The 141,524-nt window shown below is 45.7% G+C and overlaps 6 protein-coding genes across 9 annotated transcripts in view; 3 read left to right on the top strand and 3 right to left on the bottom strand.

The window, feature by feature from the left end:
- LOC129329012 (solute carrier family 22 member 6-A-like) overlaps positions 1-17,810 on the bottom strand; it is a 20,538-nt gene extending 2,728 nt beyond the window's left edge. The window contains exons 1-9 of the mRNA XM_054978398.1: positions 16,959-17,810; positions 14,001-14,104; positions 12,067-12,221; positions 8,891-9,059; positions 7,880-8,003; positions 6,345-6,460; positions 5,489-5,703; positions 1,908-2,016; positions 1,039-1,242 (exon numbers count right to left, since the gene is read on the bottom strand). Of these exons, the coding sequence (XP_054834373.1) occupies positions 1,039-1,242; positions 1,908-2,016; positions 5,489-5,703; positions 6,345-6,460; positions 7,880-8,003; positions 8,891-9,059; positions 12,067-12,221; positions 14,001-14,104; positions 16,959-17,360 (1,598 nt within the window). The 5' untranslated portion in view covers positions 17,361-17,810. The remainder of the gene's footprint in view (positions 1-1,038; positions 1,243-1,907; positions 2,017-5,488; positions 5,704-6,344; positions 6,461-7,879; positions 8,004-8,890; positions 9,060-12,066; positions 12,222-14,000; positions 14,105-16,958) is intronic.
- A 19,803-nt stretch (positions 17,811-37,613) lies between these two features.
- Positions 37,614-48,667, bottom strand: OVOL1 (ovo like transcriptional repressor 1). The gene is made up of 4 exons (XM_054985006.1): positions 48,200-48,667; positions 42,275-42,465; positions 41,123-41,309; positions 37,614-40,060 (listed from the first exon to the last, which is right to left on the bottom strand). The coding sequence occupies exons 1-4, from the start codon at positions 48,297-48,299 to the stop codon at positions 39,762-39,764; spliced, it is 777 nt and encodes a 258-aa protein (XP_054840981.1). The 5' UTR covers positions 48,300-48,667; the 3' UTR covers positions 37,614-39,761.
- A 29,942-nt stretch (positions 48,668-78,609) lies between these two features.
- AP5B1 (adaptor related protein complex 5 subunit beta 1) lies at positions 78,610-85,897 on the top strand. Of its 2 annotated transcripts, none has more exons than XM_054988433.1 (3): positions 78,610-78,676; positions 82,307-82,475; positions 82,890-85,897. In XM_054988433.1, exons 2-3 carry the CDS (start codon positions 82,323-82,325, stop codon positions 85,458-85,460), a joined length of 2,724 nt encoding a protein of 907 aa, XP_054844408.1. In that variant the 5' UTR covers positions 78,610-78,676; positions 82,307-82,322; the 3' UTR covers positions 85,461-85,897. The 2 variants fall into 2 exon arrangements, with proteins under 2 accessions (XP_054844408.1, XP_054844491.1); XM_054988516.1 differs by having other exon boundaries at positions 78,627-78,658.
- Positions 85,898-88,622: 2,725 nt separating this feature from the next.
- On the top strand, positions 88,623-96,403 carry RNASEH2C (ribonuclease H2 subunit C). Of its 2 annotated transcripts, none has more exons than XM_054989739.1 (4): positions 88,623-88,866; positions 89,952-90,067; positions 90,160-90,279; positions 96,334-96,403. In XM_054989739.1, exons 1-4 carry the CDS (start codon positions 88,695-88,697, stop codon positions 96,370-96,372), a joined length of 447 nt encoding a protein of 148 aa, XP_054845714.1. In that variant the 5' UTR covers positions 88,623-88,694; the 3' UTR covers positions 96,373-96,403. The 2 variants fall into 2 exon arrangements, with proteins under 2 accessions (XP_054845714.1, XP_054845722.1); XM_054989747.1 differs by lacking the exon at positions 96,334-96,403 and adding an exon at positions 92,098-92,703 and having other exon boundaries at positions 88,624-88,866.
- Positions 92,742-104,752, bottom strand: KAT5 (lysine acetyltransferase 5). 2 transcript variants are annotated; one of them, XM_054989718.1, is made up of 14 exons: positions 104,691-104,752; positions 104,541-104,607; positions 102,492-102,560; positions 101,530-101,666; positions 101,024-101,203; positions 99,684-99,764; positions 98,969-99,043; positions 98,608-98,856; positions 97,164-97,253; positions 96,424-96,564; positions 95,470-95,563; positions 94,114-94,273; positions 93,831-93,912; positions 92,742-93,635 (listed from the first exon to the last, which is right to left on the bottom strand). In XM_054989718.1, exons 1-14 carry the CDS (start codon positions 104,700-104,702, stop codon positions 93,501-93,503), a joined length of 1,572 nt encoding a protein of 523 aa, XP_054845693.1. In that variant the 5' UTR covers positions 104,703-104,752; the 3' UTR covers positions 92,742-93,500. The 2 variants fall into 2 exon arrangements, with proteins under 2 accessions (XP_054845693.1, XP_054845701.1); XM_054989726.1 differs by lacking the exon at positions 101,024-101,203.
- A 2,798-nt stretch (positions 104,753-107,550) lies between these two features.
- On the top strand, positions 107,551-140,880 carry RELA (RELA proto-oncogene, NF-kB subunit). Its single transcript, XM_054989705.1, has 11 exons — positions 107,551-107,728; positions 120,603-120,644; positions 129,352-129,503; positions 133,397-133,545; positions 134,208-134,299; positions 134,429-134,563; positions 134,992-135,096; positions 136,651-136,863; positions 137,656-137,736; positions 138,248-138,322; positions 138,519-140,880. The coding sequence occupies exons 1-11, from the start codon at positions 107,674-107,676 to the stop codon at positions 139,127-139,129; spliced, it is 1,710 nt and encodes a 569-aa protein (XP_054845680.1). The 5' UTR covers positions 107,551-107,673; the 3' UTR covers positions 139,130-140,880.
- The last annotated feature ends 644 nt before the right edge of the window (positions 140,881-141,524 follow it).

The raw sequence follows: 141,524 nt of genomic DNA, 5'->3' as shown, positions 1-141,524 counted from the left end.
GCTGAAAATTAGCCAGCTCTTGTATATCTGGAGAGAGGGGAAGAGGTTTCCCTTTCTGCCTTTTCACTTTCTCTTCAGCATGAGGCACTGCAGTTTGTAAAGGCACTCAGAAGAGAGCAAGCTAGCTGTGAAGAAAGGGAACTAAACAACACCACAACATTACTGTGGCTGGCTTGCTCTTTTCCTGGGTGGCTACCATGATGGTGATGGTTTTACTCTTCTACATAGCTAGCTTTCTCCCTTCCGAGTAGTCAGGATAGGAGTGTAGAGGCTGAGGAGAAGGGTGGGTTTTAAAAAAATATTATTATTAAAGAAAGAATGGGCCTTATACTTCCATATCTGGCATGAGGCCCACAGCTCAAGGAGGCTCACTTCAACAGCTGTTTCAAGGGACAAGCCACCTGCCAACCACAAGCCATACCAGGCAAGGGCCTTGTCCATTTTTCTGGAGCATGGGGCTGACGCTACATTGGGGAAAGGTGCTCAGAAGAGCCAGAGGTGGCATGTTAAAGTGCCGTATGTGGCTCCCAAGCTACTGAAGAGTATAACTGCCTTAAAGCTTACCTACTTGCTGGCTATGTAACAATTAGTTTAAATTAAGCCATGAACCACTCTGTTGAGGTGCCAGACTCTCAGGCCAACACATTTCAGGTTTATTTATTAAAATATTTATATCTCACTTCCCAGACTCTTTCCAGTGTGTGGGTGGAAATGGCTTCAGCTCCCCCCACCCCTCACCAGTCTGTACACTGTTTCTCTTCCTCAAATCACCCCATAGAATTGCAACTGGATCCATTTGCAATGCACACAAGTTTTGCAATGACCTACGGAAGCTAAAATAGCACAGGTGGAAAAGGCTGAAGCTGCTTCTGTCTACACGCTGCAGCCTTGAAGAGAGAAAGTCTACGAAACTCCCCGAAAAGACTGATATAAAGTCCTTGAGTCTAAGAAGCTCAACTCTCCAAGGACTCTGTAACATGTAGACCGCTGAAGCCTCGCCCCCTTTCCTCACCCAATGCTTTTTACAAAGTCACATACCTGTTCTCCACTTCTTCAATCGTATCTGGTAGTGGGACATTAAGTGTCTCTGGCAGAAAGCAAGCGACAATGCCAGATATGATGGGAGCTGCTCCATACACGATCGATGGCAGGAGGGAAAAGTAGTCCTCCATCATCTTAGCCAGTGGGGCAACAATGCCTCCTACACGGGCCATGGTGCTACCAAAACCTAGCCCAGTCTGCCTGGGATGGAAAAAAAATACATCCTTGAGATAACATCATAAAAGTATTTCAAATAAATATATATCCAATCAAGATGGGAGAGCCATTAACAAACTCCCAAACATTTTTTTCCCTTTTAAAAAAACAGGTGCATGGGACTCCAATGGAGTTTGAGACCTGCCCAAAATGACACGGAGGGGTCCCAATCCAAATCACGTTCCCAAAGACACCTGTGCTTAACACACACACACACTTGCTAGCTTATTCACAAAACTCCCAGGTACGTTAGCCCTAAAGGAAGACAATCAAATTACTTCTATAGTTCTACAGGTCCCCTAGGTAACCACTGTCAAGGGATTCCTCGGCTTGTCCTTGGTAGCCTGTCTGCCATAAAGAGCCATTTTACTTGTTTTTTTAAAGGGGTGGAGAAGAAGCGCTGTGCAGGGAGGGAGCTGGATCCCACCAGCAACATCTTCCCTTCCCTCAGACCTCCACCTCTGGAGGCAATTGCATCTTCCTGTTAGAATCCTTAACTACTGTGGGGCTATGAGAAACAGCCTAGGATCGCAGCGCTGCCAAGGTTACCCTCAAAAAATCTGCGATATAAGCCACCGCACATTAAAATTTCCATGTCCTCTCTTCATCCACCCAAGCCAAGGGTGGCATATTCAAAAGTGGTGTCTCACCGGATGGGTGTGGGGTAGAGTTCAGTCGTGAAGAGGAAGACACAGTTGAAGGCAGCTGCAAGGCCTCCCTTCCCAATGACAGCCAATGACGTCCGGACAGTCTGAAACTCTTAGGGGGGGAAAGGGAAGAAACAAAGATGGCAGGATTTGAACACAGTGCCCAACTGAGGCTTCTGCTTCTCCCTTAGGGATGTTTCACAGATTCCTCTGTGTGAATCAGCCATCACAAACCAATGCAACACATGGAGAGATGTTCATACCACCATAATGCTCTTCACTTCACTTCACTTCACTTCACTTCACTTCACTTCACACATTTAACAAGGTTGTGGCTTAGAGTGCACACTTTGTGCACAGAAATTCCCAGGTTCGGTCCCTGGCATCTTCAATTTAAGGAGATCAGGCAGCAGGTATTAGGAAAGGCCTTTCTCTGCCTGAGAGCCAAGCTACAAGTGACGCCTTACACAGGTTGGACACTTGTCAGCTTACCTCAAGTTTTGATGGGAAATGTAGGCGTCCTGGTTTAACAGCTTGGCTCTCCATTACAGCTGAGCCGTTGCCAATCAGAATTGAGAACACTGAGCTAGACCGATTACTTGCATCAAAAACTTTTTAAAAAATCTTCTGCCTGATTAATTAGAAATATTTTAATTGGTCAACTTGTTTTTAATTTAAAAAAACTAAAAAAAACCCTTGTTTTTAATCAATTCATATAACTGATTAGCCAACTGAACATCAGCCTCACTTTTTACCATTTTAAACTGCTGCTGTAGCAGTTTATTTATTATTTATTTATGTCATTTATAGTCCGCCTTTCTCACTGAGACTCAAGGCGGATTACATAGGGTGAGATTAGTACAATCACTAGCAAGGACAAGGGCAGGCATTTCCATACAGTGTCAGGAACATTTCCATAAACAATGTCATAGGGTAAATAAATACAAGTTTACAAAGACATAGCATTAGCAAGGATCCAATACAGAGTTGAAGAATTGCTGAAACAGAACATAATCAATGCTAGGACTGACATGAAGCACAGGTAGTATATAGGAGTACATATTTAAAGCAACAGATAATATGTAAGGCAACATAGTGGTGAAGTCTATGGTTCCTAACTCATTAGCGAAACATCTGAGACCCCCCTCCCTACAATACTGCCTTCCTATCTGAGTAAAAAAGCCTTTTTGAATAATTCGGTTTTGCATTGTTTGTGGAAAGCCAGGAGCGTGGGAGATCTTCTGACCTCCTCAGGCAGGCCTTTCAACAGGGTAGGGGCCACCACAGAGAAAGCTTGTGTACAGGCTGCTGTTGATTTCACCTATGTGCAGGCTGGCACATAGGTATGCTAGGCCAAGGCCGTGAAGAGCTTTGTATGTAATAACCAATACCTTGAGTTGAGCACGGTAACTGACAGGTAGCCAATGGATTGACTGTAGGATGGGAGTGATGTTCATGCTTCTGCTCGCTCCTGCTAACAGTTGAGCTGCAGCATTTTGCACCAATTGGAGCCTCCTAGTTAACTTAGATGGGAGACCAATGTATAGTGCATTACAACAGTCAAGGTTTGATGTTACCACAGCATGAGTCCTGGTGGCCAGGTAGAGGTAAGAAGCCACCTTCCAGGCTAGAGTGAGATTGTAGAAAGCATTTTTGCAGCTGCCTTAACTTGTTTTTCTAGTTGTAGCAGTGGATGCAGCATAACCCCACCAAGTCTGCAAGGGTCAGATGAACTCCATCGAAAGCAGGGAGTACAATGTCTTTCATGATCTCTGCCTTCCCAACAAGCATCACTTCAGTCTTGTCTGGGTTCAATTTCAATTAGTTATTTTTCAGCCATTTCACCATGGCTGTCAGGCAGCGATCTAAGATTTCTACCACATCCTGTGGGGATCTGGATAGCAAGATATAGAGTTGGGTGTCATCTGCATATTGATGACATCCAACTCCATAGCTGCAAATGAGTTCTCTAAAGGTTTTATGTAGAGGTTGAATAACACGGGAGATAAGATTGTGCCTTGTGGAACACCACAAGATAGTTCCCATTATGGAGATAGCTGATCTCCAACGGCAACCCTTTGAATCCGTTCCATGAGAAACAATTCGAACTAGTCGTTTGATGACCACTTCTGTTTCCAAACATCTCAACAGGATGGTATGGTCTACTATGTCAAAAGCTGCAGATAGATCCAGGAGGAGTATAAGGAGGCACGGCCTTTGTCTATATTTAGATGGAGGTCATCCACTAATGCTACTAGTGCTGTCTCTGTCCCATGCCCTGGTCTGAATCCAGACTGGAAAGGGTCTAGAGCACTAGAGTTTTCCAAGAAGATCTGGAGCTGGTCAGCTACTGCTCTCTCAATCACTTTGCCCAGAAAGGGCAGATTAGAGACTGGGTGATAATTGGCCACATCAGTTTTGTCTGGGGATGGTTTTTTAATTAGCGAATGGATAACTGCCTGTTTGAGCTGCTGGGGAAAGGTGCCCTGAGTTAGTGACTGATTTACAATAAATCTCAGTGGTTCATTTACATGCAGGGCTGGCACCAGGGTTTCTGGCACCTGAAGCCGGGGGCAGCTTCAGGTCTGCTCCTGCCCCCTCATGTGCGCACCTGGACTGCGAGGCGGCGGGTGGCTGGGCGGGAGGGCTGCCCGCTCAGACTGCCCCATGCTGCCGCCACTGGCGTGCGCTCCCAGCCAGGCACAGTGGGTGGCTGCAGAGGTGTGCATGCGTCCTCCCAGCCCTCCTGCTCTGTTGCTCCACACACCACCCCAGACGTCTGCCACGCCTGGCCCGCAGCTGCTGCTCCCAGCTGGGGGCCCGAGCTGGCAGCAGTGCAGGAGGGCTGGGAGGCTTCAGTAGCTGCGGGCCAGGCGTGGCAGGCAGCCAGGGTGGCATGCGGGTGGCTTGCCATCCCTCCTGCTCAGCCGCCTGTGCACTGCTGCCGCCAGCTCCGCAGCGTGCACTCTCGCCCCTGGCGCCCCCTCTGGCGCCTCAGCGCTGGAGGTGGTTGCTGGACTTGCCTCAATGGAGGTGCCAGCCCTGTTTACATGATCTTTACTTGATTTTAACAGCCAAGATGGGCAAGGATCAAGCACACAAGTAATGGCTTTCATAGCTGCCAGGATCTTGTTAAAGTCTGTCACTGTAATTGGTTCAAAGCAGTCCAAATGTCAGCCTGATGGTGTATTAAGCACTTCTTCTATCTCCTTTACATTGCAGCTGGCATCTAGATCATGCTAATTGGTTGTATTCAGCACCCTGTTGGCCCAAATCTCACTACTGCTCTGAGCACAGCAGGTGGTCTTAGGGAAGCCACTCCTCTCAGCTCAGCTCCCCAGCTGTATTGTGGGGATAATAATGACACTGACTCTATTCAGTGCTCTAAGTGGGGCACTAATCTATCTAGAAGAGCGGTGTATAATGGCACTATTATTATGTTATTATTAAAGTTCTATTGAAACAATGAAGAGCTTTGTGGCACCTTGAGGTCTAACAAGTTTATAGCAACATCTCGTTTCATGGGTCAGAGCCAACTGCATCCGATGCAAACTCTGCATGGTGGTGAGTGACGAGCAACTCACCTGGGGGCACAAAGATGTTAGCGATGATGACAAGGCCAGCCAGGATGAGGAAGGACATGAGGCTGAACCTTCGCCCAATATAGCTCATGGTGATGGTCACAATCACTTTGGCTGGGAAGTCAACAGCGCCAAAGATCACCTGGATGAGATAGATGCTAACTCCAAAATTCTGGAGGTCCATGGCCAACCCATAGTATGAGAAGCTGACGGAGAACCTATCATGAAGACGGAGATGGGTGATGTTTGATAGAACAGAAGATACGTGTAAAAGATCAGGTTGGGAAACTACTTCCCACTACCCTTGGGTGAACAAGCGCTTGGGACTATTCACTCTATCTGCTTTAATGATTCCCAGGCAGTGTTGATGGGAAGTTAAGTATCTATCTACAGTAGCTGAGTTGGTGGAGTGAAAGCAAAACACTTTTCCACACAAGTCAGATCGGTTGCAAGATAATTTGCTTGCACTCTGCCACATAACTTTGTCACGTTGCTTAAGCCTGACAGAACCTCTGTTTCTTTACAAGATCTTAGCAGTTTTAATTGACTTAACTATTGCTTGATCAGAACTATTGTATAGCTCAAGTCTAAGATCTTGCAAGCAGACCTTACAGAAAATGCCTCGTTCAAAGCCTTGCAAACAGAGCAAGGCACTACAGATATACATCAACTGTATTGTTCAATCGCATGCAGTATGAGGCATTTGAATTTACTTTTGAAGCAGCAATGAATATTAATCTGCTTGGGTAATTGATTAAGGAATGAGGTTTTCAAAGTGCCTGAACCTCCCTCCTTGGCTTTTCAGAAGGTGCTTCTCTTTCCTTCCGTGAGTTGCTCATACCGGGCTTGGCCCTCTTACCACACCAAGGAGAGGCAGCAGCAAATGCGCCGGATGGCTGGCGTGCGCACCAAGTCAGAGATGGAATAAGAGGCTTTAGTGGAAGACAGTTCCTTCTCCATGTTGGAAAGCAGCACCTGAAAAAAACCAACAAGGTGACCACATAAGAATTGGGGCTGGCCCAAGGATTTCTGGCACCCTAGATAAATGACATTGCTCTCTCCCCCCCCCTCATATTGCAAGGAAGCCACTACCTGCCCTCCTCCTCTCCACACCCTGAGGAAGCGGCTACCATCCTCTCCTCCATCTTTGCACCACAGAGAAGTTGCTGCCCCCCCTTCAACTGCAGAGAAGCCAGTGCCACTAACACACACTGCATACCCTTGCTGCAGTGCCATGCCTCCCAGGGGAAGATTGGGGAAAGGGCTCTGCCTCAATGGAAGCGGAAGGGAAGGAGGAAGAGGGCCTGCCCCTGCCCCCAGTAGGGGGAGGGATGGAGCAGGCTCTCCACAGACCAAGGTGCCATCCAGAGCTGCCTCTTGTCATGGCAAACCTGCATCATGTAGTGATTACAGGGTCAGAGGCCATTTCCCCACGGTCTAAAAATAGCGAGAGACTCACAGAAAGCTATCAGCTTCCTCGTGAGATTTTTGACGCCATTGGTTTACAAAACACCACAAACGTGATTTGTGGCATTTTGTAAACAGATGGTGTCAAAAATCCCTTGAGGAAGCCGGCAGTGAGATGAGTATCTCGCTATTTTTAGACTGTGAGGAAACGGCCAGATTAGGATCTGGGAGTGCCGGGTTCAAATCCCTACTCTACAGTGAAAGCTTGCTGGGTGATCTTGAGCCAGTCACACACATTCAGCCTAACCTGCCTCACAGGGTTTGTTGCGAGGAAAAAATGGAGGAGAATGATGTCTGCCACCTTGGGTCCCCACTGAGGAGAAAGGCAAGGTATAAATTAAGAAAATAAATAAAAAATGCTACAGGTGGGGTGATGACGGGACTGGTTTTGCCGCCTCTCTGCCTCTGGGCACCTAGGGGCACCTGATGAATAGGAAAGCCCTGGTAAGAATGGAGGGGAATCCAAATACAGAGAAGAATTACTATTGATGCCCTTTGGTGACAGCTTCAGCCTTCAGAGCTGCCAACTGAACATGACTCAATTATAGACCAGGGACAGTTGCTTGCCTTCCGTGGCAGATGTGCAGTTTTCCTGAGGAAAATATTGTTCCCCAAGTAATGGAAGTTCCAGGAACCATATAGGGACAAACTACATGTTACATTCAACACATGACCACCACAGGGACTTACAGTAAGGTGAGTTCTCCCTTTGAACTCAGTTGTGGGGCCCTGGATGTCAAAGTGGAGCAAAACCTCTGTGTGGGAGCAAACCTGCCTCAGATTCCAGCAAGTAGAGGACACACTAGGCTGGAGCTACCAGAGTCTTCTTCATCTAGTGGCCTCCCATATTCAAGACTAACTTCCACAAGGATCCAGCTACGTCTATCAGTTTGGCCCCCAAACTCTCTGTCACATTCTCTTCCTTACTTCAGTGGTGATCTCAGCTCCAGCATGCTGCTTCCCATTGACCCGGGCGACCCTCTGGAGGACTTGGACAGCTGTGTGAGATTTCCCTGCTAGAAGTAGCCAGCGAGCTGACTCCGCAAGCCACCTGTGCGAATGAAACCAAGGGACACCCCCTCAACCAACAGGGCAATCAACAAAGCACAGGTGAACAAGAGAGGTCAAAACTCACCCACGCACATTTTCTTAAGCAATTTTTAAAATCTGAATTCACTTGTAAAAAGTGTGGGTTTGATGTTTTCTTAATTCAACTTTCTTTCCTGGTGATATTTTCTGCATAGATTGCAAAACTCTTGAAAAGAGTGCAGGTTCCACTACTTCCCACATCATAGACAAGGCTGTGTAGTATGGGTGTGTTTACAAGGAACTGTTTTTCATTCTTACTATTCTGATTTGCTTTAGCTGCTCCTAACAAAGGCACACAATGGGGACCAAGTGTCTTCCCACCCAGAAGGGTGCCCAGACTCTTATTCTTTTTTTGTGGGAAAAGTTTGCATTAAGGCTTCTAAGCAACCCATTCTAGTTCAACAGTAGATGATACCAACTGTGCTTCTCCTTTCTTTCTCTCAGAGTTGGTTACTTAATATTTACCCTGCTTTACCCTACACTCAAGGCAGCTAACAGGAATCACTTGCAAAGAAGAGCCATAAAGAACTGAAAACTTCCTCTGGCAATCTGTTTCATGTATTCCATGATTGGAAAGGCCAGAAACCATGCCTGGAAAGTGAGTGCCAGGTGAATGAAGGACGCCATCAAAAGAGGCTATTATGAGGAGCCTAAAGCTGGCACACTGGGAGAAGCAGTTCTTCAGGAAGAAGCTGTTTTAATTGGAAATGAAATGTGTCCCACATCAAGGAAAAAACAAAAGATATTCAGCCTCCTGGCCCTTTCCCCTGCCACCTCCTCTGCCAGCCATCTAATGCCACTTCCCTCCCACATGAGGGGCTGCACCTCCCTCCCCCGAGCAGTACCTACCATGAATAAAGGAGGAAGAAGAAGAAGGGCGCTGACACAGCCAGCTGCAGCCAACGCCAGTCTGGGATTAAGTAGGCCAAGCCAGCCAGGATGATCTGGCCCAGTGTATACGCAAAGCCAGTGCATGCTATGGTGATGGTGCGGTACTGAGTGGGAATCCACTCCACAACTGGAAAAGAAAGGAACCCCTGTCAAATTTCACACGGGCCCTCCTATTTTGTCTGGAGTCTGATGCCCCACTGTGGCCTCAGCTGAGCAAATGGGTTTAAATGTCTTCTTCCGGTCTTTTGTTGACCATACAAAGCTCACTTATATTGAGGCGGCGTCCAGCAATTCAGGGACAATGCTGCTTTCACATGGAGGTTGTGCTCCGGTTTGGCCTCCAAACTGGTGCTGGTGATTTTGGACCATCCATACAACATCATCCTCTAATCATCCACTTACTGGGTTCCCCCTTGCTTTGATACAATCTCTCCCAAAGATAATTTAATATGATCTTTTTGGAAAGATGGAAGTCAAAGTGCCTTTGCTCACCATGCGGATAAGAAGGCATGCAATTTTTTAAGGACCTGCCCATATTGGCACCATTTTACTTGACTAAGCCCTCAGCAGAAATCATCCCCCCCTGCCCCATGCCAGTAGAGGGCTTTTAAACTGACTTTTTAAAAAATCTGAAATTGGTAGATTGCTGCAGCGCAACAATATTATAACAACCTGTTGCCACAATCTATTAGTTTGTCTGAATTTTTAGCTTTGCTTTAAAAAGACTGTTTTCATTGCAGTGATATAAGGAGAAATGTGCACCCCTTATATCTTTGCAACAAGAATGGCTTGAGATTTACTTTTTAAAAAATGAAAACCGGGAATCAGAGGAACTAACAGATGAAGGGAATAGTCAGTTTCAGCATTACAGTTTTGTAATGATTTAGCAATTGCTGATTTAAAAAAAAAACTTTCCAGTGGTGATTAGGGAAATGGCTGCTGTGTGAACTCTCCATTGCAGTGGCAATGAGAGAAACACGGACAATGATCACCATGTCAAAGCAGCCCTAAGTTAGTATTCTCTACACTGGTTGGCAGTAGTTTTCCAGTACCTAGGACTGCCAACCACTAGTTGGGGCCTAGAGTTCTTCTGGAATTAGAACTGTTCTCCAGACTATAAATATCAATTCCCCTGGAAGGAAATGACAACTTGGAAGGTAGACTCCATTATCATATCTCCTCCACTGAGCTCTTTCCCCTCCCCAAAGGCCACTCACATTTCTCCAGGAATTTCCTAAACCAGAGTTGACAACTCTACCAATGGCAATGCCTGAGGCAAAGACAAGTGTACCCCCAAATCTACTACTTAACTCCCCCCCCAGCTGTTTTAGCACTTGAAGGGTGTTGGGAAGAAACAAGAGCACATCATCTCATTGTGCTCATGATGTTTTATATCACTCTTTTTAGGCTTTAATAATTATAACATTCGATTTATATACCGCCCTTCAGGACAACTTAATGCTCACTCAGAGCGGTTTACAAGGTATGCCATTATTATCCCCACAACAAAACACCCTGTGAGGTGGGTGGGGCAGAGAGAGCTCCAGAGAACTGCGACTGACCCAAGGTCACCCGGCTGGCCAAGTGGAGGAGTGGGGAATCAAACCTGGCTCTCCAGATTAGAGTCCCGCGCTCTTAACCGCTACACCAAACTGGCTCTTTAAAATGGTGGCCGTGTCCCTATCGTGGATGCAAGGACACTATCATGTCTATTTTGGCCCCAAGTTCCTTACCTGGAGGTGCTGGATAATGAACCTGCTTCATGCAAAGCTTGTGCTCTGCCCCTGAGCTATGGCTTCCCTCCTACAGTTGAAGTTTAGACAGAACAACTTGCCTTTGTTTGGTTGTTGTGGGTTTTCCGGGCTGTATTGCCGTGGTCTTGGCATTGTAGTTCCTGACGTTTCGCCAGCAGCTGTGGCTGGCATCTTCAGAGGTGTAGCACCAAAAGACAGAGATCTCTCAGTGTCACAGTGTGGACACTGAGACACTGAGAGATCTCTGTCTTTTGGTGCTACACCTCTGAAGATGCCAGCCACAGCTGCTGGCGAAAAGTCAGGAACTACAATGCCAAGACCACGGCAATACAGCCCGGAAAACCCACAACAACCATCGTTCTCCGGCCGTGAAAGCCTTCGACAATACATTGCCTTTGTTTCTTGCATGTGTTATTCTATAAAGCACTACATGCCTTGAAGGTAGTGGCTGAATCCACACACCCGCGGAGCATCCCGGCATTGCACTAAATGTTCGCTAAACACCCGGAAGTGTAGCGTCTTTCTAGCGTGATTCAGAAATTGCGCTAGAAAGACGCTACACTTCCAGGTGTTTAGTGAACATTTAGCGCAACGCCGGGATGCTCCGCGGGTGTGTGGATTCAGCCACTGTCTAAATAATAAATATAACTGTAATCCTTACCATGAAACCGGCCGTGATCTGTGCTAGGCATATCTTTCATTAACAAACAGGAGTCCGGTAGCACTTAAAAAGATTTACAAAATAACTGGGCTGCTGTTTTATTTTGCAACTTACAGACTCACAGGGCAACCCATCTGGAATGATCCCCTATCAGCGTGGCTTTTAAAAAGTCATCAGTGTGAATACATATTGCCACCTCCTGTGGCAATGAATCCTACGACCTGGGCCGTTTCCACACTACTCACCTTCAATCGGAACACCGCGGACCGTGGCGAACAAAACCTAGAAGATAGCGTGCGATGTCGCACAAAACTCATGCGAGAAAACACTATCTTCCGGGTTTTTCCCGCAACGTTCTGCAGCATTCCAATTGAAGGTGAGTAGTGTGGAAACTGCCCTGGTTATCTGTTCCATGTTAAAATAAAAGAAAAAAAATTAAACCTAGGCCGTTTCCACACTGCTTACCTTCATCCAAAATGCCGCAGAATGTCATGAAAAAACCGCAGAAGATAGCGTCTTCTTGCATGAGTTTTGCGCGATGTTGCACAAAACTCGTGCGAGAAAACACTATCTTCCGCGGTTTTTTCGCGGCGTTCCGGATGAAGGTAAGCAGTGTGGAAACGGCCCTGCATGCAAAATTAAGAATGTTAAAATCCCAGGATCCAAATGGGTTGCTTGAGCGTCATTTTGTTTCAGGCTTCCCTTAAGAAAGCTCTTACCCAAGCAGGCAATGCTGAGGCCGAACCCAGAGAGCGCCATGCCACTCAGGAACCGGAAGATGCAATAAGAAACAAAGTTGGGGGAGAAGGCTGCGCAAATCCCCATGACTGCCATTTGCAGGAAGGACCAAATGAGCAGAGCCTTGCGGCCAAACCTGCAACAAGCAAGCAAAAGCATCTGAAATACGCCTGGCAAACACCACAGTGGGGCTGGGGGGGGGGTCTCATGTGCTTCACCCCCTTTCCAGAACTAAATCGAAGGGCTTGGGGAGGGGGGGTCTTTTTCTGAAGGCCTCCCCATTCCAGAAGTGAATTGAGATGAGACAAAAGGTGGTGGATTGTGTGGAGGGGAAGGGTTTCATTTCCCCACACCTGTTGTTGGAATGTCTGGCATACAAAGAGAAAGAGAAGACCACCCTACAAGGGGCAGCAAGGACTAGTCAGATGGGAATGTGAGCACAGCACCTCTCTTTCTATTGAGTGTCATTTCCTTGTCTTGTCTCCAGATTGGTCCTCTCAAGGCAATATCCTGCTTCTTCTCAGAACCTCTCTCTCTCTCAGTCAGCTTGATAAGTCTATCTCAGTCTCTCTCTATCTCTCCACTTTACAATCAAGTATGTTAGTTCCTAAACAAACTTTTTTTACTCTTTAATCAATTTACATGATTATTGTTGTGTAAATACTCTGCCAACACCAGTGTGTGCTTCCTTTCAAGTAGGCACCGTAAATATGGCCACCATCATTATCTCCTGTTTAGCATTTTGTCCAGGGCTGCCGAGAGCCACCACAGGCCCCCTCCAAGATTTTCTCCAGCCCTCTATCCCAAATGAACTCAAGCATCATTTTAAAAAAAATCACATTCCGTGGAGCCCCGGATTGACTGGGATCCCTCAGATTTTGTCCTCCGCTACCCTCAGTGACCTTACCTAAGCTCTGCTTCCCTCATTACCCCATATCCACACATGAAACTGACTTCAGCCCATTGGTAAGTATTATCCCCTCTGAATAACCGCTGCTCTCTGGGTCTCAGGCAAGATGCATTTCACACCCACCTACACCTGAGCCTTTTGTAATGAGATGTCAAGGGCTGACCCTAGGACCACCTGCATGCGAAGCAGATGCTGTACCACTGAGCCACAAAGTATTCAATACATGCATCCAGTCATGCCCATTTTATCCTTTCCTGTTTCACAGTATTCAGACAATTATTTTCTTCTTCCTGCCATTGCCTGCCTCTGCAACCCTGATCTTCATTGGAGGTCTCCCATCCAGTTACTAATCAAGGCCGACTCTGCTTAGCTTCTGAAATCTGACAAGATCAGGCTCTCCTGGACTGTCCATGTCAGGGCTCTGGACATTTAAAGAAAGTCTTTCTTGGTGGAACCCAAAAATAGTTTTTTGGGGGGACCCTTCCCTCCTCCTGGTTGGCCAGGCTCCATCCTGTAGAATTGTCCATGTAATAGTTAATCCAGTTTACCTATGAGATTCTTTTTTCCAAGCAGGAGTTTGTGACTTTTTAACATCCAGGCAACAGCCAGAAATGCAACAGGCCTGGCATTACACCCATGCATAGAAATGCACTGATTAAGGTAATAATGACAGTGACTGCTTAACCTGTTGGATTTCTGCCTGTTAATGGCATAGGAACATTTTCAGAACTGAGAAGCGAGCACTCCTATCTCTGCTGTCCAAGAGTTCCTTCATTCTGAGACATTCCTCCTTTTCTCCCTCTATTGGCTACTTTTGGCTTGTAAACTCCTTGAGATAGGAGTTCTCCTTTTTGCTTGTAATGCTGATGGTCCAGTATAAAGAATAACCAGAACCTTTCTTGGATTTGCTTGAACTCCATCTTGGTGCTGGCCACAGCCCACAACCAGATGCACGCTCCCACTGTCCCCAAGATAGGTTATAGGCTGGCACACTATCTGACTTACCTATCAGAGAGCCTGCCGAGAATCAGCGCTCCAACCAGCACACCTGCCATATAGAGCGACTGGGCCATCTCCCGAAGCTTCCGTGAGTCACAAACCAGATCCCACTATTGTGGGAGAAGAACAGTGGATCAGCATTAAGGATTTCAGGGTGACGGAGCAATCCTAAGCAGAGTTATGCCCTTCTAAACCCATACACTTGAAGAGAGTCCATGCCTTTCTCTGATCAATGAATGGCCTCTCCAAATCTAGGAATTAACAGGCAAGACTTTCTGAGTCTATCATCTGTACTGGTTGGACCCCCACCATCTCTGTGTTGAACACCTAATATGTTGGCTAGGTTTGCCAGGCCTCAAGCAGTCTGGAACCAGGAGGCAAAGCGCAGATGTTCACAAGAAGCACCTGTGGTTCCAGGCAGATCGAGCCTGGCAGCATTGGGTGATGGTTTAAAGGGATATTGAGTATCTCCTAAGTCTCCCTTCTTTGCTGTAAGATTACTGCCCTTTCCCCCATGCATTTTAAAATACATATTTATTTTGCCTTTATTGGTGTCCATAGTCACTTTTTTGCAGAAAGAGAAAAATTGGGCAAACATGTTGGAGAATAGAAAAGAGTCCAGTAGCACCTTTAAGACTAACCAACTTTACTGTAGCATAAGCTTTTTGAGAATCACAGTTCTCTTCTTCAGATGCATGCATGCATCTGAAGAAGAGAACTGTGATTCTCGAAAGCTTATGCTACAGTAAAGTTGGTTAGTCTTAAAGGTGCTACTGGACTCTTTTCTGTTTTTGCTACTACAGACTAACACGGCTAACTCCTCTGGATCTACATGGTGTTGGAGAATGGAGTTCATTGGAATAATTTAATTGTTTATGTATTTGGTTTTATTGTTTTTAATTAAAATGTATTTGAACAGCTGTTTTAATGGTTTTGCTAGTTGGCTGCCTTGTGAACCCTACATTGGGTGGAAAGGCAGCATAAAAATGTTTTAAACAAATAGAGAAATAAATGTTAGAAAATAGCCTCAGGGTTTTAACGCCTTCAGTATTGGCACTGCAGTCCGAGCAGCCAGTCATAATATTAATAGTAGCCTTGCCTGAATACTTTCAAAAGTTTGAAGTGCTTCCCATATCTTACTTGGTTGAAATTTTTACAACAAGTCTGCAAGGCAGGCCAATATGACCGTCCCGTGTAGCAGATGAAGAGGGAGGCTAAGACAGAGAGACTTTTCTAGGTGACCTGATGAATTCATGGCAAGGTTCCTGATTTACATCTGAATCTTGTACTACACCAGTCATGCACAAGAATTGGCAGCCAGGAATTGGGGGCAGGATGGAGGGAAGAATGTAGAACATTCCTGCTCTCAGCAGAACCCCCAGCTGCTCTTTCCCTTGGGATTTTTGCCAGCAGCATCTCCGTCTGCTTTGTAAATCTTCTGTTCCCAGCAGGTCCTTTGGAGACCACGGGTGGGGGGTGGGAGTGATGGAGGGGGCGAGTCAATTACAGCCTGTTTACCCACCAAATGCAACCACCCCCTGCTGATCTTGCTGCTTTAACCCACTTGTTTGCTGGAAACTCCTTCATGCTGCAGCCTCCATCTCTTCCCTGCTCGGTCTTTTGCACCAGACAAAAATGAATCACAATCATACAGAGGAGACCAGGTGGCTGGAGACCTCAAGACTTCACCATGACACTTTCTTATACGACTGCACAAATTCTCAGAAGACAGGAATAGGACTATTGATAGCTTTTAGCTATGATTGCTAAAACTGAAGAATGTTTCCCTTCCCTTTCTTTATTCTCCCCACCTCAGCTTAACATTGATGAAGAATTCTGTGGAGCTCAAAAAGCTTGCTCGCCACTTTTGTGCTGTTTGAGTTGGTCTGAATAAATGGGATTACATCACTGGTGACCTCCGATTGGTTCTAATCTAATGGGCTGACATAACTGCTTACCATTTTTGCACATACAAAAGGACTGATGCTCCTGATTGCCAGAGTGTGTGGGTGGAATAGCCAGGGTCTTCTTGCCTTTGCTTAAGAGTATCACAGAGGCATGTGGCTGGAACCAGGTTTACACGGACCTGCTTGGTCAGGCAAGGAAGTATACTGCAATAGTCGATGTGGTCTGGGGAGAGCGGCTTGTACATGACCACTCTGCTCATTCAAGCCTGAACCTCCAATATAAGAACTGGGAGTCTTCCTTTGATGGAATGTGGAATGTCCTTCGGCCTTAGCATATTATATTTTATTGTTATGAGGCCATAATTGCATTGGGAAAATGACATAAAATACTGCCAAAAAATAAATCGATGGTTAGGTTTTTATGCTTTGTATATTGCCCTGGAGGGTTTGGTACAGCTAAAAAAAAGGGGTGGGTGGGAGAAACTTGCAAAACACAAGAACACTAACAATTTGTTTACTTGTGGCATGTTTATAGAATAAAAAAAAAGAATGCCCAGCAGCGGGTACGTATTTGATATAAGTAGGCAGTTGCTGATTAACTTGATGAAAAAGACGAAGAGGAAGTTCTCTGTATATGCTCCGATGTACATATTCAGAGCTGAATCCTGTCATCTCTGTCTGTCTGTACATGTTAATCCTACACTTCCTCCAAGGATGCTAGAAGGACATTAGTGGTTCTCCACCCACCCTTCATCCTTGCAAAGGCTTAGGTTGAGAATTTTTGACCCATGTTCACACAGTCTTTGCATCATGGCTGAGTGGAGATTTGAACTGAGTCTACCAGGTCCTAGTCTGAAACACTAAGCATTACACTGGAATAGGAAGCTGCTTTCAAAAATCACCTGCCTAGAATGAAACAACATAGAATCATAGTCTCATAGGGCTGGAAGGGACACCTAGGGTCATCTAGTCCAACCCCCTAACATGCCCATCTTCGGCCACCTGCCCCCTTCAACAGACCTTCCCTGGAAATACATTTCAACCTATTGCATCTCACCTCCATGATGATTGAGGAAGTGTACAGGGTCCTGTCATATACCCATCCATCAGCACAAGGCTCGGTACCCATCTTGGTCTTGTTTGCCTCAGTACCATTGGGGCTGAGGAGATGCCATTGGGTGTCCACAAAGCGATGACATCTTTCCAGTTGCTGGTTGCTGTCCATGGGGATGCCAACCTTGAGAAGATCGCTGGCTTCTAGTAAATGACTGGCGTTCAGATACTCACTGCCGTTGGTGGCAATGTGGACCCGGCAGTGATGTCCTGGGATGGCAGCTGTGAAGTTCTGGAGAAGGTTGTGGCTGGCCATCAAAAGGATAGGGATAGTAAGTAGTGCTGTATGGATAAACTGGAAGCGGCCCATGCCGCCAACTTGCTCCAGGAATTCAGCAAAAGTCATTGTGTCTTGCAAATTCCCAAGAAGAAATCACACAGGAGGATTAAAAAAAAATAAAAATCCTTGACTCCTTTCTAATCCAAAAAAGACAAATCTCTCTTTATAAAGGAAGGGAAAGTGACACTAATTAAACTTGCTGAAGCTGAAAAGATTTCATGAGTAGGAGTTGGATTGTGATGCAGTGTAGAATCAGAGTTCCTTTGGATACGGCGGATCTCTTGCTTATGACTTCCTGGAGGAGATGAACAAATTGCTTAGCCAAAGGGAGTGTCCTAATTTACCTAATAAACTGCTTTCGGGGAAACGGCAGGATCTCCTTATGTCAAAAGTGGATCAAATGGTCCATGCAGGAAGGTTTGGGCTTTCTGCCAATCTGAGGACCATGCCATATACTTGTCAGAGGTCTGAGGGTCTTTCTTCTCACTCTTTTGCCTTGTGCTAACTGTGCTCTCCTGGGGGGTGGGAGGCGGGGGGGGGGCAGAATCTCTTAGTGCTTATTCAGAGTTCTGCAAGAGAAATCCAGTCAGCGGTGAAAGCAGGAAAGTTCGCAACCAGCTCCTAGTTACTTGCATTGAGAAGGGGGTCCCTCTGAAGCACAAAATCTTACTTACTCCCTCTGTTCCCTACCGGCAAAAGTGTCCTGTATTTGCTGGGCCTTTGGGTGGATTATTTATGTAAAACAGTAAGCAGCTCATTTGGTTAAAGTTTTACTCTTGTTTGGAGGGATTAACTAAAGAAAGGGGAATTAGGGAGGAATGGGGAGATGTGGAAGAAAGGGCAGGGAGAGAAAGATCTGCAACCTGCAGTTTTATTTCCTTCGGGGTCAGGTCAGGGGGGCTGCCCTCATATACCCCCCTTTCTCCTCCAAGGAAAGTCAGGCTTTAGCTGGTGGCTGTTCCAGTGAGGGTGGCAGGTGTTTTGAGTGGGTCAGGGACACTCTGGGCTACCGGAGATTTGGTCCTGGTACACTGAAGTTCAGAGTCATGAGTGCTGTCTCATTCTCCATGCAGCACATGATTTGAGGGGGAGAAGCAGTTAGGGTGCAGAGGAATTTGTGCAGAGTGACCGGCAAGGCAGTCAACTAGAAGATGGGAACAATGGGTTGTGCCACTGTGGTGTGCTATGACCTAGGTCAAGTCCCTTCTCTTTTGGCCTCTGTACAGGGAACCAGCCTTAGCAGCTGACCCATCTTCACTGGCTGGCAAGTGGTCATCTACTCCCCTAATATAAGACTGTAGGGGTTGCCAAGTGTCCTGAGGCTGCTGGACCCAAAGGAGTAGAACCAAAGAGGTCAAGGGACAGAGCAAAGGGGGGTGTTGTTGTTAATTTCAGACTTGGTTTATTAAAATAGTTGAATATATAAAACATACAAATATAAAATAAACATTTTTACATTTAAGGAATGTTTAACAAAAGTAAGAACAGTCACAGAAACAAAATATAGGAATTGGTATTAATAGATATTCCTGTATTGCAATCATTCAGTGACCTTGGTATGGCATTTGCAAAAGCGGTCCTACCCTACAGAGGGAATGAATGCATGCAAAGTTAGTATATATTTACTGTCTGCTGCCTTACTCAGTATATACTAGTCCTCGGATAGCCTTGGATTTTCAGTAGATGAGCATACAGCTGTACCTCAGTGGACGTGCATGGAACAGTTGTTTTCAATTCTCTATATGTTCTTAAAAGGTTGACCATCTATATTAGAAATGTGTGTAATGCGTAGGACAGGACTAATTGTTCCATTTTAATTGTGAGATTTTCTCTCCATAGTCAAAATTGACCAGGTTTTGCTGTTCTCACTTTGAGACCTCTCAAAGCCTCTAATGTTATCTTTTCTTCCACACAGAATTGTTGCCTTGTTTCCCATTGATTTTGAAATAAATTTATAATGAGAGCCAGTTTGGTGTAGTGGTTAAGAGCGGCAGGACTCTAATCTGGAGAACCAGGCTTGATTCCCCATTCTTCCACTTGAAGCCAGCTGAGTGACCGTGGGTCAGTCACGGCTCTCAGAGCTCTCTCAGCCCCACCCACCTCACAGGGTGATTGTTGTGAGGATAATAATAACACACTTTGTAAACTGATCTGAGTGGGTGTTAAGTTGTCCTGAAGGGTGGTATATAAATCGAATGTTGCTGTTGTTATTATTGTTACTGAGAAGGGGCTTCAGCCTCTACCATTGTTCCAGCGAATGGCAATAGAGAAGATTAAAGGCAGCTCTTCTTCCTAGCAAAAAGGAGGTTGATTTTGAATAAAACTTTTTTCATGCTTACTTCCATATAATAGCATTTATAGAGCTTTTGCAAGCGTTCAAGATTATTCCTTACAAGAACCCTGTAAGGTAGGCCAGTATTACCATATTTGAACCAGGGATTTCATGATGGAATACTACCTTCTTAGCTTCTTGAACAAACACCTAACTTCTGCATTTTGTAATTCTTATATTTATTTAAACTGAATCAATTATGTTATTACATTGGTTAAAGAACTGTTTAGTTGATTGATCAACTAAAATTCTTTAATTAGCTTACAGACTCCTAATAATATAAATAAATATTTTGCAATTATATCGTTGTTTCACAAGGCATTTAACAAACTCATTCTTCAGTATTATTTCAAAAGCTCCAGTCACACCCATGAAACTGGTTTCTTTCAAGTCAGCAGTAGGGGGAATAAATATGCTGGCTTCTGCATTCACAACAGTAGTCTGAGCAAAACAGGGGAATTACCCCTATACAGAACAAGCCTGGTAGAGTCCCTGCCTAAAGAAAAGTATACACATATATCATAATGCTCCTCCAGCACATATTTTTCAAGCTGAAAATGTGTCTCTCCAGTTTACTAAACTCAATAAATGTTGGTTCATGCCCTCCGTGGATGTTTTAATAAAACTGGCAACGTTTTTAGGCTTTGGGAAAGCCAGTTAGGTGTAGTGGTTAAGAGCAGTGGGACTCTAATCTGGAGAACCAGGTTTGATTCTCTCTACTCCTCTGCTTGAAGCCGGCTGGGTGACCTTGGGTCAATCACAGCTCTCTCAGAGGTCTCTCAGTCCCACCCACCTCACAGGGTGATTGTCATGAGGATAATAATAACACACTTTGTAAACTGGTCTGGGTGGGCATTGTTGTCCTGAAGGGCAGTATATAAACTGAATGTTGTTGTAGTAGTAGTAGTAATTTCCCATTCTCAAGATTTCAAAAATTATGTTGCAGCAACAGAGGGGTGCGTAGGCAGCCTCATCGTTTGTCCAGAAGCACAAGGGCTACCTTAGCTAGAGTAGCAACTGACATAGTGTCAAAATCTATATGCTGCTTTGAAGCTAACTGTGGGTCTACAGATGTGATGTTGGGGGAACCCCAAAATACCCTGTACATTCTTGAAATAAACTCTCATTTGAGGACCCAAAACAAGAGGGCCCTCAGTCTAACTTCAGTTTAACTCCAGGGTTTGGCTGAAGCTTATTGATTTATCCCAAATGAATGCCTGCCCCTTCACCGGGTATTAAAGTTCTTCAACTGAGGTAACAGGTCAGAGTCCAAACCTTGTTCAGTCAGGCAACATAGGACCTGCCTGTGTTCTCCATGTAATGGGCCCATCCACAAGTAATGAGGATGTAGTTGGAAAGTGTTATATTTCATTAATGAGACACTTATAGCGGAGCCAGCAACTCTAGAGTGACAGCTTGTGAGAAAGCTAGATGGTCTGTATGGCCCCTTCCAACTCTATGATTCTATGATTCTAAGGCAGGAAATTTGGGGGGATTTTTTTAAAAGTGTGGCATGTTTTAAGGACAGTTGCAAAAAGTACCTGCCAATCAAAATAATCTCAGAAAATTCAAGCAAGCAAGACAAGGACAAACTAATAATTACTTTTTACTACCACAGGGGGTTTGGGAAGATTTCGTACACATTTAAGTCATTTATAGAGCCAGTTTGGTGTAGTGGTTAAGAGTGTAAGACTCTAATCTGGAGAGCCAGGTTTGATTCCCCACTCCTCCACTTGAAGCCAGCTGGGTGACCTTGAGTCAGTCACAGCTTCTAGCTCTCTCAGCCCCACCCACCTCACACAGGGTGTTTTGTTGTGGGGATAATAATGGCATACTTTGTAAACCACTCTGAGTGGGTGTTAAGTCAACCTGAAGGGCGGTATATAAATCGAATGTTATTATTAATGTTATTATTATTATAGTCTGAGACTCAAGGCAGATTACACCATTCCAATCAATATGATCAACAGCAAGGTGTTCAGTGAGAAATATAATACTGTATGAGCTGCAGAAATTGCAGATAATAGGGAAGGCTGGATTAGATTTAGATGGAGTGAAAATTGGTGGAAGGAACATAACAATTTGAGATATGCAGATGACAACACATTACTGGCAGAAAATACTGAAGACTTGAAAAAGCTATGATGAAGGTTAAAGAAGAAAGTGCCAAAGCAAGATGACAGGCGCGGACAGGCGTCACTTCTGGAAGTGATGTCTCGGCGCCAGTTGGGAGCACGTGCTCCTGAGATGCCTGCCAGTGGTGGGCAACCTCCGAGGGCGTGCCCCCTCCCACTGATCACTGGGCAATTGGCAGACGAGGGGGCAAATCCCCAGGAGTTTGCCTGCCACGGACGGGCACCTGGGAACCCTACTTGGGCCGCTAGATCTGAGAATTGGCCCTGGTGGGACTTCCTTCTGAGTGATGACCCTGAGGGCAAACTAGACATTGTGTCATTTATGGGTATAAGCCATGGATGGTGGTTCCATTTTAGAGCTAAGCTCAGACATTTAAAAATAATGCAAGGGCCTGATCACCAGGCGCACAGCACTCTAGGACCAGGTATTCTTGTCTCCCTGCCACTGCCATTTTGAAACAGCCATTTTGGCACTTGAGACAGGGCAGGGGGCAGATTGCCTGGTGCTGCCATGCTAGAAGCCTCATCAGGATGGGGCCCTCATGGCATTTTTAAATTGCTGAATTCTAGGGTTGCCAACTCCGGGATTAATTCCATAGAGCCCACCCTTCAAAGCAGCCATTTTCTTCAGAGATGCCAGCCCCCCCTAGTGGTGTTGGGGAATCCTCCACCCCACCTTTCACCCCCAGCCCCACTCATCTGACCAACAGGGGGAAAGGAGGAGGGAGACAGGTCAGGAGACACTGGAGCATGTGGCAAAATTGTGCACATGCAAGCTCCAGAGACTCCAATGATGTGGTTCTGGTGGACAAATGGAACCTAGCGAAAATGCTGTTTGGGGCCAATTATGTGTGTTGAGATCTTGTAGCCTCTGGTTTTTAACCGGAATTGATGTCCTCAGGGCATCTGAAGCACCATACCTAACTTGCAACCCCCCCATTCCGTGCTTCTGAGGTAAGGTGGGGGGGGCTGGCAACCCTAACGGGAACTGATCTCCAATTTTAATTCCAGGAGATTTTCATGCCTCACAAGGAAGTCAGCAACTCTACTGTGTTCAGCTCAGGGCCCATCGAGTCAATGGAGGCAGATCCAGCAATCGCCTCAAGCGCAGGGGGGGCACGGGGAATGCACGCTGCAGAGCAACTCTGAGCAGGAGGGCTGGGAGGACACACGCATGGCCAAGCATTCTCCCTTGTTTCCTGCCTGTTGCCTCACAAACTGGAAATGAGCAGAAGAAAAGTGATACGTTTATTTTGGGGGACTGGAGGTGGGGATGGAATGACAGAAGAAAGCAAAGGGGAAGGGAAAGGAGAAAGCGGGAAGGACCTAGAGAAACAGCTGTGCCTCAGGGTGTGTGCTTTGAATGAGCTGCTGAAGATTCAAATCCTTCTTCCAGGCACAAGCCTGCTGGACGCGAGGGCACCCAAAGACCATTCCGGGGTGGGCTGCTGCGGCTCTCTCCCAGGATGCCCTCGTATCAGGGGTGGGGAGGGGGGGGCTTGTGCCTGGAAGAAGGATTTGCGTCTTCAGCAGCTCATTCAAAGCGCACACCCTGAAGTGCAGCTGTTTCTCTAGGTCCTTCCCGCTTTCTCCTTTCCCTTCCCCTTTGCTTTCTTCTGTCATTATTCCGTCCCATCCCTCCAAGAAAACTTGCGCGATCCTCGTCTCGTTTGGTCCAGCTCTAAGTTGCCCTGTGCTGCTGCTGTCACCGCTAGCACACAGCTGTGGGCCAGGCATGGCAGGTGGTCAGGGCGGTGCGGGGCAACTGAGTAGTCTGGGTGTGCATGCGCATGTGCACGCATGCGCATGCGCATGGGGGCTGCAACAGCTCTGAAGCTGCCCCCTGGCCTCAGGCGCCAGAAACTCTGGCACCGGCCCTGATTCCACTCTAAAATAGCATTGGCATCCTGTGAATGCCATAAAACCTGCTTTAGGGAGAACCTGATTCAAATGTCACCTGAATGGCAGTCTTACTAGGTGGCCTTCAACAAAGCTGTTCTTTCCAAGCCTCCCTCTTGAAATACGGGAATACATTATTTTGGCCTTCCTTACAAGATTATTGTAAAGATTATCTGCCCTGTTTCCGTTCTGCCCTCCATATGAAGAGCTCAAGCCACTGTACGAAGGTTTTCCTCCTATTTATGATCACAACAATCCTGTGAGGAAGGTTGGACCAAGTGATGGCAACTTGTCCTCAAAGGTCACCCTTTGGGGCATTAGGGAGCAGGTTATAAGACACAAATAGAACTGGGGATAGAATTTGAATCTGGGTCTCCCGGGCCAAATCCAGCACTTCATTTTTCAAGGATGATTGATAATGTACGTCAAGCTGCTTGCGCTGGATCATCTTCTCGCATCGGATGCCTTTATGCCTCAACAGCATCCCATAATAAGGAATACTGGAATGGAAAAAAACAGGTTAGAAGAATGTGAACTGGAATTCTCGCAAGCAACTCAGAGCTGGCAGCTTTTGCTAGAATCCAGCCTCCTTCCCAACTTCAGTTTCAGCCTGGCTTGAATGCTGGTGTCCTTCCAAAACAGCATTCTGACCACTGAACCGTACTCTGGCACTCTTGGCCACCAGAGGCCTTGATTCTGACTTGGTCAATAAGTCATTGCTGGACACTTTCTGATGAGCACATTCTGATGAGCAACCAAATTCCACAGCAGTGCAAAGGGTGCCTCTTCAATCCTCCCCCCACCCCCACCCCTCCATCCACTCAACTTGAGGTCAGTAAATGAGTTGGCACTTTTGGACAGGAGCAAGAGCCACAATTGGCCGGGAAGCCGCAGGTCCTTCAAGACCTGAAAAAAAGAATCCAAGGAGGCCAATCAAGGCCTTGCTCCCAAAGCACCACTTCAGATTTCAGAAAGGGGAAGGAAGGCCGGTGGGATTTCAATAAGGAGGGTAAGGAGAGATTCTTAACAAAGTTGAAGGTTCAATTCCAAGGAGGCTTCTGCATCTTAATAATATTACCATTTTATCGCACCTGTTCAAAGCACCTTGAATATATTTTCCTGAGGTAATCCTTACAACATCCCAGCAAGATGAGTCAGGCTCAGTTTTATTATCCATATAATAATGTGGTGGTACTGGATAGGGGCATGGCTTGTCTCCTAGTAAGTGCGTGGTAGACCCAGCATTTGGACGAGGAACTTTCCTGAGTAGGGCTACCAACTCTGTGCTGGAAAATTCCCGGAGATTTGGGTATGACACCTGGGAAGGGCAGGGTTTGTGGACAGGAAGGAGTTTGGCAGGGTATCATACCACAGATTCCACCTTCCAAAGCAGCCATTTCTCCAGGGGACTGATCTTGGTGAAGCAGGCCGCAGCCTAAAGAGAGTGGAAAATTACCAGAGGGAGCCAGTTTGAGGCTCATACATGTATCAAAGTTATGTAGCATGATGTTAGTTTACCAATGACAAGTCTGTAACTATGGCATGTGATTTAGTTATGTATTCTGCCTGACAAGAATGTATTTAGGCAAGTTACTGTCTGTGTTAGGGGGCTCAGTTTGTTTTGAGTGGCAGAAGTCAAGCTGACCCTTAGCCGGCTAATAAAGCACGCTTTCCTTCCTGAATCCTTGTGGGTCTCATTCCTGCACGACTCTTGAAGCTGCTACATCGGTAGTCTGGAGGGCCCCAGGCCCTACCTGGAGGCTGGCTATCCTGTACCTGATCCATAGTTCGATATCGCAGCCACTGTGCTACCCAAGCTGCCCAAGAGCCTTTTGGATGGAAACGTTAACGTACTCATCACTTCGCTGAGAGGGGAATCATTCCAGGGGCAGCACTGGAGTAGAGTTGGCAACCCCCAGGTGGTGGCTGGAGATCTCCCAGAATTACAACTGATCTCCAGGCAACAGAGCTCAGTTCCCCTGAGCCCGCTGATGCGGGGAGGGCGGAATATAAATGTAATAAATTAAATTAAATTAAAATGGCTGCTCGGAAGGTGGACTCTATGGCATTATACCCAGCTAAGGTCCTTCCCTTTCCCAAACCCTGCCCTCTCCAGGCCCACTCCCCCAAATTGCCCTACCCAGAGTTGGCAACCCTAACTTGAGGAGAAAGCCCTGAATCCTTTAAATCATTCAAGTACAGCACAGATGGACCCAAGTATTGTCCTACAAGGAAGCAGATTCACTGCCACACATCACATGGTGGGGGGGGGGAGTTCCTGTTCTTTAATGTGCTTTAGCCAACTCACTGCAGTCTTCCCCTAAATCTTTCTACTTTTTCCAAAACTCAGAATTCCCCTCCCCAAATCCCTTTAATGCATCCACCCACTTGGGGCTTTAGCAGCCCTTCGCAACTAGATTTTCCTGTATGGCCAAGACCGAATCCACTTGCAAAGAACTGTTGCCTTACAACAATAACGCAGTATCCAACACCGCATAGATGCAGCCTCACTCCCCCTCCTCTTCCAAGCTGTGATGGATATTTGGACAGGAACATCAGGGAACCATCTTCTGCCAATCTGTGCCCATCGATGAACATTCACAGCCTTTTGTCCAAGGCCCTGCTCCCCAGCAGGTGTGCCATTTCTCACCCAGCCCATTCACAGTAATCAGACCTCCAACCCACAAGGCTGCTATTGTATTCCTGTAGCACCATTAACAAGGTGAGTTTTATGTATTGTCGAAGGCTTTCACGGCCGGAGAACGATGGTTGTTGTGGGTTTTCCGGAAAACCCACAACAACCAAGGTGAGTTTTCTTTGTTTCTCCGGCAAATGGGTTTGTGCTTTGGATGCTTAGTAGCACATCAGCCCATTAGATAGCCTGTGACAACAGTGTGGACTGGAACCCCAAGGAATTGGCCAGAAATATATGGGCTGCCATGTGGTCTCAAACATGGGAGCGTTAAGTGGCTCCCTCGTGCTTACCATAAATGAGAGCCAGTGGGCTGTAGTGGAGAGAATGTTGGACTAGGATCTGAGTGACCCAAGCTTCAAATCTCAGCTCTGCCATGGAAGCTCAGTGGGTAACCTTGTTATGCGCTTTCAGCCTAATCTACCTCCCAGGGTTGTTGTGAGGATAAAGGGGAGGAGAAGAGAACGATGTAAGCTACTTTGGGTCCCCACTGAGGAGAAAGGTGAGATGTAAATGAAATGAAATAAATAAATGGTATTCCTGTCCCCAATCCAGACTAGAAGCTGTATCCCCTGCCCCTCCCACTTATTCCCTAAGGAATCTAGTCCCCTCCCAAAGACACCCTTCCCCAGAACAAAGCCATCTATGGGACATATAGAGCCATCCATGGAATCCAGTTGTACCTAGTAAATTCTGTGCCCTTGACAGGCTAGGAATGTAGCATCTCAGAAAATTCTTTTCCCATATTGTCCTTCTGTAGATACACCTATAGACCTTTGCTGCTGCCGCCCCTTAGTTACGGTCCTTACACAGACCCACCAGCAAGGACTTGGAGGAAAAGGTGTTTTCAGAACAAACCATTTCCCCCCAAATCAAGTGAACATTCCAAGGGAAGAATGTTGATCTTGGTTTTATGCCTCTGTCCTGCTCCTCTCTTACACATATGCAGCTTCTTCAGCAAAAAGGACTTCAAAGGAAGGCTCTGGTTCGAATCTTACCTTCAGACTTAGAAAGGTGTAACTGCTGAGGATTGCACAGTGCACGGCAGAGGCAAGATTCAATCTGGGGTCATAACAGCTCACATTTGTAGCCACTTCTGTTGTATCCCTGTGCTACTGAACTCGAATTTAGTACTTTTGCTATATTTCCAAAAGAAGAGGAGGAGAATATGGCAAACATAGATTCAAAAGTACAGGAAATGTCTCTTGACGAACGGTTTTCTCAGTGTCCAAAGATAACCCATGTATAGAATAATTAAGGCAGCCTTCTGAGTGGAACAAATATTACATATATTTTTGAAACGGTGATCATCAAGATGTTATTAGCAATCCCCGAGTGCCTCCTAGTGGCTAAAGATGTTATTTCATCTGAAATTTTCCAAAGCAGGAATTATCCTTATCCACTCCGAAAACACAAGCACACCTGTATCCTTCTTGAAAATGCAAGACCTTTGCCTCTTGCCACAAACAAATGCTGGGCTTATTTAAAAGTTCATACAACTAATTATCCAAAAACTAAACTGGTGTAATAAAATTGTTCTTAATAAAAGGCTTTTGCTTTGGGCCAATGCGGCTGCCCGCAATCGCTGGCTTGAATCTGCCTAAAATTTCCTTAGATGTAAGGAGGAGAGCAATTTTTTTCCCAATTCTCCCCTTCTGCAGCAGCCCCAACCCCACTCCCTTCTTGCTCATGGAGGATGGGGGACCCCCCCCCCCCAGGAATAGTTTGGTGGGAGAGGTCTCCTATGGGAGGGGGAAATCAGTAACAATAGCCCAAGTTTGCACATGCAGAAATTTTAGGCAGGATCCAAGCCTCTGTTGATTTTGGAAACAATTATCACATGGATTTTTCTTCCATTCAAGAGAGTGGTTATGGCTCAGCTGTCAAGCACAAGCAGAAAATCCCAAGTTTAATCCTCAGTATCTCCAATTAATTTGATCGGGCATAAGGGGATGTGAATGACTGCTGCCTGAGAGCAAGAGAGTTAGCCTGATAGACCAAGGGTCTGGCTTCATGTGTTCAATGTGGTCCTTTGACCTTCATGACTCTACTCAGGTACTCTCATTCTTAGCCCAGCCTCTATCTACTCACCAAACTGGTCATTATTTTTATGGAATATAGTGCAAGTGACTTTTAAAAGAGGAATAACTGGAAAGGGAGGCCTTTTGGACCTCACAGCTTCTAGGAGGGGGGTATAATTTGAACACATAAAGTTGCCTTTTACTGAGACAGCTGATTGGTCCACCCAACTCCATATTCTCTACTCTGAGCAGTTGTTGCTCTCCAGGATCTCAAATAGAGAAAGGCCTTTCCCGTCACTGGTTGCCTGAGATCTTTCAATGGAGATCAGGGTTTGAACCTGGGACCTTCCACATACAAAGCTGGTGTTCTGCTGCTGGGCTGCAGCATCTTCTGTGTTTATTGTGGGGTAATGTGACAGCTTTTAAGGTTGTAGCAGCCAAACAGTTTGTCCTTACAAATTGGTATTGCAAAACCCAGCATGTTTCTCATGGCACAACCTTTCATGAGCTAGTGTGATCAGGGTGTATGTCTGACAAAGCAGTCCACTCTCAGAGGAGCTTATTTGAAATTTATTCAATATATTTGTATGCTGCCTCTCAAGAGTTCAGCCCAAGGAGATTAAAAATCATAGCCATTTAGAAATCCAACATAATAACAATCCACAAAAGCATTGTTGTAAAATAAACAACAACAAAAAACCTCTACCAACAGAATGGTAAAATTATCCCCTTTTAGCAGTTAAAGCAATCAGGATTCCACAGAAGTATAAAACAATCTTAGAAGCTGGTCATAACGACCAGCTCCAATGACCTCAGGCAGGAGTGAGCTTGTAAAATACTAAGATGGAATAAACTCAAACTGAAAGCATCAAGGGGGGAGGCCGTTCCAGAAGTGGGGCACCACCACGGAAAAAGCCCTGCCTCTTGCCACTCCTGTTATCACATGGGCACGGAGAACAGAGCTTGAGAAGAAGACCCTAACTGGCAAAGTGAGACAATGCAGTCCTTCAGGTACCCCAGTCCCAAGCTGACCCCAATGCCAGCACTTTGAATGCTGTCCAGAAGTAAATAATATTCTGTCTTTTTGTGGACATATATCAAGGCCATCTACAACAAAATTCCATGTGAAACAGCAACATTAATAAAAAAAAAGTCACCTAGAATAAGAAAGTGGTTGCAACAGGCAAATTGCATACTACATCATAACAAAGAACACAACTATATACCCACTGTAAAGAAAGTTAGTAACCTATCATATACCTATCAGATACTAATAATAACTGCGCTTATATACCGCTCTTCTAGACAGATTAGTGCCTCACCCAGAGCACGGTAAAATGGCCACAACTGTAATTTTTACTTCTGACTTTAACCTCTTTTACTCCGAAACATATTTTAAGACCACTGGAGAACAGGTTCAAGGAATTTATTAATGATGGAGAAAAACTTGAGAATATCTTTTGAGATATCATATCAAAAAAGAGAATGTGATGGCATGAAATTGAACTATCTGTTCCTTAGCTATGAAAGTAACAGCAGTGGCAAACGGATTCATTCACCACCCATTAAAAATAGGATGGGGAAGAACCTTCTATGCCACCCTGAGGTACTTAGGGAAGGGCAGGAGAAAAATGTACTACCTAGATACTTGGATAGCTCTAAAAGAGCATTATTTGTGAGGGAATAAATATAACAACCCTGTTTAAAGAGGGTGTATATCTAAATATAAATATGTGGCGGAGGACATTTTGGCTCCAGTGCCACCATTTCTAGGGAACTGGTTGGCCACTATGGGGAACCAGGATACTGGGCTAAAAGGACCACAGGTGTGTTCCAACAGGGAGCTCTTACGTTCTTACACAAATAGCGAATAACCTGCAGGATCGGTTTTGCCAGGGCAGTATATCACAATCACAAATTTACAGTTGCAACATCCAGTATTCAAATGGGAGGCTGATAGTAGGAATGAAGTACCAGTGAATGACAATTGCTTATGATCAGTAACAATTGTGAAATGACATCCAAACACGTACAAGCGGAAACGTAAACAATCCCACAGGGCAGGCCATGTTGTAATGATAGGATTAATTTAAACCCTCTCTTGTAATGATACAACTAAAGTTCTCTCTTCAGATTAAGGACATCTCTCTATGTACATTTTGACTAAAGCTTCCAAAATTCGATATAATCGTTCTTGCTCCTATAAAAAAAAGTTTGGGTTTTATTCATTCTTTCCCTGAACTTCACTATCTACAAGGTTTTCCAAATTCTTGACAACTACTCTTGCTCATCTAGTTCTTCCATTTGTTGCCAATGTGTATATGGGTCAGTGTTTGAAATTAGCTCTTTATGCTAGTCCATCCTTAGATCATGAGTCAATGTGGCTATCAGGCTTTAACCGGATGGTAAAAATAGCTGATAGCAAGGGGCCTGCTCATGTCATTCTATCTCGGTTTTAGTTGTCAAAGAGAGATGAGGATTACCTGTGCAAACCTCCCATCGTGGCCCCATTGTTAAAAAAATCCAGCCATCATAGAAAGCTGAGATTCAGCAACCTTTCTCGTACGTTTGAATCCTGTCCTTCCTCTCTGAGTAGCTCAGGGCAGCATACCTGGTTCTCCCTGCCCCACTGTATCCTTACAACAAACCTGTGCGGTAGGTTATAGTGAGAGAGTGGGGGGCAGGCCCAAGTTCATCCAGCAAGTTTCATGGCAGAGGAAGGATTTGAACACAAGTTTCCCAGACCTTACCCCACCACTAGCAACTACACTCCACTGGCCTTCAAAGCTAGAGGCTATCACTGTGTCCTATGGCAGTGAATTCCATAAGTTCCTCAATTGTTGTATATACATCGTTTTCTCTGATCTTGTTCCACTGCCCGTCAACTTCATTGACTACCCCTAAATGTTAATATTTTAGGAAAGAGAGAGAAAAGTTCTCTCTGACCTCTCTCTCTCTCTCTCTCTCTCTCTCTCTCTCTCTCTCTCTCTCTCTCTCTGAGCAGAACCACAAGTGACAAAAGGCACAGATTGAACACTTGTCAGCTTCCCTCAAGTTTTGATGGGAAATGTAGGCATCCTTGTCTTGCAGCTTGGCTCTCTGTCTGCTGTCCAATGGACTTTTCAACTGTCACTTGTCCAACATTCTGCCAAGCTGCCTACATTTCCCATCAAAACTTGAGGGAAGCTGACAAGTGTCCAATCTGTGCCTTTTGTCACTTGTGGTTCTGCTCTCTTTCTCTCACTCACTCTCTCTCACACACACAAGGACCATCTTTTCTTCCTAAACTAAAAAGCCCAGCTATCTTTTTCCATTTCTCACAGGGAAGGGGCTCCTGCCCTCTTGATTGCTTGGGTTGTCTTTTTCTGCACCTTTCCCAGATCTGCTACATCCTTCCAGAGATGAGGTGACCAGAACTGTAGACATTATTCAATTTGCAGCCACATTGGACATCATTCACTCAGTTCTTCCCTCCAATGCTGTTTCCAAAGCCATCTCATAATGAGTTCAAGAAGCCATAGATGTAGATCCATGCAATTGCTGCTGTTCAGCATGGGCAGTGGCATGTCCTTCTTTGCACTCCTGACAGTTTGGTGTAGTGATTAAGAGTGGCAGGACTGTAATCTGGAGAATCGGACTTGATTCCCCACTCCTCTGCTTGAAGCCAGCTGGGTGACCTTGGGTAACCCTCACAGGATGATTGTGGTTGTGGGAATAATTATAACACACTTTGTAAACCACTCTGAGTGGGCATTAAGTTGTACTGAAGAAAGGTATATAAGCAGAAGGTTATTATTGTTTTAAGGTTATTAATCTTTTCACCTAGTAACCAAGTTTTCGTTACAGCTTCCTTTAACATTTTATTAACAACTGACAGTCACTACTACAAACTTGCTTCTTTGAGGGATCAGGATCATTATGCCTCATAATGTGGTAAAGATCATGCTTTGAGAAAATGTCTGGCTCTTGTCCGCAGAAGTAGTGTGCTATGTCCAATACTCCTGTCATCATCTGGTGGTGCTGGATCAGACAGCAATGTCCCTACAAATGATTACGATTTGCCTTCACATACCTGGCTGGAATTCCATGTCCTCCTGTCCACCATACTCTTTTCTTTTCATTGATTATGCAGCTAGCTTCCTAGTTCTTAAGCTGATCACTATGGATGTACCTTTGAAACGTAACTAATCAAAATCTGTGATGAACATGACCTGTTCATTAACCTCAGAAGTGTCACTAATGAAATTTCCTCCGATTTTGGACTAGGCCAATCTGACCATTTTCCTTGTAATGTTCTGATGTCTGGGATTACATTGTTCTCAGTTTCCCTGCTCAGTATTTAAGTTTCCAATTCCTCAAGATGGTGAGAAGCAGGAGCAAGAGGAGAAAAGGATTCCTCAGATATGTGCCTGATATGCACACTATCCAACCAAAACACTTATCCTATTTTCATGCCACGTTGTATTATTCCTGAACTGAATTTTTGTGCACAGTGTTTCTCCAAATCCCATTGCTGGCTAACTGGCTTGAGAAAAGTTCTCATTCTACATAAGCACTCCATTCCTGAGCCAGTCTGGCCATTGGGCACTAGCCTGACTAGTGGCCATTGGGCACTAGTCAAAACGGGCAAAGACCATTGCAGCTGCTGACAGTGAATGGCATGGAGTAGCTATTTGCTTCCATGAGCCTTTTTGTCAGCAGATTCCCAGCACAAACAGAGGCTAGTTTTGAGTGTACAGGATTCCAGAGATTGCTTATTTCTCTTTTTTATATTGGATATTTATGCTGACCTTCCTCCCAGGAACTCAAAAGTATCATATATAATTTCCCCCTTCCTCCATTTTATCCTCACAACAAAGCTCTGTGGTAGGTTAGGTGGATAGAAAGAATAGTAGACAAAAGGTTGCCAATGAGTTTCATGGCAGAAACTTAGTCCTCCAGTGTGTTGGTGGGTAGGGTGTCTGGGACGTGGGAGATCCAGGTTTGATTCTCCAGTCTGCCATGCAAGCTTGTTGAGTGGCTTTCGACTATTCACACCCTCTCCGCTTAATATACTTCCCAGGGTTGTTGTGAAGCTAAAATAGAGGACAGGAGAACGATGTAATTTGCTTCGGGTCCTCATTGGGGGGGAAAGGTGGGGCATAGGTGGAGTAAACAAATAAACAAAAACATTCTAACCACTATGCCACACTAGTTCTCCGCAGGTTACATCTCCTGCTGGTTTATTGTTCACCTTGCTTCCCAGAAGGCACTCTAGTTGAGAAGAAAGAGGTGATTTTGGATTTGTTGAAGATGCAAAAATGTTGTTCTGAGAGCCTTTAATGTTCTTTCTGAGGCTGGCTTTTCAGCGTGGATACCATGGTTACTGTGGGCTCCCCCCAGGTTGTTTTGGGTCCAATTCATGAGAAAAGGCCTACGCTGTATCTTTTTTTCTGTATCAAGAAGGTAGCTGGTGATGTAGGAGGGGGGACGCTGGAGACTGGCTCTTCTCCTGGAGTATGGGTGTGATCGTAATTTTCTGAAAGCATGACTGAGTTTTAGGCTCCTCCATGTAGGGGCACCGGATGGGTTGGAATGGTTTGCTCTGAGAGACGAATGGCTCCAAATGGTTTGCAGAATATTCCTAGGAAGTTTGAGTCATGAGAGCAATACTGTTGAAACCCTAGCGACTGCCTGGAATAATATGATTAGGAGTGAGAGACAGGATTCTTTCCTGGGGTGTTCTCCAACCCTCAAATAGGCCCCTGGCTGCATGGTTTACTAGAGACCTAGGGGAAATGGAGATGGCTGGGAGATGTCTTGAATGCTGTTGCCAGAAGTTGCAGGCCAAATAGGGCAGAACATGCCATGGAGATCATTTGTGGAACTCTAAGGAGGTGGTGAAGGTTTTATTTATTTACTTACTTCATTTATAATCCACTTCCTTGGCTACCTCAGTTATTTAAAGTGGTTCATAATCTAACACCATCTCCAACAGGCACTTTTACAAGTACCAGTTTGGCCCTTAATTATCATGTTTTGCAGAATTTTTGCTGCTAAAATCTCTCTTCTAAGCTGATTTGGATGCCAGGTTGAAGGTGGACTCAGTGGCTGAAACATCAGATAGAGGAGGAGGGAAGGGAGCTGTTCCTGTTGGGAACAGAGGATAGGACTTGAAATAACAACAACAACATTCGATTTATATACCGCCCTTCAGGATGACTTAGCACCCACTCAGAGTGGTTTGCCAATGTATGTTATCATTATCCCCACAACAACAATCACCCTGTGAGGTGGGTGGGGCTCAGAGAGCTCCTAGAAGCGGTGACTGACTCAAGGTCACCCAGCTGGCTTCAAGTGGAGGACTGGGGAATCAAACCCGGTTCTCCAGATTAGACTCCCGCACTCTTAACCACTACACCAAACTGGCTCTCATATGGGTTTAAACTACAGGAGGGAAGGTAACAGCTAGATATTAGGAAAAACTTCTTCACATTAAGAGTAATCCAGCAGTGGAATCAGAGGCCTAAGAATGTGGTGGGTTCCCTCTCATTGGCAGTTTTCAAGGAGTGGCAGGATGAATACTTGTCAGGGATGCTTTAAGCTGTTCCTAAACTGGGCAGGCAGTTGGACTAGACGGTCTGTAAGGCCCCTTCCAACTCTATGATTTTATTATTCTAAGCACCTGCTTATCATTATTCTGTGCATACCTTTAGTGATCTTGCTTATGGATGCTGACAGGATTCTTGTTATTGAATGACCTCGCATTTTCATTAGATCATTGACCCTCCTAACTAGTACAGTTGTGTTGGAAATATTATTCATTCCACATGGGGGGGGGGAGGTAGGCACTGGGGCAAATGACATCACAACACTCTAGGAATTCCCTCTATCTCTATTTTCATCCCACTCATCCATTGAGCAAAGGTGGTGGCCGAAGTGCAGATGCAGGAGCTTGTGGCAGTCGAGCAGGTAAGTCTAGAAAAGAACTACGCAGCCAGTTTTCAACTTTCCCTTTTGGAGGAAGGTAATAGCATGAGCAGTAGTAGAGAAACTGAAGGTATTCTTGGATGGTATATCTGCCCTTTGGCTAACTGAGACAGCTTTGATTGCACTGGTTGTCAGTCTCTGCTTCCAGCTTGATAAAAGCAGGACTTTTTTTCTGGGAAAAGAGGTGGTGGAACTCAGGACCGCACAACGATGTCCCTTTGAGTCAGCTGGAACGGGGGGGGGGAGTTATTTTAAGTTTCAATCGCCCTCTGCGAAAATGGTCACATGGCTGGTGGCCCCACCCCCTGATCTCCAGACAGAGAGGAGTTTAGACTGGAGGGCAATCTAAACTCCCTTCTGTCTGGAGATCAGGTGGCGTGGCCACCGGCCATGTGACCATTTTCAAGAGGTGCCGGAACTCCGTTCCACTGCATTCCCGCTGAAAAAAAGCCCTGGATAAAAGCAATCCACATTTGTTGATCCTGTTGGATCTGTTGATGTTTTGACATAGCTGGTCACTCCATCTTGTTACGCCATTTAGAACAGTGATCCCTGACAGTGTGTCTATAAGCATCACTAAGCCCATTGATGTATGTCCATATGCTTTCCCCACCAAAGCAAAAGGATTTCTTCCATCTCACTGGAGCAGGAGGTGCTTCATAAGACCCCAGGAACCATCACTGAGTCTGTAGCGCACCTATTCATATATAGCTACCTCCATCATAGGATGATGCTTGGCTCAGACCCTCCCAACATTTTGTTATTGTCTCCCTGCCATGGCAGCCATTTTGTGATTGGCACCTGCTAACTTTTCTCAAAATTTCAAAAGTGCCCACAGAGTCAACAACCCAACAGGTTGTGGGAGAGCCTTGATTTGGAAAATGTAGAGGTTGCCCACTACAATAGGCAACCTCCTGCCTTTGAAATTTGTGCTTCCGCTGTTGCTTGAAGTAGTGGGAACAAAATGTGTGTGTGGGTGTTGGCAGGGGAGAATAGCAATGTGCGACACTGATTTTGGTTTTGGACCAAGAAGTGACATTGTGATGTCGCATGATGCTCTAGGAATTTCCCAAATCTCTATGGTCAAAACAACAGAGATTAGGGAAATTCCTAGAGCAGCACCAGCAGCACCATGCTATCATGCCCAGCTCTGAAACTGGAAATGATGTCACAGCATCTAGCCATTAAGGTTTTTGAAATCTCTGACCCCTCATCATTCCTGGAGCTTGCTAGCCGAATGCATACCCCTTTCAGACAAAATGGAAAGAATGCACATTGGGAGTCTTGCATGCAGTGTGGTAAGATGATCTCCTTCTGAGCAGAAAAATGTAATGACTGAAAGGGGCTTCTCCCCACCCTCCCAAATGAACCTATGCACTATTTTCATTTTTTTTCCAGGTCAGTCTTATAAGGCTACAAAAAGTAGATTATGATCACAACCATGGAGGATATTACAGAATCATCAGGACTTTCTCTTCACTTCATACTTGTGAAAGGCCTTTGTCTTGTCCTTCTAAAGAAAATACAGCAATCAATACTGTTTCATTCTTCACCTCAGCTTCTTCAGACTCTTTCTTCAGCTTGGGAGGAGATCCAGAGATACCCATAGCACACAAGCCAAGGATGATTCAGAAGTCTATCTTATGACATAACATTCTTTTGGGATCACCCTCAGAAGGCTATTTTGAGGTTGCAGAAACTGTTTGATTATATGGTATAGTTTTGCTTCCTACATTGATGTTAGATTAAGGAAGGAAAAGCTGAGGGAGGATCTATTTTGCAGAAGAAAAGGAGGGGTATAATGTTTAGAAGGCCACTTTGTGTGATTTCCAGTTATTCTAGTATACTAGAGCCTAGAGGACTTCCAGCACTGGTTTTACTTGTGGCTTGGAGCTTCTCTCCACAAACTGATGCTCATCGAGGAGCTACAAAAGACTCTTGGATGTGATACCTCACCACTCACCAGTATAGTTGTTGATACTAATATCTGTTCAGATGAAAATCAGACTTTGACTTAAACAAAGTCATTTGCCCATGACATTTATGATGTACCTTGACTACAGTTTTGGTGAGCTCTAGGGTTAGCATTGGTAGCCTGATCCAGACTGGCAGTGAACCGTTCCTGTTTGTTGCGTACCTCCCTACACACACACACACACACACACACACACAAAGCTGATGGGTGGGCTACAGAGTAGTAACATGGCCAAGCAAGAGCGTTACTCTACTCCAAGAGGCATTGTTGGCCAATAAAAACCATACACACTCACATCAGTGAAGTAGTCAGTACCTTTATTTTTATTATCAGAGGAAAAATAACTGGTTATGAATAACAATAATATAATATAATAACATTTAAGTTCACAGGCTTGGCTTGTTCCACAGAAAAGTCAAGGGAAAAAAGACCAATATGTAAACAAGATTTATACCTTTGTAATCTACTTAGGCCTGTGTCCCAGAGATGCTAAAGTTGGTTTCTGTGCTGCTGCGCCTGCACAGCAACAACATACCGACTTGCACCATTCATATTCACAAATTAATATACTTGCATTCTCCACAGGCAGCCATATTTTTCCCCCAAAGGGAGAAAGGACACACCATCAGCCAGAGAGTTTTTAATGTTACCTCTGTGGCAGCCAGTGAAATACCAGTAACCAATACTACCCCCTTCTGGGTGCCCAGGGTCTGCCAAGTTGCTGATGGCTGTCTATTATCTATCTAACCATTTTTATCCCACCCTTTCTACAACTTCAGGACTGCACAAATGCTCTTCGCCATTTTATCCTCACAATGATCATGTGAGTACAATTCCCAGCACTGCCTGGGCAAATGCTGGGAGATATGGGGGGCAGTGACTAGGGAGGGGAGAGTTTGGGGAGGATGCAACGTCACTTCAGGCCAACACGTTCTAGGAATTTACCCAGTCTATTGTAAAGACCATATTGAACAGAAGAAATTCTCAAGAGTGTCATTACAGAGGCCATTTTCCCCCTTCAATTTCTCCAGAGTGGGAAATTGGGACTGGGGAATTCTCTCCCAGGCTGAGGCAATAAGGAAGCCTATCTCTGAGGTCGGTCAGGCTGAGAGTGACTGGCCCAAGGCCATCTACCCAATGAGTTTCATGGCTGAGCGCAGATTTGAACGCATGACTCTCTGGCTCTAATCCAGCATTCTACCCACTATACTGGCTATCAGTAAGGCACATGATTTTTCTCCATTAAAATGGGTGGGGGCACATTTCATATAAGCCAAAAGGCGAGGGTTCATTCGTAAGCACAAAACCTACCTGCCCTCAGATGAAGGCCCGCTCCCCTTGAGCTTCTGCACGCGTCATCGTTTTGGGCACGCCTCTTGCATGGAGCAAGGCAAGCCAACTGAAGAAACTTATGCAGAGCTCCAACAGGCAACCTCCCACTAGGATGGTTTATCCTACTGTGTCTCTGTATTGCAGGTGGCTAAACCATTCATTCCCAAGCTGACACAATTGTGCACCCTCCCACACACACACTGAAAGGCTGCAAGGCCAGAGACATTTCAGGTGGGTTAGCCCTGTTGATCTACAGTAGAACAGCAAGATTTGGCCTGGCAGCACCTTAAAAGACCATTAGGATGAAGGGAGCTTTGACTCTCGAAAGTGTATACTCTTAAATCTTGTTGGTCTTTAAGGTGCCACTGGACTCAAAGGGCAGAGTACTGTATCATATGCAGATGCAGAAGGCAGTTCCCTCCCTAGATGTATACTGCAAGAAAAATGAATTCAAAGTCCAAAGTACACCTTTTGGGAGCTACAAAACTACCTATTCACAGAAACAGTAAAACACCCCCCCAGCACCCCCGGATCATCTAAAATTAAATAGCCACATTTCTAAAAGACCTTCATTCATATTAGAATTGGCTCCCTCCTGTCCTCCCTGCCACATTAGCTATAGTCACTGTTTGAAAAAATACCCGTTAAAAACCAAAATGGGGAGGGGGAGGGTTGTGGCGTCACTTGTAACAGCGACAGAACAGTAACCCTAAACTAGGGACCAGAGAATCACTGCTAACCTTCTTGTTAGCTCCTTTCGAGAACAATTAGCAAAAGGCGGATGCAAGATGAAAGACGCTTGCTGCTTCTCATTCAATCCTAAACACCCTCCCCTGGTCACTTCCAGTTCAATTTCTGCATCTAGTCTTAAAAGTTTACTGCTAGCCTTTTGATCTGTTGGGTCATCTTGTCCTCAGAGTTGGATCAGCAGAGGCTATCTTTGTCCTTTGTCTCAAATATCTCCACATACACGCCCAAAAGATGTTGTTTCTCCTCGGCTTGGATAAAAAGTTTGAGAATCCCTGAGCTAAAAGAAGGGTTGACTTTGCAAGGAGATGCCAGTAGACTGTTGGTGAAGACAGACCCCTTATATGCTCCACTCAGGGACAGTTTCAAAGGCAACCGTTGCCCTGCAGCAGAGAGGGTGGGGTGGTGCCATGGAGCAAAGCAGACGATTTGCGCGAAGCCTTGCGCAGCAGCGGACTGTCTGGATGACGTTCCTGAAGATGGCGCATGTGGCCCTCCTGGCTGTCGGCCGTGGAGCCGCATTCCTCGCACACGTACAACTTGGCACGGCGCTCTTTGTAGGCATAGCTCTGCTGAACCCCATGGATCTTCTTCAGGTGGGACTCCAGGGAACAGCGCTGGGTGAAGGCCTTGTCACAGAGTTCACACTTGTAGGGGCGCACACCTGCGGCAAGAAAAGCGGAGAGGGAATTAGCTTCAGTCGGAGGTGGGGAGGCACGTTCCAATAGATAGCGACAGAGCTTTTCCTATCTATATAACCCATGACGTTTGGTCCCACTTGTCCTCCAAAGGACTTTGACCGTCAGAAATGGTTCTCCATTTGACCCTCACAACAAGTGATGGCACATGCTATCGGCAGTTTTGATTCACATGGGTATTAAAAATTATATTTTAAAATCTGCTGCCTGATATATCAGGAGTCCCTTTTTCATTAATGAAGATGGTTTCAGGTGGGAAGTTGTGCTGGTATGCAGTAAAGACCAAGATGCGAGTCCAGTAGCACCTGAAGGACCAATAAGATTTCCAGAGTATAAGATTTTGAGAATCTCTGCTCCCTTTGTCAGATACCAGAGCTTCAACTCTCAAAAGCTTATTCCCTGGAAATCTTGTTGATCTTTCAGGTGCAGCTGGACTCAAATCTTGCTCTTCTCTTTTCATCAACAGCATGGAGTTATACGGCCTTATACAAAAGTTTCCTATAAAATGACTAGGTGAGTGGATTTTGCTTGTGCTCAGGGTATGGCTGACCTGGGGATGGGAAGTGCTCTGTATGATCTATTCAGATTTCTCCAAAACATTCACTGTGTGTGGGTGTGAGAGTGTGTGTGTGAGAGAGAGAGAGAGAGAGAGAGAGAGAGAAATTAGAACTAATGACAGCGGACATAACATAGTAGATGCCTCAGGGAAGCCACACCAACAAGATATAAAGACAATGTCCCTATTTGTTTGTCCTCTACAAGGACGCAATTTTTAGCTGCCAGAATCAAGAGCCATTGAGAAGTCTGTCCTCCCCAAATTAGCCTAATCCCTTGAAAGCCATCTCCATATCTTGTAGTCACAATTTCTGCAAGTCAATTGTGAGTTGCAGGAAGTGCTTCTTGTCCTCCATCCTGAGCCTGCTGCCAGTCAACGTCGCTGCCAATCAACCTTCTCCTGAGTCCAAAAGCTATAGACAGGCAAATTGTCTCCCGCCCAGCACTCACACAGTCTGTGCTGCCAAGCTCACCTGTATGCGTCCGGACATGGCGCTTGAGATCAAAGGTGTCATTGAAGCCTTTATTGCAATATGGGCAGAGGTGCCGCTTCACCTGGCTGTGGCATTTCATGTGGCGGTTCAACATCCGCTGGTAGGAGAATCCCTTCTGGCAGACAGGGCAGCAGAATGGCTCACACGGCCCTTCACCCTGGGTCACCTGCGGAAGAAGATAGGGAGTGCTGTCAGACAGGCTTGGTATGAAGGCGCACAAGGGAGACACCTCATATCCCGTGCTGGGAATGGTTGACAACATGTGCACTTTTTAAAAAACACATTTGCATTGCTTTATAAAGACCCTGGCATGGAACCAACGACCTGTACAATGGAAAGCACACAGAGTTCATTCTGCTGTATTCCAGCAACCTCTTCCAACCTGTGGTGATCTCATTCCTGGGATCGTGGCATCCAGAGCCATGAGGGTCAGTGGGCTGGAATGTGGAAGGAAGAGGAGTTGAAATAGATCCCTTTCTTCAGCAGAACTTGTGCTTATGGGAGGAAAGAAAAGGAGCAATTGCATCCCCTCGCCCTTCCTCATGCCAACCTCCCCAGCTCACATGGCTTGTTGTCTGTAGGTGTCCCATGACCCTAGATCAAGGTGGCTAGCTGTGTTAAGTCTGTAGCAGTAGAAAAGAGCAAGAGTCCACTAGCACCTATAAGACTAACAAAATTTGAGGTAGGGTATGAGCTTTCATGAGTCACAGCTCACTTCTTCAGCTGTCACTCACGAAAGCTCATACCCTGCCACAAATAGGTGCTACTGGACTTTTGCTCTTTTCTACTCCCAGGACCCTGGGAATGATTTTTCCAGAGGCGGAAGGAGCTGCAGTAACAGAGGCAAATGCCACAAAACTCAGATCTGTCCTTGGAGTGGCATGACGTTCACCATTGTTGTTAATCCATCACAGCCGTTCTTCTGCAGGTACACAACAGTTCCTATTATACCCATCATCCCATATCATATCAAGCAATCTTAGACCAAGCTGGACCTTTGAGCTCTCTAACATGGTATTGTCAGTTGGTAGTAACAGCTCTCCAAAGCTTTCCCACCTTGGATACTAGGGGAACCAGAGGTTGAACTCAGAGGTCTCCCCCATGCAAAGTATTTGCTCTGCACTTCCCTACCTTGATTTTGGGGCGCAAAAATCCAGGCTCCCCATCCTGAGGTATCCCATTGAAGACCTGTGCTGTACAATGGGGCTGTGCTGCCCTATAGGTGGAGTCTCGTATTGTCATGTCCAGTGGCATTGAGTACGAAGGGTGTTCAGCAATGGAAGGCTCCGGATCTTTCCACAGGGCATACCCCCCCAGCGAGACTAAGGGGTAAAAAAAATAGGCAATGTTAACATATTGTTAAAAAGTCAAGGAGGGAACATATAATCCTTTCCATAATGACAACACACTAAGCATGTGAACAGGAAAGGTGGTTAAGAAATTTAACATCTGGATTGATAGTTCTAAACTGTGCTTATTTGGGGAGTGGTAGTAACCCCAGATTACTCTGGAATAAGAGAAAGCAATCTTGAAAACCTATTACACTAGAGGTAACTGCCAGAACTGTTCACAGCCCGTCACCACCACAGAATTCACCACATAACCGTCTTCCTGATTATGTTTCTTAAGTGAAGCTGACTACTTCATAATGTGAGCACTGTTGAATATTTATAATTTTTTTTTTGCTATTTCATATATTGGGCTGTCATTTGGTTTCAGCCTTTGTTTCATAAAGCGCTTTGAATCCCCAGTGGGAGAAAGGCAGGATAAAAATTCTGAAATAAAAAGGTCTTCAAAAGAACTCCATAAACCTAAATGGAACTTGATCTCAGAGTCAAGCTACAAGTGACGCCTGACACAGGTTGGACACTTGTCAGCTTACCTCAAGTTTTGGTGGGAAATGTAGGCATCCTGGTCTTACAGCTTGGCTCTCCATTTAATAGAAGTTTACAGACCCCCCCCCCACACAGCGGAGGTAAAAGGGGCCCCCGGCAAGAGCCCGACACCAGCACTCCCCTCCTGACTGCATGTTCTCCCTCCCATAGACTGTCGCTCTGTAAACTACATTTCCCATCAAACCTTGAGGGAAGCTGACAAGTGTCTAACCTGTGTCAGGCGTCATTTGTAGCTTGGCTCTGAGACAAAGTTAAGCTGCAAGACAACCTCTACAGGTAGCACAGTCCCCAAGCTATTCATCATCCCTTTGACTTAGAAGCTAGTCCTCATGACTAGAACTCGTCTGGAATCATTGCGAGTCTTCCCCCTGCCCAACATACCCCCCTCTTGTTGCTCTGCCTTCAACCACCACCATCACCACCACCTCCCAAAGCCAACTTCAACAACAAGTAAACAGCTCAGAACCGGTTAACCGGGATGTTATTGGAAAGTCCAACCCAGCCCAGAGAGTTAATTAAGTGTTTCCGGCCCGGCGCCACAACTCCAGCTCCTGTCACCTGCCTCAGGGAGGTGGAGTGGGAGGGGGGGCATGTTGCAATCACCCTCAAACCAATTCAAGGAGCATCATTTAGACTTCCCGTTCTCCTTGGCTCCGTTGCATCTAGAAAGTACACCTCAGCATTAGCCTGAGCCCAGGTGGGATACCTATGCACCATGAAACCTGGGAGTGGAGGTGTGCTCTTTCTGACCACTCACACCAAGCCCACTGGTAAAGGGCTGATCAATGACTAGTAAAAGGCTAATTAGCCACTTGCTGGCTGTTAATTGACAAGGAGCAGTTTTGAAAGAAAGTTTGCTGGAATGAAGGCTGGAATATCCACTTGTGTCAAACGAAAAACACGTCTTCGACTGTCAAAACCCTTTCCTTGCACGGAAGCGGTGTTATGTTTCATATTGATTCACACCAAAGAGCCTGAAGTGAATTGGCAAATTATTTGAAGCTTGTCAAATGTGTCAGTTTGAAAAAAAATTAAAAGGAGTATGAAATATTTTATTGATGAAGTATTGCAATTTGAAGGGAGAGGTGCTGGCGTTTAAACCTCACCGAAAGCCAGAATTTTTTGTAGCCCTGTCTTTTGATCTCAACTATGTGAAAACTGGCAGCAGTTAGCATACTCTGTACACGTTAATAGATGTGGAGGAGTTAGCCATGTTAGTCTGTAGTTGCAAAATACTAAAGAGTCCAGTAGCACCTTTAAGACTAACTAACTTAATTGTAGCATAAGCTTTCGAGAACTACAGCTCTGTCAGATGCATCTGGCAAAGAGAGCTGTAGTTCTCGAAAGCTTATGTTACAATAAAGTTGGTTAGTTTTAAAAGTGCTACTGGACTCTTTAGTATTGTACAAGTTAAGAGGCACTCTCATTATCATATTGCACATTCCAGTTCACATCAAACTGTGCTCACAAGTTCTATTCTTCAAGTTTTAGGAAAAGGAGAGAAAAAGGGGGTCTGTTGGGAAGCAATGGCAAACATAGGATCCCAGCAATATTACTGCCCCTCATCGCATGGCTGATTGGGTTCCCAGTACCTTGAACGCTTGTGTAACAGGGAGAAATTGAACAGGCCAAGTTTCCCCAATCATAGCATCTCCATACTAGGAAAAGCATCACCTGCTGCATTTCTGTCTTTCATAAAGCTTTTAAACGTGCAAGCATTGTCCTCCCCCACAACTTTCTATTCCCAGCTTTGCCATCAGCTCCAATTGACAAATTCATGACCCAGTAAGTTCATTGCTGATGGCATCTAGGTTATAACTCATGTTGTTGACTGCTATGCTACCCACTTCAAGACACATGCAACCCTCCTGGCTCAATGCACAACTTCTAATGCTTTCTAAGAAATGTTGGGGCAGGAGCTCAGCAACAGGCTTTATGACACTGGTCCCAAGAAGTCCATTTCAGGACTTGTTTTGAACTTGCCCAGAATAGGTCAGAAAAAGAAAGCCTCTGATCACATGCAGAGCGCCTCACTCTCACTTGGATTAATGCAAGTGTTGGGTATCTACTGTTATTAGTAGCAAAATGCCCATCACAATGATGAAAGATGCTTTGTACTCCCCCCTGGGGGGGGATCCCTGACAGTCTGGCCAGGCCACACCATGTCAGAAGAGATGGGCAAGTTTTACCCACACTGCAATGGGCTGTTCAAGCACAGAGGCTGATGGATTTGCCCCCTTGGAGTTAACACCAGCCAATTAATTGTAAGGAAGAAAGGCCAATTCAAGTAGGTGTCAAAGGCACTGCCTTTTTCTGCACAGCATTTTCTGTTGGTCGCATGCTAGTTTGACCAACAGACATCAGGAGAACGGGTCAGAGGCCTGATTCACACATTTAAGAGAGTGAGGCGGTAAAGTGGACTTAAGAAAGCAGATGGAGGATTCCAGGTTTCACAGAAAAGCCTTCATGCAATTAAAAGAGCCAGTTTGGTGTAGGGGTTAAGACTGCAGGACTCTAATCTGGAGAACGGGGTTTGATTCCCCACTCCTCCACTTGAAGCCAGCTGGGTGACCTTGGGCTAGTCACAGCTTCTAGGAGCTTTCTCAGCCCCACCCACCTCACAGGGTGATTGTCTTGAGGATAATAATAACATACTTTGTAAAGCACTCTGAGTGGGCATTAAGTTGTCCTGAAGGGTGGTATATAAATAGAATGTTGTTATTAAAAAGCCAGCACCACAGGGAATAAGGTTCTACTCCATCTCTGCTAGATGTGCTGCTTTTCTGCTTGCAGGGACTTAACATAGAGTGTGAACCAGGGAGCCCCTGCCTCAGTGGTGAGGAGTGATGCTGTAGAAAATGCCAGGCCACGAATCTGCATGTTAGATTCATGGGGGGGGGGGTAACCAGCCTTCGCCCTGATTTGAGGCTGAAAAGAAGAGAGAATAGACTAAGAGAAGTGAAATGACTGAGTGTAAGGAGGCAAGCAAAGTCTTCATGGCACAAGTTCCAAGTGGGTAGCCACATTGGTCTACAGTTGGTTCTACTTGTACCTGATGAAGGGAACTTTGGCTCTCAAAAGTTTATACCCTGAAAACCTTGATTTTTAAGTTATCACTGGACTCAGATCTTACTGTTCATAGAACAAGTGGATTCGAGAAATTCTGACCCTTTTTGCTATATCAGTCCAGCCACCAGAACCACATCCTCAATAATTTTGCCTGCAGGAAAACTGCCTGTTTCCCTTTCTTTAGCTGCACCTCAGTTTCCCCACATGCACTTCCCTGCCCAGCTCTCATTAAGTAGAAATTAAAAGGTCTGCTATTTTAATTCTGGTCGGTAGGAGAGGGGCCTGCTGTTCTTTCCCCAGGTCAGCAGATTGGAATCTATGGTGGAAAACAGCGCCAGGCTTCCAGCGTGATTAATTAGAAGCTAATTACAGACTCCCCAGATCAGCCTTGTGATGCTTGCCAAGTAAGACGGGGAGTTTTACAAGCTGGGCACAAAGCGTCCTCCGCATCAAGACTGTCCTGGAGAGCCTGGTGCTACAGAGAGCCATGGTAGTTCAGTTGAGCCACCAGCGTCAAAGGCAGTCTACCTTTGGATACCAGGGGCTGGAGGTCAAACAAAAGTGGGGTGCTGTGGCTGTCATACTCTTTTTGTGGGCTTTTCAGAAGCTTTGGATAGGCAACTGATGGAAACAGGATGCCGGCCTATAAGGGTCTGATCTGCCAAGACTCTTTATGTTCAGAGAAGGGGAAAGGTTACATTCCCTGTTCTTTGGAGCAAAGGGTGTTAGTGGCTCACATCCACACTAAGATCTTCTTGGAAACACTTTGGTTCTGTCTCTTCTCTATTAGGGGTGCAGCACCTAGTAATAAGAGAAGGTAGGAACCTCAGTTCCTGATTTTTCCCATATCTCCAGGGCTCTGCTGCCAGATGAGAAGCAGTGCCTGGTGGTTACAGCAGGGTCTGGGCTCCAGTGTTTTATTCCCCGTTTTAGAAATAGCAGCTAGAACAAGGGTACCTGGCCTAGAACCCCACTTCTCAGTGCAAGATGCAATCTGGTGTACTGGAGATAAGGAGTGAAGAACCAACATAAAGTCACAGAAAAGGCTTCTAGTATGTTACTGGAAGAATTTCCAACTTAGTATGGCACCATTCAACAGCTGCATGACAGGCAGAAATTCAACTGATTCAGCATCCCCATCATACTGAACCCATTCCATTTCTGCCTGCACATAATTATTAGGAGATCAATCATCGTAGGAAACCAAATTTACTTTTCGGTTCACCCCGACATCAACACAAGACCCGAGGAGTTTAACTCGGACTGCCTAACTCGGCGTAGCTATCATCCGTTCTTGGGCAAACCTAATCGCACTGATTTGGGAGGAGCAAGACCCATTTCTTTCCGAGTAAACAGGGCTGGGATTGAGCTGCGCGTGTGGTAAGAGCCAGAACAGCCCACAGGGGCCCGTTGAGTTGTGCGCCTTTTAATCTGCAAGAGAAAGCCCTCCGCCCCGAGTCTGTTCCACTACACTCCCCCCCCCCCCCCGCCCCGTGGCTTCCCAACCAACCCGCCAAACTGCCGAGAGTTTAAACATTACACGCTGGGGGTGGGGTGGGGGTTGCACATAACTGCCCCTTCCCAGCATTCTTGGAGAAAACAATAGGCCGCCACCGCCACCGCCACCCCCCAACCAAGCGAAGCGTGCAGGTGTGATTAGCGAAAAGTTAATCAAGGGAGGAAGGACTGCTCGCTCGCCCGCTCTGCCTTCAGGGGGATTCATGGAGACAGAGCCATCGCCGCCTCTCCCCCTCCCTCCTGACCTCCCAGTTCCCTCCAGGAAATGAGACGGGAACCTTCAGGAATTTACCTGACCCAGGAAGACCGAAAAACGCTGCACTCTCGACTCCCCTCCTCGGATGGCCGTTATGCACCGCTTTGTCCCGTCCCGTCCCACCCCACCACCCCAATCGGCCGGCCAGTTTCTAAAAGAAATAAAAGACTCTCCCCCCAAACTGCTCGAATCCGAAGTGCCTTTCAATATAGGTTGGAGTTTCACAAGAGAGCAACAGGCGTGACTCCGCTTTTATTCTAAAGCCGGCGCGGCCGTTGTAAACCCGAGTCTCTCCCCTCCCCCGTCAAGGCGACTCACCTGGGACGTAAATCTCGCCCCTCTCTTCATCTGGAAGTTCGCTCCAGTTCCTCTTGCCCGTGGAAACGCACGTTTTTTTCACCAGGAAAGCTCGGGGCATCTTAAATGTGGGGCAGGGGGCTTCCCACTCAAAACTTCGATTCGTTCCTTTCTTAGTCCCCTTAACTCCCACGCGCGGCTGCTTTCCAAAAGGGATTGTTGGGGTTTGCTCGCGGTTCTTGAAAGGCGTTCTGCGGATGGAACGTTGAGATCAAAGCCGGGGGCTTTGGGCGTTCTGCGGCTGGAAGGCCGGCGAGCCCCAAAGCGGGTCAGTTTCAGCCCCACCGGTAGCCGTCTGGCCTTTGGCGCGCAGGGCTTAAACCGGGGATCAAGGTACAAGAAGCAAGGTGAGAGGAAGGCGGAGGGAAAGCTAGCGAGTTCCCCCGCCGCTCGCCTGTCTTTCTCCTCGGATCCCTTCTGCTGCGCGCCGGTGGAAGAGACGAGCTTTCTTTGAAGCTCCCGATCCGGAGAGACGAGTTACTCGTCGCCTGAGAAGGAGGAAAGCACTCTTGGCCCTAATGAGATCAGATGGAGGTGGAGGGGGTGTGGTGGGGATGGCGCATGCGTTTGGAAATAACGGTGTCTTACCCTCTTTTTTCTTTTTTTAAACCGGTGTGTTACCTGGTTGTCAAACCGGTTTGTGAGGGTAGGGAGGGAGGAGGAGACGATGTTTCTAACACCCACGGTTTCTACGATGGCTTTTGTGTTGTTGTTTTGGCAGCCCCTCTTTTTCGTTCTTGAGGGAGACTTTCCTCCCTTACCCTCCCTCTTTTTAAAAAAATCCAACAAATAACAATAAAGCGGAGCAGAAGAGCAATAAGTATAACGAATCAATGAAAAGGGGAGAGATTCAAATGATCTGAAAGATGCAAATTAAACCACAAAAGAAAAATTAGGAAAAGGCAGACAACCTGCCCCCACAACTATTTCCATCTTTGAGACCAAATCGTACAGACCCAGGTGAGAACTCCTAAATAAATGGGATCCAAGGACGGTTTTCTGGGTTTGTCGAGAACTTCTGCGAGTCCCACCCACAGGCGACCAACCCCTGAAGAGATCTACCGGTTTAGCTCGGCCTCCGCCCGTTTTCACCTGGTGGATAAGTTTCTTTCTCCCTCCTCCCCCCTGTTACCAGCCAGCGTGTCGGCCCACTGATTCTCTTAGGCAAGAGGCTCTGTTATCCGATGTGTGGTTTATTGCTAGTCACCGTTAAAGATAGCAGCTGAACGGCTTATGTTTACTTAGAAGTTTCAATGAGATTTGACTCCCATAGAACCAGAGCTTGCCTTTTTGTAGGAATCGCAAATCACACCTCTCGATCAACAACAGCATTAAGCAGAAATGGTTGGTTTGTTTAAAATTAATGTTCCAGTACTCATATATAACGTTGTGCTGATTTCCACCAATTCCTTCCTGCCTCTGTAGGCACCCAGGAGGCTGTTCTTGGAGATCCACTAATCCTCAGTATACTGCAATAAAAGAGGGGGGTTGCTGCTGTACCTCTTAAAACAGGAGTATTTAATTTTTCTTAATGGTGTGGTTAGATACAGGTCATTTTCTGGCAATCTGTACAACAACCCTATAAAATGGATCGGTATTATTATTTCCAGGGTGTAAAGAACTTTCTGAGAGTGAGAGCAAGCAGAGCTTTAACTCTGGAATTCTCATACCCCGGAAATCTAGTTGGTCTTGAAGATGCTACTGGACCCGAGACTTGTTCTTCTACTACTGACTAACCCAGCTAACCACCTGAAACAAGCTAACCTAAGGCTATCCGTGAGTTCCAAGTCCCAGTGAGAGTGGCTCTGGGGGCATTCTGATTTTTACTTGCCTTTCCAAATGGGCACTTCACTCTTCTGTTGCTTTCCTGCCCACCTCCCAAAGGTGCCAGCACTCAGTCCTGGTGAGTGCCATCACACACACAAAAACCTCTCACAAAACAGGATTCTTGGCCCTGATCACTGCTCACCTCCCCCGCTTTAAGAGACCCAAACTTGTGCACATTGCAGAATGAGCCCCATTGAACAAATAAAACATGCCTGGGATCTGGCGACACCTACTCCTCAGCATTTCCAAAACAAGAGGAATTGATGAGTTTTTTTGTGAGTGGAAAAAAGAGCACAGGGTGGGGCATCCCTTCATTCTTCCCCCTCCCCCTCTCCCTACCTGGAATGAGAACCTTTGCAAATACAGAGAACAAAGCAGAAGCAAACAGCAAACAATGAGGGTGGGGGGAGGAGCAGGCAGGGAGCTCAGACGCACTGACCCCAAGCCAAGGAGGGGTATGGGGGGGGATAAGATTGGACCCCCTGGGGAGTCCAGCGGGTCAATGTGGCCAAGGTTTAAAGAAACTTTTCTTGTATGTGGTAGCATAACTGCCAGAAGAGTGTTCCCTGCCATGAAGGGACTGTGCCTTTAGCCAGATGTGAAATAACATTCATGGTAACACAGGACTCTATTGCCACGAATAAGGTTCATTGCATGATTGTCCAAAGAGTGCCGAGTGAAATGGAATTCCGAGTTTGCATAAGCTGACTGGTTGGAGGAATAACATTTATTTGACAAATGTATACCACCTTGCCTTTTCAAACAAGATTCCAAGATGGCTATGAAAAAAATTATTTATTTACTTATTTATTTCATTTGTATTCTGCCCTCCCCGCGAGCAGGCTCAGGAGGGATAACATTAAATCAATTAAAACATTCCATATTAATCGTTTTTAAAAATGAGATTTAAAAAATGATATAAGACCTTAACAGTATCTCTAATAATCTCTAATGGGTAAATATAAACAATAACAATGATTTGTTATTGGGTAAATATAAACAATATAAACAATAACAATGAATAAAAATGGCAGCACAATAATAACAGGATTGCATTATTCTGAAAAGCCTTAAAACACATTTGCATGCACTGAGTAATAACAATTCTCACTGAAACTTGCAGGAGCTGACTTTTGGGTAAAAGTGCATAGAATTGCACTGTTCCAAGGAACAAAGAGACCCTAAAGGAGCCCTGCTGGATCAGACCAGTAGTCCAAGGGGTTGGAAGGCTCCGCCAGGGATTATTTACTCCAGAGAAGACCTGTGAGTTCACTACAAGATTCTACAGCTTTCTATTCTGCCCATCAATCCTTCTTTGAGGGTTGCATTTTCACTGAGTGCCCCAAAGGTGCATCATCAGGTGCTTTGCTGTCATGCTCCCATGTATCTTTACTTGCAAGTAAATCCCATGAGTTGAAGCGTATTTACATACTAGAAAGCATACACAGGATTGAAACTCGGGAAAGATTTATCCCATGCCCAAGAACTCCCTCCCTCCCTATGTTCCTCCACGGCAGCCTCTCTCATCCGAACAGGGTCTCCTGAAGGTGCCACCCTGAGCATGGGTGAAATCAACAGCAGCCCGTACATGGGCTTTCTCTGTGGTGGCCCCTACCCTGTGGAATGGCCTGCCTGAGGAGGTCAGGAGAGCACCCACCCTCTTTGCAAATGATGCAAAACCAAATTATTCAAAAAGGCTTTTTGCTCAGGAGGGCTGGATTGTAGGAAGGGGGTCTCAGATGCTTCACTAATGAGTTAGGGACCATAGACTTCAGCTCCATATTGCTTTACATACTATCTGTTGCCTTAAGTATGTGCTCCTATGTTCTACCTGTGCTTCAAGTATGATCCTACTGGGTAGTTATATGTTGTCTAATGTCAGTCCCAGAATTGCTTATGCTCTGTTTTAGCATTTCTTCAACTCTGTATAGAATTCTTGCTAATGCCATGTCTTTGTAAACTTGTGCTTATTTACTCTATGGCATTGTTTATGGAAATGCCCTTGATATTGACTGTATTAATCTCATACTGTGTAATCCGCCTTGAGTCTCAATGAGAAAAGCGGACTATAAATTACATAAGTAAATGAATAAACCGGGGGATTTGATATGGCAGGGTCTGGACCCTGAGTGCCTAGCTGTACTAGCAATATTTTCTTGGAGGGGGGCATGTGGCTGTGCCTCAGAGATGGGAGGGGTTTTGCTATTACAATTCCTCCACTACCCAAGCCAATCACACGGGCAGCTGCTGCTGGCTTTGCCTAGCCTTGGAGTCTTCATGTCTGATAGGAAAGGTGTGTGGGATGCTGGTGCAGCTCTGGGCTGTGCAACTACCCTGTGCAATCTCCTCTTCTGTTACAATGCCTCCTGCAAACAGCCAAAGGTGTGTCTGAGCACTTATGTTGCCTTTGGCATCTGTTTTGATGATGAAATGGCACTTTGCACCACTGCCACACGGCGAGCGGACATTTTCATCCAACTGCAACCCCACGATCTATCCACTACATCTCTAAGATCTCTTTCAATCTCAGCCAGTTCAGACTGCTTCAGCATATATTTAAAGATAGGATTTTTGTTCCAGAGTGCATCTCCTTGTATTCATGGAACTTCATTTGCCATGTTATTGGCCATTCACCTAATTCAGAGAGATCCTCCTGTAGCATTTCACAATCTGCCTTTGTTTTCCCCATCCTGAATAATCTGTTATCATCAGCCAGTTTGTTCACTCCACTGCTTACCTTCAATTCCAGGTAGCTTATGAACAAATTAAATAGTGTGTGTGTTATGTGCCATCAGGCCGCCTCCAACTCATGGCGACCCTACGAATGAAAGACCTCCAAAACATCCTCTCATTAACAGACTTGCTCAGATCCTGCAAACTGAAGAACATGGCTTCTTTTATTGAGTCAAGTCATCTCATTTTAGGTCTTCTTTTCCTACTGCCTTCCACTTTTCCAAGCATTATTGACTTTTCCAGAGAATCTTGCCTTCTCGTGATGTGACCAAAGTACGGTAACCTCAGTTCTGTCATTCTTCTAGGGAGAATTCAGGCTTGATTTGATCTAGTACCCACTTATTTGTCTCAATACCATTCCTTGTGTGATCCCACGGCTCACTTCCCTCCATTGAGAGAACTGTCAGTTTATTCTTTATTTCTGTTGTTTAACCAATTTGTCATCATCACGAAGACCTGTCTTATTTTATGACTGCTAAGCTTACTCAGGAGTCTTTGGTGATGTACCTTGTCAGGATACAAGTTCTGGCACTAAAAATAGGTTTGGGAGCTGAGCTGACATAGCATAGGAACTAACTAACCAGGCCATCCTAAGCACAATTATACCCTTTTCAGCCCATTGACTTCAATGGATTTAGAATGTTATAACTGTGTTTAGGACTGCAACCCAGTAGTGCACCAGGAAGCACAAATTTCTCCTCTATCTATAATTCACCAGGCAATTTTAGGCAAGCCGCTGTCCCCTTTTCCCTCCACCTACAATATGGGGCTGATAATACTGACTACTTTTCCAGGGCTGTTGTAGAGATGACTGAGAAAATCTTTGTGAATGCTTGGAACATACAAAAATGCTACAAAGTGGATGATGTAGAATTTATCTTCCCTTGAGATGTCTTGAAGGTCTGATGTCCTGCAACATTTAAGGTCCAGAAGGTATTGAACTGAGAAGCAGGGAATTATCTCCTTCCATTCAGAACATTGTACTCCCTGTCCCTAACACAGAGCTGTTTATCTCCCTTTCTTTCCTCTTTGTTAGTGTTCTTGGTTTGCATACAGGGTTTGTCTATTGTCACAACAACCCTGTGAAGTAGATGAAGCAGGGAGTGAGTGACTGGCCAAGTGGGGATTTGCACCCATCCCCCCTGTCCCAAGCTAGCACTAACCACTCTGCCACACTGTCTGGGCCAATTGTTTCCAGCAAGTTGCACCTCTACAATGTTCCTTCTAACTTCTTGTATGTTGCTCATATAAGCCTAAGGGGTGTTGGGGGTGCAGTTTAGGGAGTAAGTCCCCCCCCTTTCAAGAAAGGCTTCCTTTCAGTATCGTCCTGGTTGTTGCCCTGCTTGTAAGCTCCCCAGAGGCATCTGGCTGCCTGCCTTTGGAGACAGAAAGCAGGACAAGATGTGCCTTCTGGTCTGAGCCAGCAAGGCAATTCTTATGATAATTCCAGCTCAGATGATTCGGTGGAGTAAGGTGATCATTCATGGAGCTGGCTGCTCTGCTCTGTGTTTTCAAATGGCTTTGTAATGCCTTAGAGTAGACCGCTGATCCTGCTGGAAGGGTGGGGTGTTCTTTTGCAGCCTTCCCATTTGCACCCGAGGAGGTGCGTGCCTGGATGTTTTGAGGTGAGCATTTGGGCAAGGTCAGGCCCAGGTGTGTGTGGTGTTGGCCTCCCAGAAATGACAGGGCCCTTTTGCAAACAACAGCTTCAAAGCGCCCCAGGGAATGGGGTGCGGTGCAGGGGAGAGCTATGCTGTTGTTTCTTCGGGTTGCGGCATGGAGGATCCTACTGGAGGTGGGAGGCAGAGCATATTCCAGCAGTAAGTCAGCTGGGCGGGTGGCGCTAGGTGGTAATTCAGGCCCTTCTTGCAAGGGTTTGCATGTCCTGATGCCTTCGAAATCATGTTTGCTGACTTCTTAGGGGAAAAAGCCTGGGTGTGGAACGTGAGGCCCCATCCTTCTGAGGAGAGGAGGAGAATGAGAATCTCCCCAAGGGTTATGGAGATTCTTGTTGCTTCAAGGAGAGAGCTGAGTTAATTTTCTTCCTCTGCTACAGATGTAGCATGTGGCCTTTGTCAAGTCACTGTTGCTCCTCTGAACCGAAATCCTTTACCTCCAGAAAAGCGTGGAGGTGGCAAAATGTAGAGACTGGCAAATCCGTTGCACCTTAAGAAAGCAGCCATGCTCAGTGGTAGCAGAATGGAGAGGCATAAGGGAATTATGGGACTTGTGGTTGGGAAAGTACACCATCTGGTTTGGAAAGCTACTTAGATGATTTTAATAATGATATAATCATTACAAACATTGTGCAGCCCAAAGAATAGTAGGGGTGGGGTGGGGCCAATTGGACCCCCTCAATGGTTCTCTAATTTCTTAGGTGCTTGAGCAGGCCATTATCTCCCCCCAACCCTTTAACACCTGAATCTTATCTGCTTGCATCTTTTAGTGCGCTTGGACCCTATTTGACCTCTTTTCAGTTTTTTTTAGAGGGGGATTGAATTCTTTTGGTTAATTTACAAAATCATCTTTTTCTACCTAGAGAGCCCCCCCAGGTAGACAGGAAAATCTCCACTTCATCTGCCGGTGGCCTGCTTTTGCTGTATTTTATCATGTCTTTTGGGCTGGCAAGTTTATTATTAGATATAGCAACAGCCATCCTTATAGTATGTATTTAGTGGGTTTTTTTCCTTAGAGCTCAAAGCACTTCCCATTGTTTCTGTGATCCTTCCAACAACTTTACAAGTTAGGCAAGCACTATTAAACCCACACTACAAACGGAGAACTGGAATAGAAAGAGAATCCTATGGTTAAGGTAAGACTGAGAGCCAAGGTGATTCTCAGCTGCCACCGCTGCTGCTGTTGCCCTTAATCCAAACTTCCTCCCCTAGCCCAAGCGTCAGTCTCACTAGCTGTGGCCTTAAACCTGGCCACCTGGATCCATGCTATGGTAACATCAAGACTTGACTATTGTACTGCTCTATACATAGGTTTCCCATCCAAATTAACTTGGAGGCTCCAATTGGTGTAAAATGCTGCAGCACGACTGTTATCAGGAGAGAGCAGGAGTATGAACATCACCCCCATTCTGCAGTCACTCCATTGACTACCTATCAGTTACCATGCTCAATTCAAGGTATTGGTTATCACATACAAAGCTCTTCATGGCCTTGGTCCGGAATACTTATGGGATCGCCTCCCTCCCTATATTCCTCCATGGCAGCTTCGCTCATTTGAACAGGGTATCCTGCAAGTGCCCCCCTGCACTTGGGCAAAATTAACAGCAGCCCCTACATGGGCTTTCTCTGAGGTGGCCCCTACCCTGTGGTATGGCCTGCCTGAGGTCAGGAGAGCCCCCACTCTCTTAGCTTTCCGCAAACGATGCAAAACCAAATGATTCAAAAAGACTGGTATTGTATAAAGGGCCTCTCAGATGCTTCACTAATGAGTTAGGTACCATAGACTTCACTACTATGTTGCCTTATGTACTATCTGTTGTTTTAAATATGCGCTCCTATGAGCTACCTGTGCTTCATGTTGTCTAATGTCAGTCCTAGAATTGATTATGTTCTGTTTCAGCATTTCTTCAACTCTGCATTGGATTCTTACTAACGCTATGTCTTTGTAAACGTGTTTATTTACCCTATGGCATTGTTTATGGAAATGTCCTTAATATTAACTGTACTAATGTCACACTGTGTAAGCCACATTGAGTCTCAGTGAGAAAGGTAAACTGTATGACATAAATAAAAAAATAAATGAAATAATAATAATGCATTTGTCGGGCCGTTTCAAGCCGAGAGGCACCCCCTGGTAGCCTGAACAGCTCACTGGGGCAGGGCAGGGGGAGGAGAGCTATGCAGCAGTGATTCGTAGTCTGGCTTGGTAACACCGAACATAGAATGACGCCTATAGGGTGCCAGTCTCCAGGTGGGGCCTGGAGATCTCCTGGAATTACAACTTATCTCCAGACTACAGAGTTTCCCTGGAGAAAATGGCAGTTTTGGAGGGTGGACTCTATGACGTTAGGTCCCAAACCTTGTGCTATTCAGGCTTCACCCCTAAATCTCTAGGAATTTTGTAACCTGGAGCTGACAGCCCTAAAGGGACATGAACTTCCACATTTGGGCTAGCAATAGGAAGAGCAGAACTGGGAAGCTTCCAGGGTACTTCCTAAAAGTACCATCTAGCCACCCCTGTGCCCTTGCTGACTGCTGGGTAAAAGGGTTTGTGTGCAGAAAGCAGCATATATGCCCATGAAACCAGCTAGTCCTTTCAATCCATCAGTCAGGGTTGCCCTTTTTAAGGAGGGAGGAACCTTGACATACCACCCTCTCCTGAAAGCAGCCTTTTGTAAAATTAGTCGGTGACCTGGGCCCTAGCAGCTAGTAAGGATGGTGGCTGCTTTCTGTCCCCAGGTATGGCAGGGATATAGATCCAGTGGTTATGACAAAACTCTTTGAAGGCACAAATATGGCATGGGGGAGCCAGTCCAGGGCTGAACCCAGAGCCCAACCACCCAGGGCCAGGGTCCACCCTCCATGTACTTGCCCCAAAGCAGAAGAGGAGGGTCAAGGGGAGTCTAAAGGGTTAGATATATTCGTGGAGGACTGGTCCATCAATTAGGATTGCCAACGGTCCTGGAGAAAAATGCCATGGGATGTTATTTTCTGGGTGATGTTATTTACCTCCATGCCCTGAAAAGCTTCAGCTGCCCATTTCCACACATTAAGTTTTTATTGAATAATAACTGTGCTTATATACCACTCTTCTAGACAGATTAGTGCCTCACTCAGAGCAGTGAGCAAAGCCAGTGTTGTTAGTATCCCCACGATACAGTTGGGGAGCTGGGCTGAGGGGAGTGGCTGACCCAAGGCCACCTGCAGACTTCATGGCAATAGTGGGATTTGAACCAGCAGAGTGCTGATTTACAACCCAACCACTTAACCACTATGAGACAGCATGCAGGATATTCTTTTCTAGGATCATTGGCAACCCTGCAACCAGTGTCTATTAGCCATGAGTTTGCAAAATTTACTACCTGATTCTTTAAAGTGGGTAGCTGTGTTGGTCTACAGTAGATGAGTGAGGTTCAAGTCCAATAACACTTTAAAGATGTTAAAGAAAATCTTGTTGGTCTTTAAGGTGCTACTGAACTCAGTCTTGTTTATATGATCCTTCTAACTGGAGAACTGATGGGGATAGAACCGGGGACCTTGCTCTACTTTTGGGCTACAGCATGTCCCTTCGTGCCTACCAGAGTATCTGGTTGGCCACTGGGAGGAACAGGATATTGGACTACATGGACCATTGGTGTGAGCTAGCTCTTATATTTTTATGTTGCAAGTCGAGGCAAAGAGGGGAAGAGAGCAGGGAGTGCTGAGTAGGGTGCTAGCTTTTGAAAGCTCACCTGTTTCTTTCGTGATCAGAATGACTTGGGAGGGGGCAGATTGGAGGGGACTGCCTGATTTCACTCAACATCATCCAGCCGTGAGGGAAACAATAAATATGTAATCGGTGCAGAATCAGAAAATGGCCTTTCTCTTGTTCACTATAAGAAAAATTCCTCATCTGGCAACTGGCCAGAAGTGGGGGGAAACCACTGTCATAACTGTGGAAAGCTGGCTAGTAAATGACTAGGAAGCACAACTCCTAGGTTTGGGCCCAGCCTGGTGTGGGAGCAGAGGAATAGAACTGTGAGGGTCGCAGCAAAGATGGGGAACTTAGGCCAGAGTAACTCTGCACAGGGTTGCACTGTCAGCTAGACTCTTGCCATGTCCCCATTCCGTGGGTATTTTATCAGAGACGAATCTGATGAAGCGGACTTTATCCTATAAAATCTCGCGCTCCAGCAAATGTGTCATTCTTCCAGATGCCACAGGACTCTTTGTGGTTGTTTGCTTCCCCAGATGTTAATGCGGCTCTCCTCCTGGAATTCAAGCTGGAATCCGGTCTTGTGTTCAGCCCCAGGGCAGGGAAGGGACGCTCAGAACTAGTGCACCTTTCATTGCGGTGCCGAGCGGGAGCCTCCCCACCCCTGTGTTGTCGTGTGGTGCTTCAGGTTCCTCTGCCTGGGTGAGGGCTGGACTGTACGTGATTCACCTGCCACGCAGGAGCTTGCTGCGTCGCGTCCTTTAGCAGCCTGGTGCATACAGAGAGGCAGCGTTGGGGTTGATGCCTGGGGGCAAAGCTGCAGGCACCTCTGGGCCACATCCAGGATGTTTAATTGGAGCCGGCTTGGCAGGCACCTGTCCTCCAAGTTCCACCTCTTGGCACTCAAATGGCATTACTGGAGTCAAGGTTCCCGCAAGTCAGGTATTGCTCAGTGTGGGGAAACGGCCCAAGACCATTGCCATGTCCACTATAAAGACAACTTTTATGTTCAGCTGTGATAAAATTGTTCCCTCCTTTGGAAACAACTGTCATCTTTTGGGAGAAGATTTATTTAATAATGTGTGTAGGGGGATTCATGCTACTAGGACGTGGGGTTCTCAGCCAGGCATATTTGGTGAGCCCCACCTTAAAGGAGAGGCCAGCATTAGCAGGGTTATCTCGTTTCCTTTCAGGGGGGCTCTTAGGATGGTGCAGCCCTCTTCTTGTCTTGGGGCACTGTATCTTATTGCCTTCTGGGTTCAGCCTGCAGCATGTAGCCAGAGGTGCCATTCAGAGAGGGTGAGCGATTTCCTCTCTTGCATTTTAAACCACGTGTGATTCCTGTTCAGGGGCACTTATCTCTAGTTACTGTGGGGTACCAAATGGTAATTCACCACAAATATTCTTACGATTGCAGCTTTGGGGTGTTGTTCTATTATGATGTATTTTTATAGCATTAAATGTTTACCCTTTTTTCCTCCAAAGAGCATAGAGTAAAGTAAATGGTTCCCGTCAGTGTTCCCCACCCATGCCATTCTAGGTTCACAGAATCCTTACAAAGTTGGTTTAAGTGTTCCAGGGTCATCCCATGAGCTTCACAGCAGACCTCGCAGACCCAGGTTTAAATCCTTCCCTTCATTGCTCAACACTGTGGCAGCAACACTACAGTCAGTTCTGCTGATATAAGGGAAACTGTTCAAGAAGGATTCTACTGAGAGCCAAGCTACAAGTGACGCCTTACACAGGTTGGACATTTGTCAGCTTCCCTCAAGTTTTGATGGGAAATGTAGGCGTCCTGGTTTTACAGCTTGGCTCTCCATTACAGCTGCAAGACCAGTATGCCTACATTTCCCATCAAAACTCGAGGGAAGCTGACAAGTGTCCAACCTGTGTCAGGTGTCACTTGTAGCTTGGCTCTCAGTTGCTCAGCAAGGAGAAGCCTTCTTCGGGCCAGTTAGTCTTCTGGCCGAGCCCAACTAAAATACAATAAAATCAATTAAAACGCTAAAGTGAAAAAGGTGTTTGGTTGGATTTAAATGTGTCTCTGCTTGGGAGGGGGAACACTTTCTCCAAGAACTTTGTATAACACAGTGTCTTGTTTAAATTAAATGCCTGCCCAACCGGGCCACAATTCTCTAACATGCTAACTAAGCACACATAGCTGCTTTGCTCAGGTAGCAGCCCAGTTCAAACGAGACACTGGAGGAATGCATGATTGTGCCGTGCTGACATCACATTTTAATCGAGCCGTTCACATGTAACCATGTGCTTCATTGTCTTGACTTTCAGTGGGCCTCTGAACATATCCTGAGCGCTTGCATGTACACACAGTCACCAGGAAACCTCCAGCAGTGAGAAAGGCACCATTTCATGTTTCATTGGTGGTAAGGGGGCACAAAGGGGGGAAACAGAGCACAATCCTGCTGGTCAATTTCAGTAGACTAGAGTTCAGAGCTAGTGTGGCGTCACAGCTAAAGTGAAACACGGGGAGATGAGTTGAATCTGTGTTTTAAGTTCCCACTCTATGAAGTTCACTGGGCAACTTTTGGCCACTCACACTTTCTCAGGGTCTTATAGGATACATTGTCCCTTTTGGGTTCTATCAACCAGACATGCAATAGGAATTTTGCATTGAAACAATTCCCAGGTGTTCAGGGGGGCTATTAGATCCCAACCAGGATGTGCAGCCAGGGAGAGGAGTGTTAAGTTCTCCCGCATTGTATTCCTCCCTGGAGAGCTGCTATCTGCCTCACTGGGAAAACTTAACATGTACTGATAGCACTGATGTACTGATATACGCAAGTTTACCCAATGGGCTGTTTCAGGTTGGGAAAATAGTACAGGGAGGATCGCGAAAGGACCTTTCACCATGTGCCATGTCCTAATTACAGCTAGTGTGGCGTAGTGGCTGGCTAGCGTGTTGGATGGACTAGAATTTGGGAAACTCAGGTCTGAATCCCTGTGGAAGTTCGCTGGACGACCTTGGCCCTTCAGTCTTTTTAAAATGAAGGAAGGAGAACAACGTTGTAAACTGCCTTGGGTCCCCTTAGAGGGAAGAAAGGCAGTGTATAAATGAAGTAAACAAATAAAGAATGAAATAATGTGAACCGGGGCTCCAGCACCTGGAAATTAACCTCTGAACATCGAACTCCCAGCATATAGTTAACAGAACCTGGGGCTGACACAGGGCAGGGGTGGGGAGAGACACAAGACAATCTCTTGTGTAGATAGGCTCTCGGCCTAACCGATTTCATGTAGTGGTTGTTGTTGTAAGACTGAAATAGGGAAGGGAGAAGCAGGTATGCTGCTTTCAGCTCTTTAGCGAAAGGGCGGGATAAAAACATAGGAGATATACAGATAGAAAGAAGTAAAACTTCTGGAGACTGGCTTTTAAAAACAACAACAAACAAAATGCTGATTAAATGTTTCACATTAAGAGAAGTGGCCTGTTAGATCTCTGAGGCCTCCTCAGCCACCACAGAGTCTCTCCTCAGAAGTGGGGAGAGAGGCTGAGTCTCTGTTTCCAGGGCACGTGTGCATTCTAGGATAGAAGGGTGGTGATGTATATGAAGTGGCCCTGACCAACCCATGACTAATGGCATAGGGGGAAAAGTGTGAGGCTAGGAACTGCTAATTACTGCCCTACCCAAAATTCCTGGGGCCTTGTCAGGTGACAGCGGAAGCCAATCTCCCTGTTCCAGCCTTGGCTGTTATGTGGCCTCCCCGGGGCCTAGTGGGGTGGTACGTGGTAGTTTCTGGTGGCATAGAAAACTAGGGACATAACAGTGCATAGTCCTAGACTCGATCTAGAAGGGGGCACAGAATATGCATCAAACATCGTGTCATTGACGAAGAAATGTTTAAAACAACATAAAATTATGTAATGTTTTCTCTCCGTGTGAATAATTAAGTGCATTTCTGAGATGGCAGATGAAAATACAGATAGCAACTTGGCCAGAGGCTTAGTGTGGGCAGCTGGTTAGGCAGAGAAGTAAGGCTGCTGTTTTTAATTGACTTGGTGATGTGCCTGCAGCCTAACTTAGTAAAGTGCATTCAGTTGCTGAATGCTGCTGGGTGGGGTTTTGTGTGTGTGTGTGTATGTGTGTGATGCTGAAGAGTAGAAGACGGGATACCTGACCCCAGATGGCAGGCTTCTGGCTTAAGAGCAAGAACAGTCTATCTCAGCGGTGAGAAACTGCAATTTTGGCAGCAAGAACCTTCAATATCCATGGCCATTCTTAATTCCAATTCAGTTCTCAACTTTTCCATACTGCTGTTTTTGTAGAATCAGTGGCGGGTGGCATCCTCTTTCAACCTCCTCCCCCCCAGCCAAAACAAGCTTCCAAACTCTGCCTCTTCCACCGTTTTCTTGATAACCGCAGTGAAATTAGACTCTAACAGCCTAGCTCCTTCAGTTGCCAAACTGTGTGCCTATACAGTTAGTAAGTCCTATCAAATGTTTACTCTCAGCCTGTTGCCTTGAAGTTTAAAGGGCTTGATTTTAAGGCCAGGGAATAGAAAGAGGGGAAAATTTCTTCCTTAGTATTAGAACTCGGGGACACTGTAGTGACGCTGGGTGTGTCAACAGGTTCAGAAGCAACCAAAGGATGTACTTCTTTACATGCCACACAATGAATTTATGAAATTCAGGTAGGGTTGCCAGCTGTGAGTTGGGCAATTCCAGGAGATTTGGGGGGGGGGTGGACCTGGGGAGGGCAAGTTTTGGGGAGGGGAGGGACATCAGAGGGTTATAATGCCATGAAGTCCACCCTCCAAAGTAGGTATTTTCTCCCAGGAAACTGAGCTGCGTAGATCTCCCTGTGGATTATAATGCCAGAAGATCCACCCTGTGGAGTTGGCAACCCTAAAGATGAGTTAACAGAACCCAGAATCCAGCTCCCTTAACCTCACAACATTGTAATGCCATAACTGAGATCCAGAATATGATATTAGTGTAAAGTTAGGTTCCGTGATGGGCATTGGATTAAAACTGTTTGAATTGGCTAAATTATGACACAGGATTGCCAATGTGAGTTTAGGAAATTCCTGTATATTTGGAGGCTATGTCTTGGGAAGGCAGAGTTTGGGGACAGAAGAGAGAGCTCAGTCAGCAGAGATGTGTGATACCATAGAATTTGCCCTCCTAAACTGCCATTTCCTATAGGAGAACTAATCTCTGGAGATCAATTGTAATTCAGGGAGAACTCCAAGACCTACCTGGAGGTTGTTATACTTCTGAATGCTAATTGCTGGAACAGGCAGGAAAATTAATAAGGACTTTGGCCTCTGTGCCCATGTGCCATGGGTCTTTCTGTGGAATCTGGTTGGACATTGTGGGGAACAAAATTAAATTGAATCATTGTTTTGAGGCCGCGTGGCACTTCTTAAAAGCTCTGACCGCAGCTGGTTTGCACCCATAACACTCCTCTCTGCTTTTGCTGACATCTGTCCTTTTCCTCTGCTTGCTTCTCCTTTGTCTGTTTTACATTGTAAACACCTTGCTTAGGAGATTCTGTAAAGTAACTGGGACATTGTATGCATAAATAAATAAATAACCTCTTCCAGGGGAGGAGAACTTTGGAGCCCTGAGCACCACCCTTCCTCTTTTCTCTAACCACTAGCCCTCGTTCCTTTAAAATTCAATCACACACACACCCTCCTCCTGAATCCTAGCTCTTAACTTGCTTCTCTAGCAACTTGGGCAAGAAGTTAAGAATCCTGACTTGTAATCCTCCCCGCCCCACCACCCTCAGTCCCTAGGAGACGAGAAAAGGAACCCTGGAGTCCAAGCTGCCAGGTTACCCACTATATAACACTCCACCCAACATCATTCCTGTTAGTTTCTCCCTCCTCCTCCTCCTCCTCCCGGTATTTGGAGGAACCAGTTACACTGGCGCCACAGTCTGTTCCTTTGGGCGTGATCAGCGTCTCTCGGATGCATTCGTATCCACTCTGGATTTCTTGCTGACAGGCTGTGTCACTGGCGGTGGGGGGAGGTGTTGCAGGGGTGGACGAGCAACCAGGAATTCCACCCAGGGAACAGTATCAAAACTGTCAGCTTTCCAGGTCTAGCAATGCGGGCATCAGGCAGGGTACTGTATAGCACCCCATCCCACACACCTCGATCTCTATCCCTGGACAATCCAGACAGCAATCACCTTAAAGTAGGGTCTCCCTAGAAAGCACCTGCATTGTTTTTCCATCCTCTTGAGCACCTCTGGTGTTTCTGCCACTTCTCCTTTAGAAGCTTTGTAGGGAGGAGGAGGTAGTAAGAAACTAGTTGCATAGAACTCATAAGCAGATTTGGCCAAAAGAAGGAGGTTTACTATTGAGTTCATATTTGCAAACATCTCAGAAAGAAAACAGGGACTCCCCTTCCCCCATATTTCAGTCATAACTTGCACCTCAAGCTACGTGAGGTTGAAAAAAGGGACTGCATTGTATGCTCTTAGAACACCCTGGTCTTTTGCAAATTGGTATGGAATCTATCCAAGAGCCAGTGGCTCTTGAATCTTTGCTGTAAATCCACATCTTCTTAAATTTAAAGTACTTCCCCTGCTCATAGTCAAAACTGGTCTGATAACATAAGAAATGTCCTTGCCGGGTCAGACCAAAAGTCCATCTAGGCTAGAGTCCTGTTGCCAGCAATTGCCAGCTAGTTGCTTCTGAACAGCCTACAAGTATGGCATGAAAAGAACAGCCCTCTCCAGTTGTTTGTTCCACAGCAATTGGTATTTCTGAGCGGGGAAGTTTGATTTTTTTTAATTAGATAGACCATCCTCGATGCATTTGTCAATGCCTTTAAACGTCCAGAAACCAGTGGGAGAACACTTCAATCTACCAGGACATTCCATCAAAGACTTAAAGGTCGCTGTAGTTCAACAGAAACCTTTCAAAAACAAAATCCAACGGGAGGCTGCTGAACTGGAATTCATATGCAAATTTGACTCTGTCAAACTGGGACTGAATAGGGACTATGAATGGTTATCACATTACCACAGGTAACAGATTTCCTTTACAGAGGCGGGGTCTGGGGGAGCTCAGTGGCACCTGGCGTGGGCTTTCGGGGACCACAGATCTCTTTGTCAGATGCATCTGGCAGGGAGAGCTGTGGTTGTCGAAGGCTCATACTGCATTGGAATTGGATGGTCTAGCTGTTTGGCTGCTACAAACTAACAGGGAAACTCCTTTGAAGCCAACTGATCCACACACCAAAAGGAGATGTTTACATATACTAGCAAAGGAATGTTTTGGTTGTACCCTCCCCCCCTAATTGCCTCTTCTCTCTCCTCCTCTTCTCCTCCCTCCTCTTCTATATTTGACCAGTCTCTGTATCATGCATCTGACGAAGAGAACTTGATTCTCGAAAGCTTATGCTACAATGAAATTGGTTAGTCTTAAAGGTGCTACTGGACTCTTTTTGATTTTTAAAGTAGAGGCTCTCTTACCATAGATATCTTGTACTCTGGGGCCTTGTGTGTTAGGAGAGATTAGGGAAGCACTGAGGCCCATTGTTAGTCAACTCAGATACGTGGTTAACATGTATATAGGGGTTTCAGACAAAATTGGCTGTCTTAGCTTCCTTCCTCCCTCAAGAATTTTGGGAATTATTTATTTGAGAAGTGAGCACTGAGAGGTTTTTTTGTTAGCAAGCCTTGGTCTCCTTCAGAAGAACTATAATTCCTAGGGTTCCCTGGAGAGAATGTTTAAATCAAAGGGAGAACAGAGTGGTGAAGGTGTTTTAGTTCACTTTGTCCGACGCGCTGTGTATATTTCAAATCAGTTTTAGCAGCGATCCCCCAACATGATGCCTACTTACTTCTTCCCCAAAGCATCTCTTCCACAAAATAAAGGATGTGTCCTGGTTTCCCTCTGCCTCAATGGACCAGACGCCGCAGAAGTCCTCAAAAGGCTTTACCTTTGGGTCTCCCATTTGAAAGGAAGAAAGAGATCCTGTTTGAAAACAACTGCCTTCATCATAAGACGATGCTTGCGCCTCCCATGGAAACCATCGTTGGTGGTGCCCACTTAGGGTTGCCAGCTCTGGGCTGGGATATTACTCGAGATTTGGAAGTGGAGAGAGAGGAGGGTGAGATTTGGGGAGAGGACAAATGTCACCACAATAGGTTTCATCATGCCATACAGTCCACCCTCCAAAGCAACCATTTTCTCCAGGAAACTGATCTCTCTGGAGACCAGTTGTAATCAAGTGAGATCTCCAGGCCCCACTTAGAGGTTGGCAACCCAATCCAACCATATTTCCTCAACATTCCAAAAGTGCCCACAAGTTCCCGCCACCAAGTCACAGTGTATATGAAGAGGGGACTGCGTTGTAAGGCAATAGGTGAGGTGGATTCTCCCCTTCTGGATTCTCTTCTTGCCTCTGACTTGCAGTTTGGTCTAGAGGGAAACATTTGGTGCCTCAGTTCCTTCAGTGCAAATTTAGAGCAGGCCATAAGCCAACCTACCCATTAGCTAACCAAGAGTGTTTTCTTTGAAGCGTGCTTTAAGGCCTGGCCTCAGCGCTCCAGGGCTGAAGCGGCGGATGCCACGAGAGCATGATGCCCACAGTTATCACGTCCCAGTTAATATTAATTTAATAACAGCCCATAGTGTTTCTCTTGGTTTTGCCTCTGCTTTCATCTCCACAGGCCGGAATTGCCTCACCTACATTCACTAGTGAAACCACCCACCCCCTCCTTGGGGAGAGGAGGAGTATCATTAACTTCATTCTCCACAAGGGAAATTAAGGCAGAAGGCAGGGGAAGGGATCAAAACAGGCCAATAAGAAGAAATAACAGCACCCTCATGAACTGTGGACTACATGGCAGTGCCATCCAGATTAAGTCAACTTCTTGATACAATTTTTTTAATTCCTTTTGTTTACTTCTTTTTTAAAGACTATCGTCTGCTGAGGGCAAAAGTGAGTATAGCCCCAACACCCCTCAAAATGGAAGATCCAGTTAAAATTATTCACCCACAAAGGCTCATGGACCGGTCTAGATTCCAAAATGCCTTGGGGGACTTTAGAATTCCAGACACACGCTCCACAGAAGCTGCTGTAGGAGCATGGAACACAAAGCTCTTTGAAGCTATTGACACTATTGTGCCTTGTCAACTCCTCCGGTCCTTGGGAAGGAAGCTGGCACTATGGTTTACCATGGAGCTGGCTGACCTGAAGAGGGCCAGAAGACGTCTAGAAAGATCAGATGAACTCCATCAAAAGCGGGGAATACAATGCCTTTCAAGATGTCTTTTTGCTGGCGAAAAATTCGCACGGAAGCTGATAGAGCTTGCTACAGAACACACTGGAGGATCTATGAAGCGGAAATGAAAGTGGCAAAGAAACGTTATTTCTCAGCAACCATTGAGTTGGCTAGTTCACAACCATCCCAATTGTTTAGGATATCGAGATATGTTGTAACCCCTAAATCTGAATCTTTACAGCCCCAAGAACAGACAATTAGCTGCAAGGCCTTTGCTAAGGTTTTTGCTGATAAAATAGCATTATTACGCTCTGATCTAGATGCTAGTTGCAATGCAAACGAGATAGAAGAAATCTGACCTACATTTGGACTGCTTTGAACCAATTACAATGACAGACCTCAACAGGATCCTGGCATTTATGAAAGCCACTACTTGTGCACGCAATCCTTGCCCATCTTGGCTGTTAAAATCAAGAAAAGAGCACATAAGTGAACCACTGAGATCTATTGTAAACCAATCACTAACTCAGGGCACCTTCCCCTGCCCGCTCAAACAGGCAGTTATCTGTCCACTAATTAAAAAACCATTCCTAGACACAACTGATGTGGCCAATTATTGCCCAGTCTCTAATCTGCCCTTTCTGGACAAAGTGATTGAGAGAGGAGTAGTTGACCAACTCTGATCTTCTTGGAAAACTCTAGCGCTCACCAGTCTGGATTCAGACCAGAGCGTGAGACTGCACTAGTAGCATTAGTGGAAGATCTCCGTCTGAATATAGACAAAGGCTATACCTCCTTCTTGCTCCTCCTGGATCTATCTGCAGCCTTTGACACTGTAGACCATGCCATCCTGTTGAGGCATTTAGAAACAGAAGTGGGCATCAAAGGATGTGCCCTGGACTGATTTAAATCGTTTCTCATGGAACGGACTCAAAAGGTTGCTGTTGGAGATCAGCTATCTCCAGAATAGGAACTATCTTGTGGGGTTCCGCAGGGCGCAATCATGGCCGTTGTCACACGGGCTTAAAATTAGCGCGAAAATTGCGCAATCTACCGCAAAATTCCCACCTTATTCTGGCACTGTTGCGAGTCTGAGATTTCTCCTCTGGTCTCAATTTTCGCGCTATAATCTGCTTCCGTGTGACCATCCGGCATCGATTTCTATCCCATAATGACGGAATTTTCCCTTTCTTATCTTGACCCGTTATCCCAGACGCCCTTTCGCGCTATCCTGCAGCGAGCTCCTTTTTTTAAAAAAAAAAAACGTCCTCATATCGCTATAATGTCATAATATTATAAAAATACAAAGCAATGAAAGAGTGTTCTTTCTATGCTGCTCGAGCAGCATAGACCGAAAAAGTCTTTCCGCTGCCCTTCGCCTCCGACGGAGGGATCGCAGGTGTGCATGGCACAGAGTGAACGTGCTCTGAACCATCAAAACAACCAGTTGGGCCACCAGAACTACAAGTTCACTCGGTGGAGCCATGGTTGAGTCTTCGGCGATGGGGATCACGTCAGACAGGGGCTTTTCTCAGAACAAGAATATATTTATGGATGTTCAAATTAGGAAGAAAAACAATCTTAGCCAATGTTCAAGCTGCTTCCAGGGCGGGAAAACTTGGCCAACCTATCCTGCTCTTTTGGGGTTGGGCTAACGTTTGGTTATAACGATGTAATGTCGTTATAACGCAATAAAGCGGAAAAAAAATTTTAAAAAGGGGGGAGGAGTTTTTTCTGTGCCCGTTCAAAATGACGACACAGAGCGCTACGGTGTGAACAACTTGAAGCGGGAGGAGACGGTATTTGACAAAAGATTGCATCATAGCGCCGATAGGAACAATAGCGCCACATAATGGAAATTTGACGGAATAAACGCCCGTGTGACGACGGCCCATATCTCCTGTGTTATTCAACCTCTATGTAAAACCTTTAGGAGAACTTATTTGCAGCTATGTAGTTGGATGTCATCAATATGCAGATGACACCCAACTCTATATCTCGCTATCCAGGTCCTCTCAGGATGCAGTAGAAAGCTTAGATCGCTGCCTGACAGCTGTCCTAAAAAATAAGAAATTGAAATTGAACCCAGACAAGACTGAAGTGATGCTTGTTGGGAAGGCAGAGGTCTTGAAAGACCTTGTATTCCCCACTATTGATGGAGTTCATCTGATCCTTGCAGACTCAGTTTAGAACTTAGGGGTTACACAGGATCCAGTGCAACTACTAGAAAAACAAGTTAAGGCAGCTGCAAAAAATGGTTTCTACAGTCTCACTCTAGCCTGGAAGATGGCTTCTAACCTTGACATAGCCGACATGGCCACCTGGATCCATGTTATTGGTAACATCAAGACTATTGTAATATACTATACAGTGATCTCTCTTCTAAGTTAACTAGGAGGCTCCAATTGGTGCAAAATGTTGCAGCTCGACTGTTAGCAGGATCGAGCAGGAGCATGAACATCACTCCCATCCTACAGTCAATCCACTGGCTACCTATCAATTACTGTGCTCAATTCAAGGTATTGGTTATTACATACAAAGCTCTTCACAGCCTTGCCCCAGCATACCTATGGGACCGTCTCCCTCCCTATGTCCCACCACGGCAGCTTTGCTCATCTGAACAGGGTCTCTTGCAGGTGCCAGCCTGCACATGGACGGAATCAACAGCAGCCTGCACACGGGCTTTCTCTGTGGTGGCCCCTACCCTGTGGAATCGCCTGCCTGAGGAGGTCAGACTCAGGAGAGCTCTCACGCTCTTGGCTTTCCGCACCCAATGCAAAACCAAATTATTCAAAAAGGCTTTTTACTCAGATAGGAGGGCGCTATTGTAGAGAGGGGGTGTCAGATGCTTCACTAATGAGTTAGGGTTGGGACCATAGACTTCACCACTATGTTGCTTACATATTATCTGTTGCTTTAAATATGTACTATATACTACGTGTGCTTCATATTGTCTAATGCCAGTCCTAGAATTGATTATGTTCTGTTTCAGCAATTCTTCAACTCTGTATTGGATCCTTGCTAATACTATGTCTTTGTAAACTTGTATTTATTTATCCTATGTCATTGTTTATGGAAATGTCCTTGACACTAGCCGTTTCCACACATCCCCCCGCTGCTCTTAACAACCTGGAAGATCGCGCAAAAAACGCGGAAGATCGTGTTTTCTCGTGAGAGATTTGCATGATGTGACGTCACGCAAATCTCGCGCGAGAAAACGCGATCTTCTGCGTTTTTTGTGCGATCTTCCAGGTTGTTACGAGCAGCGGGGAGCCGTATGGAAACGGCCCAGGTATGGAAATGTCCTTGATACTGATTGTACTAATCTCACACTATGTAATCCGCCTTGAGTCTTAGTGAGAAAGGCAGACTATGAATGACATTAAATAAATAAATAAATTTAAAAAATATCCTGCTTTTCTCCCTGATCAGGACTGATCCCATTGTTCTCACCTCCTGCACTTAATCCTCATAACAACAAACTTGTGAGGTAGGTTAGGCTGAGACCTTGTGAATGGGCTGAAGAGGGTCACTTAGTGAACTTCCATGGTAGAGCAGGGCCCTTTTCACACTGCTTACCTGCTTACCTGCTGCCGGAACGTCGTGAAATATCGTGCAAAAAATGCGGAAGATAGCATCTTGCGAGAAGACGCTATCTTCCACATTTTTTGCGCGATATTTCGCGACATTCCGGCAGCAGGTAAGCAGGTAAGCAGTGTGAAAAGGGCCCAGGAATCTGAAGTGAGTCATCTCAGATCCCAATACAGGCACTTTAACCACTATGCTTCTTCAGAAATTGATTATGAGTACCAAGCAGGACATCAAAGTCTTAGCCCTAATAACTGAAAATTCTGCTCTGTCACACTCCCCTTTTTTACCATTAAGGACTAGATACTTACTTGTGTGTGTTTTTTAAAGCAAGCAAAAATTCTTCAGTTTTTGTAGACAATGATGATTTCTTGTATGATTGTGGAGTGACCAGGAAACCGCCCCACCCCCCACCCCAGCCCAGTGTTAGGTACTCTCAGTTTGGCAATGGAAAACACATCTTAATATGTGCTAAATGTCTTTTTTTGATGGATTAATTCTTTGTTTTAAATGGCAGTATACTGCACCATAATGAGCAATGTTCCAGTGATTTCTTAATTAAGGGGCGGCGGGGAGGGGGGAGATAAGGAAAAGGCTCAAAAGAACAGAAGGGGTTTAGTGTGCCTTTCATTCATTAATTTCTTAATGGCTAGTGAACCCTTGGCATTTTGAGGGTAGCAGTGGAGCGGGGAGAGTGAGCCATCAGTTAATGTAAGTGACAGGCACATTGACCAACCAGTAGTGTTAATCTGTGTCCCCATCAAAGAGGATTGCACTGATAGGTTTCTATGGTCTGCAGTTCCACCAGATTGCAGTTTCTCACTGGGTTTTTTAGATTCCAGATTAAGAACAGTAGCACAGCCATTTTTGAACTCACATCAAGCAATGCTTTGCAATTGTGTGTGTGTGTGTGAGAGAGAGAGATGTTGTTTAGAAACACTGTGGTTGGCAGATACAGTCTCTGAGAACTGGCAGGTACAGTCCCTGAGAATTTTATCCCAATTGGGTGTAAAAGAGATCCAATCCATTGCCTGAAATGGAGGGCTGGATCTAAAATGTGTAGTTCTTAAAACGTTTGTCCCAATTGGGTGCAAAATAATAGAGAAACAGCCAAGTATGTGTATATCACTGAAAATAATGGAAGCACATAACTTACGAAAACGAATATTTATTTAAAGAACTACATGATCTGAAAATTAGTATAGATAACACTGTTGTACGCAGTCCTCCTAACCTCTTTCCCAACTATCTAGAGGCAGCTTTGCCTTCACCATTGACCAGCCATTTTGATATTAGAGGAGAGAGAGAGTGAATTCCTGAAAAGCTTGGTTCTTGATTTCTCTCCTTTCTGGAGTTGAAGAGCTGAATGGATGGGACAGACTCCCTAAGGGATGGCAGCACAGAATACAGAATACAGAGAAGAATCACCTTGCCAGATTAGACCAAAGGTCCATCAAGCTTCTGTTTGCTGGAGTGAACATCCAGGCATATCTTCTTCTGTTGCTTGTCCCCAGCATATTCCGAAGTATACTGTCTCCATGCGTGGAAGTTCTATGGGAACAATCATGATTAATAGCTGTTGATAAATCACTCCCCCATAAATGTTTTCAATCCTTTTTTAAAAGCCATGTCAACTAGTGGCTACGTGGAAATAGGGTTGCCAACTCATGCTTGGGAAATTCTTGGAGATTCGGGGGTGGATACTGGGGAGGGAAGGACTTGGGAAGGGGAAGGACCTCAGCTGGGTATAATGCCATAGAGTCCACCAGTCATTTCCTCCAGAAGAACTGACATGTCGCCTGGAGATCAGTTGTAATTCTGGGAGATCCCCAGCCACCACCTGGAGGTTGGGAATTCTATGTGAAAACCTTGTGGTAGTGAGCTCTGCATGTTCAGAATGCGTTTTATAAAAACATAAACCTACTGGCAGATTTACCTTTATTTTGTATTCATCCAAATGAACTGTTGACCTGCTACTTTCGTAGAGGGAGATACATGTTTTGCCCTAATCTAAGGCATTCCTGGCTTCCTGGAAGTCAAGTAGGCCTTTGACCTAGGAGCAATTTTTCCTAAGTGCAGTTAGTATAGAGGATACTGGAATGGCTGACTCCATGAGTAAAGAAAACACTTTGGCCACACTCAGAGGGACTTCAACACACACTGAAGAGCCTTTGCATCAGGCATGTAGGGTTGCCAGGTCTATACTAGGAAATTCTTGGAGATGGGTGGTGGGGATGGTGGTTGAACCTGAGGAGTTGGGATGCCAACCTCCAGGTGGTGGCTGGAGACCTCTCGGAATTTCAACTGATCTTCAGGTGACAGAGATCAGTCCCCCTGGAGAAAATGCTGCCTTGGAAGGTGGACTGTATGGCATTAAACCCAGTTGAGATTCCTCTGCTACCCGCCCCCCACCCCTCCAAGGCTCCACAGTCAAATATCCAGGAATTTCCCAACATGGACCTGGCAACGCTACTAGGGAAGGCAGGTTTTGGGGAGGGGAAGGACTTCAGCAGGATATAATACCTTAGACTTAGGGGAATGGATCTCGTAGCCTGGAAATCAGTTGTAATCCCAGGAGAACTCCAAGCCCCACCTGGAGGTTGGCAACTCTAAAATATGGGGTTAGGCCCTGGTTCTAAGCCATGTTTTTGGGGTAGATTTTTGGTGAGCCAACTATGTAAGTGTGTGTGTTGTCTGTTTTCTCAAGCTTTGAATGCCCATTCCCCCACTGGACATTCCAACCACAGAGGTTTTTTTTTTAATGTTGCCCACTCCTCTTATTAATGTGATTCCCTCCTGGGATCTTCTCTTTCCCCCACATCCACTATATGCTAGTAGACCTCAAGCAAGATTTGTTTTGATCCCCAAATGCTCCTTGTATCTGGAACTGTGCTCTTGCCCTTGCCTTGGGCTGAATCCCAAAGGCAGGATGGGCGGATACTGCTTGGGGAACAGGTCTCGGTACAAAATGCAAGGTGTGTAGCACAAACTGGAATGTGGAAGTAAAGGGGGAGGGGGGGCATGGAGATGATGCCAGACCCAGAACCTCATTTGATCTGTCCCTTTTTCGCAAGAACCTCAACATCCTGTTTGGGATTACCTGATCCATATTCTCTTTTCTTTCTGAGAGCCAAGCTACAAGTAACACCTGACACAGGTTGGACACTTGTCAGCTTCCCTCAAGTTTTGATGGGAAATGTAGGTGTCCTGGTCTTAAAGCTTGACTCTCCATTTAATTGAAGTTTACAGACACACCCACCCCAATACCCAGCAGAGGGGAAGGGGGGTGCCCAGCGAGAGCCTGACATCTGCACTCCCCTCTCGACCGCATGTTCTCCCTCCCATAGACTGCCGCTCTGTAAACTTCAATTAAATGGAGAGCCAAGCTGCAAGACCAGGACGCCTACATTTCCCATCAAAACTTGAGGGAAGCTGACAAGTGTCCAACCTGTGTCAGGCATCACTTGTAGCTTGGCTCTCAGTGCAGAAGACCCCTTAAAACCCTTGCCACCTCCAAAGCAGGAGGAGCAAGCCTTTCCTTTTGAGTCCCAGAGCATGTATTTGATGAATGTGGAGCCTCTGAGCATGTGCAGAGTGCCACTCTGGCATCACTGGGGAAGCATAGCCAGCCAGTACACATCAAAGGCCGGAGGACAGGTATGATATAATCTGTAAAGTTATAGGCGCTGGCCTGATGAGGGAATTGCATTCTGTGTCAGATCATTTGCTTCCCAGAAGGGCAGGGGCTGCCTGTCATGTTGTGGTAGTAGCACTCTGTATATGGTCAAAGGCATGCTTCGAACCACCATGGTTACCTACAGCCTCTTTACTCTGTTATGACAAAACCAGAAAGATGGCATATCTGAAACAAACAGGTTTATTGTGGCGTAAGCAACTCCATAAAAAGCTTTTGCTACAATAAATCTGTCATTTTTTAAGATGCCACACAAGACTTTTGTTGTTGTTCTTAGCCTTTTGTGTGCTGGCTACAAATAGCCATGTAAGGTAGGGCTGCCAGCAGGCCCGTCCCTTTAATAGAGCCCTAATGGAATGCTATTTACCAGGCAATGTTGTTTACGTCTATGCCATGAAAGGCTTCAGAGGCCTGTTTCCACACATGAAGCCTCTATTCAAGGAACAGGACTTTTTTCCTCCGGGCCTATTGGCAACCTTACCAGAGGCAGGGTTATGAAGTCAAAAGATTGAGGTTGCAGGCTGTTGCAAGCCACAGCAATTCTCTTAAAAAACAACAGTGAACTTCTGGAAAATGTGCCCAGAATCCTCTCTTCTCTCTTTTCCCTTCCAAAAAAGCCTGTGAGATTTTCAAGGGAACTGTCCATTAGGAGAGAAAGGCCTTCACCAAGATCTAGTCAAAGGAGTGGAATGCCAGCTCTGTGTGGACTTGAAGCCTCCATAATTTTAGGTACCAGGTTTTCCTGCCAGATCCATCTCGAGAGCTAATCTGGCGAGGATCAGAGAGATTCCTCGATAAAATCTGCAGAGCACCTAACGGAGGAGCTGCCTCACAGCTACGCCTGGGCCAGGGTGCGAAGAGAGGCTGGGGCATGAACAGACTTGCAGGGAGTTTCGTTGAGTAAGGGCTGAGTAACAGTTCATGAAACCGCTTTCCCTGCCCCCTCTCAAAGGTGAGTGAGCGGTACCAACCAGAAGCCTCTTCTGATCAGGATGCGGAGGGCATCTGGCAATTATGTGAACAAAAGCCGGGCGCTCTCCACGTGCTCAGAGCCGCTGTTGATGAAACCTTTGGCACAACCCTTTAACTTCCTTCCCCAACCGAAACAAAGCATCTACTCCCGTAACCGTTCTCACACCTCCTACATCACCTCTGCCTCGCCTGTTCCTTTTGCTCCGTTGAAGTTTTGATTGCAGGCTCTTCAAGGCACAGAGCTTTATTTCCTTATGTAACAATACAGTATCAAGCGAGTGTCAAATGTTGTCTGCGACGCTTTCTGCCAGAGGAGGCAGGTTCACCAGTTGTGGCCTTTACAAAAGAAAGCTGAACTAGCCACAGTCACGTACATGCATTGGTAACAGCCACACTTGACTGCTGTATCATGCTCTGTGTGGGTCGGCCCTTGACTGCAATTTGGAAACTCCATTTGGTAGGGCCCTTACAGAAACCTACCAGACAGATCATATTAAGCCATTGTAGCTCAGAGGTGACTTGATGGCACATGACACACACACACACACACACACACACACCATCTATTCTGGCCTCCAATTTGATTCTGCACACAATACAAGGTGCTGGTTTTGACATTTCAAGTCATAAATAGCTTAGACTGTGAGTATCTGAAGGATGCTCCACTGACGAAGAGAGCTGTGGTTCTCAAAAGCGTATACTACAATAAAGTCTTAAAGGTGCTACTGGACTCTTTACCATTTTGCAACTACAGACTAACATGGCTAACAGTCTTTCACCTCACCTACTACCTGTTCTTTTTAATTGGAGATGCTGGGGATTGAACCTGTGAGCTTCAGCATGCTAAGCCCCTCCCCAAATCCTGATCCTTATCCCTTCCCTCAGAGGGAAGGTGGAATGGTATAGCTTCATCTTGTCTGATCTTGGAAGCTAAGCAGAGTCATAATTACTCAGATGGGTGACCACCAAAGAAGACTTTGCCAAGAAAGGCAATGGCAAACTCTGTCTGCTTCTCATTTGCCTGGAAAGCTTTTTGCTGAGGTTGCCATAAGTCAATTGCAACTTGACAGCGTGTAGAGAGGGATCCCCTCCCTCCAGCACTCGGCTGTATTTTGCAGTTGAATTTTAGGTCTTGTAACCTGTAGATGACTGGGGAACGCAATGGTAAACCACCCTGTAACAAAAAGTCTGCCAAGAAAATGTTGTGATGTGACATCCCCCCATGGGTAATGACTTGGTGCTTGCACCTTTACCTTTTTTTTTTAACCTGAGCATGAATTGAGAGGAGCACCTTTTCTCGCAGTAACCCACGGTGTGAGCAAAAGCACAACCATTTTTTGTTCTTGTTAGCTTGAAATACAAAGCTGCTTTTTCCTGGCTTTGAGTGTAATGGTACAGAGAAATGCTTGGCCAGCAAGACCAGAAGCAGTAAACATCTACTGGTTGAAACCAGCTAGATATCATGAGAAAGTTTCACTTGGAGCTGAGAAAAGATGATAGGCCTTTTGTCTTAGCGAGTAGGTGGGCTTTGTCTCAAAACAGAGCAAGGGATATAAAAAGATGTGTGTGTGTTATGTGCCATCAAGCCTCCATCCTATGGACCCTAGGAATGAAAGACCTCCAAAATGTCCTATCATTAACAAACTTGCTCAGATCCTGCAAACTGGAGGATGTAGCTTCATTTATTTAGTCAAGCCATCTCATTTTAGGTCTTCCTCTTTTCCTGCTGCCTTCCACTTTTCCTAGTATTGATTTTTCCAGAGGATGTTGTCTTCTCATGATGTGACCAAAGTACAATAGTCTTGTCATTTTAGCTTCTAGGGAGAATTCAAGCTTGATTTGATCTAGTACCCATTTATTTGTCTTTTTGGCTGTCCATGGTATCCACAAAACTCTGCTCCAGCGCCCCACCATTTTAGGGTGGGCTTGGAGTATTTTTAGTGGCTTGAAACTCTGTACCACTTTATTCCTGGAACAGATTCTTTTCCTTTTCAAAGTTCTCCAAGTCTTGGTGTAATCATTGGGCAAAGCACTAGGTCACAAACCTTGCTATTTTTGCAACAACAGGAAGGCTTTAAGATCTCTCAGAAACAGGGCCTTTCCTGTGGAGGCTCTGGAGTCATAGAACTTTTTCTGGGTGCCCTTATCTCGTTTTCCAGATAAAGAGTCCTTGAAGTTCTACAGGACTTCAACTCTCTTAACACTCTTCTAAGCTCTGTAACTCTCTTAACACTCTTCTAAGCCCATTGATTTCTGATTTTAGTGGAAGCGTTGAAGGACATCATAACTGGAGATAGATCAAGATGGGTAGCTGGGTCTGTCTGTCGCAGTACAAAAGAGCAAAAGTCCAGTAGCACTGTAAGACTAACAACATTTGTGGTTGAGTATGAGCTTTCCTGAGTCACAGCTTCTGCAGAAGTGAGCTGTGACTCACAAAAGCTCATACCTATCACAAATTTTGTTAGTCTTACGGTGCTACTGGACTCTTGCTCTTTTCTACTACTATCATAACTCTGCTTTAGGATGGCACAGTAACTCAGCTAGGCATTTGGGAATTCAGTTGCCCCAGGACCCAGCTTTAAAGTGTAGTTTTCTAACATTGTTCAACAGAATAGGCCGCAGCACGTGCTCAAAAGAACGCACCTTTCCTGAAAATAAGTAGTCTGAGGATGTGCAGAGTGTCTCTATTCTCCCCCTTTGCGATTAGAGGAGAGGCTTTGCCAGGCAGGCAATGGCATCTAGTCATCCGGCACCTCTTTTTAGAAATCAACATAATTTCAGGCTTTCGAAAGCTCATACCCTGGAAATCTAGTTGGTCTTTGCGCCCCGACTTTGCTCTCAACAATCGACTTGCCGGGGCGATTTAGCCCGGGCCGCGCGGAGGGAGAGGAGACGAGCGCTGCTCGGTTTCCCTCTAGTGGCAGCCGGAGGCATCATCGCGAAGGGAAGCAGGAAGCGCTACTTCGCAGGGCAAGAGCGGAGATCAGCTGAGCTGCAGCCGAAGGAAGCCGGAGGCTACCGGGCGGGAAGGTACGTGGCGCAGAAAAGGTGCGTTGCATTTATCATAAGGGTGATATTGGGGAGCGGACCCGCGCCTGGTCCTTTGTTTTTCGGTGGGCCCCATACCCGTACTGAACCCAGGCCCAACAGAACCCTGCCTTCGCGCATTGCACGGCTCCTAATACTTTGTTTTCCCTTTAAGCACAGAGGAGCCTCCCGTTCTGTGTTGGCCCCTGTTCTCCCCCCACGCCCCCCCCGCCCGCCGCACTTCTTAAATGCATGGCGGTGCAGGAATTACTAGCGATGTGGCAATCCTGCCTTGCACCTCCGTGGAACTTCTGGGAGCTGCCGCACCCACTCACCGCCCCCCCCCCCCGCAGTTGCTTGTGCTCGGAGGACTTCTGGCCGTCGCTGCAAAAAGTCCCCTGCTGGCAAACACCGTTTTTCAACTTTTTCGCTTGTGAATAGCGCGCCGAGGGTTACAAGATGTTCAGGGCCTGACGTTATCAGGTGGACCGTAAACGTAATCAGGGCGAGGCCGTTTGCAGTCCCAAGTCGTTGGTGATAATGCAGTCTCGCCCCTTTTGCTTAAACACATTAAGCCTTTTGCCTTTGTTCTAGAAATGCAGTCAGGTTTTGTGATTGAATTCCAGTTCAGCATCTGGTCTCGGGAAAGCCGTTGCCCATGCCCAGTAAAAACCATTAGTTACCACAAGGATCTATCCTTTCAGTGGAAACGGTCTTTATTTAAAAGCCTCCACCTTTCTCCTAGGTAACTGGGACAATAAGAACTATACCAAAAAAATAATTCTGCAACCAATAAAATTAAACGTGTCATGGTGGAGGGGAGGAAAAAATCAGGTACCCACAAAGTAGACTCATCCCAGTCTAAACCTACTCTCTTGCTGACCTAAAACCCACTTTTGTCCAGTTAAAGAACTCCTAAGAAAGGCTGCCACTATTGAATTAGATTCCACAGGTAGCTCGTACTGTTACAACAGACAGGAGTATCTCTGCCTAGGACTGCTCTAGAAGTTTGGGGGCATGGTGTTAATATGTGGGTGACCTGCCACTTCTCTATTTCAGCAGATTCCAAAGAGGATATGGATTTGCTAATCCAGTACCTGAAGTTAGAATGGGCTTGAGGGGGAAAAGCCTAATACGGACAAGATAGAGATGGTTGGATCATATATGATATAGGAAATGGTACACAGCCTGCATCAGATAGGGTGGTATTTGTTAAAATCCTATGTGAGCATTCTCTGAAACTGAACACCCCCACAAGAGGCAAACTGTGCCTCTGTAGGCAGATTCTTTCTCCCTCACTTTAGAGATTAAACTGCAGGTCAGCTCAATCTTACGATGAGGTGAGAAAGTTCCTTTCAACTGTAAACATTTTCTCTTGTTTTTACTTTGTAACTAAGTTTTAGCCTTGGAAGAACAGTTTCCCAGAGAAGTCGCAAACCCATAACAGAAGTGTGGCTCCAAGCATTTAAAATTATATTACAATAAGATCTGACTGTTCTGTCACTCAGTGCCATGTGTCCTGGGAAATGTAATTTTGAAGAACTGTTTGTATTAACCCTCTTGATCTTTTATTCTGTAAACAGTTAGTGCCAAGGTATATAAGGTTCTCTGATGTAACTGTTCTTTACGCATATGAGCTAAAGAGAATATGCGTCTGGGCTTTATTTGGAAACAGTAAAACTCATATTACATTGCATCACTGTGATTGGAGTCTTGGAATATATTTGGGTAAGCGGTAGTAGGGAAATTATAATTGGCAGCAGAGTACTATTAAAAAAAAATCCCCTATTCTGGAAAATGACATGCCGCTTGGATGTCTGCTTGGCATTGACAGCTGACGTAGTGGCTGAAAGTGCCTTTTACCAGCTTAGGCTGACATACCTGTTGCCACTTTTCCTGCCGAGGTCTGGTCTGACCAAAGTAAGACATGGCCTGATGACTTCCAGGCTAGATTACTGTAACACACTCTATGTGCCTTTGAAACATTCTTGGAAACTAGATCAGAATGCAACTACACAGTTGACAATTTGGCTTGAGCGCACTGCACAAAATTGACTTCATTTCTAGGCTCAGTTCAAAGTACTGTTTTTTCCCATTTGGTCCTTAATGGTGTGAGTCTAGGGCACTTTGGGGAACAGTTTCTTTAACATGAACTTGAACTTCACTGTACACTCAGGTCATCTCATAGAGGCTGTGTTCTGTTATTCTCCAGTCTTAAGGGATTTGGTGAATAGCTGAATAGGACAGTGCCTTCTTGGTGGTGGTGCTAAGATTGTTCCATAAGTCTCACTAGCCACAGTCCCTTTTGGGCTTCTGGAGTTTGCTTAACACGGTTTCTCTGAGATGACTTTCTGGGCTGACTTGAGTTAATGTTGATATTTATGGCATCCTGCTAAACTGATCTACTTTCAAACGTTGCTGCTTTTATTTGGCTTGTTTTGTGGTTATACTTCTTTTTAACATCATGTTGATCTGTTGTGTTTTTGTTGATAATAACTAATGATCTGTTTTAAACTGATTCTTATTACTGTATGCCACTTATTAAAGGGGGGGCGGAGAAATATTTAGACTAAATAAATACCCCTAAAATATTTAGACTAAATAAAAGGGGCATCCGGAACGGGAACCTCTGGCTGGTGAACCCGTCAGCAGTTACTTTCATTGTGAGAATTCACATGTATTTGCTTATGTTATGAACTATTGAGTGGTCAGTGGGCAGTACACCCTAGTGGTTGGAAAATAAACACACAGTTTCAAATAAGCAGTTACTTTCATTGTGAGATATATATGGAATCATAGTCCATTTGCATATGTACTTGCTTGTTATAAACTATTGAGTGGTTAGTGGGCAGGCAGTATACCCTAGTGGTTAGAAGATAAACACACAGTTTCAAATACTTATGAAATATAAGTTGTGGTACAGTACTGGTGACTAAACAAATGATTAATTCTTTGACTTGTGAAATTATTATTGTTTACACAGCCAGTAGGCTGCTTAGTTAGTCAGGCACGGTTGATACATTGGTTGGCTTAAATAAATACCCCAGCATCCTGTCTTTTGGAACTGCCAAAGTTGTTCATAAAGATCTGCATTTTCTTGTTGCTTGATCCTCTGCAGTCGGTACTTAGAGGTATACTGTGTTGGACCATCGAGGCTCCAATTTATGGTTAATAGACATTCATAAGTCTGTTCTCCATCAGGGACTTTCCTAAGAGCTTCTAAGAATTTTTTTTATCATGGGTACCGTTTTTCTCCCTAATAGGGACCCAGAGTGGCCTATTACATTATTCTCCCCTCCCCCACCTTATCCTCACAACAACAACCTTGCAAGATAGGTTAGGTTGTGCGATTAGGACAGGTCTGACATCACCCAGAAAGCTTCCGTGGCAGAGCAGAGATTCAAACCTGGTTATGCTAGCATCACACCAGTGCTCAAGACAATTCCTCTCTCATTGGAGTGGTTCCACAGTCCCACAAGATCAACAGGACACCCTCAAATAATACATCTGTTTAGGGCCTCTAAAACAAGGTAGGATACAAACAGGGCAAAAAAGGAACCATCCTAGTATTTCTGCAGTGTGTTGGGGTCCTGCACAAGCTCCAGCATCTCCCAGTGTCTGCAGTGTTCTCTTTTTGTTTCTGTTTCGCAGTCTTACGGCCTTCGCCATGGGCCCCAGGAGTACAGAGGGCTGGACTAGTGCCGTCGCCTCTTTCCGCTCATGCCCCACAGCCTTCCTCTCTGCGTATGGGGCCAGCGACACCTTTGTAGTCGAACTGTTGCAGGAGCTGCGCAGTGAAAAGCTGGGGGAGCAGATCAAGGTATGGGGGACTCGTGGCTTTTAGGGTGGTTGCAGAGAAGGGAGTGGGAGCGAGTCGTGGCCCTTATTCTCTCCTGCAGCTTGAAGAGCCACGTTGTGTAGTTGGGATTGTTGCCGAAAAAGCAAGATATACTGCAGGTTTAAATAACAGGACTGAGAAGGAGGGAGGGTTCCTCTGCTGATACCTTGAAAAATCATTCCTTTTGTAGTCGCCTCCACCACCCTCTTGGCTCTCCTGTACTTAGCTCTGCTTTTCCCAGTCTGCCATAGTGCAAACTCCCTTCTAGTCTCTTGAGTAAGTTATTGTGCAGCGGTGGAGATGGAACCTAGCAAGGTAGCCATCTGGGCCTGGTTCTTCAGCTTCCCAATTTTCTCCCGCTGGCTCTTCCTGATAGCTGTTTTCCCCTTCTTGCAGGTCTCCATGTTGTCACTCCTCTTGGAATACCCCACTCTGTTGTGCCCAGATGCCAAGGCAGGGCAAGAGGCCGCAGCATCCTTGCTGTCCTTTTTTGCCCAACTGGGTTCCTCACCCAGACTGCCGTCTCTGCGGTGCCACTTGCTTTTCACGACGGGGACTGTGCTACTGGCCACAGATGCCTTCAGCGAGGACTGCCAGACTTCCCATGAATATCTTACTCTGCTATTCCACCTGGCTTCAGACCTCAACGACCGGCATGGAGGGCCAGTGGAGAGACCCCTACGGGTAGCTGCTTGTGAGTGCCTGAGAGAGGTGGAGTGTTGCCACCCTGGGTTGCTGTCGCAGCGCTTGGAGACCTTACATTCCTTGCAGCAACAGGAAACCTCTCCAGCCCATCAGGGTTACACCTTGCTCTACAGCTTGGCTCTACGGAACGCAATCTTCCTGCTTGCTCGGCGTGGCCAGGGAACCCTGGGGGAGCTTCTGGCAGGCAGTGGGGGTCTGGTGTGGGGGGCAAGAAAGGAGCTGGCTGACCTGCCTTTGGCTGCTCTCGACCAGCTGTTCCTGCTGCCTTCCTCTGGGGATCTCAAGGAGTTGAAATCAGTGGTCTCGGCTCTGTTGGACAGCTCCTATCTTTTGTCCCCAGCCGCTCAAAGCCACCTCCTGTGGCACTTGGGCCAAGCTGTGAGTGTTGTACGCACCCAGTCTCCTGCCATCTTCAAAGCCCAACTGGTGCGCCTCTTTGGGACAGCAGACCTAGCGCTGCTGCATGCCATATTGCAACTCAAGTCCCTCTTCACGGACAGCCTCTTTACTCCTGAAGACGAGGCTTTCTTGCTTCGCCGCTTGGTGGGCATGGCCCAACACCCAGCTTTGCCCGCCCCAGTGAAACTCTTCCATCTGGACTGTCTCTTGCACTTCCCTGAGAACCGGCCACTGGGCTCGGGCAACGAGGAGGGCCTGCCAGTTTTGCTCACGCCTCGCACTATTTCTGGCCTTTTCCCTGGCCTCTTCCAGGATCAGGGCACTGTCTTGGCACGGCTGAACTTGCTGTGTCTGGTGTGTATGGATAGTGAAGGGCCTGCTGCTGAACAAGGGATGGGCTACCTCTTGGAGCATGTGCTGGCTCTGGGAGGGTTGGTGGCTGGGAACGGTGGGCAGGAGGCCTCTCGGCTCTTTTTCCGAGCAGTATTTCTTTTTTCCCGGTACTTTGGCTCACGGACGCAACCCATGACAGAGCTGACCCATTGCCTCTTGGACCTCTATCGTCAGAACTGTGCTCTGGCACCAAATGTTATCAACCTTTTGGATGAAGTGTGGGCAGTGCTGGAAGGGCCCAGTTGGGCCGGTTCTTTTGCTCACGCCTTGCAAGAGCTGATTGTGGGGTTACCCTTACAAGAGAAGGAGCTGAGCTGGCATCTCAGAGTCTTAGCCAGGTTGGCAAAGGAGAAAGACATTCCTCAAAGGAGCACTATGCAGTTCCTGAGACGTTTGATCGCTGTGGATCAACTTGGGGACTGGCGCTCAGGACAAGTTCTCTTGAGTGTCTGCCGGAATTTGATGCAGCTGCAACCCCTGCCTGCTCCCTCCCACCTAGCGGATCTCCTGCAGGCTGTCTCCCTCTGCCATGTGGATGTAGATGTCCGAGACCGGGCTCGGTTCTATTACACCTTGCTGACCAACCTGTCTGATGAGAAACTTGGGGCTGTGCTGGTCCCTCAGGGCCCTGTAAAAGCCCGGACACTCTCCTCTTCCATTGTGGCTGACAGTGAGAGCTTTGTGGCTTCTCTGACGGTGCATCCAGCGGAGCGAGCCCCTATGCGGCTGGAGAGAGTAGGGAAGAGCAGTGACGTGCCTGCAGCCCTCAGCCCTGAGCAAGATGTGGATAACTATTGCCAGTGGTTGCTGGAGCCGCGGCCCCCCTCGCAGCTCAGTTTGACATACCAGCTGGTCCACTTGGGTCCCCCGAGTCCTCCCTGGGATCTCTTGCTCTGTGTGGTGCTACGCTTTGTGTGTTCTGACCAGCATTACGAGCCTGTGCCAGAGCTGTGTGTGCCTTGCCTCTCAGCACATCACCCGCCCCGGACTCTGACCCTGACGCTGCAGCCACGTTGCCCCTATCCCACGCGGGTCAACATCTTTGCAGTGTATACAACGCACAAGGGCCTCACCTACTGCAGCCAGCTGGAGCCGTTGGAAGTAGCTTTCCCCGATCTTTTTTTGCCCCTGATGGTGCCAGCCTGGCCTACTGAGAAACGACATCATTTCTTTGGGGCTTTTTGGCACCGGCTTCACCCGGACAGCAACGAGGCTTGTGCCGAGAGCCTCGTCTGCTTGCCTGTGCCTCCTCAGTCTCTGGGGCGCTTGGTGCAGGATAATTTTGCCAGGTACATTCTAGCAGAACAGTCGGGCTCTTATGAAATTGGCATGGCTCTGCCCCCACAGTACCACATTCTGTTGCAAGTGCAGAGCACTGAGGACTCTGCCCGGGTAAATATTCGGACAGACAACTGGAAGCTGCTGCCTTCATTAAACAACTACTTGCTGGGTCTAGTAGAGGCCAGCTGAGGGGCGAGGGGAGCTGTTGGCTGAACTTCTGTGGGAGATGCGTGAATGTGAAAATAGTTCTAAAAAAATAAAATCTTTTTGCAAGACAGCTGTGACCCAAGTTGGGTGAGGAAGGAAAAGTTTTGAGCTGGGTTAGGGGAAGCGTTTTGGAAAAGGGACTGCAAAGGCAGAGCACCCCAGCATACCACAAGGTATGTGGTGGCTGTACCATGGTTCACTGAAAGCATCAACAACTTCTCTCTGTGCCTCCCATATAAAGGAAAGGCCTGTAATGATACGGAGATCGTTGTGTGCAGTCTCTGATTTGTAGTGGTTTCTGTGTATCTCCCTGAAAACCTTTATATAAGTTGATGGCGAGCTTCCAAACTACACCAGGGTTTTAAGATTTGGGGCCCTGGACTTTGGGAGGATCAGGTGCTCCCAATGCCATTATTAAATGCAGAAAGCCATTTTCTTTCTACCACAGAGTTCAGTCTCTGGCATTTCCACTTAAAAATAATCTCAGGCAGTGAGACTGGAAAAATCCTTCCTGTGGCTAAGATCTCGGGCAGCGTGTACCAATCATACTGGGCTATGTAAATCTGTGGGCAGATTTGGGATAAGGTAGCTTTAAATGTTTAGTGGGGAGGCACATGGCTCAGGGCTTTGTATGCCAGGTGCAGTCCCTAGAAGCAACTCCTGTTAAATGGTCCTTGATAGCAGCTGTTCGGAAAGGCCTTTCTCTGCCTGAGCTTGAGAGTTGCTGCTACTCAAAATAGACAATACAGGAGTGTGATGGATCTATAGCCCGAGTTGGTACAGGACATCTTCATATGTTCGCTGCTCCCAGGGCAATCGCTGCTTCCAGGTCCAGAGAGGAATCTTCTTCCTCACCTTCAAAGCCCTCTGTGGCCTTGCCCCCTCCCCAGTTCTCTGAAATCGTCTAGTCAGTGCCTCCTTGCTCTGCACCTTAGTCCTTCAACACCCCCCCCCTTGAAGGTCTTCCATTCTCCCAGACCACCCTTTCTCCCTTGATGCTCCATCTGCCTGGAACTGCCTCTTGCCATCACTATGTGATGCCACCTCTCTCTCTGCTTTCAGACCCTTCCTCAGAACTCACCTTAATCCTTTCTGGCACAACCTGTTTACCTCTCTCCATAGTTTAGCTCCTCAGGGCAAGGATCTGTCATCTTGTAATCCATGCTCACTGATGAGTCCATGTAATAAAATATGGATCAATGATCTGACCCAAGATAAGGCAGCTTTATATGTTTGTATAAAGAAAAGGTTTTGTGTTTACTTCCTGCATGTTTTAAGTGGGAGAGGAGGGGCCGTGGCTCAGTGGTAGAGCATCAGCTTCGCGCGCAGGAGGTCCCACATTTGGTCCTCCGGTATCTTCAGTGAAAAGGATCAGGTGGCAGGTGATGTGAAAGGCTTCTCCACCTGAGACCCCGGAGAGCTGCTACCAGTCTGAGTAGATGACACTGACCTTGATGGAGCAATGGTCCGATTTAGTATAAGCCAGCTTCCTGTGTTCAGTAGTCAATTTGTATACTGCTTCTTTTCAATTAAGATCTCTCTGGCAGGGCTGGTTGATTGGTTGTCTGCCCTACGGCTGGAATACCAACAGACCTCTGGCACGCATGACCTCAGGGTACCTGGGAGTCCCCCCCCCCCCCGAACCTCTTTTGGTCCTGTATCACCCTGAAAAATGTCAACAACCTACTATGGTTATGTTAGGGCAGAACTTTCTGTGCCAGTACGCTGTGTCTGTGTCCGCATCCACAGCCCAGATGCAGTGCGCATCACGCTACCAAGGCAGCTTGGTATACCACTGCCCTATAGCAGTGCCCAAGATGCCAACTCTGCCCCCTTATTCACTCGAACAACACAGTTACTGGACCTAACAACACCAGTTATACCATCTCAGGTTCATTCATCCGCCTTGAACCTGCTGGAAATGTGGGGAGGGCAGAATATTAAATCGAAAATAAATAAATTATTCATCTTGCAGTGTTATAGATGCTATAAAGTGTCAGCAATGCCCTTCTGCTCTGTACATTGGACAAATAGGTCAGTCCGTGTGTGAAAGAATAAAAGGACATAAATCTGATATTAAAAACCACAACACACTGAAACTAGCAGGAGAACATTTTAATCTTCCAGGACATACTTTTGCTGACTTGAGTGGCAGTCTTCAAACAGAGAAGCTTCAAGGGGGGAGGGGATACAAGCAAGATTGATGAATTTGAGTTCATCTATAAGTTCAGAACAATGGAAACCCCTCGGGGGGGGGGGGTTGCTAAATGGAGACATAGGAGTCCTATCTCACTACAGATGCTAATTTCTGCTTTTAATCAAGCTACATTGTACTATTGCATCCTGACTCCCTTCTTTGCTCCCACCCTTATTTATATTTGACAAAGGGAGATTTGACTTAAAAGTTTGTACCCTGAAGATCTTCGTCTTTAAGGTGTCACTGGATTTGAATCTTTTTGTCTACAGGTTTTGTCCGCTTTTAAAACGGGTGTGAAATTTGCTTTTGAGTGAAGCCCAGACGATTCTTCAGTTACTGCTATTGGGCTGCGCTTAGTAGGGATGGCCCGTTCTCAGTTTTGCTGACTTATAAGTAAGCCCCGATACTTCTATGCCTGAAAAGAAGCCCCATTGAAACATTTATTATGTGTTTCCGTTTAAAACCGGCATACCCCAGACCTATGCATTTGTACTGGCAAGTTTCATTTCGGTGATTTACTCCTGAGCAAATCTATTTAGACTACAGCCCTAAAAGAACAGGAGCCGGGAATCTTTGGCACGCGTCGTTGCGGGAAATTTCTCTTGCCTGCAGGGCAATTTACTTTGAGGGCGGCTTACGCGGAACTACGTTTAATTCGCCTGCCAGTACACACAGGCTCACAGCCCACGTTTACTCAGAAGTAAGGCCCGCCTTCTTCCCGCAAGCGCGCCTACAAGCGTCTCTTGGGGCGCAGAGCGGTGCCTCCTTTGTGCACTTCCCTGGGAGTCAGCCCCGTGGCGGTGAGCGACCGCGCTTGTTTGGGAAGTCGGCTCCTCCGCAGTCATCCGCGCTTCCTCGGGAGTAAACGACTCGCTCCGCCCCGCGGGCGGGGCGCGTTGGCTTGCTTTCCCGGCAGTCGCTGAAAAGGGGCGGCGCTGCAGCCGGTCTGACCCGGGAGTGGATGCCCGGACGGGGCGGAGGCGGGCTGCAGCGGGGCGGGAAAGCGCGCAGGGTTGCCAATGGCCGGGGCGTCTCAGCCTCCGGTGCGGCTGGCGCTGGACTCGCTGCCGGGGGCGCCGCGAGAGCAGCTGCACCTCCTGCCTTGCGTCGTGCAGCACGACGGCGGCGCTTCGGTCCAGCGCTATTTCTCGCCGGCCATCCGCGGACCGCAGGAGCCGCAACCGGGCGATGGTGGGCGCGGGTTGGAAAGGGGCTTTGCGGCGGGAGGGGGCGCAGGGGCGGAGTTCGGTGTGGGGCTGCGGTGGGCCTGGAGCCCAGCGACCGGAGAGCACCGGCTCCCTCTCCGAGCAGAGCGCTCTTCGCTGCAGCATTTGATGCCGCCCCCCTCTGCACGAAGAGTAGCCGTGCTGGATCAGGCCAATGGCCTTTTTCGTCCAGTGTATTGTTTCCAGCAGTGGCCAGCTACCCCAGGAAAGCCCTCACCAGCAGGGTTCACTGGCAAGCAGCCTTTGGGCGGAAGGAGCGTTCTGCCTCTGCACCCCATTGGGCTGTCTTGGCTGTTAGCCCAGCCCTCTTTTAAACCCATCCAAGCCAACCGCCGTTGCTACATCTTGAGGCAGTGAGTTCTGCAAGCCAGCCACCATAGACGCCAACAAGATTTTCAGGATGTAAGCTTTTGAGAGTCAGAGAGCTCCGACAATCAAAAGCTTACACCCTAAAAATCTTAGTTATCTCTAAGGTGCCACTGGACTCACACCCTGTTGTTCTGCTGTAGACCAACATGGCTACCCGCTTAAAACTATAGTAAGGTTCCTATATTTTTCTCATTCCACGTGCCCAGGTATAATGTTCCAGGCAGTCTCTTTATCCCAACTCATTTCTCTTTTTGCTTTTTTAATGCCACACCTGCACTGGTAAAGATTTACAAAAGGACCCACTTGCCGCAGCATCCCTTTCACCTTACTGTTCTGTTTGCCCCTTTCCTATTACAAGACTTCAAGTAAAGGGGACTTGATTACTGCAGGGCTCTTTTCCCCATTGTATTTAACTCCTTTCGGTTGCTTGGCTTTAACCCTTTTGGTTGCATGGATTGCCTTGGAAGGGGAGCCTGAAACGCTGCGATATGCAAAGGCTGTAACTGATCTAATTTTTTATTATTGATGGCTTTACTGTATAACTTGGAAGCTGCCTCATTATTCAATTTGACTAATAGTGCAGCATATACATTTTTAAAATAATTAAGACAGGTGAACAATGAAGATTAAAGGAGTGGCTGTTTTTTTCACTGCAGCAGGTCCTGTGTTTTTCCCCTGCAGAGTCCACTGTGTCTTTCCGTGGCCGGATGCTAAAAGGGAAACAAGTACTTGTCCCTGAGGGGTACCTGGGACTGGTACTAGAGGAGGAGGAGGAGGCGCCTTACTTGTCACCAGAGGTGAGTTTGTGTGGGTGTGGGGGGGGGGGGAAGGCGACTTGCTCTGAATTGGTGTGGGGGATGTCCTCATTGAGTGCTCCCTTTCTGCTCAGGAGCGGAATGTGCGGGTGAAGTCTACCTTTGAGTCAATTACTGCATGGAACCTGGAACGGGCACCGAACGGGAGTGATGAGATCCTTATGGCCTTCAGCTGGCCAAAGATTGCAGAGGGCGTAAGTATTTTCTCTCTTTTACCCTCCCCCAAACCCTGAGAGATGGTAACGTGCCTGCTGAGTGGGGATTTGAACACAGCTCCCCTTGGCGGAAGTCCAGCACTCCAGGGATCACATCTGCCAGCAGCCTGTTCTATTGGCCCTGGTTACACCATTTAAAAAAAATTCCGCTCTGTTTAGGCATTCTTTTTTGCCATTATACATGCAGGTCCTCTGTCAGAGCTCCTCCTTAGAAAAATGTAAAAAACAAGTCTTGAGAGGAAACTCAGAAAAAGGAGATGGGCTTATCCTCTTGAAGTTCTACCGGGGAAGAGATTGGGTTTATTTTGTGACAAGTAGATGCTAATTGTCATGATGTTTGGAAGAAGGCAGTGATGTATGTTGCAGTCCCTCTTGGCGAGGATTGGTTCAAGTTTGATTCCACAGCAATAATTTCTCCTAATACAGCACATTACTGTATAAAATTGTTATTTACTACTATGGCAAAAGGTAACAATCATTTTATTGGCTGGACTGGAAGGGGTGGCTGTTAAGGGTGCCGTCCCTGGGCTAACGACTGAACCTGCTCCTTGTCCCAAGTGGCTAAGTATGAAACCACCTCCTGTTCGGCATAGCCAGTCTGGACTTGTGTGTGTGCGTGAGAGAAACAGAGAGCGCAAGAATGGAGCCAATAACTGACCACTATTGCATAGTGTCTAGAATGATAGACAAGGATCTGAGAGTCCTATGTTCAAATCCCCTCACTGTCATAAAAATGAGCTAGGGCCAGTTGCTGTCCTAACCTAACTCACAGGATTGTTGTGTGGATAAAATGGAGAACAATGTCGTAAGCCACTCTTGTACCCACTTTGGGGAGTGATTCATGCCATCCGTATATAAATAAGACTAACTTGGGGATTCACTTATGAATTGGGAGATAGGATAGGAAAAGGAGGCGGAACTGCAAAGTAATTCAAATGCAGGGAGAGCGCTCAGTAAATGAATTGACAGTGATGAGGATATTATTTAAAAACCTGCACCTGGCAAAGCAACGGAGAAAGTTGGTGTCTCCCATCACTTGGGGTTAGCTAAGATTTTCCTGTACTTTTGACTTTTTAATGGCTTTTAACCTCTTTATATGGAGTGAAATGGTTGAAAGGTTATTACAGATGAACATTATCTACTCTCCGCTGTTCTTTTTCCCTACTCCCAGATACCCATCTGGAAAAAGCAGGCGTCGTAAGGTTGCTGTGTAGTTCAAAGGCTGATCACACAGCTATATGCTAAGCCAGTGATCCTCAAGGTGGTGTCCCTGGACACCTTGGTGCCTTCTGATGTGATTCCAGGCACCTTCCTCCTTAAAGCAGGGAGCTAGCCCTGACTTTCCTTCAGGAAGTGCTTCAAAAGAGTGCAGGGGGCACCCATTCAGAAACAACTGCCTCCGTTGTAGGAGGATGTTTGGCTTGGAACTTCCCAGTATTTTGTGATTTCTCCTGCCTCCCACAGTAGCCATTTTGTGATAGCGCCCCCTGTGTTCTCAAAACTCCAAAAATGCCTATAGGTGCTACATGGTTGGGGAGTGTTCAGCTTTTCAGTTTCTATCCTGGATGCTACACTTCTGGTAAATTGAGAAATCAGAAATTTTATTAAGGACTAGCAGCTTGAAACTGATGTGGAAGAGCAGCTTTGCCTTTAGAAACCTTTTGCTTCCAAACTCCTCCTTGGTTAAGAAGTACCAACTGTCTTCTTTATGTGGAATTGTTTTCAAGCTGATTGTTAGCTTTCTGCATACAAGGGACAGGAATGTGTCTGTTAAGTGTGGTCAATGTATCCTTCTAGATCCACGCCCCAGTGACTGATGAGGAATGAGGTGGACAACCAACTACAAATACACAGCTGTAGAAGATACACAGCACTTTAGTTTTGTTCAAATTGCAGGAGACTGAGGAGCCCAGCACAAATTGGATGAGACAGCTACTCAACCCTCCTCAATCCAGCCTGACAACAGATGCCTTTTTTGCTCCTTCAGCCCACATACAGGGTGGACTGTTACGTAGAATTCAGCTTCCGGTCTCTCTCAGCCTCTCTGCTAGTCTTAAGAAAGCTTTTCTGCTTTGGGCAGGGTAGGGGGCGAAGATTTTGAATAGATGCAACATCAGGTTGACCTCTTTGGGAGTAAGAGAGTCTGAATAAGTTTTGTCTGTACTACAGCTATTTAAAACTAGAGCAACTAACGCTTATGTTTTCTGCCCCAACAGAAAATCTACTGCTAACACATAATCCTTGTCTTTTCATGGAAATACAATTTCCCAAAAACAGCTATGATAGACTGAGTTTTAAATGACTTGCTAAGTTTGTGGCATACGCTGACCTGTCTTTGGTTATGGTCTGAAATGCTGACTCAAATGTATTTTGTATTAAATGCATATGTATAATGTTCTTTCATTTTATTCTAGTTCTTTAGTCTGTATCTTCTGAAACCTTAACTATAATCATGTAAGGAGGAACTGTACATAGTCTTTAAAACACTTCATTAATTTATTCTGATTAGAGGATGTGGATGGGGTCCCGCTCTTAGCTCTCCGCCTCTGATTCACAGAGGCAATGGGCTGACATGATAGAGGAACCTTTTCCTCGGCCAAGAGGATGCTCCATTGCTGTAGATGCTCCTCATTTGCAGTAGTGGAAGGTGGAGGCTCTTTACCCAACTTACTCACAAAATGCTGCCACAACAAGGTGTCAACAGGCTCTTTCTGCCCTCAAGGGTCATGGGCCAAGAATAGCCCTTGAAGTTCACCTTAGGGCCCTCTGCCAAAGCAGACCAGTTTTAGCCGGGAGCTGCAGCACAATCCCATCTGGAAAAGTGGTGGAAGCAGCAGCTTCTCCACTACAGTGCCCCCAGCATCAGAGCATTATGGGAAAGTAGCCACGCTCAAATCTTGTCGCTTATGAAACAGGATCCAAACTTGAACCACCAGAGTTTTGTAAGAAAATCTCTACCAAGTAAATATTGGAAGAGTGGAGTGGGGAGGGGGGGACATTCTGTGCTTTCACAGTTTCTGTACAAGTTGAGACGCAGAGTCCTATATACAAGCAGGCAGGCTGGAGGAGGTGGGTCTGGTCAGCACTGACTGGTTCGAAGCTGGCATAAAATGTCTTTGAAGGTGAGTATTCTGCCCTTGTCCTAGTGAGGAAGGATCTTCCAACAGCCACTCTTCTTTCTGAGTGGTCACACTCCGCTCTCACCACTTTCCCCTCTTGCTCCAGTCTTTGGGGGTGAAGTGCAGACACTTTGAGTCGATTCGCAGGATCCGCTTCAGCATGGCACGCTCATGTCCATCCACTATGTCTTCTGATAGTGTTAGGATATACTGGCCCTAGAAAGGGAGACCACCAAAAAGGATAAATAGGTTTCTGCTCCTGAGAACATCACAGGAATCCCACTAAAAGCAGGAGCCCTGAACAGACACATTGAGAGGACTCTGACCCACAAAGCCACAGCAATGGACTCAATAGGGCTGAGGCCCCATCTCTGTACGGAGGGTTTTGTGTGACAATCTGGCAGCCAGTACCTTGTAGTAGTTGATGAGGTTGAGGTATTGCAATGTAGAGATGACATCCTCCTTCTTGATGCTTGTGATTTCACTGATTTCGCTGGAAAGGGGAAGGACATTTGAACTCTGAGAAGCCAATGTTACATCCCAGCATGCACTGGGGTTAGGGATGGGACATGTTGGACATTCTCTGGTGACTTTATGCCCTACATTTAGTCTCTGCACCACCTCTCTCCCTCCCTGCATTTTAGGACTTGAGAGTACCATGCCCTTCCTCAGTACTTTCATTCTGGGCACTCACTTAATAGTGATCTGTGGACGTTCCCCGTTCTCTGACTTGAGATTCATGAGAATTTCAAGAATGGTCTGGGACCAGTAGCTGCGGTAAGACAAGAGCCCCAAGTCCGAGAGGGGCTTTTCTGGTGTGCCCGTCTTTCCTTCCACTTTAGATAACTCGTAACCTTGACAGGGAGAAAACAATGCCATTTGAGTGAGACTACAATGAAATTTGGTGAGAAGAGAAGCTTGATCGTACATAAAGGGGGAAGGTTGCACTTGTACATCTTAAGCCTAGACAGTTTAAAATGAGAGGCAGAAAGAAACCCTCTAACTGGATCCAGCAATATAAATGAGTAGCAGCCAGTGGTCGTACAAAAATGAAAATACAACATGGAGAGATGTGGGGGAAACTATATGGACAAAACCCCTGGGAGTCAGCTTAGGAATGTCATTTCCAAAGACCTTTATGAAACGGAAGATACTTATTCTATGGAATACATAACAATAGAGATGGGCACAAACCAGAAAAAAAACCCGTGTGGTTTGTCACATTTCATGAACCTGCTCATGAACCGGTTCGTTTGGTTTGTGAAAACGTCACGTCACATCCAAGTCAGCAAATCGTCACTTCCGGGCCAGCAGAAGGCCACTTCCAGAAGTCAGTCCCCTGTTGCCTAGGAAACTAATTGATTGGTGCCAGGCTGTCTGCAGTAGCGAACCAAAAAAACGAACCAGCCTAAAGTTCGTGGCAGTTCATCAGAAATGGGCTCTGAAAAAACTGCTGGTTTGTGAACCATGAACCAATTCGGTTCGTCACGAACTTTGGTTTGTATTTCGGTTCATGCCCATCTCTACATAATCTAAAATATCGTAAATGGGTATTTCCTATAAAACGGATAACACTGATACTTGGAGCAAAGCAGGGTTTTTGCTCTGGTCAGTTGCCAATCAGTGGCCTCTGTCTCCCATCAAGGATCAAGGTATACCATTTTAGATATCACAATAGCAGTACATGAAACATTTTGTATGAGCTGGACTGAGAGCAAATTCTAAACCTCTCACTCAACTTAGACCCAACACCAACCTAAGTAGAAAAGAAAAAAAAGGGGGGGAGAGAAAGAGCTGAAAAGATTTTCAAGATCTGCCCTTAAGGGATCCCCAAGATGAGGCGTTGTGAGGTAGTTTCAAGGGTGCTCTTTGTGTATAATTGGTGCACAAAGACCCGTTTCTCAGCAGCATAATAGGTAAAAAATGGCCACTTTTACATTTTTAGGGATGTCAAATTCAGTTATGGGTAAACACAGAAAAATTACTAGTGCAATTGGGGGTATTACAAGGGGCTTACCATACAGCCTGTTAAAGGAAAGGACCCACTTACTAAATTCAATCAGCAATTTGCCATAGCCTCGTCTCTGGTAGGGGGGAAGAGTCAGGATACAAGCCACATTGTAGTCCTCTGTGGATTCCTTCTCCTGCAGATAATGGTGAAATAAAGCAGTATGTTAAATTTTACTGATGGAGATGTTCCAGACCCTCTCCAGGATACCTGATCATTAACACACTGCTGATCATAGGAGACAGTTGTTGTGTAGTGGTTAGAGTTGGACTAAGATCTGGGAGACCCAGGTTCAAATCCCCACTCTGCCATGAAAGCTCTTTAGTTGACTTTGGGCCAATCACACTCTCAGCCTAACCTACCTCACAGGGTTGCTGTGAGGATAAAATGGAGGAGAGGAGAATGATGTAAGCCACTCTGGGTCCCCATTGTGGAAAAAATGGGCGGGGGAAATCAAGTAAATAAATAAATCATTTCACAGCCAACTTCTAACAACCCATCTCTCCTTGTCCAACAGTGGCAGCTCAAGTTTGATTACAGCTAGAAAGAGTCCATTCAAGGTATCTGCACACTCATATCTGATGCAGACATTAGCAAAACCCAGCCTCCAGCTTTATAGCTGTTATAGCTACAAGGAAAATGGCAATGTCTGTTGAAATATATCTGAAGTCGGTTATGTACAAAGCTAAGCGGAAAAGGTTCCAGTGCACCAAGTCATGCCCCATAATGAACACTTCTGCAATAGCCTCTCCCAGTATATTCTCCCTTGTTCCCTTGCCCTACCCCAATTCCAAATTCTCTGAAAACTTAGGCCTGGGGAGAACAAAATTATGCAGAATACAGATACATGTTTTGTTTACATTGTTAACTCTATGCCTAGACTTTTATTCCTGCTTTTCCCTGCAGAGAATGAAGACGAAAGTTGGGAAGAAGAGCAGTTCTTAAGATCATATAGGAGCAGGCTCCCATGGTTCTGGCAAGGACTTTGAATGTCACCTTGGAGAAGTAGCCAACAATGTGGAAGCCTTTGCTGTCGTACTCTGTCATGACGTAGAAGAGAAAGGGGTCCGTGTCATAGTAGAGGGTCTTGTGGTCCAGGAAGCATTTTGCAAGCAGGCAGAGATTCTGAGAATAGCTCTGCAAGAGAGGAAGAGCCAGGAAAAAAGTGACCATCCCTGTGGAAGGAATACTCCGGATCCTTTCTTGGCAGCAAAAAGTTGCACTTGGGAAATCCTCAGCTGTTCCACATTCAAGCTTTCCCAGCTTTCTACAGCACACTGCGCCTAGGAATCTGAGGCAACCTCACGGGAATCTATTGTTTTTTTTCCAGTTCTGAAGAATGGATTTCTCAATACATACAGCAAGTAGAAACTCCATAAAATTGTGGAGGGGATAGAATCCTCTATTGATTAGAAGTTTGAATGAACTGGCTAGAAAACAGAAGATGCTCTGGAGTAGAGAGGGTGCTAGGAGTGTGAGAAGGATCTGGGTGATAAACAACCACTTTTCCTCCAGTAGAGCCCAAGGGAAGGTTCAAGAAAAAAACAGAACATTGGTCACCAGACTGCTATCAAGACCCAGCAAAGTGTCTTGCCTGCTCAAAAGCAAGTGAGGCAGCTATTGCTTCTGCTGCTGCCAGCCACCATTTTCCTTCCATCTTACACCATGGAATCAGGTCCCTGGAAGCCCAAGGTCCTCTCCTCTCAATTCCATCCTTGCCCAGCAATTGCACTTACCTTGTTCTTCCGCCCATCAATTTCAAAGAAGGAGATGGTCCCTTTGCGGTAGATTTCATTCCCAGGTGGATGCCTCAGATCACATTTTGTCTGCAAACAGAAAAACTGCAACCTTAGTCATCTTGAAAAAGACCTCTGGCCAAGCAGTCCTCTGAAACTGGCATCTCATTTCTCAGCCTAACTGGGAAGAGTAACTTGCCATATTTGAGGGCAATAAAGAACTTTTCTGCTAGCTCAACTGACTGGGAAGACTTCCTGTGGAAAGTCACTTGGCTTACTTGCTTAAGTCAGTTTGCCTTCTGTGATACGCCTACTCTCTGCCTGTAGCAAAACATGGTTTAGATTGTGCAAGAGGTCCCTGCGTTGGTGCAAAGTGGGAGGATTAGACCAGATGGGCCCTTCCAGCCCCTTGTAATTCTAAGAACCAGCTCAAGGGGTGGGGGAATTCCTCTCACCCAGTAAAGAACAAGGAGGCGAAAGCTGCATACTGTGGACACAGGCACCCACAGAGCCTCTGGCACAGATGGGATCCTAACTCCAAGGTTAATAAGAACATCTGTCTTGTACTGCAGTTCCACAAGGGGGGCTGTGCTTCTCCCTGTTTATAAGATCGAGCAGTGCCGCAGGGCAGCTTTAAGTAAACCCAGGAATGGCCAAGCACTTGGGTTTCACAGAATTCAGGTAGAAAATGGCCATGTTTTCCACAAAAAAAATACTCCTTTGAATGTTCAGTTAGGAGGACACAAAGCAGAGATCAACATCTGTCCTTACTTTTTGTGCTCCTCCACCCCACCAGGAAGGCATCCTTCCCAGCTGCCTGGTACCCTCTGAGGGGATCCAGTGAGATAATGTGCTCACTTATCTAAGTGTGTCTATTTTGGAACACGGCTGGTTATTGTTGTTACTGCAGGTCCTTCCCTGCATAATTCATTCATTGTTTTATTCATGGCCTTTATAACATTTGATCACCATTACTATTATTCATCAATATGGCTAATAAATAAATAGTATTTAAACATGAGATGATGTCACCGAGTCATCTTGGTTGTTACTGGAAAGACTCTCTGGTAGCCAATATAACAGGAAGGGGGCGGGGAGCAAGAGGTGATGACATGCTAGGGAAGAAGGAGCACAGCCTCCACACAGTGCTGGAAGGGAGGATCCGTTTCTCCTGTGCCCCAGGCTAAGATGAAACATTGGCCATTCCCAAATTGGTGGTGTTATTCTAGGATAACTTTTCACAAACAGCCACTTGGGGAAAATTCTCAACAGCCTGAGAAAGGCAAACACGCTCCGTGTTAGTTGGGGAGAAGCTATGACAACTCGGCTGGTTATCATTTGCAATAAAGATATATCCTAGCAATAGTTTCCATATATTTTCCTCCTTCCTCTCCCCTCCTGCCTCATGTACAGCCCATGAGAAGATTCTGGGAGCTGTACATACCAGGTGCCTCTGGAGACATTTCAGACTCTTGACATACTTAAGGCAGAACTCGCAGAGGTAGAGGACAGGAAGTGTGGTGAGTTCTTGTGGGTACGGCGAGAAGTACCAGGGCTTCAAGCGGTGTCGGCCGAGTTCAATGCACTCAATGTTTTTCATGCGTGTGATGATGTCATCATGGCTGCGATCAGATACCAAGCTGCCTGTCATGCGTGGGGCTGAGGGGATGCCATCTGAGCTGTCCTGCGAGTCCTGCTCAGAAGTGGGGAAATAGTCTTCACAACTAGAAAAAAAGCTGCTTTCTTCCAACCTGGAACACCCGCAAAGCAGGTGGGCTCATTCACAAGCCCCCCCCCCCACTCACCTCATCTGTGCCGAGGCAGTTGGACTTCCTCTTCCTGCCTGGCTGGGCAGCCACTGCTCGCCGGGCAGAACCATTCTGGGAAACAGAGGACCAAGGAAGGCATCAGATGCAGAAAAACCACCTCAGAGGGATCTCGGAAGCTCTCCCAATACCTTTCCCCTGCTCATACGGAATTCAAGTTAGAAGGGACCTCTAAGACTATATGGTACTTTCTTTGTGCCAAGGAGGATGGTCTGCTCAATCCAGCAGCCTGGTTGGTATCCAAGCCTGAATATACTATAAATGTGGGAACAGGTCAGCCATAAAAAAGTACCAAATGAACAACTAGCTCCAGATGACTCATACAAGTGAATAAAGCTGCCAGATACAGAGGAAAGCATGCCTCCACTCCCTAGGACACTAATGAATTTGACCCGAGAAACTCTCTCTTGCCCCCAAATACAGCCACCAGGAAGATCATGAGCATGAACAAAGCCCATGTCAAGAAATGGGGTTACTGGTACAACCTATGTTACCCCTGCTGCCACCAATGTGGTCCTGCACAAAAGAATTTTGTCTTTATTTGCTTTTATGAACATCACACATCATCCATGGTCTCATGTCACAGTTCCAGTCCCCATTCCTCCCCACTCTCGCCAGGCCCTCGCCCATGAATTTAAGCAGGCCCAAACATCAGCCAAATGCTGGCTTCTACAGAGTACATGCAGTGACTTACCTGAGGGAACACGGAAGCCTGTGTAGTCTCTGTTGGAACAGGGATGGGAGTTGCTGGAGAAACCACCTCCACCTTCCGCTTCTGGAAGAGACGAGAGTAAAACGGGTTCTTTTGTGCTGCCCGTCCCCTCCCCCATCATCTCTCCCCCTCTCATCCTAGGACACAGTTCCACTTGCAATATATCTAAGATGTCAAGGAAACTTCAGTTAATGGCAAGACACGATCCCTGTTGGGGTTGGCCGAACAGGGATCCCCACCAACTACCACTGGAGGGAGGGGGGACTGGAAACAAGCAATGTCTTACAAGGGGACAGATTTATATAGGGGTATCACCAGTCCCCTCTCCTGGAAACTGAGGCCCTGTTTATACAGCAACCTCTCACGAAGCACCCTGAAGGGGAATCAAGGCTGCATTTTTGTCCCACTTCCTTATCTGAGAAACAGACTTTTCCACAACAGAGAGTGTCTTTTTGTTTTGTATGTGGCTTTTTTCTCTGATATTGGGGATTGTTCAAGGATACAGTGGCTCTTCACAATGCAGGGCCAAGGAATATTTATGGAAACTAATGTTTAAAGAACTTGAATCTAAAGAAAGGGGATCAGGACTGCTTACACTGGAACTCAATCCTCTCCCTGCAACTCCATGTTGCTTGAAGCCAAGACCCAGTCCCTCTGGGCAAAGGCTGTTAGCCAACTCACTGCAAAACTCCATGGCATGTCTACACTACAAATGCAGATCAGTTTCAAACTTGCTTAATGGTCATGGCCCTTAGTGAAGGAATCTTGAGGCCTGCATCTTTTAAAAAAAGAATTCCAATAAAGAATTCTTTGCACACCAGAAACTTCAGTTCCTAAGGATTCCTTGCAGGAAGCCATGGCAGTTAAACTGGTTTCAAACTGGATGAAATGTGTAGAGAATTCAATACAATGCAGCAAAAAAGTAATCATCTAAGCTGTGCTTTGAGTGGAACTCCAAGGTCCCTTACAGACCTCGGCTCAGGGTGCATCCACAGCTCAGCTTGAGCAACGTGTTATGAAGCCAGGCTCTGTTTTAAAATAAGAGTATCTGTGGAAATGTGCACAATGTATGCAACTTGAGGTTTATTGGGTTCTGAATTTTTTGTTCCATGGGGACAACCCTGCGTAGCTGTGGTTTGACATGGGAGGAAAGAGAATGCCCTCAAGGTGAAGGCTATGATGCCCCTGGGCTCTCCCCGGAGGCCTCCCTTGCCAGCCCAGACCTAGCCCAACCCCGCCCAGCTGGTGCGGCCTGTTGAGAACGTGCCGGGTAGACAAGACACAAAAGGAGCGAGCCGGGGCGGCCGAGCGCCGGTTCGTACCGTTGAACGATGGTTTGGCTGGACGCAGGAGCTGGAGGAGAGGGGTTGGTCGGGCGAGCCGGGGACGGCCTCCCTCTCTTTAGGTAGGTTAAAACGGAGGGTTATCTGCACCGGGATGGGCAGGGTTTTACCGCTGGATGGAGTTGCGGCTGGTTGCAGAGACAGATCCAAGGTCTTCCTCTGAGTAGGGAGGAAGACGGGCGTTACCAACACATGGGGAAGGGGCAGAGCTGCCACTAGGGAAGTGCGAGGGCGTCACTGTCCCCACATGCTGCAGATGAGGCAGCAAGATAGAGGGCACACGGGCCAAGACCAGAAGAAAACCACCAATGCTTCTGAAGGCCCCATTCTTATGGCATGGAAGTCTCTGACCTTGGTCCAAAATAGTCAGGAAGCTGGGGGTAGCGCATGAGCACTCTCTTCCCCGGGTTGGTACCAACAACCACCCACCAGATGGCATCCTTTCAAACCACCTCTCCCTCCCCCAAGCCCATAGGTCATCATACCACATCACGTTCTGGAGAGCTGGGTCGGGACCCTGGCAGTCCATTTTTGGTGGGGGTCTTGGCTTCTTTTTTTGGGAACTGGATCTTCTTCAGGTCCAATCGATCATGAGTCACCCATTCATCCAGCCGTTTGTTAACTGTATAGGTAAGGCAATATAGATATCTTGATCTTATAGAAGTATATGACAGCACATCAGAAAATCTTCCAGAGCACCATTTATCAATAAATAACTTGCATTAGGTTCACCAAGTCTCTCCAGCTACCTTACTGAGCCTCTTGCTTTTCCCTACCCCCCACAGGCTAAAATGTTCACAATGGTTGCTAGTAATCTCTTGATCACCAACTTTCTTCATAAACACAAACACATGAAAACATGATACTGAGGGCTATAACCACGAGACCACAATTTGTTTTGGCCTTAGTAGCTACTAACCATCGTTGGTAGATAAGGCTTTGCTCTTCATAGGTGTTCTGAGTGCCTCCAAAACACAAGTCTGGGATAATCTCAACTACCCCTAGGAAATGGGCTGCAGCTTGTCTATATTTTGCTGATCGAGGAGAGGATTTGGGTGTGCTTGGAGTGCCTCCAAAGTACAGTGTGCTCACTTCTCAGCTAGATCTCATCATGCTGAGAAATGAGAGGGATGCTTGTTGTTCTGATAACGTTTGCGGACTCCTGCTTGGGATGCTGGTTGCCACCATAAGATGAAGAGAATCTGATCATTAGTCTGGACCATTTCATCATACAAGCTCTTACACTATCTCAACCACACAGCACTCTGTTCCTATTAACACTGCCATCCTAAGCAGAATTACACCCTTCAAAGTCCAACGACTTCAATGGATTATAAAGGGTGTTACTCTAATTAGGATGGCAATGTAGATCTCCACTTTCACACACTCATTCGAGAACATCCTTCTGCAGTCTTCTCGATTTAGACTATCTTAGCTGTCTACTCACAGTCAATATAATGTACGTAGAAAAGTTTCCGGCCGCTGATGTCCTTGACACTAAGGATTTCAGCCAGTGCTGTAGAAGGGGGGAAAAAAGTTATGTTTATGAAAGTAAAATACGGGTAAATATTGCTGAGGCTTACAGAAAGCAGAAAGAATCTTACAGCTATTTGGGAATCATTCTACAGATAATCCCAGAATGGGGAAGGCTCTTATGGTTGCCAGTGAATGCCATATAATGGTGTGCTCAGATGCTTTTTCAAGCTAAGTTCAAAGTCCTGCTCAGACATGTTATTCAGTACGTTAGTTGCTCTACAATGGGAAATATTTAAAAAAAAGCTTGCATGGCTTACACACAAGAGACATTAAGTTCCAATCCTAGTCATAGTGCAAAATGGCAGAGATTTTTAAATGTTTCAGTCTACTTTATCTCTTTGGACTGGAAAGAATTAAATTACAATGCATAGGCCCCAACTCTGATTTGTATTGCCAATGGTCATCCTCCCAGAAGTATCACACATCTTAGCAGCAGCTTTGGAACTCATCTTCAACACAAATGGTAGAAAACACCTTTAACCAAGTCTCCTAACAAATTACAGTGGAAGGCACTGCTCTACTACAAGGCCTCCATCAAAAAAAATCACCCCATCACATCCATCAGCTACCACAGACCTGTCCATTCAACAACATTGACTTATATTTCTGTCTTGTCCCAACACGGACCTATCTCAAGAAGCCCTACACCTGTGTACTTACCCTTTCCCACCATACTAGCCAAAGTTCCTTGGAAACAGCTGTGAACAGACTTGGTAGTGAGCAGGTGGGATATAAATACTTAAACCAACACATTAGAAACACATCCCATTGCCTCAGAAAAAGTGTACAAGAGAGCAATGGAAATTATTACAGTGATGCAGCACAGAAAAGGCTAGGAAGTTTAGGGTTTTCCAGGTTAAAAATCCAGGGGGGCAATGGGCAGGGAGCATTATAGAGGTTTTTGAAATTATGCATGGGCTAGAGAATATGCATAAAAGATTTTTTTCACTCTCCTATAGTAGTAGAACCTTGGGGCACCAAATGAAGTTGACGGGCAATAAATTCAGGACCAACAAAAAGAATTCTTTTTTCTTTCAATGAGTAACTAATTTGTGAAATTTACATCACAATAGAAAAAGTAACAGCCACAAACATGGATGGCTTTAATAGGGAAGGAGACCAACTCATGGAGAACATGAGTTAGGAGGGGGCTATACAACCATCTGCCCCCATATGCCATGTCACAGTAGGATATCAACTGCGCCCCCCACTCCTTTCTGTCTTAGTGTGGTTTGGGAAGAATGAAGGGAGCCGCCATCTGAGACTGTATATATATACTGCTGTTCTGATTTTAAATGTGTTTAAATGTTTTATTGTATCATTTCTATTACTGTAACCCACCTTGACACCCTGAGCCTGCTTGCCGGGAGGGCAGTCTAAAAATCGAGTAAATAAATTTTTAAAAAATGTGACAGTTTCAATGGCTGTTAACACCAAAGAAAATCTATACATTTCAAGACAGTAAACCTTTTAATACCAGTGCTAAAGGAAAGCCTTTAGCAACTGGTTAGCTGCTTTGAGAAACAGGATGTTGAACTAGATGGACGACGAGCCTTATCCAGTCGGGAACCTCTTATGCTCCCTTGGTGGAACAGTGACTAAAAAAATGAGACTTGGTCCAGGAGATCCCCCTTTCAGATTTCACCTCTGCTGCAATCGCGGTCATGAGGGGGCCTTTGCAAGCCTCCTCCAACCTCTCTCCATCTTAGACCCTAATGTGCAACGGGAAAATGACAACATCTGTCTAATGTATTAGATGTCTAATGTATTAGATGTCTAGTAAACTAGACATCTGTCTAGTTTACTGGGCTGTTCTAAGGATTACTGAGACAATGCACGAGGTGGTTTGAACACTCAACGTGATCCAAAAATAAAGGATACTTGGCAAGAGCTACTATAACCCCGCCCCGCCCCTTCTAATCCCGCCCCTTCTCCGGGGATGGCTCCACCCCTCACTCACGCCACTCGTCCTCATTGTCTTGGTTACGGCGCAGCACAGGGAGACGGCAGCCTTCGGTTACTTCCTCCTGCATAGGTGACGGGAGAGTTTAGCAGGGGACATTCTTCACCAAGCCCCCTACCCCCACCCTTTCCGTGGCTCCCCACTCACCACCTCCGCCATCTTGGACCCTCGCCGTTGGCTGCGGCCTTCTCTTCCGGCGTCTACATGAATCTCTTCCCGGACGACGAGAGCCACTTCCGGTGTCACAGTAAGCGGAAATCGCTTTATTAAGAAAAAAACTTCCTCACGTGACGGGGAAATAGCGACGTGAACCGTCACACGGCGGCGGCGCCTACTCTCACGTGACCCATCCAATTTTTACGCGAAGTTATTCCCACCCCCTTTTTTCTTGTGGGTTATTTACATCTGTTATAATATTTATGAGGGATTATTAATATATATTCAAATATTGATCAGCTCCCCGTCGCATAGTGAGTTTTTAGCCGCCAAAGATGCCGAGAAAATGAAAACAGCGAAAGCAAATTTCATCTTACGTAGAACGCAGTTTCTCTTCATTAAATCCACTGAAGCCTTATGGTCTTGAACCTCAGGGCCTTCCAACTTCCACGTGGAAAATCTGGGGGAGCCTCATTGCCGGTAACGGCTGCTCTGCACGTGTATAGGCTCTCGTCAGTTTTGCTTGGAGCGCACTGGACACACAAAAGAGAGCCAGTCTGGTGTAGTCTTCAGTTCTGGATTTAGGAGAGCCAGTCCTAAACCTCCCTCTCTGCCCTGAAAGCTCGCTGGGGGACTTTAAGCCACTTACATACCCAGCTACCCTAACCTACTTCATAGGGTTGTTGTGAGGATAAAATGGAAGAAAGGAGAACTAGGGGAGGAAGCTGAGATTTCATCAATGAAGTAAATAAAGCGCTATATGTATTGGCGTGAAGTAAAGTTACAGTAGGAACATAAATAGAAAATTTTATAAAGCTTATAATTAATTTCTGAAAGCCCTCCATTGTTTATTAGATGTCTCATCTTATTGATTGCGCTGTCTTTGTTGCTGATTTGCATTGGCTTACATTGTGTAACTTTCCTTGACCCGCAATGAGAAATACAGCAGGGTATAAGTAACTTAAATACATTTTAATCAAATAAAATACTCAACATAGGGTGTTTTAGGTGTTCAAAGTGCTTCATATGTATATGCCTGTATCTGATTAAGGGAGCTCTGACTCACAAAGGCTTATACCCTGGAAATCTTGTTGGTATCTAAAGTTCACTGGACCCAAATTCATATGTGTAAGTAATCCTTAAAACAACTGTGGAAGGAAGTTCACTATTGCTGTAGCTTGCAGGGTAATGCTGAAAGAATGCATTCTGTGAAGGCAGAGATTACTCCAACTAGGCTGGGGACTTCATAGCTCAAAACAGCTATTCTTTGAAACACCCTTTGAAGCCCATTGCCTTGAATGGTTAAAAGTCTGTATGTTTATTTAGAACTGCATTGCCAATTAGCATAGTCAATATGCTATACTGTTATTTATTTATGTCATCATTTATAGTCTGCCTTTCTCACTGAAACTCAAAGCAGATTACATAGTGGAAGATTAGTACAATCAGTATCAAGGACATTTCCATAAACAATGTCATAGGATTTTACAAAGACATAGCATTAGCAAGGATCTGAAACAGAGTTGAAGAATTGCTGAAACAGAACATAATCAATTCTAGGACTGACATTAGATAACATGAAGCACACATAGTATATAGGAGTACATATTCAAAGCAACGGATAATATCCAAGACAACATAGTAGTGAAGTCTATAGTCCCAAACTTATTAGCGAAGCATCTGAGACCCCCTCCCTACAATACTTCCCTCTTATCTGAGTAAAAAGCCTTTTTGAATAATTCAATTTTGCATTGTTTGCAGAAAGTCAGGATAGTGGGTGCTCTCCTGACCTCCTCAGGCAGGTCGTTCCACAGGGTAGGGGCCACCAAAGAGAAAGCCCACATATGGGCTACTGTTGATTTCACACATATGCAGGCTGGCACCTGCAAGAGACCCTTTTCAGATGAGGGAAGCTGCCATGGAGGGACATTGGAAGGGAAGCGGTCCCATAGGTATGCTGGGCCAAGGCCGTGCACAACTTTGTGTGTAATAACCAATACCTTGAATTGAGCATGGTAACTGATAAGTAGCCAATGGAAGGACTTAGATGGGAGACCAATGTATAATGTATTACAGTTGTTAAGATTTGATGTTGATTTATTGATTGATTGATTAGCCATTCTAGCCAGAGACTGGAAAAACCAGCCTCCCATTCAAATCCCCACTTGCTGGGTGAGGCCAGTGACTCTACGCCTCACTTACCTCACAGGGAAACTGAGTAATTCAAGAGGGCTTTTTGCTCAAGACAGGAGAGCTGTACTGTAAGGAAGTGGTCTCAAAGAGATGTATCAATAAAGAGCTAGGCATCATAGACTTTACTAATATGTGCTACTATGTACTATTTGTTGCTTGAAGTACGATCCTACTGGGTAGTTCTATGTTGTCATTTTTAGAATTTTTAACGCTCAATTTCAGCGTTTCTTCAACTCTGTGTACTGGCTTTCTGCTCGTTTTAAATGTTTGCAAGTTTGCATTTGTGAACCCTATTACACTGTTTATTGAAATTGACTATATTCACTCTGTAATCCGCCTTTTTTTCACTGTAGACGGTCTTTCTCACTGAGGCTCGTGAAAAAGGCGGCCTATAAACAACAAAAATAAAACGGTGACGAGAAAAACGCTGTAATCAGCTTTGGGTCCCCCTTGGGGAGAAAAACTGAGCGTAAAAGAAGCAAATAACCAAACGTATACTCGATCCCCGGGGCGGCTCCAGTGGGCGCAGCGGCCCAGAATTCGCACGCAGCCCTCGAGCGCTTTCCTGAAGGCGGGGCGAGGACGCCCAATCCTGGAGGCGGGCGGGGTTTTCTCAGAAGGGGCGGGGCGAGCCGGGCGCGGGTCACGTGGGGCGGGTGTTTCCTCTGGCCTGGCGGCGAGACCGGGCGCGCCTCCGCCTCCGATCGGGGAGGGATTCGGGGCTCCTCGGCTGGGCCCGGTCCCCGCAGCGCCTCCCCCTCGGGGCTCCTTCTCCCTCGGGATGGGGGACCCTCTGGCTCCGCTCTCGACCGCCTTCTCCTCCGCGACCATGGACGGTGAGCGCCTGGCCTTTCCTCCTCTTCCTCCCAGTTTTGGTGCCGACCCGGGAAGACAGCTGGCCTTTCTTCCTCCTGGCCGTCGTCCCGCTGGGTCTCTCTCTCGCTCCTCGGGGAAAGGGGGCTGCCCCACGGATCTGGGGGGGACGGGGGACACCAGTTATATCTGGGCCTGAGCTGGGGCGGAGGAAGGTTCGACGTGTCTCAAAATGTTTAGGGCGGAATAGTTGACGATGTTGAAGGTATGAGAATTCTTACTTTTGAGATTCTGGGGAGTCAGAGGTATTCGGGGTGTTATTGTTATTGGTGTGGATCAGAGCAGAGAGGAAGATAGTGGGTAGATGGTGCTCTCGCCTCCCCCCCCCCCCGCTTTGCTTAACCTATCTTGAAAAGTTTGTTTCGTCAAAAGTCTAATTGTCCTTCTCCAATTGAGGCACTGCCATTACAGTTCAGACTTTCTCCCAGTCTACATCTCAGCTTTGCTCTATTACCCCTCCTTGGGGTTTAATGTGTCTACAGCGCCTGCTTTGGATTCCCAAGCTATGGCTCAAATGTAAGAGTGTCCTGGAGCATGGAGTGCTTCCCTTTCACCACTGTGGATGCTTAACTTGCTTAGGTGAGAGAAGGAAGGATCCCAGGGTGTCTCTCGCTCCTAGCTAGGCTTCACTGTCATTGGTTGTAGTGGGGAAAGATGAGTTGGCCCTTAAATGTAAGATTAGCATAAGAGGTCCATCTCTTCCTGCAGGCTTTTTAAAATGGACTATTTTTATGATTGGCAGTAGAAATGAGCAAGAGTCCAGTAACACCTATAAGACTAACAAAATTTGTGATAGAGTATGAGCTTTTGTGAGTCACAGCTCACTTCTTCAGATACTGTATGATTGGCAGGCAGGCTTGCTTGAAGAGTGATAGAGATTGCTATGCTTTGCTGTTTGTTTTGGTACCTGGTGCAGATTGATTGCCTCTGAATGTGGAAGTTCTGGGTGGTAGAATATGATGATCTATCAGTGAATTAGTATTATCCTTTCAGCTGTCTGTACTCATGGAATGTTGTTTCATCTTGCAGTGTGTTATGTTACATACTTTTAATTATGTACTTTTAATGTTTCTTAGTAAATAACAATGAGAGAAGCAAAACCTATTAGCACACGCTCTCTCAAACATTTTTCTACACTGGAATGTTCATATATACGAGGGGTGGGAACCTAAAGCCACATAACAACTCTGTAGTAACAAATTCTGTGTATTAATGCTGTGAAGAATCCCTTTCATTTGTCCTTTATCTATTGCCAGATACAAACAAGAAGGTGGATTTCAGGGAAGTGCTGAGAGAGAATTTATTTGAAGGAAACGTGTGTGAGTGTCACTGTTATCCAAAATACAGCCATTAACATTCACATGTGAATGTTGATTCCAGATAACGTTTGTAAAATGTCCCAAAGTGGATGCAAATGGCTGTCAGTATTGACTGTATATTGCTTAGAGTATTGCCATTACCCCAAATTAGACTGTAGTTGTTACCCTTTTCTGGATTTCAAGTATTCTCTGTAACAAACGTTTCCTCAGTGCATTTGGGGAAAAATAACTGTATGATTTTCAGAAACAAATGTATCAAGTAACAATAGGTGGTGGTATTAGAATATATCACATATCAAAACCTGCTGTTTAGAGGGCAGGCGTTTCTGCTCATGCATTCCAAATGTCTGTCTGCTGATTGGCCAGCATTTCCATTTGGTGATGTAGATGCATCCTTGTGTATGTGATGAGAGCCAGTATACTGTAGTGGTTAGAGCACCAGACAATACTACCTAAGAGATCGAGGTTGAATTTGCCACGAAACCTTGGCCTAACCTACCTTGCAGAGTTGTTGTTGTGATGATAAGAAAGGGATCATGTGTGCTTCCCTGAGCTCCTGGGAAAAAAAGGAAGGATGAAAATGTAACTAGTCAGAAGATGTTGAGTTGGGGAAGACAGAGAGACAAGTCACGGCAGTTGCCTGTCTCTTAGCAGGGAGTAAACGAAGAGTGTGTAAACCCAGTGGCTCACCAGCTTTAATGATAGTACCAGCTTCTGAGTACATTTCAAGGTGCTGTTTGGGTGTACATCATAATTTTTAACAAAGTGGAGAATTCATTCTACTGAGAATCTTGATTTAGTTTTTTTTAAAAGAGACTGTTTGGGAAATGCAAGCTGAAATCTTGGAAACTAGAGAGGCGCCTGTGGAAGAGCCAATCTGCATTTCACAGAATTAGTTGGTAATTTGAGAGAAGTTGAATTCAGGACTGTACCACTTCAGACAGATGAATAAGAACATGCTTCCTGACGTGAAAAAACCCCTCCCTGTTTGTAGTAAACTAATAATGAGGGAGAGGCTTACGGTATCTTTGCTGGTTTTCTGTGAGCAGAGTGGTTTTATACGGTCAGTATCCAGAAAGGTCTTCTGGCCCATACCTGCAGTGCAGAATTCCATCGCCTCTGTATATCCTATGAAATGTGGCTTAACAATTTCTGAGGCCAAACCATAAGTGCTGGTTACCTCCATGTATCACTCAAAGCACTAGAATCAATAAGAGCAACTATTTCAATATATCTGATTCATATTAGTTCCTGGAGTTTTAAAGTTTCATTCTTAATAAAGTCATACTCTGTGTTCTGTCAGTCTGGGAGGGAACGCCAAGGAGGAAAGGGTCTGGGCCTTTTATGTCATGGTTCCCAAACTGCGCAACTTCTTCCAGCATTCCACGTTTTTCTACAAAATGGAAAAGATATTTGCCTACTAATGGGCCTTCAGTTAGTTCCACTTTGGTTGTTAAATTGTGAGCGAAGAGGCAGTTGCTAGTTTTTTTTGTCGTGTTGGCATTTTTCCTCCTTGATGTGGTTGAGTGGAGATGCATTTAAACAAGTAGCACTTCACAGAGTAAAGTAGGTGAAAAGGAGACGGTTGGGACCTTACAGTTCATTGAGGGAGCTCACAGAGAGCTTACAGTACATTGACATGGAGGGAAGACAGTGACAGGAAGGGAGAGGAGAGAGCAAGGAACTCCAGTTGGCTGAAGACGTAGTAAATATTTATAAAAGATGCAGGAGAGCCATTTGCCTACTAAAAGAGAGGAACTAGCACTCCAGTATCACCTCCGCCTTGTACAGAGCAGGTGTTTCATCTAGTCTTATACTAGTGACTTTTGTCTGGTGGTGGGTCTCTGAGCTAAACTGGGTCTGCAGCTGGGAGCCCTGCCAAGGAGGATCTGGAGCAGAGGCCCCCAATGTTTATGAGCCATGAACACCTTTAGAGTTGTAACACTGGATGGTGGAGCCAACCATAAAATGGCTGCCATGAGAGGCAGAGCCAACCTCAAAATGTCAGGGAGAAAGGTAGTGCATAATTCTGATGGTAGACCTTCAGCACTTCAGGCAGAAGCTCTGTTTAACAGGTTCCCTTTTTAAATGAACATACTGTTTAAAAATATTTCCTCACATACACCTAGCTTATCTTCATATAGTGAAGATTCTTGTGTTGTGGTGGCAGCGGCTGTCGAAGCAACTTCTTAAAAATCTGCACAGCCAATCGCATCTCGGATGGCTAATCAGAAGCCCTGCTGGGCAAAAGCTCCTCCTGGCTCCATGCGCTTTCTAAAAAATGCAAGCATCATGCTGGGGAATCCTGGTCAAGGGCCAATATTCCGTTACTCAGTGGAGAGAGAAGGGTCTTTGCATATGCTCAGAGTCTATCTCTTCTTTGGTACTGTTTTACACATCCGAGGGATCGGTTCTGATAGGAATGCAGTTTATGATCTTTTTGAAAGAATGCTTTGTGATATATTATACCCTACGCAAATGAACCATTTGTTCAGGGAAAGGAAATTGTATGGATGGGAAGCATTTGATTTTCCAGCCTCTCTGGGTCCCAGAGTCACAGAGCAGCCAGCAAGCAGGGAAAGAGCCAGTTCCAAAGCAGAACTGGCTTTGCTTCAACACAGCTACAAAGGATGGAATGCATGTGTCGTGTCTTTTTCAATTATAAATCTGGTAGCATTCAACTGAATTGGTGATAGCTCTGTTTGTACATCTTAAATGAGGATTTATGGGGCTTGACTGAAGCCAGTGTACAGCCCCCCAACTCTTGCTGGGGGTCCTGTAAAAGTAGTTTTTGGGTGGCTTGGGGTGAGAGACAGCAAGGGGTTTTTCCTCCTCTGCTTCTCAGAGTTCTCCGAGACAGGCCTTGGCCCCCTGCCAAGTCCTCTGGCCTGACTCCAAGTGAATCCAAAGCCTGTTCTGAAATGAGAAAATGTATGTGCCCAAAGACTTGGAGGAAGGGTGGGGCCAGTTGCTGCAACAACAAACAGTGACTGGCTATCAGGAGTTGGCCAAATTTGCAGAGCCCTGTATCTACAAGATGTGACTTCTGAGTGCATACAGGGTCCTTTCCCATTCTTGAACAAGAAAGGACAGCCTCTTTTTTCCTCTTCTCCCTCCAAAACTACCATGAATGTGGTTGCAGGAAGATTTCCACGCACACAGCTGGAACATTTGGGGAGAAGATTGTCCCAAGACTTTGAGATTTATTACTAGGTGCCATGGTAGCTCAGGCAGTCAGTGGACCAAGATTTTGAATTGCTGGGTACATAAGGGAAAGCTTGAATGGTTTTAAGCTGTCCATCCAGATGCTTCTTTGGGAAGGGACCATAAATCAGTTGTTGAGCATCTACATGTGGAAGGACCCATATTCACTCCGTAGCATCTCCAGTTATGAGATCTCAGAGGATGAGTGAAAAAAGATGTGTTCCACTCTGCAGTGTGGTGTAGAAGTGTTGCATTAGGTGGACCAATATAGGGCAGTTTTGAACATTCCACACAAACTTTGGGTCGAGGTCCTTCCTTTTTCAGGTGTTAGCCACTGTTTGATCAGAGGAGCTGGTGTAACTTGCCCCAAAGTCTGTTTGTTTAGAAAATTTATATGCTGTCTCTCCAGACCCGCTCCAAGTGGCTCACAACGGAAACCAAGACAATAAAAACAAATCACGTCTATAAAACAAGCCAAGTCAATAAAGTAAAAGACAAATGAGTCCATGAAAACATAGCAATAAAAGCAAGCCAGGGTATAGGAATACGTAAAAGTGCAAAGCATGACCAACGTGGCAGTGAACAGCATTACCTCTGAGCATGTAGAGGGTGTTGAGGAACTATATTCTGCACCTGAGGTTAGGAATAGAACGACAGGAAGGCTTGACTCTCAGCCCCTTTATATAAGGGCAGTTAACCACTGGTGTTTTTCTTCCTTTATAAACTACTGAACTATTTTAAATAGCCCATAGTGTTTCAGGCCTGTGACTTTCGCATCCTTGTTTGAGGATGGAGTTGGTGGTCTGAACTTTGATCCCAGCTTTGCCAGCTCTCCCTTTTCAGGTCATATGAGGTTCTAGAGTTGCCCGGTTACCCAACCGTAGATAAGTTTGGGGAACCAAAGCTGCCCCTGTTGTGTTTTTTTTTTGGTATTTGAAACTTGGAAGTGCATCTCTTGTAGACTTCCTCTTTTGGGCTCTGTTGTGATTCTCAGGGCCTCTCAGTCGAAACTCCTCTCTTCTCTTGCAGGCTCTGGGTGAAAGATCAGGAGTGGTTGTTTCACAAAGGCTGTGGGCCTAGCTACAAGTGACAAATGACACAGGTTGGACACTTGTCAGCCTCCCTCAAGTTTTGATGGGAAATGTAGGCATCCTAGTCTTGCAGCTTGGCTCTCCGACTGCTGTCCAATGGACTTTTCAACTGTCACTTGTCCAACATTCCGCCAAGTTGCCTACATTTCCCATCAAAACTTGAGGGAAGCTGACAAGTGTCCAACCTGAGCCATTCGTCACTTGTAGTTTGGCCCTGTATCTTTACCTTATGAGCTTTCTATCCTAGCATTCCTCTGAGGAATGGAGTGGCAACAACTCTTTCACAGGAGTTGAGCTGAGAGAGAATGATGAGCCCTAGTTTGTGCATGGAGGACAGTGAGGTGGGAGTGAGCTGATAGGAGGTAGTAGAATGGCTGTGCTACTTTGCAATGCTGTTGGAGGAGTCCAGTTTGGAATATTTAGGGGAGGAGCTGTAGCCCAGTGGGAGTGCATCTGCATGCAAACAGTCCCAGGTTCAATTGTCGACATCGAAAGGGTCAAGTGAGGTAAAAGAAAGGTTCCCTTAGCTGCTCTTAGAGTAGTTAATACTGACCTTGATAGTTTCATATGTGTGTTCATTATTCCTTCGTATGGAAAAACTCTATGCAACACACTTTCCTTCAATGATGGTGTCAGGCCCTGCCAGTTAGATCCCCAGATACTTCACTGTAGACCAAGAGTCCAGTTAAAGTTTCTTTATTAGAGATCCATCAGTATCAGTGCACTCAGACTACAGCATTGGCATAAGTGATGAAAAGGGGGAAAGCAATGTTAGTTATAGGGCAAGATACCCGCCCTGGAATAAGGACTGTTAGAATTTAGGCCCGCAGGGCCTAGAAGGATGGATGGAGTAGTGGGCGGGGGGGAGGAGGATGAACCCATTCCATGTCTCAGCGAGATACGGCTCCCACCGGCACTTCAAGGACACTTTCCCATGCCAGCCGAGAAAGTGAAAGTAGCCACCTGCAAGATAAGCGATTCACAACTACACAGTTACCCAGCTACACAGATATTCCTCCACACATTCTCAGAGGCCCAGAATATAACACAGTGCAATAGACATACATGGCAAATAAGCAGGGCACATCTGACAGATGGTTTTCTATTTCATGGAAGTTATAACATGGGGGAGCATTTCAAAATGTGATCCTCCACCTGCAGCCTGAAGGGATAAGACCCATTGTTCCATAGACTTGCCAATTCCAGTTCTTGGAGATTTGGGGACAAATGCCAGGGAAGGGTGGAAGCTCAGCGGTGATGTGATACTATAGTGTGTGCATCCTCTAAAGCTGCCATTTCCTCTAGGGGAACTGGTTATCTGTGGTCTGGAAATCCACTGTAATTTAAGAACTCCAGGCCCCAACTGGAGGTTGGCAACCATATCCTACCACTGTCACAATTCCCCCCTACACACACACTGTTCTTTTGTGAGTGTGTGTCATGGAAATATGGATTAGAGCATATTAGCAATACAAGTGTATTCTAGTGAACTTTGTATGAACCTTAATGTAGTTTTTTAAAAAACTGGTTGTATAACCACACAGAGTTTCTTTTCATCTTTGACAGCCAATTAAAAATAGTGTACAGTAGCAGATAAATGGTTCTCTAGCTGTTAGAATGGACCAATGATGATCTACTCACTTAACTTTTCCTATCATCTTTAATGATTTATGTAGCTTATCTTGCAGCTGAACATAGCATCACTTTTTGGCGTAGTAGTAGTAGTAGTAGTAGTAGTAGTAGTAGTAGTAGTAGTAGTAGTAGTAGTAGTAGTAGTAGTAGTAGTAGTAGTAATAATAATAACATTCTGCCCTTCAGAACAACTTAATACCCACTCAGAGCGGTTTACAAAGTGTGTTACTATTATCTCCACTACAATCACCCTATGAGGTGAGTGGGACTGAGAGAGTTCTGAGAGAGCTGTGACTGACCCAAGGTCACCCAGCTAGCATCAAATGGAGGAGTGGGGAATCAAACCCCATTCTCCAGATTAGAGTCTTGCCACTCTTAACTATTACACTAAACTGAATGTCACATGATTGAAATTTTGAATAATTAACTAAATCTTAAACCAATCATAATTTTATATCATTGTCATGTGTAAAGAATCTTAGATTTCTCATAAGATATTCAATATCAATTACTATAAAAGATGTTACCCAGATAAGGAGTTAGGATCTTTCTGAAAGAAATCTCATGAAGATCTAGGTGAGAACATTGTAATTATCTGCGTGTTGGTGAAAAATTCAATGCATTTCATAATAAACTTGATTTTGAATCTGTCTTAGATTTGATTGAGAGATGTTAAGTGAATTAATCCTTGTAGTTTGTATCTGTTCCACACTTATTGTTCCAGATAGAGCTTTATATTTTGATAAATTGCTTATTAAAAATATCAGGGTTTATTTCAGTAAAGAATAAACCTTAATATCTAACAAGAAGTCCCTTTGTCTTGGTGGGGAGACTGTAAGCAAGAATAACCCATATAAATTATTTGTACTAATTAACAGGCTCTCCAAATGAGAGATTTCTGTTTTAGGTCTCAATTCATAGAGCCGTGAAAGCTGCTCAGAGTTTTTTTGTTTGTTTTTTTGGTTATATCATTTATAGTCTGCCTTTCTCACTGAGACTCAAGGCAGATTACATAGCGGGAGATTAGTACAATCAGTATCAAGGACATTTCTATAAACAATGTCATAGGATTTTACGAAGACATAGCATTAGCAAGGATCCGATACAGAGTTGAAGAATTGCTGAAATAGAACATAATCAATTCTAGGACTGACATTAGATAACATGAAGCACACATAGTATATAGGAGTACATATTCAAAGCAACAGTTAATATCCAAGACAACATAGTAGTGAAGTCTATAGTCCCAAACTTATTAGCAAAGCATCTGAGACCCCCTCCCTACAATACTTCCCTCTTATCTGAGTAAAAAGCCTTTTTGAATAATTCAATTTTGCATTGTTTGCGGAAAGTCAGGATAGTGGGTGCTCTCCTGACCTCCTCAGGCAGGTCGTTCCACAGAGTAGGGGCCACCACAGAGAAAGCCCGTGTGCGGGCTGCTGTCGATTTCGCGCATGTGCAGGCTGGCATCTGCAAGAGACCCTGTTCAGATGAGCAAAGCTGCCGTGGAGGGACATAGGAAGGGAGGCGGTCCCGTCGGTATGCTGGGCCAAGGCCATGAAGAGCTTTGTATCTAATAACCAATACCTTGAATTGAGCACAGTAATTGATAGGTAGCCAGTGGATTGACTGTAGGATGGGAGTGATGTTCATATTCCTGCTTGCTCCTGCTAACGGTTGAGCTGCAGCATTTTGCACCAATTGGAGACTCTTAGTTAACTTAGATGGGAGACCAATGTACAGTGCATTACAATAGTCAAGTTTCGATGTTACCATAACATGGATCCTGGTGGCCAGGTCAGCCGTGTCAAGGTAAGAAGCTATCTTCCAGGCTAGAGTGAGATTGTAAAAAGCATATTTTGCAGCTGGAGTTGGGAAATAAATCTCGACATTGACTAGTTAGAGAGCCTTAATGAGACCCAGATAAGCATTCCATTGCAAATGAACCAGGCTCCTCACAAACTGCCTGGGTGGTTATTGCAGCAAAGCAAGGAATCTGAACTTTGGTTTCCCTTTCCAAAAGCCCCGGTTTTCTAGCCACTGCATGTGCTTCTGTAGGAAGCAATTTTTGTTTATATTTTAACGATTTCTGTTCTTCCTACTCCGCTGAAGATGCTCAAGGTAATAGAAATTAAAATATAAATAATTTTAAAGTACCAGCACAGTATCATCACATATTGAAAAATATAACTGCCAGAGAACCTGTGAATGTGTGAATACACATCCTGTGATGTGTATACACATCACACTCGCTTGCCACCTGCCAAGTATTGGGGGGGGGGAGAGTTCTGTAAGCTGAGTATCTTATACTAGCAACCAAAAAAGCTCCCCAAATGATAAAAGGAGCCCCTTCAGCTTTAAGAATCAGATGCCTTCAGTGGCTGTAGCTAGACAATCATAACTGTATTCCATACATGGTTTCTATCAGTAAAAGCAGAGGGAGAGAGCACGGCCCTTTCCAGGACTGTTTGGGCCTTTGAGAGGGGACTCATTGGGGCCAGGCCCAGAAGCAGCCACCAGATGACTTGCTACCATGTGACCTGCATGGCTCACCCAAGCCTGGCTTGCTACTCTTCAACAGCAGCCCCCTCTCCCTACCCCAACAAAAGGCAGCGTCATGAAGTGGTTAGTGTTTCAGAGCAGGTTCTGGGACACCCAGATTCAAAATTGCCACTCTGCTGTGGAAGCTCACTGGGTGACTTTGATCCAGTCATACACTCTCAGCCTAACCTACCTGTCAGGGTTGTTGTGAGGCAAATGTGGAGGCAAGGAGAACCATGTAAGCTGCTTTGGGTCCTCATTGTGAAGAAAGGCAGTAGATAAATGAAGTAAATTTGTAAACATAGATGAAATCGGGAGGCAGATAAAAGGTAAGTCGTTTAGTGGGTTTGAAAGAGAGGACATAGGGAAAGCTGAGGATATGGAGGCTGCCAGGAGGAGGGAAAGAGGAAATAGTGTGGAGAAGGGGATATAGTGAAAAGTGAAGTACCCTTTACAAATCCAGTTCCCCACCATGCAACTGGGCCCAGCTCAGCTGGCACCATGCAACTGGGCCATAGGGGAGGCGCTGCTGGGGGAAGGGGAGAATATGAAGACGGGGGCAGGAAAAGGTGGGTGGGAAGGAGAAAAAGCAAAAAAGAGGGAGCGTTTATGGGGGCATGGTAGTAGTGGGAAATGAGATGCCAATGCCCCCCCCCCCCGTGAGTCCTTGTGGGTCTCCACTTGTACTAAAAGTCAAATTCTGTTCCAAGATCATTTCAGTTTTTCACCAAGAAAAGCTAATTCTGGCATAGATTTCTGCTAAAATGTAGCTGATCCTCCAATGTTGACTACTTTGCAAAATGTATTGTAGTTTTGCTGTGTGTCCAGGAACAGGACAGCGGAAGTATGTAGTGCTTTGAAGTTGCCATTGTCTGCCCCTGTTGTCTTCCAGGTGATCTCAGTGGGCATGGCTCATATGCTTTCAAGTCTATCTTTACAGCAACGGGAGCTGGAAACCTGTTCTCTCTCCTCTTAACTTTTTTTTTGTATGTGAAGCTTTAATTCTCAGGAAGTTTAATTTGGCACTTAATACCAACTTCTGAGTTCTTTTTGTGCTCCTGTGGACTTGTGGCATAACCACAGCCCCGAGTGTAGCAGGCCAGCATTTGATGTTTTCTTCCTGGTGTTACTTAACAGATGCTGTTTTCAGCAGCACCCTGGCTGCCTGTCGGAGGCCTGTAGGTTGTCCTGTCCTTTCTGCAGCATCAGGTTAATGGACTAGCACAGGCAAAACAAGGCGCAGCTTCTATAAACATACACACACCTGGGGGATTTGCTTGCTGTTGGGGACTTGGCAGTCTTGGACCAGAGGTTGGTGGTGGCCATCTCCCTTCTGGAGTTGCTGCTATATTGGACAAAATCCAGCCACACCCAGGAACAACCTCCTCCAAATTCCACTGCTAACAAGAGTCGCTCCCCTCCAGTTTGCCTTGGCCTCAAGCTTCTGTAGTCCACAGCAGAGATGCAGGTCTGCAGTATCTCTGCAGTCTCTAAAATTGAATGCTAGTATGTATGAATCTGAACTCTTTCCTTGGCTTGAACAGAGACTTCTAAATAAAGCCACTGCTGTGTAATGTGGTTGGTGTTGGACTGGGGACACCTGGGTTCAAATCCTTGCTCAGCCATGGAGATCACTAGAAGCCCGTGAGCCTAACCTATCTCACAGGGCTGATGTGAGGACAGACTGTGGAGGAGGGGAGAGCCAAAGGGTGGGATAAAAAGCCATAGATAAATAGCTTCTCCATTTGCATTTCTAGCGTGGCTGGGCTGCAGAGTCTCAGAGGAGAAGCAATAAGCATGTGTTTAAAAGCAGCAGCAGCTGATGGAGAGTAGATTATTAGTGACTGCTCAGGTTGCCATCTCTCAGATCACTGAGAGATCTCTGTCTTTTGGTGCTACACCTCTGAAGATGCCAGCCACAGCTGCTGGCGAAACGTCAGGAACTACAATGCCAAGACCATGGCAATACAGCCCGGAAAACCCACAACAACCAAAAATAATACAACTTTCCACAGATAATACAGAGGTAGTTGGAGTCTTTGACTGGTGTCTGTTTTTCTTCCACTTCCTTGAGAACTTCCAACTCTCCAGCAACAAACAGGCCACCAGTATGTGCTCATTTTCAAGTGCTTCCTCAGATCGCTTATCCTATGCAAATATCTTATGGAACTATAAATACCATGGATATTATTAAAACAGCAGGGAATGGGGGAAAGTAGATCAGTGACCACTGGAGGGACCTCCTAGAAGCAGTTGAGATTTGGCCGCAGTCTGATCCATCAGGGCACATTCTCTTAAATCTGAAAACTCAGTATCATTAAAAACAGATCAGTTAATCTGTGTTAAATAATGCTGAATATGTACTCTTGTGTTTCAGTTTAAAACACTATAAAAGAATTTGAATCTCTGGTCTGCCATGGAAGCTTGCTGGGTGGCTTGGCTCATATTTAGCCTAATTTACCTCAGAGGGCCATTGTTGTAAGGATAAAATGAGGGAGGGGAGAACAATATTTTACGTTACCTGCTGTTGAGAAAAGAATGGGATATCAGTTGATATCATGGTAAATCAGTCTTCCCCCCTCTTCCCCTGTTGTATGGTTTGGCAGTTTGATGAGTAATAACTTTGTGGAGGTTGAAGAACAGAGAAATGACTGCCTGTGATGAATAGGTAAAGTGCAGCACTAGGAGGGGAGTTGAGGTAGGCCTGTTACTGTTGGGTCAGGATTTCCTGGGACAGGAAATAGTTGTTTTTTTCCCTGATCTCCACAACTATTAATGTTGGCCTGCGAGACGGTTGTTCTGCCAGGCATATGGCTGAGGCTAGGCCTCTGCCGGCCTGAAAAAAGGGGTGTATAAAAGCCTAACCCTCCCTGTGAAGGCTGTCCACCATCCTGTTTTAAATGTGTATTAATACACTGTTGTTTTAATGTAGATGCATTTTTATTGTATTTTAATATGTTGTTATCCGCCTTGAGCCTGCTTGCGGGGATGACGGAATAGAAATTTAAAATAAATAAATAAAATAATACTGCTTCTCTCTTTCTCTCTAGATCTTCTCCCATTGATCCTTCAGCAAAACTGGGGTCTTCAGGGTAAGAGATGCATCCTGCTTCTTTGCTGTTTTAACCTCGTCACTTGTATCTGTGCTGTGTGTGTGGTGATTTTTTTTAAAATTAAGTTTATTTTAAAACTGTTAATTGTTACTGTTTCTTACGAGCGGACTGTTCTGTGATTCTAATGGCTCCGTTTGGCTTGATTTTCCAGCAACCATCAGAAAGGAGGCATGTAAATACTTCAATAAATAACTTTTTGTTGGGCTGTAATCCAGTTTCTGTCCTAAAATCAGTCACTTGCTTCAAAAATTATCTGAATGAACATGAGATGTATTGTTTATATGTTGCCATCAATAAAAATGGGACTTCAGCGTGTAACATTTGGCCAGAGAGAGGGAGAGAATTCAAAGTAGTGACCTTCATGTCAGCGATAAGTGAAGTGCCGTCATAACACAAGTAGTAAAGAAATATGCAGAGAACTTTTTTACCTGTTTATTTTGGCAGTGTTCAAGAATAGAGAAGATATGGGTAAGAAATTTTGGAATTAATCATGGCAATGACATCTTTGGATGAATTGTAAGGTCTTATGAGGAGGATCTGGAAATTATGTTGGATTTAAGTATAGCAGCCCGTTTAAGTCTAGTTTCTTATTGGGGAAAAACATAACCTCTTATTTCAGATTGATACTTAGAAAGATGTAGGAAATTGCACTGATGCTGAATTTAACTTATCAGTGAAGAAGATGAAGTTAAATGAGTAATAACCCAGTTGAAAATGAGTGGTGTTTGTGGTGCATTGGAACAATAAATAATAATATACATTAGCAGTTTTTAATTTTGTTTTCATGTGTATTTGTGTGCGTGTGTACTTATTTATTTACAGAACTTATAGTCTGCCTTTCTGCCCAGTCAGGGTCATCAAGGAGACTTAACAGTTAAAAACAGAACATTATAAAAACAGATCAGCAAACCAATGAAAACAAAAACTAAAATATCTGTGTAAAAACACAAACAATGATTAAAACCTAGGACAGCAATGGAGAGACCATTGAGGGAACAGCAGATGAAACCAAAAGTCTTTGCCTGGTGATAGAAGACTAGAAGGGAATAGGACAATGATAGAAGGGGAAATTCCTGCGGAAGGATTTCTGTAATTTTGGCACTACCCTTTCTTGGGTTGCCACCCGTCTAACCTCAGAATGTGGAGGCACCTGAACAAGGCCTCAAATGGTACCTGTAGAGGTCAGGTAGGTTCTTATGAGACTAGGTGGTCCTTCAGGGATTTTAGCCTCAAATCATACAGGGCTTTAAAGGTCAGCATCAGAACCTTAAATTGGGCCTGGAAACAAAGTGGGAGCCCATGTAGATGGACCAAGATGCAGTGTGGTCCTTAAAATGCATTCCAGTGAACATCCTAGCTGCAGCATTCTGTACTAAGTAAAGTTACCCAGCAGCAGGCCTGGACCAGCAGCAGCCCCTAGGTATGGACTTGTTCCTTTTGGGGGAGTGCAACTCCATCTAGTACTGAAGACACGTTACATCCCAAGTCAGTGCTTGCACATACCTGTCAGGATTGTTACCTTATTAGCCCACATCCATGGCGAAAATGCCTCCAGGTACTGATTCAGGGTTTCTACAGCTTCCCTAGCATCGAAGTAAGCGATAAAGTTAAGTCTCACCTGAATTTTGGTGGCAACCCAGCCCAAATCTCTAAATGACTTAACCCAGCTGTTTCATGTAGATGTTAAAAAGTATGAACATTTTTGGGAGTCCGTAGGGCAGATGCCAAAGGCAGGTGCTGACTGAGCAGCAGTCCCTCAGCACGGCCTTCTGAAACCGACTTTCTAGGTAGGACTTGAAACCACTGCAAAACAGAACCTCCCGGAAAGGCAGACCAGAAGGAGACCATTGGTTAATGGTATCAAAAGTCACTGACAGTATTTGTGCATGTGTGCATAAATGTGTGTATTTGTGCATAAATAAGTATATATTTAAAAGGGAATATCTAGATAAGCCAACTGCCCTGACTTGGCTAGCCCATGCAAGCTTGATCTTGGAAGCTAAGCAGGGTCAGACTGGGTTGGTACTTGGATGGGACACCACCAAGGAAAGCCAGGGTTGCTGCTCAGAGGCAAGCAATGGCAAACCCCCTGTGAACGGCTCTTGCCTTAAAAGCTCTATGGGGTCACAATAAGTTAACTGCGATTTGGTGGGGAAAGGGAGACGTCAAATGGAACTCAAATCAGAAATAAGGTATACAAGACATCTCATTTCCCCCTCCTTCACTAGGTCATCTTTCCCTTCCCTGCTCCCCATAACCTCTCCTTGTTTTCCTGCTCTTTTTCTTCTTCCCACCCACCTTTGTCTGCCACGGTCTTCCCCTTCCCTTTCCCTCCCTTGCAGCCTCTCCCCTATGGCTCAGTTGCATGGTGCCAGCTGAGCCAGGCACAGTTACATGGTAGGGAACCTGCAAGGACTTGCAGGGAGTACTTCTCTTTTCTCTGTATCCCCTTCTTCACACTATTTTCTCTTTCCATCCTCTTGGCAGCCTCCATGTGCTTACCTTTCTCTATGTCCTTTCCTTCAAATCTTATAATCAATTTACCTTTTATCTGTCCCCCATCTTCATTTATATTTACTTCATTTATATACTGCTTTTCTCCCCAATGGGGACCTAAAGCAGCTTACATCATTCTTCTTGCCTCCAGATTATCCTCACAACAACCCTGAGAGGTAGATTAGGCTGTGAGTGTATGACTGGATCAAAGTCACCCAGTGAGCTTCCGCAGCAGAGTGGTGATTCAAACCTGGGTCTCCCAGATCCTGCTTTGAAACTCTTATCACTACATTTTGGGAGTAGGTGGGCTATGTTGAACAGCAGCAAGCAGCTAAGCCTGGATGAATCATCCAGGTCATATAGTATCAAGTCATCCTATGGTTGCTGGTGGGCCTGACCCCAATCAGTCCTCCATCAAAGGCCAAAACAGCCCTGGAAATAGCCCTGCTCCCTCCCCATGCCTTTTCCTGACAAAAACCAACCCTGGAATGCTGGCTAAACTGTTTTGGTTGCCTAGCAACAGCTATTTGGAGGGGGTTTAGCCCCAAGGAGAGGTTGGATTTCATGTTTTTTCTGAAAACTTGAGGCATTTTTCAGGTGTGTAAGAAGATCTCTTGTCTGTTCATAGATCCAGTCCCTGGATTTAAGTATCAACAGATCAGGGCCACTTGGCTATTGATTTATAAAGTTAAGGACCTCAAACAAGGTATCAAAATTAGTAGAATCTGGACAAGAAAGTGATTTCAAGAATTTGAACAATATGGAAAGTTGTGGGATGTTGCCTTGATGTGGAAACTGTTGAGAGAGGGTCCTGTTTGGTGGTTCTTTGGAATAATAAATTCCAAATAATAAATACTAGGACAATGTGCAGTCACGTGCATTATTTATTTATTTATTTATTTAGATATTTATACCCCGCTTTTTCCCCAATGGGGACCCAAAGGGGCTTACAACACCATTCTTTCCTTCTCCATTTTATAGTTACCACAACCATGTGAAATAGATTAAGCTGAGTGTGTGTGATTGCCCCAAGACCACCCAACAAGCCTCCATGGCAGAGTGGAGGATTCAAACTGGGATCTCCCAGATCCTAATTTAACACCCTATCAGCTACTCCTCATCGGGGCTTTTTTCCTGTGTTGTAATGATAACAATATGAGGTATTGTTATTCATGTATTCTTTTCCACTTTGTGTTTTGTTCTTAATTTTTTTTAAGGGGAGAGTGTGGTAATGATAGGTAAGATTTGGCCAATGTGGTAAACAAGGGAATATGCTGTTGATAGTGGGGGAGGGGCTCTTCTGTGGCAAAACGGCACTCTAATAAAATTATTGAAAATTCCTAATTGTGATCAGGGAACACTGGCATCATCTACGATTTTTGTTTTCCCTGCTTATCCCAGAATACTACTAACTAGTATGATGGAGTTAGGGACAAAGATTCATTACATGACCTTGACCCAGGTGCGTGCATTTGCAGGGAAAGGTCTTGGCACCTGAAATGAAGATTCAGGGTCATTGTTATGGAAGCTCTCCTGGAGATAGGCAAAGAAAGCCTTTAGGGTTGCTGCCCAGCTTTCTCTGGCTGTTCATCTGCGCTCTTCCTCACTTTCTGTTCGCAGCTATATTTACCCCTGGGGAAGGCTAACAAGGACTTCCTCCACATAGGCTGTTTGCCTTAGGTTCAGTGCCATTCAGCACCAGGTGTTCCCTCACTTCTGCACACTATTGTGGTACTTTTGTGCACCTCGCAGATTTTCCACAGCTTTTTTCCTGATCTTTCCTCAATCTACTTTGTTTTGAAGTTCTGGAAGAGATCACAGCAAAGCCCAGGTGGCTGCCATGTAGGTTGAAAAGTATGGATTGTCCTGGTCCCTCCCACACAGCATCCATTTTCCTTGACCATGAGGTGGCCATTTGCCTCCCTGTCAGTGGAGGGAGGAGTTTTGTTTTTTAAATCCGTAACTGAATATTATTATACAATTATTACAATCATATATGCCTGCCTGCAGTACATGCCATGTGTATGTTATGGGCAACCTATTAATCCTCTGACACTATGCAGAGTTCTGAGTACCTTTCAATGCCTGTTATTTGGAAGTTCAGTGTGTTATCTCTGCTTTGAAGTTAAACACTTTCACTTCTGTAGCCAACGGCCTTGAAGCCAGATGCAGCTAGTCTGAATTGTATCTTCTCTAAGAACAGGGATGATTTAATTCCCAGTGTGCTATTGTTGCTTATCGTAGTCTAAACTCTGATACTTTTTGTCCCTGGCATTTGTGCCAGAATTTCAATGGGCCACTAACCTGGGGGCGGGACATTAACCTATAACTAATTTATAATAATCGTTTTACATATTTTAACTATGTTTCTGTAATCCGCCCTGAGCCCGCTGGAAATGTGGGGAGGGCGGAATATAAATTGAAAATAAATAAATAAAAAATAACCATGCTTTCCCTCAGTACGTCACTTCTGCCAATTCTACTGTCTGAGCACCTTGAACCTGATAGATCTCTAATAAGTTACTTCAACCAATTCACCTGTGTGGTTGCTGTGGAGAACTTGGGGATTTGCTTGCCGAGGACTGACAGTACCAGATTCTGAGTTCCCAGCTTTCATATTTTCTAAAATGTGTCTGTCTCCTTTTACTGTGGAGATATACCTTTCCACTTATATCTCTGTAGTAATGGGGGCTAGAGAGTTAAGGGTTTTTTAAATGAAAGCTAGGTATTCAGAAAACCTGATGTAGATTGCTATAATGATCTTCAGTTGGGAATTTTTTTTTAAAAAAACTGGTGTAATGCACTATGCATAGGTCCCCCATCTAAACTAATTAGGAGACCTCACCACTGTTGTACTGGATTCCTAATAATGCTGTGTCTTGGTGAACTTGTATCTATTTACCCTATGGCACGGTTTATGGAAATGTCCTTGATACTGACTGTAGTAATCTCACACCGTAATCTGCCTTGAGTCTCAGTGAGAAAGGTAGACTATAAATGACATAAATAATAAATAAATAAAATATGGCTTGCATCATGTAAAGACACTTAAGCCTTCAGAATGGGTGGCGATGGTGGAGATTTCTGCTGATGCCCCTCTCTCACTTGGTTTCCTAAAGGTTTGCTTCATCCCTAGAAGAAAATTGCGGGGGGGGGGCAGGTACAGTAGGTGCAGAAGCAGAAAATTCCCACTCTACGAGATCCACAGATTGTTGGATACATGCCTATCCCCTCTTCATATACTCTGTTCCTTCATACTATATTTTTACAGCTAAATGTGATTTTTGCTACTTTTTAAAATTTAGCCGAAATAAAGCCTGGTTTGCCCAGGATTTTTTTTTCTAAGCATAAGTACACACATATCCAGGCTTAGAATGTATGCCAAGAGAATCCTGGTTTCTTTGTATGATCTCCACAGCAGAAATGCATACGTTTTGCTTCTCAGGTATCTGTTTGCATGAAACAACTGCCTCTACTCTTGAGGAGAGGCAGTGGGGGCCCCTGGTTGTTTCCCACCCCAAACTCTTTGCTCTAGATGATTCTATCAAAATAAAGGTGCTCAAAATGCTTCTGGCATCTGCTTTGGGATTGCAAAGCTCCCTTCCTCTATGCTTGCTGGTGTTACAACCCAAGCATCTTTTGGAAACCTTTAAAGACACTGGCAAGAGTATTGGTGGGCAGTGAAACTTAGTGTGAACCGGGAACATATAAAGCAGTAATAAATAAACAGTAATAAATAAATAAGCAGTAATAAATACATAAACAAGAGTTCTGAGATTGTGCCGAAAGGGTTCTCCTCCTTGCAGACTTCAGTAGTTTATTAATACGGTCTAAGACCAGCGCTTGGCTAATGAGAACGCCCTATGTTGGACAGAGATCTTCTTGCAGACTTCTGGCACCCCCCCCCCCAAAGTTGCTATAAAAGAGAAAGCTATCCATAGAAACATAGAGCTGAAAGAGATCCCTAGGGTCATCTAGTCTACCCCCTGCACAATGCAGGAAATTCACAGCTATTTCCCCCAGAGACCTCTGCTCTGTGCCCAAAGGAAGGGTCTGCTCTGTATTTCTGATTGCCATTGTGCTGATAAAGGTAGCCAGCCTTTGTTGGGCCAGAGAAAAAAAATGTCAAATCAGATGAAATCCTGGTTTGCAGGCAGAGGGGCCTCTTACTCCGTGGGAACTCATAGGCTGGGGAAGCCTGGCTCAGGCATTGAAAGGGGAGGGAGGTGAGGCCAAGAGTTGGAAAGGACATCGTGAGCCAACCAAATCTCTGGTTTCAGGCCTTTAGAACTAGGCAAATACGCTAGATAAACAGTAGAGATATGGCTGTTAGATTCTATTGCACTTGTGAGCTGAAGCATTGGACACTGATTGGCAGAGCTAGAGTGATAACATGGAACATTCAGCAACATTCCAGCAGTTCAGGGAACCAGGCTTTCAAAACGTTTGCTGTCTCTGCCAAGCTTCTCTGAGAGAGAGAGTAGGTTGTTATAAAAGGAGTCTTGTGAGGTAATCTGGTGACTAGGAAGAGGTCCCACAAGTTAAGGGAAGTTGCAGATTAGGGAACCCAGAGGGCAGAGGGAGACTGCAGAGCTGTAATGAGAACAGAGGCACTTGGGAGTGGGGCTTGGACATTTTGATCTGAACCAACTGGCAGGTTTTCTGGCTGCAAGCTTCTTGGTACCTGTTCAGCTAAAAAAAAATCTAAGTACGTTGATCCTGGATGGAGCAGCTGGAAAAACCATGGTATTTGGTGTTTCACTGTGTCACATTCCCTGTCTAGGGAAGTTAAGATCGTTGATGCTGCAGTAGTTGTGTATTTGGATCCAGATATATGCCGCTCCCTGCCAAGGGGATTCCCCCTTGCTGTGAGAGAGTTTAGCGCTCTCTTTCTCTCTGGCTTCTTCCGCCCTGCATTTTTTAGCTAGGCAAAGGAATCCAGCTGACAAGGGCGATGCAGGAATGGCTTCTTCTGCCAGGCGAAGCAAAACAGGTGGAGACAAGGCATTAGGGATGTCCCAGAGGAAGTGAATTGGCTCTTGCCAGCAGTAGAGGATCTTGGCTGGACTCTGCTGTGACGGTGACTTCAGCACGGGGTGAAAAATTTCCAGTATTGCCTCAAAGCTGGGTTGGGGAAATCCCCAGAAGGGGGGAAAGAATTGGCTATTGGAGAAGGTGGTGGTCAGACTATGGACTGTATTATACAGAGTCCATTATGTAGAGAATGGGGTGGGGGAGCAGAAGGGGAGTGAGAGAGTGTGAATTGGTGCCTCCTTTTTCCTGCCTAGACAAAGAGCTGCCAGGCAGTCTGTTTGGGAGGGAAAGTCCCTTGTTGCAATTCCTATTTCGGCTGACTGCATTTCTGAAGGATGTCAAGGGAAAAGAGAGACTACTTTTCTTCTACTGTGTATGCTCTGAAAGCAAAACACGCATGAGCAAATGATCTTGGAATGCTTGGGGAGTAAATAGTGGCTTTCCCCCTTCCTCAAAGTAAAAAGTCAAGATTCAAGCCTAGGTGGACTTCCTGCCTCTTCTCCCCCAACTCCAAAGCATGTTTTCTAAGCTCAGTTATGAATGGGCGGTAGCTAGTTGAGCTCGGTGAAAGAAAGCGCTCTGCAAATCCTCAGTAATACTTTGCAAATTCCACTCTAAATACTGTAGGGGGGGGGTTGGCAACGTATACCTCTTCACAATAAGCGGGGTGACTTTTCTTTGGTTTTCTTAACAAATGGATAGCAATGTGAACGTTGCCAGTGGAAACAGATGCTGCCCTTTTGGACCTGAGGTTTTCAAGGCACAATTTCTAGAGCAAATGTGAGCCCCTGAAATTAATTTTTTAAAGAAGAAATTACACGTGTCTCTGACTAGAAGCTTAAATCCGCATGAAACCCAAGTTATTTCAGACGTGTGGTTGGTATAGAGGCTGGTGTAAGACTCTGGAGACCCAGGTTCAAAATCTGCACTTTTCCATGAAGCTTATTAGGTGACCTACATTTTAAATAAGCCTTACAGGGTTGTTGTGAGGATAAAATGGGACCAGTACAGAATTGAGCTCCTGGAAATTACTAGTCGACTCTGCCACTCTCAGATACATACTTGACAGTGAAGGATTGCTATGTGCTCCTGGTTTTTGCTGGTGTGTGTGTTTCTCGCTGATATTAACACACCTTCTTTTCTGCCTCCCTTTAAGATCCTGCCCCCAGCAGCACTCCTTTTGTGGAGATCATTGAGCAGCCCAAGCAGCGTGGCATGCGTTTCCGTTACCAGTGTGAAGGACGTTTGGCCGGCTCCATTCCTGGGGAACGCAGTACGGACACCACGAAGACGCACCCTACCATCAAGGTCAGCTCCATAGCATTTTTAGGAACAGGTGTCCCTTGAGGAGTGAGGAGTTCTTGCACCTGTTGCTGGGGCAGTGTAGAGCCAGCAGAGAAGACTGTAGGCTTTCAAGAACATTGTTTTATCTTGTTTATTGAAAAGCTCAGTATGCTGCCTATCCAGATACTTCTCCAGGTGGTAAACAAAAAGAATAAAACAATAAATCAATAAAATGAATCCTGCAGCAGTAAAACCATCTGCAAAACCAATGGCTTAAAACAGTCCTCCAAACATAAAAGCAAGCTGTAAAACTTCAAGCAGCAGGATCCACAAAGATCATAAAATGAAGACAGCAAAATGATGGGATAAAATTTCTGTTAAAATTCTGGATGAACAGAAATGTTTTGGGCTGGGATCTAAAAGGCAGTAAGGTAGGCACTGAGCAAGCCATTGTGGAAGACATTCCAAGGGCAAACTGCTGCCACTGACTGATCCCTTAAATTAAAGAGGGGCTCCACGGAACTGCCGACCTGTGGAGATATCAAAAGACCTCCCGCAGAGGAAATTGACAATTAACAAACTTTACAGTTAAAGTGCACCATGGAGGTGAACTTTTTGTATATATTTATTAACTGATTGTGAATTGTATGTATGTTCTATATATTACTATATTTACTGACCAATTGGCACTTTGCACTTTAATACCTTATTGGATTTTGAATGATTACTGTGAATTATACTGTTTTTCTGCATGGTGCACTTTAACTGTGTAAAGCTTGTTAATTTCCTCCGTGGGAGATCTTTTGACTGACTGATCCCTGTCTCTGGTGGCTGCCCACCTCACATCTGCAGCTGAAGGCTCAAAAGAGCCCAGCTTGGGAGGAAGACTTTAAGTGGCAGGCCAACAGTATTGGAAGCGGAAACCCTTCAGGTACCTAGACCATAAGCCATTTACAGTGCCATTCCAAGCAGAGTTATACCCTTCCAAGCCCATAATGTTAGGGGCTTAACTGTAAGAACCAGCACTTTCCATTGTGCTTGAAAAGAGACAAGCAGCCAATAGAGATCTTTCAGCAAAAAAATGATACGATCTCTCTGTCCAGCCCCTGATAATAGACTGGCTGCAACTTTTCAAATTAGTTTAAGGACAGTCTTCAAAGGCAGCCCAAAGTAACACATGTTACAGTAGGTGTGCCTAGGTGTGCTCAGAGCATTGTTTACCACTGCCAAATCAATTATGGTCCTTCAAGATTTCTGGAAGTGTTTCTAGCTTTGAGGTGGGATCAGTTTTTATCAAGGCGACTTTTCCCATGAAAAAGAATGTTAAAGGAAGTTTTGGAATATTTTTTATCAATATTGTCTTGTGCCTGATTGGCTGAGCTGATATGGTGACATGGAATGTTCATCAACATTCCACTTCTCCAGGAAGAAAGATGTTAGAATGTCGGTTGGGCTTGGATTAAAATCTCACACTATGGACACAGGTAGCTTTAAGAGGCTGGCTGAGGGGAAGTGGTTCTAGGACAGGCAAGTTAAGAAGCAGGAAGCTCAGAAACAACTTGGTTGAAGGGCTGGTGCAGTACAGTAACAGACTGAGCAGCAGGAAAGGTGGTTGAAGGAGTCTTGAGGAAAAGAGTGGCTGGTGTGCAGGGCTAAAGCTGTTTCTTACATTGACTTGAATGAATCAGCAGTGTTTTGCCTGTAGTCTTCCTATTTTGTTTATATTAGCCTTTCTGCTTGAAAATACTTCATTATGCAAAGATCTACTTATTGTCCAACAAGTAGACCAATACAGTAGTCCAACACCAAAATGGCTACTGCTGTGTCTTAACATTTGCAGGAATAACTATTGGATCCTTTCCGTGTTCTTCTAGCAACAAAGTCAAAACAAATTAGAGTAGCAGAAAAGAATTTGCATGGCACCCATGACAGCCACACCCACATTTACTAGGCACCTGCCAGTCACAATATTCTCCTGTCAATACATTGCCTATGTACAGAAGGCTCTGATCAACAAGTGGTGACACCCTGATGATATCAGGCAGCCCAAGCCCATCTCCACATGGCGCAAGTATGTTTTTTAGGCCACAGTCACCATGCCTTGGCTGGTATACCAAACACAGTAACTCAAAAGGCAGATGGGAAATCACTGGTGCTAACAAATGGCGTTGAATCCTAGAGGTCTAAGCCAAAGACAGCAGCCCTTTTGGTAGGGAAATGCAAGGGGGGAAACGATGACATTGGGCCGGTTCCATACCCAGAGCAAACTCACTGCTTGGAAGCTATTAGAATGGCTGAACTCATGCGGCAAGATACTGCAATAGATGCTCCCTCAATTTCTAGGCCAGAGGGCATGTGGTATGGCGGCCTTGTTGGAGCTAAGCAGGTGTGTGTCTGATGAGTGCCTGGATGGAAGGACTCTTGGGAAGCCCCTCATGTACACCACCTTGGGTTCCATGACAGTAGGGTATGAATAAATATACACTGAAGGTCACTGGAGAAATAGACAGAAATGGAGAGCCAGTTTGGTTTAGTGGTTAAGAACAGCAGGTCTCTAATCTGAAGAACTGGGTTTGATTCCCCTCCACTTGAAGCCAGCTGGGGACCTTGGGTCAGTCACAGCTCTTTTAGAGCTCTCTCAGCCCCACCCACCTCACAAGGTGATTGTTGTGGAGATAATAATAACACACTTTGTAAACTGCTCTGAGTGGGTGTTGTCCTGAAGGGTGGTATATAAATCAAATGTTGTTGTTGGTTTAGATTTCCTTATAAATGCTGAAGTACTACCTTTGTACCCATTTTCCAGCCAAGCTGGGAGAAGTGACCATACTTGGCAGTTAGCTTACATGGAATTTATAGTTAGTTTTCTTAGTTTTAATTTATTTAGTTTTATTTATTTAATTTATTCTTAGTTTTAAGTGTTGGAGCAAGTGCTTTCATATTCACTAAATATTCAGATGGATAGGAAACTGGAGATACGTGACGTAATTGAGAACAATGTTGACAACTGGTTTTCCATCCCACACTGTTGGTCAGAAAAATCGTCTTGATCCACGGAGTTACGCTTTTTAAAAATGTTTGAGTATAAGTTGTAGCAAAATGAGCATGTTCTTGTTGTGTGCCTCCCCACTGAAAGAGATGGCATGTTGACGGACACCATCCACAGTCCGAGTAAGCATTTGTATGCACCACTGATTTTCTAAAAGTGGGAGTATTGGCCCCCTCCAGTCCTTACCTAACAATTTAAAAAAGTTTAAACCATCAGTTGGGGTGTATTGGGAGTCAGTAAAACATGATGCAGGCAAGTAAGTAATGTCTGTTTTATGCATCATTATGTGGTGACTGCTGGGCATTTCAAAGCTGGGCATGGCACTAATTTTCCCTATATTAAGGCAATAACTATGGTGGAGAAATACTCTATGAGCTCAGATTATCTTGTATATGTTGTCTCAGTATCCCTTGCACCTTGCAAGACCAAGGTAGATCAGTATTGTTATCCCTATCTAGAGCGATTTGGTTGTGGTTGAGTGGAGACTTCCACCAGGGATCTCCTGCTCAGAGTTGTGGTCTTAACTGTTGCTCTATGCCAGCCCCAGTATACAAGCTGGTGCAGTTTAAGAAACAGACATTTTAAATGTTCTTTTCTTAGGAAGCTGTAAGATAAAAATTCTTTCATTTCCCCCCAAAATACCACGTGGTTTCTTTTTCTACAATGGGGGTGCACAAAAGGAAGCGGGGGAGCAAAAACCAGATTGGGAGCGGGGGGAGAAGGGTCATGAGGATGCCCTGAGGTTAGTTGTTTTGATGAGAAGGGGACTGCCAGTGCAGCATTCGTTGTGGCAAAACAGATAAAGGGAGTCTGGAAGACCAGATGTGCATTAACAGTTTCCGTCTCCGTCTCCTCCCCGCCTTTGTAGATCCATAATTACGTGGGTCCAGGCAAAGTCCGCATCTCCCTGGTGACCAAGGAAGCTCCCCACCGGCCCCACCCCCATGACCTGGTGGGAAAAGACTGCAAAGAGGGCTTCTACGAGGCAGAGCTGGCACCGGAGCGCTCCATCCACAGGTCAGCAGGTGCAAGGAGAGAGTCCTTGCTGTGTGGCTGTAGCTGTGTGGCCATGGCTCAGGGATAGGTCATCTGCTTGGTGCACAGAAGGTCCTGGGTTCAGTCCCCGGCCTCTCCAGTCAGAAGGCTCACCTAGTCAGTGATGTGAAAAGCTTCTACCTGATGTTCCAGAGAGCCACTGCCAGTTCAGAGTAGACGGTGCTGAACTTGATAGAACGGTGGTCCAACTCCGTTTAAACCAGCTTCAAGTTGTCTTTCTGGAAGACCATGGCATAGTGGTCACCTTGTCAGACTAGGAATATCCCTTTTCAAATACCCATTCACTTGGGTGACTTCACACCAGTTGGCATGACCTACCTCGTAGGGTTTGTTTTGAAGATAAATGGAGGAGAAGAGAACCACATATACTGCCATGAGCTCTTTGGAGGGAGAGAAAGAAATATATTAAATAAATAGGAAGGTGAGCTGGATTCCCTGAATGAGAAGGGATCTGCCCGATAGGTATTTATGTGGGTGCTTCTCTGTCTCATTCTCTGTCTTCCTCCTCCTCTCTCCCTCCTCCCCCCCTTCCATCCTCTTCCTCTTTTATACCTGCTTTTTAAAAAATAATTGCATACTCCTCTTCCATCCCCTAACCCCCACTGCTCATGTGTCCTTTCCAGCTTCCAGAACTTGGGGATCCAGTGTGTGCGGAAACGAGACCTGGACAAAGCCGTGGCAAAGCGGATTGAAACAAATAACAATCCCTTCAATGGTAAGGCAGAGGGATAGGCTGAGCAAGGTGTCTTTTTTGCAGTGGGGGGGGGAGCGGCATCTGAGTAGAAAGGGTTATCCTTCACTTGTCTACTAGGCTGCTTTTACTTTCTCTTTTCTTCTTTGCCAGTGGCTGTGGAAGAGTTAAAAGGAGACTATGACCTGAATGCAGTTCGGCTCTGTTTCCAGGTGTGGATTCGAGACACGGCCAGTGGCCACTTGGTTCAGCTGCCCTTGACTGTGTCGCAGCCAATCTATGACAATCGTGAGTGTCAATTTGGAATGGGAGGACATGACCAATTCAACAGTGAAAAGTGCCCAAGAGAGCAGAGCATCCCTCATGCCCATGAAGAGTTAGGGGAAAGGTGTACCTGCTCTCCCTATCTTGTGTCAAGTCCAGTTTCCTTCCCTTTTCTTGCGGAGCCTCATTACTACAAATTGTAAGTCTCCAAGAAAGGTTTTGACTGCAAAATGTCTCTTGTACAGCATCCAAGAGGCTCAGTAATAATCAAGGATATGTTGGATTACCCCTTCAATCTTCCCTCTCTTCCCTCTCTCACGGTGATTCCAGTACCAGGACTGAAACTGAATTGAAATAGCTTCTTGTCATATGAATCCAGCCTGTATGTATGTGTATTATTTTTCCTCCTTCCTAGTCACTAATGCAGGTCTTTCTTTTATTTCCTTTTCCAGGTGCCCCCAACACAGCTGAGCTGAAGATCTGCCGTGTGAACCGTAATTCAGGGACCTGTCTGGGGGGAGACGAAATTTTCCTTCTTTGTGACAAAGTGCAGAAAGGTATGGTTGCAACATTTTGGGTTCTTATCGACTCTGCCCTTCTTCCTAACTTGTCTGGAAATCTCAACCAGAATACCTACAGGTAGGGCTGCCAAGCCTCCCACTATGGTGGCAGACCTCCCACCAGCACCCATAGTTACGCACTGCTGCTCCAAGTGGCAGTTGGAGAAAAATAAAAATTTAAAAAATGGCATTGTTGTCTGGGCCACTATGTCACTTCAGGGAAAAACCCAGAAGTGACATAGGGTAGCACTGGGAATTGCTAGAAATCATAGAGTTTATGGCGATTCCTAGAGATAGTCTGCATCACTTCTGTTTTTTCCCCAGAAGTGACATGGGGTGCAGATGATGTCACAGCCTACCCTGTGTTCCTGCCCTCAGTTTTCCTGCAGGTTGCCAGGCACAGCCTACAGGAAGTAGTCTCTGTCTCTTCTGACCTTACCTTTTATCATAGAGTTGGAAAGGGCCATACAGACCATCTAGTCAAACCCCCCCTGCCCAGTGCAGGATCAGCTTAAAGCATCTCTGACAAATGTTTGTCCAGCCACTTCTTGAAAACTGTCAGTGAAGGGGAGCTCACCACCTCCCTAGGCAGCTGATTCCACTTTTGAACTACTCTGACTGTGAAAAAGTTCTTTCTAATAATACCCAGCCAGTACCTTTGGGCATGTAATTTAAGCCCATTGTTTCGGGTCCTACTCTCTGCTGCCAACTGGAACAGCTCCCTGCCCTCCTCCAAATGACAGCCTTTCAAATATTTAAAGAGAGCAATCATGTCCCCCTTCAATCTCCTCTTCTCCAAACTAAACATTCCTAAGGCCCTCAGCCTTTCCTCGTAGGGCTCAGTCTCCAGACCCCCGATCATCCTCATCGCTCTCCTCTGCACCATCTCGATTTTGTCCACATCCTTTTTGAAGTGAGGCCTCCAGAACTGCACACAATACTCCAGGTGCGGCCTGACCAAGGCAGTATTGAGGGGCTGTGACCTCCTGCGATTTTGACACTATGGCCCCTTTGATACAACCCAGGATTGAATTGGCCTTTTTTGCCACTGTATCACACTGACTGCTCATATTTAGTTTACAGTCCACTCTTACCCCAAGATCTTTCACATATACTACTTATTTAACAAAACTAGTTACCCAACCCCTTTGTTGTCTTTGCCTCCAACTGAATTGAAGCCCAAGTACATGCCATTGCATTGGCTCATCTTCATCCCATGTTCCTTCTTCCCTCTCCCACTGATAACATCTAGACTGTAAGCTTCTGGAGGGAAGAATTGATCCAATTATTTGATGGTGCTGCACACTTAGCAATAATTCTTATTAGTAAGGATCAGTAAAGCAACGTAGCAAGAAAGCTTTCTCTAGAGACTTCTCATATTTTCCAGAACCTTTTGGCCTGATGCCTTCAAAATATTTTGGGATCTCTTCCAGTTTCACAACAGAAGACAATTTCTTATGGAAAGGAGAGCAACTGGCTGTTGGCAGTTCTCGTTATCGTCACTTATGATTATACAATACTTCTCTCCCCCACCCCCACCCCCAATTTCAGAGGACATTGAAGTCCGCTTTTTCAAGGATTCCTGGGAAGCAAAGGGTTCCTTCTCTCAGGCGGATGTCCACCGCCAAGTGGCCATCGTCTTCAAGACTCCCCCTTACATGGACCAGACGCTCCGTGAGCCTGTGACAGTTCAGATGCAGCTGCGCCGCCCATCAGACAAGGAAGTCAGTGGCCCCATGGAGTTCCGCTACCTCCCTGATGAAGGTATTTGGTCTACAAGCCAGTAGAAGTGGAGTTTCTTGGGTACAATTGTACCCCCTTTTTTGAACAGTGTCAGGTTACTTTTGAAGATAGTATGGAGTCAAGTACTCCTACTGCAGACACAGTTCCACTTCTGTAGGATTTAAGGTACCACCGTTCCTTTGTGCATTAGCCACCCCCTCCAGGCTAAGAAGAAGAATATTCTCTCTTGCTGGAGGCTTTCAGGCAGAGATTCAACAAATACTGTTAGGAATTCCTGTATCCAATAAGCTGGGCAGGAGGAATAGTATTCTTTTATTGTAGGACTAGCTACAACTTGAGGCAGGAATTTTAACCCCAAACTAAAGCTCCAGCCCTGAAATGTGACATGCTGGAAGAGCTTCTGAACATGTACAAAGTGCTTAGTACAAATAACAAGCAACCCTCAGATATCTCAGGTTTAATAACATATAATCATTAGAGCAACTGCATGTACAAAAATTGCAGGTAGCTATCTTGGTCAGGTAGTTAAAAATCCACAAGTATCCTTTTAAAAAAAAATTGGCAAAATCTGCACTCTTTACTGCTTTCAAAAAATGCTGTACCGCATATAACAATTGAATAATTTAAAATCTGAACAGAAAGCAACAGAATCTTTCACAAGCTACACATTTAAAGGATTTGGAGTAAGGGCGCTTGAATCCAACCATGTGTATTTGCCAGGTGGACTCAAATTCCTAACAGTATTGTCATTTTAGAAATTGGGTTGATACACTTTTGTCCCTTTCCAAAGCAGATTATTGACTTTCTTGGTAGGTGACTTCCATCGCATTGAAGAGAAACGTAAACGAACGCTTGGGACCTTCAAGAACTTTGTGCAAAAAACGCCCTTTGCAGGTAGGGATATTGCAAGAGAAAGGAAGAACAGGTGTTATGTGAAAGTGAAGTGGGTAGAACTGGAATAAATGGAGGGATTGGGTGGAAGGAGATGTAAAAGGACTGGGATAGTTACCATGGAGTTCCCTAGAGTACATAAATGGGGGCGAATGAGAGTCTTCTCAAAATATATTTTGAGAGCCAATTTGGTGTAGTGGTTAAGAACAGCAGGACTCAAATCTGGAGAACTGGGTTTGATTCCCCACTCTTCCACTTGAGGCCAGCTGGGTGACTTTGGGGTCAGTCACAGCTCTCTGGAGCTCTCTCAGCCCCACCTACCTCACAGGGTGACTGTTGTGAAGATAATAACAACACACTCTGTAAACCACTCTGAGTGGGCATTAAGTTGTCCTGAAGGGCGGTATAGATATTGAATATTATTTGTCATAAGCAATTCATAATTAGTTTATTCTTAAGTTGTTCAAAGTGGTTGCTTTCTGATCTGCCCACATCTTACTTTTCTCCCCACCAGTGACCCTTCCGGAATCCCGTGCTCCACGCCGCATTGCTGTTTCAAAGCATGGCTCAGCTCGGCCCAACACTGGCGGTAAGAAGTTCCTTGATTTCACCTCTTAAACTTTTGTGTCAGACTTGGCCTCTTCCTCTTGACTGATCTTCTTGGAAGGCTTGTGATGCTACGTGCCTATCCCCTCCCCCCACCACTTTCCAGTAATGCTTCCTTTTACCTTAGCTTACAAGATGGTTCCCTTTCATCTGCCTTCATCTCTTCCATCCTCTCACAGGTGTTCCAGGGCTCTTGGGAGTCCCAGGGCAACTTCCACCATCCTTAGCAAAACCACAGACCACAAGCCAGCCTTCCTCTGGCTTCTCCTTCCCTGGGCCCAGCCATGCCCCTCCTCCAGTGGCCACCATGCAGCCTGGCTTCAGCACAGTCAACCTGGAAGATCTTTCGGGCTTGGGTGTGTCCCAGAGAGTCCAGCCCTCCGAGTCAGATGCGGAGACCAGCATTGCAGACGCAATCCTGCACCTTCACTTTGAGGGAGGGGACGGGGGAGCCATGGAGCTCAGCGGGATCTTGGATGACGCACCCTACACCAGCCTGGAAGGCATCAACACAGCAGAATTCCGCCAGCTCCTCACAGAGGGAAATGTCCCCACGTCTCTCCCTGACAACCAGGGCACTCTGCTCACCTACCCTGAATCCATCACACGTCTGGTGAGCCAGCGGCGGGCTGAAGGGGAGGCTGGTGGTGGTGATGGCAGCGGTGGTGGCGGCGGAGGCAGCTCAGCCAGCAGCTTTGTCAATGGCATTTTGGGGACCCTTCCTGGCGAGGACAGCTTCTCTATGGTTGACCTGGACTTGAACTCTCTCCTGAACCAGCTGAATTCGTAATGCAGTATCTCCCTGGACTGAGGCTCAGGTGCCAACCGTCTTCTGCCCTTGCCTGGACTTGCAATTTGTATTCCCATTTGGTGGCTTCTGGATGGGGCCATCCTCAACAGGGGCAGTAAGCTGTTGGTTCAACTTAACCTAACCTACCCCACCCTACCCTCTTTCTCGGAAGCAGATGGCGTGGATTTGGGCAGGGCCAGATATTCTTCCAGAAGTTGGGAGTTGTAGGGCTGGTTGCTTAGGGTAGTTGGCTACTGTTGCTCTATTCAACTCACAAGATGTTCCATATGTGATTTTTAAAATATTTTTGCCGGGAAGGGAGAGGGAGATTGCACCCCATCCTAATTGTTGCTGGGATGGGTATTTTTATATCAACTGGCTGTTTTGCCCTCTTCTTTATTTCTGACAAGTTTCATGTGCCTTTAAAAACTACACAACAAGCAACTTCTTAGCAAATGCAAGTCTTCTTAGTTTCACACAGTTCTTCCTCAAAACAGGAATAGGGAGGATTAGGCAAATTTGGTGTTACCTGTGATTAGATATTTACATGGAAGACCTCATTCAGACCTGCCTTGTCTGAAAATGGTTTGCAAATGCCTTGATACTGTTCCAGCTGGGGAATAATGGAAGATAATCTGATTTAAAAGCCTCTACCCATCCTGCAGCTGGACACAAGAGTTTTTTTAAATCTCTTTTGGGTTCTGCTAAAACTGCTTTTGAACAGAAACAGAAAAAGAGGAAAAGCTTGCAGTGACTCACTCCACAGGAGAGAGCAAAAAATCTTACAGCAGGAGGTGGTGAGAGTTGGGATGTATGTATCTAGAGTATTCCTAAGGCCTTTGAATGGGATTGGTTTGGGGTGGGATAGGATGGGGAGAGAAGAGAACCAGTGATATAGGACCTGTCCTGGATGTGTTCTTTAAAAAGCATAGTCAGCAACTTACCTGCTGTAGAATTCAACCAAAGGGAGAGAGTGCAAATCACTTTCCTGCTTATTACTGCCAGTAGTGCATGGGGCTGTCAAGAGTCATCACAGGCCCATGGACTCCCCATCTATCATATGAACACAAATTGCACCACTTGCATAGCTTTACAGGTGATTGTCCCTGGAATCTCCCCCCTCCCTCATCCCTCCTTGGTGAGCCTGGTTATAGTGCATGAACAGGCTGAAAGTTCCACAGCTAGAAACAAAAACTCAGTAAGGGTGAGTGGCAGAAGTTTCCAGAAATTCTATCACACACACACCCCTTCCACAGACATTCCTACGTAGGGATTGACACCTGGCATCTCCTTGACTTCCTAATCTGAGTTCTTCCTCACCAGAAACAAAGAAACGAGTCACATGTGAGTTATTGGTAGAGGATGGCTTCTTTTACTCTCTGCCACCACCACCACCACCACCACCCCAATTAAAACTGACTGGGCTAAGACCCTAGCTGACTTCTGAAAAGGGAAAGATGCCAGTCACCCTATAGTAGAAAGGTGCCTATGCTCAAAGGGTGTGGGGGAGCAGTATCTGCTGGTCACTTAGGCTGGAATGTTACAGAGATGGGTAACAGTGTCTGTCTCTATACCTACCCACCCAATTTCTTTGCCTTGTTTTATACTATTTTAAGGGGCTTGGGGAGAAAAAATGCTTGGTCACCTAAGTGCTGTTACTATCAGAATTGCCTCTTTTCTCTTTGTATCTAAACTGGGTGCACTCACTGTTTTCATTATAGCAAGGTCCTAATAAACTGAAGTACATTCTACCAGGCTGAGGTTTATCTCGTGGTTAGGATGTTTGAAATTCTCCTGGAACAACTAAGGATTTTAAGTAAGTGTGTGTGTGTGTGTGTCTTTAAATGCTTGGTGTGGTATAGATGAAGAGTGGGGTGAAAGAGAGGGGTGAGTGAGTGATACGATTGGTTGATGACAGTGTGTGGGCGGAGGGAATGCTGTTTTAGACTGAGAGTGGAGAGAAAATATTTAGTCAGAGCAAGAGAGCCAGCCTTAGCATTTCTAAGAAAAATATTGAGTCTGGTTTTAGCAGGCAAGCTGTGTGCAACCTGAGTGTTTTTAAGCAGTTCTGAGAGAAATATTGAGTCAAGAGAAAGCAGGCAAGCTGTGTGCAGCCTGAGCTTGTTTACATTGTCTGAGAGAAATATAACCTGTGTGGAAGCTTGAACTGTGTGTTTGTGAAAGAACACTCAGTCAGGGAAAAGCAGGCAAACTGTGTGTGCGCCTGAGAAAAGGTCTTGTAATTGAGAGAAATTAATATCAAAAGCAGGCAAACTCAGTCACACAGATCTTCTCTCAGGCTTCACACACAGATTGCCTGCTTTTGATAAGTAACTTTTAAGAATTGAGAACTACTCTTTTGAAATCATCAAGTTTTGGAAATAATATGAAACCG

The sequence above is a fragment of the Eublepharis macularius genome, chromosome 1, assembly GCF_028583425.1.
Source record: "Eublepharis macularius isolate TG4126 chromosome 1, MPM_Emac_v1.0, whole genome shotgun sequence".
Classification (NCBI taxonomy): Eukaryota; Metazoa; Chordata; class Lepidosauria; order Squamata; family Eublepharidae; genus Eublepharis; species Eublepharis macularius.
This window is presented reverse-complemented; position numbering and strand designations above follow the sequence as displayed.

Coding starts and splice junctions, on each gene's coding strand:
- RELA (XM_054989705.1), top strand. CDS start 107,674: ATGGGGGACCCTCTGGCTCCGCTCTCGACCGCCTTCTCCTCCGCGACC. Junction 135,097..136,650: donor TTGTGACAAAGTGCAGAAAG/GTATGGTTGCAA, acceptor CCCCAATTTCAG/AGGACATTGAAGTCCGCTTT. Junction 138,323..138,518: donor AGCTCGGCCCAACACTGGCG/GTAAGAAGTTCC, acceptor ATCCTCTCACAG/GTGTTCCAGGGCTCTTGGGA.
- RNASEH2C (XM_054989739.1), top strand. CDS start 88,695: ATGGCCGGGGCGTCTCAGCCTCCGGTGCGGCTGGCGCTGGACTCGCTG. Junction 90,068..90,159: donor CGCCTTACTTGTCACCAGAG/GTGAGTTTGTGT, acceptor CTTTCTGCTCAG/GAGCGGAATGTGCGGGTGAA. Junction 90,280..96,333: donor GGCCAAAGATTGCAGAGGGC/GTAAGTATTTTC, acceptor TTTTCCCTGCAG/AGAATGAAGACGAAAGTTGG.
- AP5B1 (XM_054988433.1), top strand. CDS start 82,323: ATGGGCCCCAGGAGTACAGAGGGCTGGACTAGTGCCGTCGCCTCTTTC. Junction 82,476..82,889: donor AGCTGGGGGAGCAGATCAAG/GTATGGGGGACT, acceptor CCCTTCTTGCAG/GTCTCCATGTTGTCACTCCT.
- OVOL1 (XM_054985006.1), bottom strand. CDS start 48,299: ATGCCCCGAGCTTTCCTGGTGAAAAAAACGTGCGTTTCCACGGGCAAG. Junction 42,466..48,199: donor GGGCGAGATTTACGTCCCAG/GTGAGTCGCCTT, acceptor TTTACCCCTTAG/TCTCGCTGGGGGGGTATGCC. Junction 40,061..41,122: donor CCATGTCCGGACGCATACAG/GTGAGCTTGGCA, acceptor TTCTTGCCGCAG/GTGTGCGCCCCTACAAGTGT.
- KAT5 (XM_054989718.1), bottom strand. Junction 99,765..101,023: donor AGCCAAACCATCGTTCAACG/GTACGAACCGGC, acceptor CGTCTCTTCCAG/AAGCGGAAGGTGGAGGTGGT. Junction 97,254..98,607: donor AATGTCTCCAGAGGCACCTG/GTATGTACAGCT, acceptor TTCTGTTTGCAG/ACAAAATGTGATCTGAGGCA.